The 144,179-nt window shown below is 36.9% G+C and overlaps 1 protein-coding gene, 2 long non-coding RNA genes and 2 pseudogenes across 7 annotated transcripts; 4 read left to right on the top strand and 1 right to left on the bottom strand.

The window, feature by feature from the left end:
* The first annotated feature begins 18,635 nt into the window (after window positions 1-18,635).
* Window positions 18,636-53,260, top strand: TRIM13 (tripartite motif containing 13). 5 transcript variants are annotated; one of them, XM_036011358.1, is made up of 4 exons: window positions 18,986-19,125; window positions 19,561-19,665; window positions 20,136-20,178; window positions 31,297-32,857. In XM_036011358.1, exon 4 carries the CDS (start codon window positions 31,303-31,305, stop codon window positions 32,524-32,526), a length of 1,224 nt encoding a protein of 407 aa, XP_035867251.1. In that variant the 5' UTR covers window positions 18,986-19,125; window positions 19,561-19,665; window positions 20,136-20,178; window positions 31,297-31,302; the 3' UTR covers window positions 32,527-32,857. The 5 variants fall into 5 exon arrangements, with proteins under 5 accessions (XP_028382430.1, XP_028382429.1, XP_035867251.1 ...); XM_028526629.2 differs by lacking the exons at window positions 18,986-19,125; window positions 20,136-20,178 and adding an exon at window positions 18,636-18,924; XM_028526628.2 differs by lacking the exon at window positions 20,136-20,178 and having other exon boundaries at window positions 18,674-19,125.
* On the top strand, window positions 34,574-35,794 carry LOC118497362 (annotated as a pseudogene).
* LOC114508799 lies at window positions 37,583-39,889 on the top strand (annotated as a pseudogene).
* A 4,000-nt stretch (window positions 53,261-57,260) lies between the features above and the next one.
* LOC118497363 lies at window positions 57,261-116,214 on the bottom strand. The gene is made up of 4 exons (XR_004899887.1): window positions 116,065-116,214; window positions 101,685-101,752; window positions 84,599-84,718; window positions 57,261-59,017 (listed from the first exon to the last, which is right to left on the bottom strand). It is a non-coding gene; the product is annotated as an uncharacterized LOC118497363 (long non-coding RNA).
* Window positions 116,215-116,595: 381 nt separating this feature from the next.
* On the top strand, window positions 116,596-118,074 carry LOC118497364. Its single transcript, XR_004899888.1, has 2 exons — window positions 116,596-116,797; window positions 117,676-118,074. It is a non-coding gene; the product is annotated as an uncharacterized LOC118497364 (long non-coding RNA).
* The last annotated feature ends 26,105 nt before the right edge of the window (window positions 118,075-144,179 follow it).

Raw genomic sequence — 144,179 nt, 5'->3', positions numbered from 1 at the left:
GTATTTTTTATTTCAGCTATTGTAGTGTTCATCTTTAATTGTTTATTTTTTTACATTTTCTATCTCTTTTTTGAAGTATTCTGTGAATTCCTCTATTATATTCTTCAGTTTGTTATGCACCCCTATAACCATTTCTTTGAATTCTTTATCAGGTAAATTACTTATCTCCATTTCATTAGGGTTTATCTCTGGAGTTTTTCCTTGTTCCTTCATTTGGGGTATATTCATCTGTCTCCCCATTTTGCTTGACTTTCTGTGATTACTTCCTAGGAATTGGATAGAGTAAGCTGTCTCTCCCAAACTTGAAAGAGTGGTTTCTGTGAAGACTATGTATTTAATAGTTTTAGCAAGCCAGTTATGGGGGAAGGGGCAGATGTGTGTGGTGCCTGGTGCATCACCTGGCCCAAAGAGGTGGGTTCTGTGTGGGGTAGCCTGGTATATGCTTGCTTTTTGACCTTTTAATCTAGGTGGGAGTACCTGAGGCAAACAGGGCTGCTCCATGTACTCTTGGCATGGCCTTTTTGCTTTAACTATCTGTGATGTGGGCTAGGCCTGGGTGGGGTCGCTTTGCAATCTTCCATCTTCAAGCTTTACCAGGATTATCTCTTCTGCTATGGGGGCATGCCTGCATGTGTGCACCTCAGTACTTTGCTAGTTCTCCTCCCTTTTGAAGTAGTACAGCTCCTGCTGTGCCCAGCATGCTCCTCTCACTCCACAGGCAGCCCTGCATGTGTGCCCTGTTTCATAAATTACCCACAGTCAGAGCAGTGTCTTGGTGAGCCATTCTGCATACCTGATTCTCAGTACCCTACTAGCTCTGCCCGTTCTTTGGTTGAAGCAGGTTTTTGTGTCTGTGTACGGCTGTACTTTGGTGGTTCTAAATTCTCTCCAGTTAAGGGCAGGCAATCCTGTATGGGTGCTTGATCAGAAGCACCCACCGTGTACAGGTAAGCCCTGGCTTTGTGCCCTATTGCTTTAATCAACTACAGTCAGTGTAGGGTCTGGGCAGGCAGGGCTGCTCTGAGTGCCTGTCCATCTCTATCCCTTTCTCCAGGCCATGCAGTGTTACTTGTGCACAGCCTACTTTGGTAGTTCTGAACTTTCCCTGGATGAGGCAGGAGTTCCTGTATGGGCATACAAGGTCTGCCCAGAAAAAGTCCAGCCATTGTCAATATGATGAGAATGGTTTGCACGACATCCATGTAACCTGACAGCCAAAGGAGAATGGACTGGAATACAGACATGTGAACAATGATGACTTCACTGAACTAATCAGTGGGGATGGTAGACTCTGTTGATTGAGCATGTATACCATGTGACCATTGCATTCAAAATGACTTGAGTGAGTAAAGCGATGAATCTGCATCAAATTTTGCATTAAGCTTGAACATTCCTTGTGGAAACTGTTTGGATGATTAAGAAAGCTGAAGTTATGGGCAACTGGTGATTGGCACCTTCACCATGACAATGTGCCTGCTCACACATCATGTCTCATGAAGAGTATTTTTGTGAAACATCAAATCACCCAGGTGACTCAGCGCCCCCTACAGCCCAGATTTGGCACCCTGTGACTTCTGACATTTCCCAAAACTAAAATCAGCTTTGAAAGGGAAGAGATTTCAGATTGTTAGTGAGATTCAGGAAAATATGATGGGGTAGCTGATGGCAATTGGGAGAACTGTGTGAGGTCCCAAGGTGCCTACAATGAAGGTGAGTGAGACATCATTGTCCTATGTACAATGTTTCTTGTATCTTTTATCATCTTCAATAAATGTCTCTATTTTTCATATTAATGGCTGGATACCTTCTGGACAACAACACCTTACTCACTTCACAAAGGACATCCTGGTGTATGGGCATCACAAAGTCCCTCCAACTCTGCACTTTCCTCAAGCTGGGCAATCCTGCTTAAGCATGTAGTAGTGCTCCACTATTTTCACACTTTCTCTTGACCGGGCAATCTTGTGTGTAGGAACCACAGGATTTTGTTAGTTTTGGATTTTTTTCCAGGAGGGAGAGGCCCTTTTGAATCTCCATAGCACCCCACCTTCTCCACCCTTTCTCTGGACAGAGCATCCCTACAGGAGGGGACTGGAGCATTCTGTTGTCTCTGCACTCTCTTCAGATTGGGGAAGGGAGGAGGGGGAGCCACTTGTGTGTGCAGACTGGAGAGAGGGAAGCAGCACCCTGCTGGATCAATCTGCTGGTGAAAGGGCCCCTTGTATGCATGCTATGAAACTCTCCCATTTATGCTAGTTTTAGCTCCAGTAGGGTTGGCTAGGGATGTGCTACAATGCTCTACAGGTTGGCTGGAGAACCTGCATGGAGCTCCCACATGCTTTCCAGGGTCAGAAGAAATGTAAACAATGGCATTAACTTGTTCCTCCTGTCATGAGTTGTTCCTTTAGCTCCCAGAGAGCTCTTGTGGTTCCCTGACCTTCTCAATGCTGTCAGTCTCTCTGGCTTGCTCTGCAGAGGCTGCTCATTGTGCTCTTAATATTTGCTCTGTATATAATTGTACATTTGATGTGTTCTTATAATGGGGTGAACTCAAAGCCCACCCATACCTCCATCTTGAGCGCGCTCCTGGCTTCTTCTTAAAAAAAAAAACCTTTTATTTATTGGTTACAGAGAGAGAGAGGGAGGGAGGGAAAGAGAGAGAGAGATACATTGATTTCTTGTTCCACTTATTTATGCATTCATTGGTTGCTTCTTGTATGTGCCCTGACCAGAGGTGCAACCTGTAACCTTGGCATATCCGGACGAAGCTCTAACCAACTGAGCTATCTGACTAGGGCCTCCTGTCTTATTCTTTATATCCTTAGTTGTAGGAATTCTGTTTAGCCATTGTTTAGATGGTTCTCCAGCATGAATGTTCTATAATTTGAAACATCATAATTAAAATACCAAATTTTAAAAAGAAAGAAAGAATTTTAAAAGCAGCAAGAAAGAAACAGATGGTAACATACAAGAGAGCACTGATAAAGCTGGCAGCTGATTTCTCTATAGAAACACTAAGAGCCAGAGGGGAATGGCAAAAACACAGTCTAAGTAATGAAAAGCAAAGGCCTGCAACCAAGATTACTTTACCCAGTAAGGCTGTAATTTAAAATGACAGATGAAATAAGGAGTTTCCCAAACAAAAGAAACTCAAAGAATACACCTCCACCAAGCCAGCATTGCAAGACATGCTAAAAGAACTGCTTTAAGAAGATGAAGGTGAGAAACAAATACCATGTAATATCACCTTTAACTGGAACATAATCAACAAAAGAAAAAAGCAAACAAAATATAACCAGAAACTTTGAAATTAAGAACAATCTAACAATAGTCAAAGAGGAGTGGGGAGAGGACTGTGGGGAGAAGGGTTTTCAGGAATTACTATAAAGGACACATGGACAAAACCAAGGGGGAGGGTGGAAGCAAGGGTGGGAGATGGGTTTGGCTGGGGTAGGGGGTTGGGCAGATAATGCACATAACTATAATTGAACAACAATAAAGTAATTTATGCAAAAAAAGATGAAAGTATATAATGAGAGAGAGGAACACAGGTACAAAAGGGAAAAGTGGCAATGCATAAATACCTTTCAAGTAACGCTAAATGTAAATCATTAAACTTTTCACCCCAAAAGAGATAAATGCAAACACTTTTCAAATGCACATGGAACATTTTCAAAGATAGACCACATGATAGGACACAAAAGAAGCCTCCACAAATTCAAAAAAATTGAAATCATATCAAGCATTTTCTCTGACCACAAGGGACTGAGCCTAGAAATCAACCACAAGGAAAAATTTCAAAAACACTCAAACTCATGGAGATTGAATAACATGACATTAAACAATGAATGGGTCAAAAGTGAGGTCAAGGAAGAAATCAAAATGTTTCTCGGAACAAATGAAAATGAACTCACAACAACCCAAAACTTATGAAACACAGTGAAGGCAGTCCTGAGCAGTCCTGGGAAGTTCATAGCAATACAGGTCTACCTAAAAAAAGATATAAATGTTTCAAACAAACAACCTAACCTTACACCTACAAGATCTCAAGGAACAACAACAAAGACAACTCAGAGCAAGTAGAAGGAAGGAAATAATGAAGATCGGCACAGAATTAAACAACATACAGAGTAAAAGCACAATTCTAAGGATCAATAAGTCCAGGAGCTGGTTCTTTGAAAACATAAACAAAATTGACAAACCTTTAAGCAGACTCATAAAGAAAAAAAGAGAGAGGACCCAAATAAACACAATCAGAAATGAAATAGGAGAGATTACAACTGGTACCACAGAAATACAAAAGATTGTAAGAAATTACTATGAAGAGCTATATGCCGAGAAATTTGAAAACCTAGGTGAAATGGACAAATTTCTAGAAAAATGTAATCTTCCAAAACTAAATTAACAAGAAGGAGAAAGCCAGAACAGAGCAATAACAGGTGACAAAATTGAAGAATTAAAAAAAAAAAAAAAAAAAAAAAACCCTCCTGACACACAAAGCCCTGGAATGGATGGTTTCACAGGAGAATTTTAGAAAACATTTAAGGAAGAGCTAACCCTTATCCTTCACAGACTATTTCAAAAAATCCAAGAAGACAGAAGACTCCCAAACTCTTTTTATGAAGGCAGCATCATCCTAATCCCAAACCAGATAAATACATAACAAAGAAAGTAAACTTCAGGCCAATATCGCTGGTGAACATAGATGTGAAAATCCTCAACAAAACATTGGCAAACTGTATTCAGCAATACATTAAAAAGATTGTACACCATGACCAAGTAGGATTCATCCCAGGGATGCAAGGATGGTACAATATTCACAAATCAATAAATGAAATACATCACACAAACAAAACCAAAGACAAAAATCACATGATCATATCAATAGATGTGGAAAAAGCATTTGATAAGGTACAGCACCCATTTATGATAAAAACACTCAGCAATGTGGGAGTGGAAGGAGAACTTCTCAATATAATAAGACCATATATCAAGAGGCCTACAGTCAACATCATACTCAATGGGCAAAACTAAAATATTTCCTACAATGATGAGAAACAAGACAAGGAGGTGCACTTTCACCACTTCAATATAATATAGTATTGGAAATCCTAGCCACAGCAATCAAACAAGAAAAGGAAATAAAAGGCACCCAAATTGGAATGAGGAAACAAAACTGTCATTGTTTGCAGATGACATGATAGTGTACATAGAAAATCCTATAGACTCCACCACAAAACTGCTCAACCTATTAAATGAATTCGGCAAAACAGTGAGATACAAAGTCAATATTCAGAAATCAAAGGCATTTTTGTATACCAACAATGAACCATTGGAAGCAGAAATCAGGAAAAAAAATGCATTTGATATAGTAATAAGAAAAATAAAATACCTAGGAATAAACCTAACCAAGGAATTAAAGACCTATACTTAGAAAACTACACAACACTGAAGAAAGAAATTAAAAAAGACACAAACAAATGAAAGCATATATCGTGTTCATGGACTGGAAGAATTAACATCATCAAAATATCCATACTACCCAAAGCAATTTGTAGATTCAATGCAATCCCTACTAAAGTACCAATGGCATATTTCACAGATATAGAACACAGACTTCAAAAATTTATATGGAACCATAAATTACCCTGTATGGCTACAGCAATTTTAAGAAAAAAGAACAAGGCAGGAGGGATAATAATACCTGATATTAAACTGTATCACAAGGCCACTGTAATCATAACAGCCTGGTACTGGAATGAGAACAGACACATGGACCAATGGTACAGAATAGAGAACCTAGAAATAAACCCAAGTCTCTATGGTCAACTAATATTTGACAAAGGGAGCAGCAGCATAAAATGGAGTAAAAATAGTCTCTTCAACAAATAGTGTTGGGAGAACTGGACAGCTACATGCAAAAAAAAAAAAAATGAAACTCAAGCACCAATTTATACCATACACAAAAATAAATTCAAGGTGAATGAAAGACTTAAATATAAGTCATGACACCATTAAGTCCTTCAGGAGAACATAGCCAGGAAAATCTCAGTATTCCATGCAGCAATATTTTCACTGTTATGTCCCCTAGAGCAAGAGACATAAAGGAAAGAATAAACAAATGGGACCTCAGTAAAATAAAAAGCCTTTGTATGGCTAAGGAAAACAGCATTAAAATGAAAAGAGAACCAACTGTATGGGAAAGCATATTTGTCAATGATTCCTCAGACAAGGGTTTGATTTCCAAAATATAGAAAAAACTCACGTGACTCCACTCCAGGAAGACAAGCAACCCAATTCAAAAATGGAAAAAGAAGTTGAACACTCCTTCAGGGGGGACATACAGAGGGTCCAGAAACATATGAAAAGATGCACAGCATTGCCAGCCATTAGAAGGATGCAAATGAAAATCACAATGAAATACCACTTCACAAGGGTGAGAATGGCCATAATAAACAGAACAACAAACAAGTGTTGGAGAAGTTGTAGAGAAAAGGGAACCCTAGTGCACTGTTGGTGGGATTGTAGACTGGTGTAGCCACTGTGGAAAACAGTATGGGATTTCCTCAGAAAACTAAAAATGGAACTGCCTTTTGACCCACAGTTCCACTGCTGGTATTATATCTTAAGAACCCTGAAACACCAATGCAAAAGAACCTATCCACCCCAATGTTCATAGCAGCACAACTTACAATAGTGAAGTGCTGGAAGCAACCTAAGTACCCATCAACAAAAGAATTGATCAAAAAACCATGGTACATTTACACAATAGGTTCTATGCAGCAGAAAGGAGGAAGGAGCTCCTACCCTTTGTGACAGCATGGATGGAATTGGAGATCTTTATGCTAAAGGGAAATAAGCCAGGCTGTGAAAGACAAGTACCATATAATATTACTTATAAGTGGAACCTAATCAACAAAGGAAACAAGCAAGCAAAATATAATCAGAGATACTGAAATTAAGACCAAACGTGAAGTAACCAGAGGGCAGAAGGGAGGGGATAACGTAGGGGGGAAGGGTAAAGGGTTTGTATGAACAACTATAAAGACCACATGGACAAAGCCAAGGGTGGGTGGATTCAGGGGAGGGAGTTAGGGATGGCTGGGATTGGGGGACAGAGGTTGGGGAAAAGGCAGAAAACTGTACTTGAACAACAATAAAATTTAAAAGTATTAAAAATATAAAAAATAAAATCACCAATGGCAACTGGTCTTGTTGGTTTTATGTAAAGAAACCTTATGTCATCACTCACTCCTTCAGAATGCCAATTCTGGAGGGATCAGATAGGTAGAAAAAATACAAAGCATGAAGGTAAGCCCTTGCCCTCCTGAATGCCTTATACTTTTAATTGTTTACTTTCCACTTGATATAAAGTTTTAACTCTCCCTGGGAAACCTCAATTTTCTTTTAGAGCAGAAACAAAGCAATATCCAGAGCCAAGAAAGATTTCCAAAGGAAGAAGGTAGACTGGAACTAGCCTTATAATCTTGTCTCCTTTCCCACTGGTCCCACTAACAGGTCACACAGGAGACCTTTCCCAGGTGCCAAATGGCCCAAAGCCTCTCTGGTTAGAGGCACTCTCCCACCTACCAGTGCATCCACTGGTGTCTTGGCAGAGACATAACCACTCACCACCTGGGCTCATGGTAGAGAGATGCTCTCTTAACAAAGCCAGATTCCACTGGCACTAAATTACCTTTCCTAGTTTAATGAGGTGAAGACTGAGGGGTCCCCAAAGTCCCCACCATCCATGGTTGGGAGATGAGGGGTGGGGGAAACAGGTGATATGACCTGAGATATGTTTCATAACAAAAGGCAAGCAATAGCTGTGCTACCACCCAGGACAAGAGATGTCTACATGATTCTGAGAGCATTCAGGGACTCATGATATAGCCAGGGGAGATGAACGCCCTCTCTGGAAGCACATGTGTCACAGGAACTCTTGCCCTGACTGAAGAAGGAAGCCAAGAGAGGGTAGAAGATACAGGACGCCGGGAAATGTAGCACATGTTGGGAGGAGCCAGATAGGAGGTCACATAGGAAGTTCCAGGTCAAGATTTTAACTAAGGGCAGGCACAAATAGAGAGGATGGTCCACCATGAGGGCTGACAGAGTAGGTAGCAGAAATGCTGGTCTGTAGTGAAGAGGGCAGCCATGTGAGAGAGTTTCAGCCATGCTGAGTATAGTAAGGGAAGAGCTACATTTGCTCCTCTGAATAAACTGTCACGAGAAAGGAGCCATGAGGGATTCAGCCATGAGATCTAAGAGAGAAAGCAGGAAGCAGATATGCAGTATGTAGACAGGTTTCCACCATGTAGTCTTCTGTAGTAAGGAAGGAGCTGGAGTAAGAAAGAGGAGACCTGCTGGGAAAGTTGCCTGGAGAACATGACAGCACAGTTGATGGTGCTGGGAACCATCATTGTGATGACCTGCATAACAAAATATGAATTAGTGGGAGGTGACTGGAATGGTGAACTATGACTGGCAATGCTGAAACTGTAGACTTTTGCTTCTCTAATGAATGTACAATGAAGCTACTTTCTTGAGACTTGTGCCTTCCTGGACTTCACCATGACCCAGGGTCAACACAACACATGTTTTCCTGGACTACTACATGGAGGCTGAGGACAACATACCACAGATACTGAAGGAGAGAACTGCTGCAAGAGAATGGTGACTTTGAAACCTACAAATATACTTTCTGGAAAACTGTTTGCATGGCTGGCTTAAGAATAAATAAAGATGTGGGGAACTATTTTGGCTTATAGCCTGGTGGAAAGCAAGGGAAGAGCTGGTCTCATGGTAGAACAGGTCCCTGAGCAAAAGTGCTCTTGGCCCCCACTGAACTTTCACCCCTGTACATAAAACCTGTTTCATCCAACACTAATTGTTGGGTCATGCATCAAGGTGCCATGTGCATGGGCCCTGCTTTGCTCAATTATAGTTTTGGCAACCCAGATGGCACTAAGGGAACCTGTACTCAGGTTCTAGTTATGTGGGGATAAACAGAGCTCTGGAGCAAGGTTGTGGGGACTTCCCAGTCTCAGGAAACTTCCCTGCACCCCAGCTCAAGGTGCCAGTCAGCAGGAATACCAGAGTGATCTAAGGAAACAGGTTTAGGGAGGGAGGGAACCCCTAGGCTCTGTGAGCCAAACCCACATACATGTTGGGGGTGAGACACTGAGTTGCAAGGGTGTGTCACCATTTTGGATAGGAAACATGAATCTTCACCATAGAGGGTGGGTCACTTGGGTGGTCTACCACCTTGTGGGTGGTACATAATTGTTCTTCCATCTTGGATGGGCCAGGTAAGCATGCCTCCATCTTAGATGGGTCACATGAGGGTTCCACCATCTTAAATATGCGGCAAATGGGTGTCCCATCACCTTGGATCAAGGCAACGTGGTAGCCTAGGCACATTCTGCAGGCTGTGTGCTGCATGGGCTTTGCACCAGTTGGGCTGTCTGTGCAACTGAGTTCTGGTAGGGATGGCTCAGGTCCTGAAGGCTATGACTTGTGTCCAATGAGGACAGTCCTGGTACTGAGATCCATGAACTGGGGTCCAAGTGTTACTATATGGGTTCTGAAGGCCATGAACAAGCATCCAAGGGGGACCATTCAAGCTTGCAACTGGGGTTCAAGGTTCACCATTCAAGCTCTATATGCCATGGTTTATGTCTGTTGGGGATCACTGTGGAAGCCATGAACAGGGCTGTGAGTAAGAACTTCCTGAGCTTAAGGGGACCACTAAGGAAATGAGCCTGGAAAAGAAATAGTATCTAAGAGGGCGTGAGGGCCAACCAAGCCTTGGGAGGCCACTAGCCAAAGGTCCCTATTTAACCCTCCAGCCCCACACATGTGTCCCCAGAAAGGCCATGAGGTTTGGATTGGATAAGGAGTTTCAGAGTTCTGAGAGGCCACAGTTTGAGGACTACCATCCACAGCATGGGTCAGCAATAGATGAGACACCAAAGTTTGTTTGTGAGATGGAGTTGTGGATTCAAGTTTTATTTGTGTGTTCCCAGTTTGCCTGGATTTTTCTGTTCATTGTATTGGTCCTGTGCTACTTCCAGTCTGACAGAAGCTATTCTGTGTTGGCTCCTAGAGGGAGGCAGGGATAGAATTGTAGTGGACTGGGATAGCAAGAGCCATTCTCCGATGACTAAGTAGGAATCAGATTTTTACTTCAACACTGGCCCATGTATGCTTTGGTCTATGGGGAAAGATGGACCATCTATGGTTCCATAGATTGCAAAACTTTCATGGAGTTGGAACTGTATTGTCTATGGTTTGGGAAGTGGGATGAGACTATATATTTCCAGGCATTCAGGTCATTGCATGATAGGGTGTTTTCAAGGTCTAAACTTCAGAAAGCTGCAGGATGTATTTGCAAATCTAGGGACTTTTAGAGGAAGATAAATGCCCATGGTAAAGGAAAAGCTGGACCTGCACTCCATAAGGTGCCTTGAAATTCCTCTTGCGGAAAAGGACAGTGAACCCGGACACAGGGTGACAATGTTTCTGTTACTTTATGCATGTGCTTGTAAAGCTAGGGACATTCAGCTGCCAGATACTGAGTCTGAATATGATCCTTCCCAGTGTGGAAAAGAACAAGAATTAAAAGTGGATTGTGGTTAAATCTGAAGAAGTAAAGGTATATAGAAAGTTTGTGAATATTGCAGAAGGTCTTTGGAAAGTTGTAATAAAGTCTACAAGAGGTTGTGACAGTTTTAAACCTTGAGGAAAGGACACCTCAGCTCTTAGATGTGGTTATTCTTTATTTGCTTGTTTTCTGATCTTATGGGGATGTGGTTTGAACTTGGCTGTTTTGGGTACATCAGGAATCCTCTGTCTCTGTTTTTTTGCCAGTAAGACCTAAGAGAGGTCACTTGTAGCCAGTTGGGGAGAATACCTTCGCTATGTGGGACCCAGAAAGGGTCATGTGGGGCTGATGAGTATACCAGCCTGAGGCAAGAAAGCATGTCTCTGCCAAGCAACTGGGCAGTGAGAGGGCACACCTCTGCCAGGAGACCAGTGGATGCACTGTGGGGAAAGAGGCTATCTCTACCATTAAAGTGGGGGACCATGGAATGCTGATGAGTATGCCTGCTGGGAGTGAGAGGGCAGGTCTCTGTCAGGAGATGAGTGGATGCACTGGTGGGTGAAAGACTGCCTCTATTGGTGAGACTTTGTGCTATGTAGGACATAGGAAAGTTCGTCTGTATAACTGGTTAGGGGGGCCAGTGGGAAATGAGACAAGATTCCAAAGCTAGTTCTAGTCACCCTTCTTTTGGAACTCTGTCTTTTCTTGAAATTTTGCTGTTTGTGCTCTGAAAGGAGATTGAGGATTCCCAAGAAGAGTTAAAACGTCACACTATGTGGTAAAGTGAACAAGGGAAAGCATAGAGCATAGAAATGTAATTTTAGTGAATCTGAATGGGTAAGAAGATTTGTAACAGGTGTATAGAAGGTTGTAGAAGTTTGTGAAAGTTTTGGAAAGAAATTATGTGGTTTTAGCAATAGAAGGTATAAGGCATGGAGGTGCAATCTTGGTGAATATTAGAAGGACAAAGATTTTCCTTCATGCTTTGTATTTTCCTACCTATCCGATCCCCCCCGAATTTGGCATTCCGAAGGAGTGAGTGATGACATAGATTTCTTTGCATAAAACCAATAATACCAGTTGCTAATGGTGGTTTTATCAACCAAGACTTTTACTGGAATGTCACACTTAAAAGAGGCATGCCTGGACTCTGGCTGTTATCAGAAAGCCTGGAGAATTTGGGATTGACTTTTGAAGTTAGTGAAAGTCCACAAAAAAAAAAAAAAAAAAGCCTGGTAACTTGGTTGGTTGCGTAGTTCATGGCAGTATCTTCAGGAAAGGAATGAATGTTGCTTTCCTGAAAGATAGCTAGAAGGAACACTAAAGGCACAATAGAAACCTAAAGGATTTGAGAGAAGCAAGTGCTACAGGCAAAGCCAGATAGTAGGTGTGTAGCTCAGTTTCTGTGCGCTGCAGGGCAGACTGAAGAGTCAATATCAAGTTTCCTTGTGTGAGTTCCAGCAAAGCAGACTTAAAAATCATGTGTAATCAATTGTTGCTCTTGCATTTATGCAAACAGGCAAAAATTAAAATTAGACTTAATGAAGTCCCTTTAATGACAATAAGGGCAATCCTAAGAACAAACATTGTGGTTCAAGGAAAAGCACAATGCTCAGTGGTAGACACTGAGACTAGTGCAGCTGTCTTCAAAGTTTGTCTTCACTTGGAATTTGAAACTAGTTTGTGATATTATCAAAGATGTTCAATTTACAAGCAAGAAGGATGTGTCAAATTGCCACAGTTAAATGTCATGCCAGCAAAGGCCTTGCAAGTCGATGTCTTCCCAAAATACAGCTTTGCAAACTCAGAGACTGATTTGTGGGTTGTTGCATGAATTAACATGTGTGTTCTTCCTTCTATTTTCATAGGGCATAAGCCTATGATTTCATTACCTGAGTGACAGTTTACACAACATAGACTTCACTTAAGGAGCCCATCTGCGTCGCTGCCTCCTGAGACTCAGCAGTTTGACTGAACTAAGTGGTTGGTTTGGTGAAGTATGGGGTAGTCTGTGGGCTCCACTTTAAAACTGGTTTCATTTTCTGTCCTAATGGCTTGGGCAGAAAGGGCTTAGAGGTCTAAAAGGTAGGAATCCCATAAGCTTTAGGGAAGATGTGTTGTCAACAGGACATCATAGGGACTATTTCATTTTTTGGTTAGCTGCTGTTCAGGGCCTTGAGTCTTTCAGGTCTTTCATCTGTCTTTGGGAGTGGTTAGTACAAATGGCACTAATTGGATCTCAGCTATCTATTTCCCTGAGTGATTTAAGCTATTTACTCTCAGGTTGGGGAGAAAAGTAAACAATTAGGGAGAATGCTTAGCCAATTAGCAATCTACTTAGTTTCCCTCTTCCACTTGTTCTGGCTTACTGGATTGTCCCATATTTCTTTATACAACTGATATGATGACAAGAATAAATCTCAAAAATATTTTCCTGACCAAATAAGCAAAGAGAGTATGTACTATATGATTCCATTTATAGAAAATTCTAGGAAATTCAAATAGAATCTTTTCTATTTGTCTCCCCTGCTTTTTTTTTTTTTAAGTTTTGGGCATTCCCTTCTCCAACGGCCCTCCTCCTTGCATTAGGCACATTGATTGGCACCTAATGGGCCTCCCCTCCTTCCTTTGGGGTCCTACTTCCTTCCTCCTTTGGACTCACCACTTTGTTTCTAAGAATACCATGGCCTACTTTACCTTCCTTGCTTTCTGGGAATTGTAAATTTTAAAGGCTACATCTACCAGCTGAGAGGGATTCATTCCCAAGGCACCATCTAACTTCTGGAATTTCCTTCAAATAACTGGAGCACTTTGCCCAATAAAAGTCATGTTTACCATCCGCACATTCTCTGTGCCTGTGGATCAGCATCACTGTATTCTCTATATGCCAGATAGATCCTCTTTAAAAATTCAGAAGGGGTCTCATCTGGTTTTTGTTGAACAACCAGTATCATATTTTTTGTTTAGGGACCCCTTTTTAAGCTCTTCTAGTATACACTTTCTGTAATGTTCCAAGAAGTCTAAGCCCCCATAATTTGGGTTTCAGTTTGGCTCTGTCAAGGGAATTGCCCCAGCTGGTGTTGGGGGGTCCCATCAGGATTCTCTTGGTGAAGATGCTGGGCCTCTTCATTAGCCCTATTTATAACCAAATGTCTCTAATTTGCAGTTAATGGGATATTTAGGATATATAGATGAATAACTCCATCTATAGCATATTGCCTCAAAGGAAATTGCCTTGCTTCAGATATGGATGCTCCCTGGCCAAATTGGTTGCCCTGACTGGTCTTTGAGGGGGATACCCATCCCTCATCATACAGGGGTGGAGCCATTGGCTCTGTGGTCTCAACTTCAGGGGCAGCTTGTGAAGGGGATGGTGGTGAGAAAGCTCCTCCTACTACTCACCCTGTGTCCCCTGGGTGCAGAATATTGATGATGTTTATCTCCTCATTCTCCCTTTCTTCCTATGTCTTACTATTGGGAAGAGGTTTGGGGGTCTCCTTTCTTTTCTGTACCATCAAGTGATTCTCTGTTCCTGGAAAAACCCTGTTATGCAACATAAATGCATTGACATAATGGATTTCATCCCATCTAACTGTTGGCAATACTGTTTCAATTCTATGATGGCACAATAACTTAGGGAGCTATGCATGGGCCACCTTTCATCACAATGTTTCAAAACATGCATAGGCCACACAGTATTATAATAATTAATTAATATCTCCTTGAACATTGGATAATAGCAGTACATACTCAATCTCCCAATATCCTACCCAGTGAGCTCCCTCTAGGAGACAGCACTGAACTGTCCTTATTGGCCTGGGTGTACAGGCCAAAAGCTATAACCAGAAAAATCCAAGAAACCTGAAAACATATAAATGAAACTGGTATCCATGACCCCATTATTCCAAAGAGTACCAAAGAGTATTCTTGCAGCCTGTCAAAGCCAGGCAGATTCACTTGGGATTCAGGCAGATGAAGAAAATGCATAGAGCTGTAGGAAAGCCAGACATGCTTTTATTCAAGGGTGGGGTGATCCGTGCTCGCTGCAAGCTGAGTGTCACACAGCAAGAAGACCCAAGTCCCTTACATACTAAATGTACACAAAGCTGGCAGGGTGCCAAAACACTGTATAACACAGCATGATTCTGTGCATGTGGACCCACTCAAGGTTATGGGAACACAGTTTATTGGACCCCGTCCCAAAACTATGGGAACACTGCTTATTTTAGTTACCCAGACATCTGGGTAAAGGAGTCAGACTGACTCCCATTTACCCTGCAAGTACTCACAAGCAAACCTGCCAACCAATTTCACAAACTGTGGTTCTCACACAATGGCTTTCTCAAAGCAGTACTCACCTGGACTCATTTCAAGGCCTTTTCCCAGACACATTTCCTTTTCACCAGCCAGGTGTGTTTAGGGGGTGCACACCTCAAGGGGGTGTGCAGAGAAACTCCCAGAGTCTGGGAAACCCACAGTTCCACTCTTGGGGCAACCAGCCACAGATAGTATCCCACCAGAGTCTCCAATGCTGTTACTGAACAGCAGTTGGGGTCCTGCTGCCCACCACCACTCCCTAAGCAAAATCCCAGAGTATAGGGTAAACAGAGGTAGCCTGGCTTCCTCACCCAGGTGTCTGGGCAACTGAAGGAAGCAGTTTCCCATGACCTTGAAAATGGACTTGATAGGTAGTGTTCTTATAGCCATGAGACTGGGTCTGATGAAGTGTTCCCATAGCCTTAAGTGGGCTCACATGTGTCATATGAAGCTCTGCTGCATAATTCTGTTGGCACTCTGCCGGCTTTGTCTGTAGTCTAGTATTTAAGGGGACAGGGGCTCCCTGCTGGGTGCCACACTGGGTGATGAAAGACATGCAGTGTGCCACGCTGGGGGGCATGTGACATGCAGAGACATGTAGAGACACGCAGGGGGACACGCAGCTTGCAGCACGAGTGAATTGCCCACACTTGAATAAAGGCATGTCAAACATTCCAATGACTCTGTGAATATTCTTCCATCTACCTGAATCTCATGAACCTGTCAGGACTTGAATGGTCACAAGACACAGAGGCAAAGGTTTGGTGATGGAAGGAGTGTTTATTCAAAAGCTTCACAATTTTGGAATTAACAGCTTTTCACATTAATTAATCACTTAGGCCTATCAATTAAAGCTAAACTCTTTAGGTTCGGCTTTAATCACTTAAGCCTGTCGATTAAGGTTAAACTCTTTAACACCTGAGTTCTCCTATCATTCCTTCCCCCAATTCATTTTGTTTATCTTATTTATACAGTGTTACTTTACAAACTAAAACATAAGATACAAAAGCTACACAATTTTGGAAGAATGGCAGTCTTCTACCTTACAGCCTGTTCCCTCTAGAACACTCAAAGAATAAACCTGCCACCCTCTGCCAGGCCAGCCCAATCCTGGGCTTTGCCCAGAGTTCCTTCCTATCCAAAATACTGTCCATTGGAAAATGCAGGAAGCTGCAACATGACCATCCAGGCATCCTTGAGGAAGAAGAAATCCAGCAAGTGAGCCCAAGAAGCCAAGCTAGTCTGAGAACCTCTAAGCCAGACAGCTGGACCTCTTTTATTTCAGATCTTCTAGCCCATAATTCCATGCACTCTGGAGGCATTCAGCTTCTCAGTCAATACCGTCATAGACTGTTTACCATTGCCTCCTGCTATGGCTCCTCCCTACTCCTCCCCAGTAATCTGATCAGATCTCTGAATCACCACCAACCAGATCTAGCTATATAAATATGAGTTATACAATTACACTAAGAATAAATTTTATGTGTTAATAACCTAACTTTCTCTCTTATATCATTTTAATATTGGGGTATTTATGTTTCCATAAATCAGGCTTTTAAAAAAATAATACCAATTTAGGAGGAGACTGGGGTGCAGTTTTTATTGGCACTGATACTTACTGTGCCATAGAAAAAGTCCTAAACCTGGAATCTGACTTTATAGTCTGAGCTCTCCCTCATGTTTTTCCCTTGGAAAAATCACTTCACCTCATTCCTCATCTATAGAATAAGGATAATTTCCATCCTACAGTGTTCTTATGAAGATTAAATGACAAAAATATAGTAGCTGTTCTACAAAGACAAAATTGGGTTTAAGGGAGACACAAAAAATTGGGTTTAAAATGGATCTTGAGCATGGTGAGGAACTGGACTTCTTCAAAGACAGTGAGGAGGTGCTTTTCATGGGGTTTAAGGTAAGCATTTATTAGTCACGGGGCCCAAGAGCTACATATGGTAATGTGGAGTGCAGGACAAATAAAATGGCATGGTCTGATTAAGATAATATAAAGTATATAAAACAAAGTGGAGTCACTTATGTCAACTAAAATGGCTGTCAGTCAGCTATGACACTTTGGTTCAAGAGGAAAATTACCTAAGTCAGAGCAAACATATCTGGCAGGAGAAACACTTAGGATATCTGCACATGGCTCAGAATAGCCATGTCTGCAGAATGGGAGCACCCATAGATATGCTCCTGGGGAAGTTCCACAGCTGCCAGCAGTGGTGTCAAGTAGAACAGCCATGTACCACCCATTGGCTGCTGGGCAAATTCCACACTTGGCATCAGGGGTGCCAAGACATTTATTGAAAAGACCCAGAAGGGTGGAGTACTCCACTTTCAAGGTATATGACTGGTTCCAGATCACTTGGTGAGACAGCCAGGCTCCACACACCACAGTACTGTTCCATGCCATGCTGATCTCCCTTGGAATCAGCCATTGTAGGCTCTGCCCTGCTGACCACCTGGCTCCGGAGAGCCTTCCTTGCAAGATGTTGACAACTCCTTTGCCCACCATGCTGTCTCTCAGACCTGCAGAATGAGACTCTGGGACTCAGTTTTGTTATCCCCCATTGATTGCTCTGTGTGTGTGTGTGTTATTATTTCTCTTAGATTGGTATAGTGTGAGTAGAATATTAATGTATATTAATGTTCTACATTGAGTGAACTTGCATTCAATAAAAGCTGAGTAAACAGCACAGTTACTGTGTATGACTCCTTGGTGTTGGGCTGCTTGGCAGGCAGCTAGCAGAGTAGTTGCCTGTCTGATTTATAGGAAAGACTATATCATGAACATTCACCCATGACAGGTAGGCCTCAAATACCTTTCCCCAAATCCTATTTCCAAAGCCCAGACTTCCCCACCTGGGTGAACTGAGACCCCCGGCATATTGTGATTTTTGACCTTGCTTCAATTGTCCTAATACTGTAACTTTGGAGAAACCATTCCTTCATCTTTATATCCTTCTTATAGCTGCTCACTGATAAGTACCTAATGTGTTTGAAATTAGACAAGGTCCTTATTAGAGGGGCTGGACATCAGAATAGTGTCAGGTTAGCAACTGAATAACAGAAACAGATCATTTAAAGCCAACTTAAGCTCTTCCTTATCTCTGAAGGAAAAAGCAGTACTGTTTTTTGTTTGTTTTGTTTTTAGTGGTGTTTTTTGGTAGAAGAAAATTTTAAATAGAATTGGTGAGATCACATGGTATTTGTCTTTCACTACTTGCCTTATTCACTTAGCATAATGCTGTCTAGTTCCATCAAGGGGGAAAGTGGAGACAACTGTGCTTGAACAATAACAAAAATAAAAATTAAAAATAAAAAAGAATTGGTCTACTAGTGTTCAATCTAAAGCCTGCAAAGATAGAGTTGCAAGTTTGGGCTGGGGACAATAGTCAACCTTATTTTGGTTGTGCTCTGGCTTGAGTTGTTGACTAGAGCCCTAGCTTCGGTCCCAACACAAGTGCCTGTCCCACCCACCCCGGTTTGTGGGGTGCAGTCAGACAATTATCTTTGTCTCCCCAAGCCGCTGTGGCCCGGGTTCTGGTCCTGAGATGAATTGATGTGAAAGTTTTGGACATTTTTTTGTTTGTTTCTAAAAATACAATGAGCAATAAAAAAAGAAAGTACAACAACCCAAACGGAACCAGCTTCTTGCACGCCTACTTCCTTCCTGGGTGGCTCCCTTGGGGACAGCACCACCTCCAGACATTCGTACACTGTGCAGGAAGAGCCCAGTCTCTGCCTACGTCTGCTTCCTGGTGCCTTGAGCTGGGCCTGCTTCCGGGACAGCGCTTTGCAGGAGCGTGCTGCCCTTCGGGAAGAAAGAGAAGCGGGCAGTCGGGACTCTTCCCATTTTCCCCCCGAGCTCGGAGAAGGGTGGCGGTTGGAGACACCGAAAGAACTCCCTCCTCCCTTTACCCACGTCCTTTGTCCTCTACCGGGGAAAGGCAAGACCGGGTGGCGAAACAAAGGCGAAATCTCGGCCAAGGAGCCCCACAGAGGTGTCAGGGACAGAGGGCAGTGGGGTGGACTCGGGCGGCTACTCGAGTCCATTTTGCAGCTGGCGTAACTCGCGACCCGCTGGAGGTTGGGCGGCAGTGTGGCTGAAAGCAGAGCCCCCTCTGCGACTGGGAGGTCAGAACTAAGTACCAGCCCCCGGTCTCCTCTCAGGGAAAAGGGTGGTCCTGGAGCCTGCTGCAAAGGTGGGGACTTGTTTTGGCCTGGAGGGACCTAAGTGGGTGGGTGCTGGCAGAGAGCTCTGTCAGAGCTGAGTTCTAGCAGCAGGGTGGACATCAGCGGGGCTCCCGGACTAGGGGTATGTGGTGGAGTGGCATGCGGGTGAGTCACCGGGGCCACGTGCATCTGCTCCAGAAAACCTGCTCCTCCAGGAGCATGCTGGGTTCCGCTGCTAGCCCTACGATATGGCCTCTTAATGAGAAGGCTTCAGTGAACCAGAACCTTGAAGCGCCTTAGTACAGAAGTCTCCAGCCTCCGCCATGCTCGTGGCTTTTTCACCAGGTCCTAGCAGGCTGGCTTTGTTTGTGGGGTGGGGGGGCAATTGAATAAAACTAAAGGTTAAAAGTAAAACTCCTGTGCAAATTAATGCATAACACTCTTCTGTTTTTCTTTACTTGCAGTAGTCTCCTTTGGTTGTCCGTCACAACGTGGAAAATAAACCAATCAGATTTCTTTGCTCTGGGAAATAGTAACCCCAACGAATTCACCTGCTTGCAGGGACAGAGGTAAATTACAACACATTTCCCTACATAAAAAACAAAACTAAACAACAAGAAACCCACCCAATTTCTTTAGGCCAAGAACCTTTCAAAATTGAACTCTGTGTAAAATGTATGTGTTCCCATGTTTAGACTGTACCCTCATGGGTGACCTTTGTTCTTTCAAATTTTGTCAAAACTCAAAAAAATACATTCCAGACTTGGGTATTCTTTATGAGGCAATTACCTGAAATGTATTATAACCCAAATATTTATATTGCAAAGGAAAAGAGAGGCTTCAGCATAATTTCCTTTTTTATGTTGTTATTTTCCTTCTATTGTTTTCTGACTATGTAATAGCTATTCTAAAAGGAGAATTTTATTTACATAACCACTTCCTTTGGTAGAATTTGATGGAGCTGTCTTGTACAATGAGAAGGTACATTTCTTTAGGCTTTCTTATTTTTCCCCCAAAATACCTTCTTTTTTTGTACCAGGTGATGTCCTAAACCTCCCTACTAAGTCCTTCCACAACACCAAGTCATTCTCTTCATTTTCTACATTTATGATAAGTTGGGTACCTTGCCTCATTTCTGCTACAGCTTTTGTTCAGATATGCTGATTCCCATGAAATTGCTTTGTAGCTGTTACCCTATGTAATACTCAGCTTTGCTCTCCCTTGAAATTATAGGTCAAGAGTCAAGCTCTCCTTTAGGACCTTGGTTAATACACCTTGCTCTACCATAACTCTTTAAATGTATTTACAGTTTTCACAGTATTTATGCACATATGTAATTAAACCACATATGTTTAGATAGTTTAGCAGTTTACAAGATTGTCACACATTACTTAAACTTTACAAGAATATTATACTATAAAAATCCTTACTCTATGAGGGTTAAAACTTGTGCTTGAATCTAGGTCCACAGAAGCAAATTCAATGTTCTTTTAATTTACTGGAGAGGCTGTTAAACATCTAAATTGTAAAAATTATATAATTTCAAAAGGGATTTAGACAGCACATAATCAAACTTCTCCATTTTGTTAATTAGGGTACTAAATTTTTGACCCACTTCCTGGATAGTGCTAAGATCTAAGAATCGAAAAAGTAAGATCCTGTGCCTAACTCGCTGTGTACAACTGAGAAATCTCTACTGGGGAGGAAGGTGTCAGTTTTTTTCACTTATAATAGGTGCTTAACTAGATGGTCTCTTAAGATGTTTTTAAGCCCAGTACTTTTATTTTATTTCTTCCCAATAACTATTATTGTCATGTTTCCTACATATATTGGTAATACATAGACACATACTAATATTAGCTGCCTTAAACATTTATATTTTAAACTTGGTTAGGTATGGTAAAGTATAACTTCTTGGTTTTTTATTAGGCTCTATAAAAGTATGGTTCTGTTGTAAGGTCAGGAACTACATGGAGTGGGGGGCACTCTCATATATCATCAGTTATAGTTCATAAAGTGGTGTACCCTTTCTAGAGGGAATCATGTCTATCTTTTCAAGAGCCTTAAAAATGTTCACACTCTTTAACCCTGCCCCCCTGCATTGGAAAACTTAAAGGTTGTAAATAATCATAGCTGTGGACCAAGACTTTTCTACAAGATGTGCATTTAAGTGTTATGATACAAAGAAAAATGACCAGTAAGAAAGAGCATATTCATAAGGTACATGAGCATATTTTAGAAGGGTATATGATGATAGGAGAAATGCATGTGATAAAATAAATGAAAAAAGTGGATACAAAATTGTGTAATGTTACCAGTTTTGTTAAAACGTGTGTGCAAACACAAGATTGGAAGGACTATGCCAAAACAATATTGGAAGAAACATACCAAAATAATAATATTGGTTATTCCTTCCTGATTGAATTCTAAGTGACCTTTTCCTTTATTTTCAGAATTTTGTAGCATCACAAATCACTTTCATAATTTAAGTAAAATATAAAAACTAATTGCATGGATAGCTGCTCCAATTTTAGCATAGCGTCAACTTTCTATGTCCTTTTTATAAGGTATTTAACCTTTTAGAGTAACTTTCTTTATAGATGTGCTGTATTTCTGTATTTAGGGCAAGAATTGACTTGGCTTATATTTAATCTTTATAGATATCATTAGAATGTTGTATTATCCATTTTTGTTATTCAGGAAAGACACTGCCATTGCCATTGTGTTGGCCTGGGACTCCAGAGACTAGAATGGTGCTAGAAGAATGGAGTGCTCTGCCCACCTTTTGCTACAGTTAACCAAATACAAGTGTCCTTTGATATACAGAATTGTTACATTCCAGTCAAGCCTTCTATAAAGGAAATTCCCTTAATGTGAACTCTTTTTAATTAATTTCTATTATAGATGTAGATACATACATTTCTAAGGAAAAGTAGAATTAAAATTTTCACTGATAGTTTAAATTATTGTCTTTCTGTGGCATAAGCACCAAGAGTATATCCTACTTGGCAGTAGCTTGGCTTCCTATTTAAAACTCACAGAGGAGCTTTTCCTTTTTCACCCTGCATATTTGCAGCATTGAATATGAGCAAGAAGTGCCAACATAGTATATATATTATAATATACATATATTATATATATAACCTATTATATATATAACCTATTATATATATATAATCAACCTAAAAATTGCTTGAAGTTCAGCACCATTAGCTTTCAATTTGATATATTCTGTAGAATAAGATGTGTATATCATCTTCACTGAACAAACAGAACATTGTTCATACCATTCATCTCAGAAGTGAGTGATTAGTTGGTAGGTGGTACATTATCAGTTATGTACTAAATACCTGTTTTCACTTGGGACAGTAATACATACTATGTAAACAGTTTTATCTAGATAAATCTAGCTAGTTAACTTACTAGCAGGTCTTTCTGAAACCTAGAATTAACCTCAAATACAGAGTTAGATGATAGAAACTTTTAATAGGTACCAACCTGTTGGGATAATAATGTAGGTAAATGATTGCCAAGTTTATGGTTGTAAAGAAGACAATTTGTTTTAGGGATAAGAATTTGTCACCTTCATTTAAACCTGTTTTTCTGGGAGAAAAGAAACCAGACATTCCTGATTTGTGCAGCCTTTGCAGAGGTCAGTAATTCCAACTTAAATTAACTTGATTTGAACTCTTAACAGGTAAAGATAAATATCTGGGTCTGGTTGCTACCAAACTAGGAGCATAAATTAGGCTGTATGTATGTTTTCCTTCAATTCAGACACTTGGTTTATTCAAATTGATTTCATCTCAGTGGGAGAAAATGGTATTCAACATCATTTGGAGTCCACATCGATTTTTCAGTAATTGTACATAAATGGGATACAGATATCTGATCTAGGAGGTTTCTTAAAATCCTATGATTTAATGCTGCAGACTTACAGGATCATAGAGTAATATCTTGAGTGATTATCAAGTGACACAGGGAAAAGTAAAAAGGAAAAAAAAGATGAAGAGGATGAGGGATAAAAGAAGAGGAAATAAGATCATATTTATTGAAACAATATGGGGAAGATGAGTTAGAAGAATAAAGGAAGGAGTCAAGGCAAAATAGTGGTACAAAGAAGAGAATGAAGGAAAGGAAAAAGAAAACAATTTTTCTGAGTGGTCTGTACTGTTTAGGTAATTACCTGGTTTTTGTTTTTGAGAATGTCACCTTAGTCCAAAAACTGAACTTTCTCTGAGTAGGTGGGCATCCCAAGCTGGTTGACCTTCTATACTGGTTTCATTTTGTCTTAAATTACCAGGAATCTGAGTAGAAATATCTTGAGCAGAATTTTAATTACTACTGTCTTATATGGACACATAGGTAACTTTCGTATTGTGTTTGCAAGAGCCACATAATAATTCGATAGCTATTTTAGACACAGGATGTGATATATTAGTTTTAATACTCATTTTTGAAATACTGGAAATCTTAATCTTTGCCCTGTTTTGATCAAATAAGTTATGGAACAGTCTAAAAGCCAGAATGAAGTTTAATAACATTGATATAAGGTACTTAAAACAAAAACTTTGTAAATAATTTTCACATATTATTAGATATCTTTCAAAAGAGTTGTATAGTGAGGACAGAAACTGTAATATATGTAAATGTTTTGTCAAAGGTTACAGACTGAGAGCCAGAGAAGTATGTTAGTCTCCTCACAGGCCTGAATTAAGAGATTTCCAGTAATACATTTTTTAATGTATAAAAGATAAAATAATACTATAACAGATTAAGCTCTTTGTGGAGCTTGTCATATTTAATGTTTCTGCAGTTTTATTTTCTTAGGTCAGTATAGTTTTCTTCTAATTGGCTGCCCTTTTCAGTTTTTTTTTGGCCAACTTTTTGTTGTAAAAAAAATTCAAATATATGGAAAATTTTTTAAGTACTATAATAAATATCCTTACTTACATTCAGTAGTTTTTTACTGGACTCTTATTAAGTTTTAAGAAAGAGTTATTAGTGGGTCTCATACTAAAATAGAATACAGTATATTACTTGAAAATAAAATTAAATTAGTGTGTTTACAGGAAGTGATTAAAAAGAAAGGATGATCTCTTTTATTCTAAACATTCTTCCAAGAGAGGATTGTTGACTCTCATTTCAGTAGAGCAGGAGTGTCAAACTCATTTTCACCAGAAGCCACATCAGTCTGCAGTTGCCTTCAAAGGGCCAAATGTAACTTTAGGACTGTATAAATATAACCACTCTATAACTAGGGGCAAGTAGCTCGGCCCTGCCACTGGATAGAAACAAGGTGCCAGATAAAACAAGGTGGAGGGCCCCATTTGGCCTGTGGGCCTTGTGTTTGCCACCTGTGCAGCAGAGCTTCACATAATTTAGTTTTGTCTATGAAATGAATTTCAATGTTTGTTATCCATTTAGTTGTTGGGTATTTGGATATTTTTGTGAAATTCCCGAATTCATAAATGCCTCAAAACAGGATAGGAATTTGGTTTAAAATCCTAAGACATAACGTATAATATATTGGCTTTTATTTTTGTTCTCTAAGAAGACTTGGAAAGAAATCATGGGCAGTATTTTGAACAACTTTATATTGCTGTGAACAAATGAAATTTAAAGGTTTTAGGTGGAATTTTCTGTAAATGAACAGGTTTTTATTAAAATTAACTTTTGCTTAAGAATGAATACATAAGTACCTTTTATGTTGTAGTTATTTTGGGTCGATCATTTGAGAACAAAGGACTTCTGGAGGGAAAAGTTCAATACATACAGATTAGCTTTTACTTCAATTTTATGACTCCTCTTCTTTGCAAGTATTGACTGTTTATTTATTTATTGGGGAAGGGAGGGAGAAAGAGAGGGAGAGAAACATTGATTGAGTGCCTCCTGCACGAGTCCTGAACAGGGACCAAACCTGCAAGCTTTCCTTTGCAAAATGATGCCCAACCAACAACCACACCAGGGAGGGGCGGCTTTCCCATTTTTTAATAGTTTGGTTATTGTGTTTCAGTTCACATTTGTAGGGACTGCTGATGCTATATGTCCACTCTGTGGATATATAAGATTGATAAAGCAGTTTTCCTAGTTTCCCCTGAGTGCAGCTACCTTGCAAATTTGCTTACAACTAAAACTGTGGTAATGTTATACAACTGGTGCATTTGTCAAAACTCATAGAACTGTACATCAGAGTGAATTTTTACTTATAAATTTAAAAATATATTAACGATAAATATGTCAGGAAAATGCAAAAGCCAGAGAGGTGGTAAACAACAAAGGATATATTTGTTTACTTTCTTTGGTTGGTATAAAACTTGAGAAATCTTTATTGGTGGGAAAACATTTTGCTGCTTCAAAATTGAGACCTTTTAAGTATTGAGAAACACAGGAAGAAGTTAATCTTGGAAAATTTGTTTGTCTTTATACACTTAATTTGACATTGGTTAAGTCCAAGTTTTAGGACTGAACAATAATTTTGTTCACATAGTTCCTTGACATTAGTAGAGCTTGATTTGTATATTGGGAAAAAATTCACTGCCAAAAGAGGAGCTATGTACTTTAGTTTCTTGAAGAGTAAGTTTTATTGATTTCTTCAGACTTTTATGTGTTAGCCACACTTTAAGAAAAGGATCTGCCTTGGCTGGTGTGGCTCAGTGGATTGAATGCTAGCCTACGAACCAGAAAGTTACTGGTTTGATTCAGGGGCCAGGTCCCTGGTTGGGGGCATGCATGAGGCAACCAGTTGACGTATCTTTCACTCATTGATGTTTCTCTCCCTCTTTTTCTCCCTCCCCATCTTTCTAAAAATGAGTAAATAAAATCTTGGGGAAAAAAGAGATCTATAAATTCCTTTACTGTGAAGCATAGTCTTGGTATAATGGGACTAAAAAATCTTACTGTTGTCATTTAAAATTTTTGAGGCAACAAACTTGCTGTGGTTTCTTGGATTAGGATGTTATGTCTCAGTTTTCTGTAAAAGTCATCTGTGGTCACATAATTTTGTCATAAAGTTTTGAGTATAAAACTAAGTGAAGAAGAGAAAATAAGTGTTTAGCTTTTAAAGTGAATGATAAATTATAAACCAAATTTTAAATTTGGTTAAATTATAAACCAAAGTTTGTATGCTATATTATTAAAAATAGTACAGTAGGATCTGTCGTAATTTTGATGCAATTTGTTTGAAAAAAAGCGACTTTTCAAATAGTAATTTTTTCTCTGTGGTTCATTTTAAGAGCTGTAAGTTGATTATGGCTTTGGGATGACTGTTCTAAATTTTCCTGTGTGTGACATTTTTCCTCTTTACTTTTGATCATACTTGATTGGGTTAAAATTCTTTTTGGCTCCTCTTGCAGTATCCTCAGTTTTCTTCAAAGCTTCTCTTTCCCTTGGGTGCCCTTTTTCTCCTTATCCCAACCATGCATCCTTTGTTTTATTTGTTTATTTATTTATTTACTTACTTACTCACTATTTATTTACTATGTTTTGCAAGGATAAGTAAATTAGGTTTGCTTTATTGAATGCTGCCCTCACTACTTTTCTATTTTTATTGCCTACTCCAAAATCTAGCCTTAGCATAGAATTCTTAGGTAAAAGTTGATACCAGTAGAAGTGATAAAGTGTAGAACAAGACTAGAATTGGAGGCTATTCAAAAGTATTCCTTCTCTGTTCTAGAGAGGCAGTGTTTTACAGCTACTTGATAGTTTCTCTTAGCATACCAGTCTTCATAGCCATTCTCTTCCCAATGTTTTTCAAAGGTTGTATGATTACTTAATGTCACAAACAATTTTTTAGAAAAATCAGCTCATCACACATTTGCCATATGACACTAAATTTGACAGAATAATCTTGAATTATATATATCTATATCCTGTATCTCTCACAATTTAATTTAGAACTATAAACTAATTAGTCCTACAAGCTCAGCTTATTTTTAAATACTATTTATCTTCTAGATGTAGCTCTAATTGTAACTCTTAAAATTACTGTTAAAAATTATTTACTTATTTTGTATTATAAGATGGACTACATATTATTAGACCCTATATTTTGTTACTTTAGTGATAACATGATATATGTGTATACGTATATTCCTAAGTAAAACTGAATGAGGACGTTCAGCACTATTTTGGTTTTAAAACTTAAAGATAGAAGTTTTAAAATGTACATTTAAAAATAATAAACTCATACTGAGAACTGGTATTCTTTAAATCAGCGATCTCAAATATTTTGGTCTCAGACCCCATTATATTCTTAAAAACTGGGGATCCCAAGAACTTTTGTTTATATGTGTACAGTATAGTAGTATTTAATGTATTTCAAATGAAAATTGAGAAAAAATTTAAGATACTAATTTAAAATAACAAGGACAAACCTATTATATGTTAACAAATAATTTCTGAAAAATAACTTTTTCAAAACAGTGGGAAGAGTGGCATTGTTTTACAAATAGATCTCCTTAATGAATTACTGTTTAATAGAAAACACCTGGAGTCTTTATCTGCCTCTGCTTTCACCTGTTGCAGTAAGTTATTTTGGCTGAAATACACCAAGAAAATCAAATTTGACTTTACACAGATGGGTAGATGGTGAGGGGAGGAATATTTTAATAGCCTTTTCTAATAACTGGATCATCTTTGATATTATACTGAAGTTTAAAGATAGTTGAAGTATAGAACCTGAAGTCATATTTTAAAATATATTTTATTGATTATGCTATTACAGTTGTCCTATTTTCCCCCTTCACTCCCCTCCACCCTGTACACCCTCTCCCACCCATATCCCCCCCTCTAGTCATGTCCATATGTCATAAGTTCTTTAGCTTCTACATTTCCCATACTATTCTTACCCTCCCCCTATCTATTTTCAACCTACAATCTATGCTGCTTATTCTCTGTACCTTTCCCCCCCTCTCTCCTCTTCCCACTCCCCTGTTGCTAACCCTCCATGTGATGTCCATTTCTGTGGTTCTGTTCCTGTTCTAGTCGTTTGCTTAGTTTCTTTTGGTTTTGCTTTAGGTGTGGTTGTTAATAATTGTGAGTTTGCTGTCCTTTTACTATACATGTTTTTTCTTTATCTTCTTTTCTTAGATAAGTCCCTTTAGCATTTCATATAATAAGGGCTTGGTAATGATGAACTCCTTTAACTTGACCTTATCTGAGAAGCACTTTATCGTCCTTCCATTCTAAATGAAAGCTTTGCTGGATAGAGTAATCTGGGATATAGGTCCTTATCTTTCATGACTTGGAATACTTCTTCCCAGCCCCTTCTTGCCTGTGAAGTCTCTTTTGAGAAATCAGCTGACAGTCTGATGGGAACTCCTTTGTAGTTTACTGTCCCCTTATCTCTTGCTTCTTCTAGAATTCTCTCCTTCATTTTTACCTTGGCTAATGTAATTATGATATGCCTTGGTGTGTTTCTTCTTGGGTCCAACTTCTTTGGGGCTCTCTGAGCTTCCTGGGTTCCCTGGAAGTCTATTTCCTTTGCCAGAATAGGGAAGTTCTCCTTTATTATTTGTTCAAATACATGTTCAATCTGTTGCTTTTCCTCTTCCCCTTCTGGTACCCCTATAATTCGGATGTTGGAACGTTTAAAGATGTCCTGGAGGTTCCTAAGCTTCTCCTCATTTTTTTGAATTCTTATTTCTTCATTCTTTCCTGTTTGGTTGTTTTTTTCTTCCTTCTGGTCCACTCTATTCTTTTGAGTCCCAGTTTCCTTCCCATCACTATTGGTTCTCTGTGCATCTCCCTTCATCTCTTTTATGGTAACCTGCATTTTTTCATGTAATTTGTGCCCAAAATCAACCAATTCTGTGAGCTTCCTGACCAGTGTTTTGAACTGTGCATCTGATAGATTGGCTATCTCTTAGTCACTCAAAAGGATGAGCCATGGGGCATTGATCTGTTTTTCTGTTTGAGACATGTCTCTCTGTCTCTCTTTTTTTTTGGGAGGGGGGGTCTGGTGGCTCCTGTTCTGGTGAGGGGCAGAGCCTTAGGTGTTCACTGGGGCTGGGCACACCAGTCGCTAGATTGTGACATTGTATGTGGGGGCGGGGGCGGGAGGGAACAATGGTGGTAGCTCCGCTGTCCTGGGACCACAGTCCCTTCCCTGGGATCCTGGGCTGCATGCTCTGTCCAGGTCCACAATCGCCGCCTCACTGGGTCCGCCAGCTGCTGCTCACATACTCAGGGTCAACCCACTGCGATCCTGTGGGCCCTGGATGCCTTATGCGCTCCCGGTTGCCTTATGCACCCACTGCTTTCTGCGCCGCGACCTGTGCTGCAACCCACACCTGGCTGCTCCTCTCCACCCCTCCTACCGGTCTGGATGAACTGGTCTACTTCAACTTCTTGGCTGTCCGACTTCCATTCAGATAAATCTCTGTCAGTTCTGGGTGATAGTCTGCCTCTAAATTGTTGTTGTTCTAATCTTGGTTGTGTGTGGAGGTACGGTATGTCCACCTATGCCTCCATCTTACCGGAAGTCCCCTCCTCCTCCTTTCCATATTTTTGAACATACTGATCTTTCTTTTGATCTTTTACCCATGCATGATTTATAACATGCATTGGTGATTTGAACCAGTTTGTTCACTGTGTTATGTAGATCTCCAAATCTCTTTGTATTTTGTTGTATACTAACCCCCCCCCAAAAAAACCCCCACACGTTTATTAATATTACTGCTTATCTCATTAGAAAAGTCTTTGATTAATGAGAAGCTGTCAATGTCCTAAGTGGCAAACAATGTTTTCCAAAAGTCTTGTTTTCACTCAAAAACTCAACTTTTAGCATTGGCAAGAAATACTGTCATTTTTTTCTTGAAGTGATGAGCTCCTTTTTTTTTTGTTTTCAAGAAAATATCTGTCAGATACCTAATCTGAATGGCCATAGTTTAGTTATTCATTCTTTCTGTCCCATGACAAAAGCAGGTGGTTCATTTCAGCCTGCAACTCAGGCACATGTGTTTTTTGTTCTGGCAATTTCTCCTGGTATGTGGCAGAAATGTGTGTTTACTTTCTATTTTATGAAACAGGGGTCAAGATTTAATAAAATGAATAATTCTTACTGCTTCATTAAGAACATTCTTGCCCTGGATGGTGTAACTTAGTGGATTGAGTACCAGAGTGTGAAACAGAGGGTCGCTGGTTCGATTCCTAGTCAGGGCACATGCCTGGATTGAGGGCCAGGTCCCCAGTAGGGGATGCAGAACAGGCAACCACACATTGATGTTTCTCTGCCTTTCTTCCTCCATGCCCTCCCCTCTAAGAATAAATTTTAAAAAAGTATATATATAAGAACATTTGTAAATGAAACTAGCTATCCCCAGTTTGATGCAGTGTTGAAGAATGTGGACTAATAGTACAGTTCAGTACTATGTAGTGCCTTGTGTGATTCCTGCTGACACTCTAACAGTGTCTGCTCACCATTGCTTTCACAGAGCAGATGGTCAACATGGTGCCAAAAGCAAGGGGCATCCCAATATTATGAAAATTGTATTGACCTAATGATGCCCTGAAAGACTCTTAGGGAAACCCAGGTTTTTGCCTACCAGGTTTTGAAAACTGATGCTCTAGACAGTACAAGATGGCTTTGACTACTGTCCTGGTGGCTTAAAACTCATTTAATTTTCTAGGGAAGAATGAGTGGCAGCTTTCTCATATTATTTTTTTACCTGTGGTGTTAATTGTAATTTTGCCTTTGAAATAGAAAAGTGCCATTTTTAAGTAAAAGTCTGCATGAAAGTACATGCTTGGATTTATATTTCTGTGCTGTTTCTTTTAAATACCACATTTTATAATTGTGGGCCCAGACTAAAGAGCTTATTCTCTTCAGATACTGAGTAGCTTTGTCTCTGACGGCTAGTAGTCAGCTCTCTCTATTTTAAAAGAATCAATTGGGTGCTGCTGGCTCAACTTGCAATTGTCCTAGTCCTAACCCTGTCTCAGCCAAAGACTGTTGTTGGAAAGTCCACACAAAGGCCTGTGTACAGGGAGCCCTACTAATAATAAGCAGCGTGTTCTAGCCTCAGCAGATTAAATCTGCTTTGGTGTGCATTCCCTTCCCAAATTTCTCACTTATTCCCTTTGCCTTGTTTAAGTGAAAGATCATTTTTAAGGTCTATGAATATAGTTTCTTCTAATTACTACACAGTGCAAATGGAAGATTACTAGAATAAAATGAAATGTTTATTTCTCTATGGTAGGATGTGATGGAGCTGCTTGAAGAAGATCTTACGTGCCCGATTTGTTGCAGTCTGTTTGATGATCCTCGAGTTTTGCCTTGTTCGCACAACTTCTGCAAAAAATGTTTAGAAGGGATTTTAGAGGGAAATGTACGGAATTCATTGTGGAGATCACCTCCATTCAAGTGCCCCACTTGCCGGAAGGAAACTTCAGCTTCTGGAGTCAATAGCCTGCAGGTTAATTACTCCTTGAAGGGTATTGTGGAGAAGTATAACAAGATCAAGATCTCTCCCAAAATGCCCATGTGCAAAGGACACTTGGGGCAGCCTCTCAATATTTTCTGCTTGACTGATATGCAGCTGATTTGTGGGATCTGTGCTACCCGTGGTGATCACACTAAACATGCCTTCTGTTCTATTGAAGATGCCTATGCTCAGGAAAGGGACGCCTTTCAGTCCCTCTTTCAGAGCTTTGAGACCTGGCGTCGGGGAGATGCTCTTTCTCGCTTGGATACCTTGGAAACTAACAAAAGGAAATCTCTACAGTTACTGACTAAAGAATCAGATAAAGTGAAGGAGTTTTTTGAGAAATTACAACACACATTAGATCAAAAAAAGAATGAAATCTTGTCTGACTTTGAGACCATGAAGCTTACAGTTATGCAAGCCTATGACCCAGAAATTAACAAACTCAATACCATCTTGCAGGAACAGCGAATGGCCTTTAACATTGCTGAGGCCTTTAAAGATGTGTCAGAACCAATCATATTTCTGCAGCAGATGCAGGAGTTCAGGGAGAAAATAAAAGTAATCAAGGAAACTCCTCTACCTCCCTCTAATTTGCCCACGGGTCCTTTAATGAAAAACTTTGATACCAGTCAGTGGGAAGACATAAAACTAGCAGATGTAGATAAACTTTCTTTGCCTCAAGACACTGACACATTAATTAGTAAGATTCCCTGGAGTTTTTATAAGTTATTTCTGGTAGTCATTCTGCTTGGCCTTCTCATTTTCTTCAGTCATGCTATATTCCTAGAATGGCCTTTATATGACGAATTCTCAAGCTGGAAAGACCATCTTTCACACTTCAGTTCCTATTTGACTAAATCACCTGATTTTGTAGAACAATCAGTTTTTTACTGGGAACAGGTGATGGGTGGGTTTTTCATTTTCAGTGAAAGATTCAAGAATTTTACTTGGGTGGTGCTGAATAATGTGGCAGAATTTATGTGCAAATATAAGTTACTGTAAAATCTGTTTCAAGTGCATAGTTCTCTCTTTTGTTAGGCATTTATTAAAGAACAGAGTAGCTCCCAAAGTTTTCCCTTCAAAAATAATATCTTAACACATGTTATTCAAATTAGGTAGCATAAAGGTAAGAGTGAAATTTAATAATACAGTCCTGAACACTCCTTCCTTTTAAAGAGTACTTTTGAAATAGGCATATTACCCCTTAATACTGATTGCATTTATGCTATGTCAAAAGAGGAGGGGTGAGAGTGCATGATTTAATATTGTATTGTGATAATGTAATAGTAATTATTCACTTAAGCATGTAATAAAGATTACTATTGTGAAGCAACTGTTTTTTTGAGTGAACATTCTTTTAAAAGAAAAACAGGTGGATTGAAGTTCCAGGTTTATATACCAAAGGTTGATTTTTGCTCAAGTGTCAATCTTGTCATAAGTGTACATTTTTAACAGGGTGGGGATTTCAGCTTGCCTATTTCTCCTTACTATAAATTTATCAACAAAGGAATTTGGTGATAAACTATAGAAATGTTAGGTGGCTGTACAAGCAAAGGCATAGGATTTTTTTTTTTAAAGAAGTCTAATTTGGCAAAAGCAGGAAATGCAAACACCTCCTTTTTACTGATAGCTAAGTATGTGTTATCCCAAAGTATGGCAACTGTACAACCAACTACCCACTTAAAGAATTTAAGAGTAGCTGTGATTCGGTGATGCAATTGGATGGAGTGTCATCCTATATACCAAAAAGCGTTGCTGGTTCCATCAGGGCACATACATAGGTTGAGTGGTCGACCCCCAGTTGGGGTGTATAGGAGGCAGCCAATCGGTGTTTCTCACTTTGATGTTTCTCACTGTCTCTAAAAATCAATAATTTAAGAGTAATAAGACTAATTTGAAAATAGATGAAACAATCCATTGGTTACTATAAAGTACAAAGTCACCACTGAACAATTCCTATATGTTCACATGAGATAAAAATGCTCTATCCCCCAAGAAGTAAAAAAACTTAATTTCTTTGTTTAGAATTCAGATGGAAACAAAAGTAACCTTATCTTAGAACTGCTCTCTAGTATACTTTATATCTGCCATGGAACATGAGTTTTCTTTGAAAGCCCAAATTGTCTTTATCCCCATCCTTTAATTTGGTTGACAGGAGATATTACAAGGGGAACAGGAAGAAAAAGATGGCAACAAAATTTAAAGTACAGAAGAATCGCTTTAGTTACAAGAGTCAAGTTAAGCTGCTAGCTAGTACAGGCAATGGCTGTCTCATCCTTAACTGATAATTCGTGATTGAAATTGCTGAAGGTATATGAAATGACAATGTTTTTCTGTAAATCTTATAGTAGATAGTAGATAGGTCTGGGGAGAGGGAGTACTTTGCTGTTCCCAGCTTTTTAAAAAATACAGGTTTACTTACCATAGCTTTTCATGGAGAATTTTGTTTTGTGTGCAATACAGGAAGGGGATCTACAGGGTCTGTCAAAAAAAACCCCTTTTTATTATAAAATCATAAACGTAATTCTGTAACACAACAATAATCACACTCAAGCACACTACGACATTTTAGGTGAAATGTTCAAATTAAAACTAAATTATTACACCCATATTATTACCCTACCAACCACGCTCAAGCAGGCCTTACTTCTCCCAAACCCTATATTTGACATCTATCCTTAGATATGTTGGCAGTTTTCCTTAAACTATCCAGTTTCCCATGTTTTTTTAAATTTTTATTTATTTTTTTTGTATACTGCGAGATCCCAAGCAACTCAAATTTCAAATACAGCCAAGGATACACTATTTGCTTTACAGTAGTTACCTGGAAATTTAGGACTTTTTTTTTTTTAAAAGATTTCATTTATTTATTTTTAGAGAGGGAAGGGAGGGAGAAAGAGAGAGAGAGAGAAACATCAATGTGCGGTTGCTGGGGGCCGTGGCCTGCAACCCAGGCATGTGCCCTGACTGAGAATCGAACCTGGGACACTTTGGTTCCCAGCCCGCGCTCAATCCACTGAGCTACGCCAGCCAGGGCAGGACTCTTTATTTCCCTCTCCCTTCCACCTATTAATCATGCATAGCTAGGAGCATTTATGGTTATAGTTTGATTTAAAAGTTCCTAAGACTGTGGCCGATAGTTTGTAGACTCTAGTCTGAAAAGAAGAATGAGTGGCCAGGAATTGGTCATTTTGAATGTGGGAAGAAAATCACAAGATTTTCTACCATAAAGCAGTTTCCTGCTTCTAGGTGGACAGAACATTAGATGGTGAGGCCAGGAATTCAAGAAGATTGGTAGCCAGATTTTTGCAGACAGAGATGGTGATTTATTTAGTTTCATCTTAGATTTTTTTGAGAACTCAATGGCATATATTACCCACTGATTTTTCAGACTATGTTAGGCTTCAGACGGGTGTTTTTCTATGAACTTGATTCTCTGGTTGATCTCAAACAAAGAACACCTGCTTCAACCAAGACCTGCTCTTGGGGAGGTGCATTTCCTAAATGGAAACACTCAGGCTTTTTTCAGGGTGGTTGGCTCTTGGCAGCAAAAACAATTGAGATGCTAAATGGAGGATTACAATGTTTATAGAGCACCTACCTTGTGTAGTAATCCTTGCTCTCCTCGGATAACCTTATTTCCACTGCCTTCACAAAAACCTTTCTATGACCTGGTTTTGCTGTGAGGCTCATACAGCATTACTGATAACTAAATTGTAGTCAGGTATTTTGTACTTTGAAACATCTTTCTTCTATACCAGTTCCTGATGTTTCCCCTCAAAACTGAAAGTTTTTCATGTCTGAAACTTTTCTTGGAAAAAATGATGACTCAAAATAATGTTTTGTGGTAACCAGTACAGTTGCGTAGAATGCATAGATAACTATTGTCGAAACTGGGATACTTTTCAGAGTGAAAGAGGGTATTGTTATTATATGGGACAATAGGAATAAACCAAACTGTCCAGGAAAATCTAGGACTGTGGTCACTAAAGTTGTAGGAGGAAATAAATTTATAGATGATGATCCATTCATTGCTAATGAATTTGGCTTAGGAATGAATCCCCCAACCCACCACACCCCACCCCAGGAGATTTGTTTAGTGGCTGTCACGGGGAAGGCTGTCACAGGGACCAACAGTAGTTTGTCCTGATCTTATACTTTATGTACATTTGCTTTTTTAGGCCTTATGATTTGATTACTGATTTTCCTCCATCCCACTTTATTTTTTGTCCCATTTTTTTCCCTTTTGCTCCCCTTGCCCTGTTGCCCCCTTCCCTCCAGCAATCTCTCCCTGCCCTTAGTTCATGTCTATGGGACATTGTGCATTAAGTCCATTGGCTTCTCCATTGCCTATACTGTTCTTAACATTACCCCTGTCTATTTTTTACTTACCCCGTTATGCCTCTAAATCCCTATATCTCCTCTCCCATTTCCCCCCTTCCCCCTCCCAGCTGATAACCCTCCAAATGATCTCCATATCTATGATTCTGTTCCTGTTCTAGGTGTTTGTTTAGTTTGTTTTTGTTTTGTTTTTTTAGATTCAGTTGATAGTTTTGAGTTTGATGTCATTTTACTGGTCATAGTTTTGATCTATTTCTTAGATAAGTCCCTTTAACATTTCATATAATAAGGGCTTGGTGATGATGAACTCCTTTAGCATTACCTTGTCTGGGAAGCACTTTATCTGTCCTCCCATTCCAAATCATAGCTTTGCTGGGTAGAGTTATCTTGTAAGTCCTTGCTTTTCATCACTTTGTATTGTTTTAGCCAGTCCCTTCTAACCTGCAAAGTTTCTTTTGAGAAATCAGCTGATAGTCTTATGGGAACTCCTTTGTAGTTAACACTCTGCCTTTCTCTTGCTGCATTTAAGATTCTCTTTTTATGTTTAATCTTTGGCATTTTAATTATGATGTGTCTTTGTGTGGACCTGTTTGGGTCCAACTTGTTGGGACTCTGTGCTTCCTGGACTTATATGTCTATTTCCTTTTCCAAATTAGGGAAGGTTCCTTTCATTATTTTTTCAAATAAGTTTTCTATTTCTTGCTCTTCTTCTTCTGGCATCCCTATGATTTGGATGCTGGCCCTTTTGGAGATGTCCCAGAGTCTTCTTAAACTCTCCTTGTTTTTTTGAGTTCTTGTTTGTTTTGTTGTAGTTAAATGTTTATTTCTTCCTTATGTTCCAAATCATTGATTTGAATCCCAGCTTCCTTCTCTTCTCTGTTGGTTTTCTGTGTATTTTTATTTCCCTTAGTGGAGTCTTCATTTTTTCCCTTAAGCTTTTGCCATATTCAATGAGATCTTTGATCATTCTGATCACCAGTGTTTTGAATTCTGCATCCAATAGGTTGTATATCTCTACATTGCTTAGTTCTTTTTCTGGGGTTTGTTCTGTGCCTTCATTTGGGCCATATTTGTCTCCTGATTTTGTCAGATTCCCTGTGTCTCTGTACTAGGTAGAGCTGCTTTGATTCCATTTTAGTGCACCTATTAAGTCATATGCCATGGAATCTTTGGTATTCACCAGGATGGGGCAACTGTGGCTCTTTGTGGGGGGAGGGGTTGAAGAGGGGACAATGCCGCTGCTGGCTGGCTGACTTCTGGGTGTTTGCCTGGCCCTTGCCCTGCTTCCAGTCAATTCATTCTCTTACCATATATGACTGGCGCCCCTCCAGCTGCTGTCCTGGTTGTGGTTCTCAGGGTGGGTGGGTTTGCATATGTATCAGAAGTTTCTTCCACTGCTCCAACTCCTGCTGGGTTTACAGCCAGAAGTTGTGGGGCTTTATTTTACCAGCACTGGAGCCCTGAGCTGTGAGGTCTGACCTAGGGCTGGGCTTGCTCACTTTCAAGGTGTCCCCCTGATTTTTATGCACCACAGTGCCATACCAAGTGATCTCTGCCCCAACTCCTCATCCTCATCCCACCCATCTGGATGAATATAGCTTATTTAAATCTTTGGTTGTCAGACTGCCATATAGTTCCAGGTGTTTTTCCATTTTAAGTTAGCTGTGTTCCTTATGATTGAGCAATGAGGCCAGGTGTGTCTACCTACCTCCCATCTTGACCAGAAGCCCCCAGTTTATTTTTAAACACCAGTAAGACAGATAGACATATCCCATGGCAAATTTGGTATCCTTTTACATCTCTGGCACACTTAGAGAACTGAAAATATTGGGATAGGGGGACCATATGGCAGCATGTGGCAGTTGAAGTGGTCCTAGTAGCAGAAGCCCATGCCCAGGTTCAACAGCGCAAACTCGAGGCCTATGCTACTCAGCTGCATTTGTTCATGTTCTCTCATGACCACATGGGTCGTGGCGTCTGGCAGCTCAGCCTAGACCTATAGCAGGTCATGGAGCCACTCACTGCACCCACCTGCAGATACAAAAGAAAAATTATCTGAAGGATTGTGTGGCAGTGGCTGGGCCTCTTAGGGTCACCCATTTCCTGATATTGAGCAAAATGGAGACTAATATCTACGTTAAGCCCCGCTTTGACCTTCCGGATCAAGTGCACACTGATTCATGATGTGGTCTCCTCCCTGCGCCACAGCTGTGTGCATGAGCAAGCAGTTCACTGACCCTTCTGGTGCCTCCTGGTGCTCAACAGCTTTGGCTCCCATGGCATGCACATGAAGCTTAAGGCCACTATGTTCCAGAACCTGTTCCCCTCCATCAACATACACCAGGTGAATCTGCATATCATGAAGCACTTACTTCTCATCAAATACAACCCTGACTCTGAGGATCTGGGTTTCCGCCACTATAGCATCAAAGTTGTTCCCGTGGGTGCAAGTCATGGAATGAAGAAGCTTCTCCAAGAGATGTTTCCCAACATGAGCGGCCTGCAGGACATCAGTGAGCTGCTGGCCACAGGTGTGGTGCTGTCAGAGAGTGAGGCAGAAGCTGATGGTGAGAACAACATCACAGAGCTGCCCCAGGTTGTTGCGGGGCATGGCAACATGCAGGCAAGCAGAGCACTGTGAGGCTTACCGAGATTGGGCCTCGGATGATGCTGCAGTTTATCAAGATCCAGGAGGGTGTTGGGGAGGGGAATATGCTCTTCCATAGTTTCATGAACAACACAGAGGAGGAACTACAGGCCATACTGGCAGCCAAGGAGGAGGAACTATGGCTCAAGGCCCAGAGGCAGGACCAGCTAGCTCAGAATGTTCAGTGTGAGCAGGAATGGCGAGATGCCCACAGGAAGAACTTGGTGGGCATGATAGCAATGCTGAGGTGGCCAGCCAGCAGGAGGAGGAGGATGAAGCTGAGTATTTCCACCAGGCAGTGGGCAAAGAACTTGAGGGAGACATGTTCCCAAAGGCCCAGTAGCGATGGCCCACTGGGCCTCCAGGCAAGAAACAGTGAGTAAAGCAGTGGAAGCCAGACCATGGCAGTGACCAGAGGCCTCTAAAGACCAAGGGCAGGCCCTGGGGGCCTGGGCCAAGCTGGGGCCTCATGGGGCTGCTCAGGACTGTGGCAGAGGTGGAGCAAAGCCACCTAAGATAGTAACCTGAAGCTGAGTCTGAACAGCTGATGGAATACCCCATATTGGGGCCCCTTAGATGCTGCCCTGGGCTCCTGCCTAGGTGTCCAGGTGCAGCCCTCAGTTTCATAAAGGACTTGGGTCCCCAACCTCTACACTAATAAACTCTGATTTCCCATGGGAAAACCCCCCAGAAAATATTGGGATAGGCTGTCAGTATGTTAAGGATAGATGCTCCTGAATCACTTACTCACTTTTTCCCTCTATTGTTCCTGGCTGAACCTTATGGCTAATTATCACTCTGCTGTCAGGGATTTCTTTCCACTTCCTTTAAATATATCTTAATGCTGTCCCATCATTATTTTACTAACTGAAAGTTGGGTTCAATTTTCAGAAGGAAAAAAAGGTCTGTATATGTTCTTTACTTACAGCATTTCAAATAAAGTTACCTATGGGAAGTAGACAAATTATTTTGGGATATTTTCTTCAACAGTAGTCATCAGGAACAACTGATGTTTGCTCCTCCCACCACATACCCCTGGGTTTTGCAACTGGAGAACACTGGGCAGTATAATTCTTAACTTTTTATACTTACAATTTCTTGCCCTTCCAAAAAGGATGAAACGTCATTTTGGGAAAAGAGAGCCAGATAAATTAATAGGCTGATTGTGAAAAAAAGAAAGACCCTCTCATTATCTCAAATGGTTTTATGATACCTCTATGCATAACTTTCTTTTCATTGGTGGGCACTAACATACTGGGTTGGCCGAGACATTTGTTTAGTTTTTTTCCGGACAATGGCTCCAGTTGTCTTTAACTTCATTAGAAACGATTTTGTTAGATTGTATTGTGACAGCAATCATGTCAGTATGCATTAAAATAATGGTGAATTTTGTGCAGCCATTTTAATATTGAAGATGGAAGACATGCAACATTTTTGGCATATTGTGCTTTATTATTTCAAGAAAGGTAAAAACACAACTGAAATGCGGAAAAAGATTGTACAGTATATGGAGAAGGTGCTGTGACTGACCAAATGTATCAAAAGTGGTTTGCAAAGTTTCTTGAACTATTGACATTTTGGCCAAACAATTCATGGCTGCGGGGCTGTGTTATGCATTGGAAGATGTTTAGCAGCATCCCTGGCCTCTATCCACTATAATCCAATAGCAGGAGATAGCTTACCTACTCAAAATATTCAAATCAATAAAGTTATTGGTAAGAAATAAAAATGTCATTTTTAAAATTTCTTTTATTATTGTTATATCAAAGTTGTCCCAATTCTCCTCTCTTGCCTTCCCTTGCCCTGCCCAACCACTGCTCCAACAGTCAATCCCCACCCTATTGTCCATGTTCATGTATCATTTACACTTGTTCATTGATTAGACCCTTCCCCTTCTTTTCCCCTTATCCCCCTCCCCCTCCCTTCTGGTAGCTGTCAGTCCGTTCCATGTTTCCAAATCTGGTTCTATTTTGCACCTTTGTTTGTTTTGTTAATTAGGTTCCTCTCATGGGTGAGATCATACACTATTTGTCTTTCACTAACTGGTTTATTTCACTTAGTGTATTATTCTCTAGCTCCATCCATGCTGTCCTGAAACATAGGAGTTCTTTCTTTCTGCTGAGTAGTATTCTATTGTGTAAATATAAGTTTTTGATCCAGTCATTTACTGATGGGCATTTAGGTTGTTTAGAGCACTTGGTGACTGTAAATAACACTGGTATGAACAGAAAGGTGCATACGTTCTTCTGAATTGGTGTTTCAGGATTCTTAGGGCATAATCGCAACAGTGGAATTGCTGGGTCAAAAGGCAATTCTATTTTTAGTTTTCTGAGGAAATTCCATACTGTTTTCCACAGTGCCTGCACCAGTCTGCGTTCCCACCAACAGTGTACTAGGGATCCTTTTCTCCAATCTGACCAGCACTAGTTTGTTGGATTGCCACTCTGACTGGTGTGAGTTGGTATCTCATTGTTGTTTTAATTTGCATCTGTCTGATGGCTACTGAAATTGAGCATTCTTTCATATGTCTGCAGGTCCTCTCTATGTCCTTGGAGAGGTGTCTGTTCAGGTCCTTTGCCTATTTTTCAATTGGATTGTATGTCTTCCTGCTGTTAAATCATATAAGTTCTTTCTATATTTTGGAGAATAAACCCTTGTCTGAGGTATCATTGGCAAATATGTTTTTTCCATACCATTGGTCCCCTTTTCATTTTGATGATGTTTTCTTTAGCTGTGCAGAAGCTTTTTAATCTGATGTAGCCTCCTTTGTTTATTCTTCCCTATATTTCCTTTGCTTTAGAGGATGTATTGGCAAAAGTATTGCTGTGTGGGATATCTGAAATTTTCCTGCCTACATTTTCTGCTTAGGATGTTTGTGGTGTCATGGCTTATATTTAAGTCTTTTACCCACTTTGAGTTTATTCTTGTGTATTGTGTAAGTTGGTGGTCTAATTTCATTTTTTTGCAAGTATCATTTCAATTCTTCTAACACTATTTGTTGAAGAAGCTATTATGACTCCATTTTATAGTTTACCCCTTCCTCATATTAACTGAACATAGAGACATGGGTTTATTTCTGGGTTCTCTGTTCTGTTACATTCATCTGTGTGTCTGTTCTTAATACCACTATCAGACTGTTTTGATTACAGTGGTCTTGTAATATTCTATTATATCAGGTATTGTTATCCCTCTTACTTTGTTCTTAAGATTGCTGTGGCTATTTGGGGTCATTTTTGGCTTCAAGTAAGTTTTTAGAATATTTGTCCAATCAGTGAAGTATGTCATTGGTATTTTAATAGGGGTTGCATTGAAAGTATAAATTGCTTTAGGTAGTATGGACATTTTAATGATGTTAATTCCTCCAGTCCATGAACATGGCATATGCTTTCATTTATTTATGTCTTCCTTAATTTTTTCTTTAGTGTTGTGTAGTTTTCTGAGTATAGGTCTCTTACCTTCTGGGTTAAGTTTATTACTAGGTACTTTATTTTTCTTGTTGCTATAGTAAGTGGGATTTTTTTTCCCTAGTTAACCTTTCTGATATTTCATTGCTGGTGTACAAAAATGCCTTCAATTTCTGAATATTGACTTTGTATACTGCTACTTTTGCCAAATTCAAGTAGTAGGTTGAGTAATTTTTTGGTGGAGCCTATAGGGTTTTCAATGTACACTATCATGTCATCTGCAAACAATGACAGTTTTGTGTCCTCCTTTCCAACTTGGATGTCTTTTGTTTCTTTTTCTTGTCTGATTGCTGTGGCCAGGACTTCCAGTATTATGTTAAATAAAAGTGATAAAAGTGGACATCCTCTCTTTGTGACTGATCTTAGTGGGGAAAGCTTTTAGTTTTTGCCCACTGAGAATGATGTTGGCTACAGGTTTCTCATATATGGCCATCATTATGTTGAAGTATGCTCCCTCCACTCCACTTTGCTGAGTGTTTTTATCATAAATGGGTACTGTCCCTTATCAAATGCTTTGTCCACATCTGTTGATATGAACATAGAATTTTTGTTTTTCATTTTGTTTATATGTTGTATGATGTTTATTGATTTGTGAATATTGTACCATCCTTGCAACCCTGGGAGTTCCCACTTGATCATGGTGTATGATCTTTTTAATGTATTGCTGGATCAGGTTCGCCAATATTTTGTTGAGGATTTTAATATGTATGGTGTTCAACATTTTTGGCCTGTAGTTTTCTTTCTTTGTTGTGTCTTTGCCTGGATTAACATAATGCTGGCCTCATAAAAAGTGGTTGGGAACCATCACTCTTCTTGAATTTTTGGACTAGTTTGAAAAGGGTTAGAGTTAGTTCTTCCCTAAATATTTGGTAAATTTACCTGTCAAGTCATCTGGACCAGGGCTTTTATGTGCCAGGAATTTTTTGATTACTGCTTCAATTTTGCTGGCTGTTATTTGTCTGTTTGGGATTTCTGCTTCTTTTTGATTCAGGTTTGGAAGATTATGTTTCTAGAAATGTGTCCATTTCACCAAGATTTTCAAACTTCTTGGCATATCGTTTTTCATAGTAATTTCTTACAATCTTTTGTATTTCTGTGGTATTGGTTGTAATTTCTCTTTTGTTTCTGATTTTATTAACTTGGGTCCTCTCTCTGTTTTTCTTGATTAATAGTTAACTAATAGTTAATCAAGAACGTTAAGCCTATAGTTAAAGGCTTGTTGGTTTTGTCAATCTTTACAAAAAACCAACTCCTGGATTTATTGGTCTTTTGAAATGTTTTCTTAGTCTCTGGGTCATTCAATTCTGCTCTGATCTTGATTATTTCCTTCCTTCTACAAGCTCTGGGCTTTGTTAGTTGTGTTCCTCTAGTTCTTGTAAATATAGGGTTAGTTTGTTTATTTAAAATGTTTCTATCTTTTTTCGGTAGGCCTGTGTTGCTTACTGAACTTACCTCTTAGGACTGCCTTTGCTGTGTTCCATGGGTTTTGGGCTTTTGTGTGTTCATTTTCATTTGTTTCTAGAAACTTTTTTTAAAGATTTTATTTATTTATTTTTAGAGAGGGAAGGGAGGGAGAAAGAGAGAGAGAGAGAGAGAGAGGGAGAGAAACATCAATGTGCGGTTGCTGAGGGTCATGGCCTGCAACCCAGGCATGTGCCCTGACTGGGAATCGAACCTGTGACACTTTGGTTCCCAGCCCGCGCTCAATCCACTGAGCTACGCCAGCCAGGGCAAGTTTCTAGAAACTTTTTGATTTCTTCCATGATCTCAGTGTTAACTCATTCATTATTTAGCATGTTATTCGGTCTCCATGAATTTGAATGTTTTTGAGTCTTTTCCTTAAGGTTGGTTTCTAGTTTCAAGCAATTATGATTTGAGAAGATGCTTGATATGATTTCAGTTTTTGAATTTGTTTAGGCTTGTTTTGTGTCCTACTATGTAGGTTATATTTGAAAATGTTCCGTGTGCATTTTAAAAGAATGTATATTTTGTTTCTTTAGGGTGAATGGTTCTATATATATCAATTAAGCCCATTTGATCTAGAGTGTTGCTCAATGCCACAATATCCTTGTTGACTCATTGCTTGGAAGGTCTATCTATTGTTGACAATGGGGTGTCAATATCCTCTACTATGGATGTGTTGCTGTCAAAATCTTTCTAGAAGTCCTCTGTGATTTTTCCTCATACACTTACACACTCATGTGTTGCGTGTATATGTTTATAAGCATATCTTCTTGACAGATTCTTCCCTGTAGTATTATGAAATGTCTTTCTTTGTCTTTTTTATGACCCTTGTGTTGAAATCTATTTTTTCTGATATAAGCATTGCTACCCCAGCTTTTTTTCTAGATCCACTTGTTTAGAATATTCTTTTCTCTTCCTTCACTTTAAGTCTATATAGAGTTTTTGTTCCGAGCTTTGTCTCTTGACAGCATATATGTGGGTCTTGTTTTCTTATCCATTCAGCTACCCTATGCCTTTGATTGGAGCATTTAATCCATTTTCATTTAAGTTTATCATTCATTGGTACTTATCCATTGCCATTTTTCCCCTTTGTGCCTGTGTTCCTCCTTCTCTCTCTTCATCTTCTTTAAGCAGTCCCTTTAGCATTTCTTGCAATGCTGGTTTGGTGGAGATGTATTCTTTTAGCCTTTTTTTTTTTTGCCTTGGAATTCTTTACATCACCCTCCATTTAAATGAGAGCATTGCTGGGTAGAGTAGTCTTGGTTGCAGGTCTTTGATTCTCATTACCAGGAATATTTCTTGCCATTCCCTTCTGGCTTGTAGTTATTTTGTTGAGTAATCAGCTAATAGACTTATTGGAGCTCCCTTATCTGTTACTAGCTGTTTCCCCTTTGCTGCCTTTAAAATTCTTTGTCTTTAAATGTTGCCATTTTAACTGTGATATGTCTTGGAGCAGGCCTCTTTGGGTTCATCTTGATTGGGATCATCTGTGCTTCCTGGACTTGCATGAGTTTTTTGTGTCATCAAGTTAGGGAATTTTTCTATCATTACTTTTTCAAACAGGTTTCCTATCCCTTGCTCCTCTTTTTCTCCTTTTGGTATCCTTATGATAGGAATAGTATTACATTTCATGTTGTCCTACAGCTCCCTTAAACCCACTTCATTTTATTTTTGAGTCTTTTTTAATTTTGTTGATCTTTCTGGGATTTTTTTCTACCTTGTCTCCAAGTCACTGATTCTGTCCTCTGGTTCATCTAGCCTGTTTTTAATTCCTTATAATGTGCTCTTCATTTCAGATATTGTATTCTTCATTTCCTCCTGGCTGTTATATTGTATTTGTTTTTCATGTTAGTGTAGTTCACAGTAAGTTCCTTGTAGCTTCATTGGAGTTCTCTGTAGTTCTCACCAAAATCATTGAGCATCCTTAATACCATTATTTTGAACTCATTGATAGTTTGGTTACCTCTATTTCATTTAGCACTCTTTCTGAGGATTTCTCCTTTCTTTTTGATTGGGGGGTTGTTTCTTTGTCTCCTTATTTTAGCTGACTCTCCCTGTTTGTTTCTGCTTCTTAGATTTATCTGCTTTGACTCCCTTTGTCTATAGTGTGACCTTCTGTGTTAGGAGACCTGTGGGATTCAGTTGTGCAGTCTCCTTGATGTCCTGAACTTGACGCTCTTGGGATACCCTTTGTGCTGTTTATTTGTGCTCTCTGTTTGTAATTGGGTTTTGGTTGTTTTGGGGTCATTCTTTGGTGGGTCCTTTTAGTCTATATAGAGTTTAGTCATGCTCAATGCCACAATATCCTTGTTGATTCATTGCTTGGAAGATCTATCTTGGTAAGTCACCCTCCAGCTGGCTGACTTAGAGTCTGCCATCCATGTCTTGTATTCTGTTGTACAGGTGCTACCAGAACAAAACCAAAGAGCTTAGGAAACAAACCTACAAAATTAATCCCCCACCCATGATCACACTACCAGTGGCAAATGAGCTGGTATTAATAAAGGTGTACAGAGATTAAGACTAATATAAGAAAGGAAAATAAGTATGAGATAACTAACTGAAAGTCAAATTGTTTTGATAAGGTGGAAGAAGGAAGAATAATAAGAGTAGGAATAGGGACAAAGCAAAGAGAGAAACAAAAATTTGTATTGTAAATAAAAAAGGGAGTGAAGAACACAGAATGGAGTAAGAGAAGGGAAATGTATAGTAGTAAGTATGAACAGAAATTTTAAAAAATATAAAAATAAAATATAAACAACATAGAGAAGAAACAAAATAGGAACCAAATTAAAGAAAAAGATCTACAGTGCTATCAACAACAAAGAGCAAAGATTAATATAGGGGACTAATGGGAGGGGACAAAAAGGGAAAAAAGAGAGTCAATATCTAGAGGAAAAAGAAGTGATTTAGAGATAATAGAGGGAGAAGAAATACTAAGAGAGGAATGAAAATCAGGATAAGACAGGGAAAAATTAAAACTAAAAAAAAAAAGAAAAGGCAGGAGGAAGGCAAAATGGAGGATGAGGGGGAATGGTAAAATTTGAGATGTGAAATACAAAAATAGTGAAGTCTGGAAATAAAATTGGAGAAATGCAACAACCACCATCATATCAACAATTGACAAGCAATCTGATAAAGGTGGAGAGAGAAAACGGGTATTTTAAGAACAGTAAAAAGAATTTGAGATGACTAATGACAAGAAAAATAGTTGTGAGAGATTGGAGGGGGGAGAAATAGTATGACTGTGTAATAGAAACAAGTCATAGCAAGAGAGAAAATAGAATTTAAAAGAAAAATAAGGAAGGTAAAATGGAGTAAGATAAGGGAGGAGCAAAATATGAGATTTAAAATAAACTGTAATGTAAAAACTAGTGACTTCATATGCACAAACTTGAAGGACAAGAAATGATTATTTAAAAGATATGCAAAGGAGAAAATAATGCAAATCTTGAAGAAGACCATGGTGGAATTCATCTCACTGTTTTCTCATTCTGGATCCACCCCTCGAAATGTCAGATGGTGTGTCCCAGTTTGGCCCTAGGCAGCCTGCCTGAGGCTACCAGTGATCCACAGCCTGTGGCTGTCTGTTGTTAATCTTGTGAAACTGTAAGCAGTAGTCATGCTTAAGCACCACAGGGTGGGGCAGAGTAATTCCTGTGGGTGGGGTTATTGCTTCTCCTTAGGCTGGTGCCATTTGGAGAGGCCTGCTCAGTCTGAGCATGATGTCTGCTGCAGTATGGGGGATGTCTTAGCACAGAGATCATGGAGACTGCTCCCTCAGTTCTCTTCCCTAAGCCCCTGTCCTCAGACTCTTCTCCAGTGTCCTTAGTCCAGTCTGCCCCCCTACTTTGCTGGAGCCCAGGGTAAGTGGTTGCAAATGACATTATGTACATTGGCCCTTTAAAAGGATTCTCTGCCAGGATTCTCTGGCAGACAGAAATCCTGCTGCTTTTCACACCTGGATGTTATCTGGGTTCCTTTCTTGGCTCTAATGCTGTAGGCTGGGGAGCCCAACTAGTGATTTAGATTCCACAAGTCTCAGAGGAGAATTCCCCAGCCACTGAATTTCCCTCCGGCACTTCAGCTGCCTCCCATGGGAGCCCAGCCAGCCTTATTCTGTCTCCTTCACACTCCATACCTGTCATGCTGTGGTGAAGCAGTTTCTTCTGTCTGTCTGTGGTTATAAGGCTTCTCTCCAGCTAATGTTCCATTGGTTATTCTGGATGAGTTCTTTACAATTTAGTTGTAATTCTACATTGGTACTGGGAGTAGGTTAGTATAGCTTCTAATTACTCCTCCACCATCTTGGTCTCTCTCTACTTGCTTTATTTAAAGATTTTATTTATTTACTTTAGAGAGAAGGAATGAGAGGGAGAAAGAAAGAAAGAGAAACATTGATCATTTGCCTCTTGCATGCCCCCAATTGGGCACTTAGACCACAACCCAGGCATATGTTTGACTGGGAATTGAACTGATGAGCTTTTAGTTTGCAGGCTAGTTTTCAATCCACTGAGCCATACAAGCCAGGGCTGTGTCTTTTATTTTACGGAAACAACTATACACTCTTTTTGCCAACATGAAAAACAGAAGGTAAATTACCAGTATTTTGTGTTTTAAAATTTGAGCGATTGAGATATTTGGGGATCTTTTTTGACAAAGGGATCCTAATAAAACCTAAGGAAAAAAGGTGTTAATGATTTAAGAAGAAACATTTTAAGATAATAAAAAGGATATCCTGTAAGTACTAAAAGCTCTTTAGAAGCTATGTAGTTTGAAAAAATAATTGTAATACTGTAAAACAATATTAGAAACTTAGGTTAGGATATTTTTGTATATACACAGCACCAAGTTGTTTCCCCTTTGTTATTAAATTGTGCTTTAGAAATAGTACAATTTTTTCATCTAAGTGAGAATGCTAATTTTTAAATTTTAATTTCATTTTAAAAAATATATTTTATTATGCTATTACAGTTGTCCCAGTTTTTCTACCCTTTATTTCCCTCCACCCTGTACACTACCTCCCTCTTTCATTCTCCCACCTTAGTTCATGCCCATGGGTCATACATATAAGTTCTTTGGCTTCTCCATTTTCCATACCATACTTAACCTCCCCCTGTCTATTTCATACCTACCATTTATGCTTCTTATTCCCTGTTCCTTTTCCCCCATTCCCACCCCCCCCACACTGCCTCCCTGCTGATAACCCTCCATGTTATCTCTATTTCTGGGAATCTGTTCTTATTCTAGTTGTTTGCTTTGTTCATTTCTGGTTTTGTTTATTTAGGTTCGGTTGTTGATAGTTGTTAGTTTGTTGTCACTGTACTGTTCATTTTTTGATCTTTATTTTCCTTTTTCTTAAAAAAGTACCTTTAACATTTCATATAATAAGGGCTTGGTGATGATGAACTCCTTTAACTTGACCTTATCTGGGAAGCACTTTATCTGTCCTTGAATTCTAAATGATAGCTTTGCTGGATAGAGTAATCTTGGATGTAAGTCCTTGCCTTTCATAACTTTGAGTACTTCTTTCTAGCCACTTCTTGCCTACAGGGTTTCTTTTGAGAAATCAGCTGACAGTCTTATGGGCACTCCTTTGTAGGTAACTGTCTCCTTTCCTCTTGCTGCTTTTAAGATTCTCTCCTTATCTCTAATCTTGGGTAATATAATTGTGATGTGCCTTGGTGTGTACTTCCTTGGGTCCAACTTCTTTGGGACTCTCTGAGCTTCTTGGACTTCCTGGAAGTCTATTTCCTTTGCCAGATTAGGGAAATTTTCCTTCATGATGTTTTCAAATAAGTTTTCAATTTCTTGCTCTTCCTGTACTCCAGCTGGCATCCCTATTATTTTGGATGTCGAAACGTTTACATTGTCCTGGAAGTTCCTAAGTGCCTCTTTTTTTTTTTTTTTTTAATTGTTGCTTTTACATTCTGTTCTGGTTGAATGTTTATTTCTTCCTTCTGGTCTGAACCATTGATTCGAGACCTGGTTTCCTTCGTTTCACGGTTGGCTCCCTGTTCATTTTCCTTTATTTCACTTTTCATAGCCTTCACTTTTTTCCTCTATTTTTCAACCATACTTAACTATTTCTGTGAACAACCTGTTTACCAGTGTTTTGAACTGTGCATCTGATAGGTTGACAATCTCCTCATCGCTTAGTTGTATTTTTTCTGGAGCTTTGATTTGCTCTGTCATTTGGGCCATACTTTTTCATGGCAGCATGCCTCTTTTTTAGTAAGGGGCAGAGCTTTACGTACTCACCTAAATGCTTAGGTACCCAGCAACCCATGTTGCTGAGTTGTGGCATTGTATGTGGGGGACAGGTCCAAGAGGGAACAATTCCACTTGCTCAGCTCTTGCCTGGCTTCAATCACTTCCTCCACTACTCACAAGCAAACTGGGCCCTTCTGGTCCTAATATTTGGGTGGGTTGGTTTATATGTGTTCTAGGACCCTGTGGGTCTCTCCAACAAAGTCTCCTGTGAGTCTGGAAGTTTCTCCTGCTGCCTCAACCCCCACAGGTTTTCTCAGTCAGAGGTTTTGAGGCTTTATTTCCCTGCACTGGAACCCTAGGTTATGTGGTCTGTCTCGCTCCCCAGTTGTTCCTCCTGGGCTATCTGCGCACAAATGTGGGACTGCCCACTCTGCCAGCTACTGCCTTGCCTGGTCCACCACCCACTTTGTCGCAGCTAGTCCTCTTTGCCCCTCCTGGTGGTGTGGATGAATGTTTTTTCTTTAACTCCTTGGTTGTTGGACTTCCATACTCTTCTATTTTCTGGCAGTTCTGGTTATTTTTTGTTTTTAAATTTGCTGTTGTCCTTCTTTTGGTTGTGTGAGGAGGCAAAATGTGTCTACCTATACCTCATCTTGGCTGGAAGTCAGAGTGGTATTATTTAAACTTCCAAAATAGTCCCAGAACCAGAAGTTATTTTTAAAATTAAAAATCTTTTCATCCCCAAATAGTATTTGATTTTCTTTTTGGTATAGTGCCAATTTCAAAGTAGAGACATAACCTGAATAAGGTGACATTATTGGGATTTCAGATGACTGGATGAAATCTCTGGCTTTAGAAGACCCACCATAGATGATTGCCAGATAGCAATCTTGTTTATTTCTTGCTCACTCCCTGGCCTGAGTCTTTCTATTCAGATGTTTTTTGAAGGTGTAAAGTGGAAGAGTGAGCCTAAATCACTCCTAGGAGTTTGGTGTGTCATCCAGGTGTTCAGTATGTTCCACAATGTGATTTACTACTTGAAGGTCTTATTAACCTAGCAGGTTGCTCAGTAATTACCTCTCAAGTTCACAGTACTAGAAATACCTGACTTGCATCTTGCAGATGTGGTAACATTATCAAGATCAAGTTATGGTCACAGGATTCTAGGCCATAGAATTCTGGTAGCACTTAGTGTATTTTCCTTTTTCTTTTTTAAACTAAGTCAAATGGAAAAGTGTAGTTGCCTTTTAAGTTTTTAAAATATGTTTTGATTTTCTATTTCTCATTGACTTCTTTTCTGGTGCCTTGAAATGTCATTTCTCAATTTGGCCTCATAGAGAATTAAGTACTTTGGCTCAGTGATTTCTTGCAAAGTGCATTCCACTTTGTTATAATCTACTATATACTGTTTGTATCTTAATTTTGTGAGATGTTCTGTAACTCTTTTTCACTTTGAAAAATCTTTCTAGGCTATACAATCAAGATCTAGGACTTGGGAGTAGATGGAATGATTTACTAAGGTTTAAAATTTTGTATATCAGACATAATAAACATTTTTTGATATGTACTTTGTAGTTTTATAATTCTTATATTTTATTATTGAATTTTATTTCTCTATAATGAACTTCTAAATGTGAGCTACAATAACCCACTCTATTTCAATCATAATTTAAGGAGGCTTGAGATATCCCCAAGGCTTACAAAGACATATAACTATCCTTGATGTTAAATAAAGGAGCAGTACAACTATATCTATGTGAATACATTATACTGACATTATTAAAGCCAACATATAACCAATCTGAAAAGTTCAGATACATTTTTGTTGAATTATGTGGGTTGGATCTATCAGGTTTCCCAGGAAATAGAAAGTTTTGTCATTTCAACTCCAGAGGCCTTTTGACCCCATGTTTTGCTTTTCAACATTAGACAGTTATTGAGTAAAAACTGACAATTCTTCATGATATTTTATATCTGCAAGATTTACCTGAAGAAAATGCATGTGATAGGAGTAAATCACAAAAGAAAGTGTGGAATGTCAGTGCTGATAATGGGTAAATTAGATCAAGAGGGAAAATTGTATATGTATTAAATGTTCATTAAAATGATTAAACAAATTTAAACAGTATTTAATAAATGTTTGACCTTACTGCTCTAGAAAATAGTTTATCAATGAAAATTCATCAATATTTGTTATATCCCTAAATGTAGAATTAAAATGACTTTGGAAATCACAGCAAGGTATGTTTTCATTACTTTGAAATTACTGATTTGGATTTATAAATGAAGTCTCAAAAAAACCTGATCAGAATGGTATGATGCCTTTATCTGAGGTTATAATTCAAATTTATGTTTAGTTTTATGGCCATTAAAGGGATGCTTTATAACTCAACATTTTTTTGTGTGTGTGTCCTAGGTATGTTTCTATAAAACCTGATAATGAAAAATTGGCCAATGGAACTGATGTCCTCAACTTACTGATTGACACTTTATTAATGGAAGGCTTCCATCTGGTCACCCCTAGAACAGTATCCTCTGAAGAAAAAACTGAATGCTATGGCTTTGAAAGGAAGAAAAGGCCTGAAGCTCTGGTCCTGAACAAAAGTGAAACCAGAGTCTCTGTCATGCCAGAACAATCTCAGAAAAAGAAATGAGGTTTTTTGGTCTCTTTTAGAATAAAGGAATTGCCATTTTCTTGTATGGAGATTCCATGTTGAAGGCACACGTTAGTCGAATATGTACTCAGCCTAAATTTTTGGCCTTATCTTCTATCATGCCATCTGAAGGTAACCATACCTCAATATTGCCATACCCACTGTTAACTGCTTGCTGTTTTCTGAACAAGACTGTGCACTTGGTGCTTTGGCACATATTCCTTCTTCTACCTTCAGTGCTGCTTTACACTTCTCTTTTTCATGAACACTACACAGCTTTCAAGAATAGTCTCAGGAATCATGCTGACTGACTTCTAATCCCAAATTAATCACTTACTAGCTCTATGACTTGGGCAAGCCATTGAAACTATTTGTGCCTCAAATTCTTCATCTATCAAATGGGGATAAATATATGTATTATAGGATATATGAGGATTAAAGGAGGTAATATACTCAACACATTTTCTGGCATATGGTAGGTACTCAGTAACAATTAGTGATGTTGATTAAGAAGATGGAGCCCTTTACTTTGTATAGACATATGCTATTATACAAATAATTTTTTCTTACTTGAATATGAGCTCAATCTACTCAACAGTGTTAACATTACTGTGTGTTAAGCACTGTGCTAAATATTTAGTGAGAGGAATAATATCTTTGTTATTAATTAGTACTTACATTTGGTGAAAAGCTTTTGAATAACTAACATTTTAACTACACATATACTTTGACTTAGTGTTTCCTCTTGTAGGAATTCTTATATATGTGTCATTTTAAACAAGATAGAAGAATCATTAAGTCAAAGAGCACTAAGTACTTTGTACTTAGTAGGGTTAAAAAAACCCATTGAGTTGAAGCATTTGAGCACCATTTTAAAAAGTACAATTAATTCATTGAAAAACATCTCTTAAACATTTGTTGAGCACTATACTAAGTTTTCAGGATTAAAAAAATGAGTGAAAAAACAATCCTTATTCTCAAGGAGCTCACATTCAGCTGAGAACATACATCATAACAGCAAGAGATTAGAAATAAACTCAAAGTTCATTAGTACTCAAAGTACATTAGAACTGGAAGTACATAAAAGTGCTGAATACTTTAAGATTAGTAATGTTAAGGTTAGTGATTGAAAATAGTGACCCGAATAAGAAAATAAGTTTTATGGATAAGTGTTTTGCTTTTGATAGCACTTACCCTTCTTTTCTGAAAAAAAAAAAAAAAAAAAGCCAACTTATTGTTTTAATGTGTCATCTTAGCTTTGGGGGTGATATGTTTGGTTTGGTTGCCTTGCTAGGATCATATTGTAAGGCACATTATTTCTATTCTGCTAAATTTTTGGCATGTATGTAATTTGACTAGTAGGGTATAGTTGGCATGGTTTTATGTGTAACACTGTTTAATTCTCTGTAATGCTTTGCTGATAAGATTATTAAAACTGGTAACTGGTTAGATATACTGAAACAAAAAATATTGTAACAGGAATTGTTTAAACTGCTACTTATATGCTCTTTGTCATTCACATTTACAGAAAACTAGTTTGATGAGAAATGCTCTCTTTAATGTACTAATAGAAACATATTACCTGTGGAAACATATACATAACATTCATTCATTCCATAAATACTTATTGACATCTGCTGTAGGCCAGATACTATCTGGACATTGGAGGTACTGCAAGAAAAAAACAGTGCCTTCCCTTCTAGAGTTACTACAAATACAATTTATAACATTGACAATGGGTTTAAATTAAAATAATTTAAGCCTTTTATTAGTGTCTAAAAGTCATGAGTTCACAATGTAGAAATTTATAGGAGACAGATTGCCACACTTAAAAAATAGTTTAGTATAAACCTGGCTGGGTGGCTCAGTTGGAACCTAGGTCACAGGTTTGATTTCCATAGGGGGCACGCACAGGAGACAACGGATCAATGGTTTTCTCTTTTTCTCTCTCTCCTCCTTCCTCTTTCTTTAAAATCAATAAATATATTCTGGGGTGAGCATTTTAAAAATTCATTATAGGGGAAGGTTACTTTCAGAGTGGATTGAGTTTCTTATTTTAGTAAATATTTTAGAGATCACCTCAACTGGAGACATATGTCAACATCATCTTAGTAAACCTCTGGTGTTCACTCTAAAAAAGAGTTGCACACTGTGATTGGGATGTGAGGACATGTAAAAAATTGAGTCTTGTTTAAGAAAGGGAGGCAGCCAAACATATAATAGTTTGAAGAAAACTGGGATGTTAGATGTGCCATAGGCAAATTAAAAACTCTCACCTGCTTTATGGATAAAAAGACCATTTTCAAGTGGGTACCACTTCTTGAATGAAATGATTTGTGAATTTTATTTTCAGTTGTGAGAAAATAATGGCAGAAGCTTGTCTTGGCTAAATATGCTGAAAACTTTGTTCATCAAATCATATATACCTGTCAATCTATCTCATATACAGAAGTATGAATCATTACAATAACATGTTAATGCTTGTCAGTTTTAACTGACAAACCACCAATATTCTCCTACTTCTCTTTGGTTATTTCAGCTTCTATCACCCACAGTTTCATTTCTGGTAAAACTAAAAGATTTTAGCTTATTCTTGAACCTCAATAATTTACCTTATAAACAACTGAAAGTTCTCCCTACAAAGATTTTCTGGAAAGGAGCTCTAGTGTTGAATTTTACTCTTTGATTTAATATACAAGTCATAATTAGAGTTCTTAGGTTATGCTAAATCAGAATTAATTTGGGCTGCTTTGAAAATATATCTGAAATCAGGAGCCCATAGTGATATAAAATGGTCAAAGGAAAGCAGCTTGAGAAGTTTCCAGTGTCTTTTATACTGTTTACATCTGGCAAACTTCAGCTTCGTAAGTGCTGAAGTAAGTTTTGTAAGTTTGTGTTGCTTCTCTGTCCTAAATAATAGAAATGGTCACATCACCAGGGACCTTGATGGGACAAAAGATTTGCTAAAACACTCTAAATCTCCCACATTCTATTGTTATTTTTCCTCTGTTTAAGGAAGTTGACTCTGTAACAGTATGTTTAGCAATACAGAAGCCACCAGGAAAAATTTGTAAAAATAAATTTAGGAAATTTTATTACCTTTCTGGAGCCAAAAGACCCATGAAAGACAACAATGTGACTTATAACTTAGTGTTATAAACAAAACATCACTACCAACTTTGCTACACCTTAAGAATTATTAGTCCTTCCACTGGACCCATGAGAGATGAAAAGTTACGTACAAATTTCATTAAAAATTTCATCATCTCATAATTAAGCCTAGAAAATGCCTTAACATTCATCTAAATTATGAGATAGATCCAACCACAAATGTCTTTAAATGGATAAAAAGCTTACACCTTAGATGGTGAATGGCAAATGAGTAGTAAGCATGGCATGGATTAGAAAAGCAATAATATACAGCAAAATAAATAGGAATTTGCAATCAAAGCAAAAATGTATGTAGAATTTGTCTAACCATAGAGAGCTGTTAGTTTGGCAGCATTCTGCACCTTCAGATTTCATATCAGTACCTCAAATCCAGAAATCATTGTTTTAAAGTGGCTTTTTACTCCATCAGCTGAGTAAAACACACCAAATACCAAGTGTTTCTATTTCATGTTACTCTCTATCATCTCATAGTCTGGTAAGAATTGGAATTTCTCTGACTTACCAAGTTGGAAGCCAAACTGGACAGGTTTGTCTTACCCTTCTTGTAATAAGAGACCCCAAGAAAGTCTGGCTGCAATGTTCTACAAGTTCTTCTAAGTTGAGGGCTGGGACTGTGCTTTTTATTGGTCTTCATATTCCCCCACAGTGCTAGACATCCAATAGTCCAATGAACTGAACTAAAAAATTGGGAATGCTACAGTCTCAGTGAACAAGCACTTAGTAAAACAAGAATTACAGTAGATTCAGAGATGGATGAGGATACTTTATGTAAAGAGTCTGAAAGACTTGATTCAAGTTAAAGACTACAGTAATACCATAGTATTTTCTATTATTAATTGGGTGATTACAAAATGAGATGAAAATATAGATGTATACAGAAATATTAACTAGTTAGAAAGTTACACAAAATTATACATTTAATCAAACAGCCCAGCCAAAATTGGAATATACATAATTTGCTAATAAAAATGCAATGCTATAAGTGTTTAGTAATTAAAGAAATATTAAAGGAATACAAGTTCAGAATGAATGTTACGTGACTATAATCAATACTAAATCTTGACTTCCATAATTTAGTTATAAAAGGTAGTAGAAGTCAGTAGATCAGGCATGTATGTTACATGTAACTAGGATGTAAATACAGGAAAAAAAATGTTCCCATTTCTGGATAACCTGATTTGAAGTCATAGGTTCACTGAACCTGGATTAATCAAAAAGTTCAAATATTGAGATGAATTGGTTTCAAAGATCCAGGTATATCCAGAAGACATATTACTGAGTTTTTAAAAGGCTCTTTGGAAGCACAGATTAACATTTTAGGTTTCCTTACATATCATTAAATAGTACATATTGAAAATCAATTAAAGATATAGAATAATATGGTATTTCTGTCTAATGACATGCAGCTTGAGTTTCTAAATAGGAATCCTACAAAACAGGGTTTAGCTCCTAGAAAACCAAAATATTTGCTTTTAAGTAAGTTTTAAAAAATGTATTTTGCCTTGGTCAGTTTTTTTGAAGGTTTTATTTATTTTTTAGAGAGAGAGGAAGGCAGAGAGAAAGAGAGGGAGAGAAACATCATTGTGTGGTTGCCTCTCACATGGCCCCCATTGGGGACCTAGCCCACAACCCAGGCATGTGCCCCTAGGAATTAAACCAGCGATCCTTTGGTTTACAGCCCATGCTTAATCCGCTGAGTTACACCAGCCAGGGCTGCTTTGGTCACTTTTTAAACTGTCTACAATTTAAGCAGTATTGAATTCCTTTTTTTTTTGGGGGGGGGGGGTGCTAACAGTTTTCTTCAGAAGCAAATCCAATTTAGGATGAGAAGGAGAAAGTTTCAGACCTTTTAGAACCTTCTTCATTTCCTCATCACTGTGTTTCTCCATCAAAAACAAGTATCTAAATAAGGAACCTCAATATGTAAACCAATTTTGGCCAGCTTCCGGAATTTCTTGTTATACCTCCTTTGAAATGCCACAGTTGCACTCTTGAAAAACTTCTCTTCCTGGTTTTCAAATTTCTGTTTATTATTACAACTCTTCAGCCAGAATGCCAGGTCTTTGTGCTGTACTGTTTCTTGAAACTGGAGACCAGTACATTTCCCACAATTCAATTACTTGCCTTTCTATTTGAGAAATAAAAGCCACGTCAATTTTACAAAGTTTTAACTAAGTGAATTATTTGGACTTTAAGTTCTCAATTTTATTCTTTCAGTTTAGTACTGGGAGAGATCTTTGTTTTATTAATAGAAATAGAGGTTAAAATTCAAGAATAGTAACACACTTTAGTCACTGACCTTCATAAATGATACAAAAGTAGGGATTTTCTTATAGGCACAAAAATGAGATATGACACTTCAAGGAAAAAGGTAAATTAAATTTAATTTTGGAAATGTTTATTTAAGATTACATACCTAATCAAATAATTTATTTACATAAACATGTTTATATATTTCTTTTTAAAGAGAAGGAATCTATTGACCACAATAAAGAGTTTCCATTAGCTTATCTAACCTAATCTGCTTTTTGTGGACACTGACAAATTTACCTCTGCAGATTGACTTTTACATAGAATTCCAGGCCTATATATTCAGCAACCTTTAACTAAAGCATTTCAAACGAAATGCCTACATATCATCTTAAATTCAGTATTACAAAAATGGGACTCAGCATCTTTCCTTCTCAAACCAGCTTCTCTAAACTGTCCACTTTCAGTGATACCATGATTGTCTAATACAGAAAATACATAATTTTTGACACCACCCTTTTATCCAACTCATCATGATGTTCTATAATTTTCCCTTTTGAAACATCTTTAATTTACTCATTCACTTCCATTCTCATTATCATTATTCTGTTCAGGATTTCTTCACTCCTAGATTACACTAGTCATTTGTCCAGTTCCCTTACCACTAGACTTTATTTCTTAGAATCCTTTTGTTTAATTTCCATATTTAATTTCCAAAAATTCCATTACTTTGTCAACTTCCACTATGTTGTTTCAAGAGGCTGGGCTATGCTGCCTCCCTATTTCTTGCTGTATCAGGACTAAAGTCTTCTAATTGGTTCTCCTAGGCAAAAGTCCAATAATTTAATTTTAATCTAGTTATCCAAATTCATGTAAACTGCCTCAGGTTTAAAGACAGAGGTGCCAAGTTACTTTGGGGGGAATACTGCATTGTATTTTGCCTTAAAATCTCATCCACAAATCAGTCCACTACTTGACAACTCAGTGTTATCTTAATTTACAAGCATACAGGCCACAAGTTTCAAAATGAGACTTTTTTTTTTAAATTGAGCATTTGAGACAATTTTCTAGTCACCCTGTAATTCCCTAAAGTTACTTACAACTTTGTGTTGAGGGGATCATCTCATGTGGCATTTACTGTCCTTTGCTAGAGTGGTCTGTCATCAATCTGTTCAGTACAGACAATGTGGGTTTGCAGTTTCTAGTCTCACTCCTTTCTTCATGTGGTCTAGGTATGCTTGGTATAGTCAGTTCTCACCGTTTTGGGTGGATGATGCCAAAATATATGCCTAGAAAACAGATGGTAAAGTAAATCGATATAGAGGAAAACTGCTTTGTGTAGGAACCATTATTTAATTGTTGGTTGAATTCCTGACTTTTGGCTAAATGTTATGCATAACTTATACCTAGATTCTGGAAAACAGACATGTCCTATAGATTTTACATAAAAGAACTCAGTGTACATAAAATAAATGATCACATTGTGAATATGACTTAAGCGTCCCAGTAGAAAACAAATGCTGCATATTTGATTCACAATTATCTTTGCCTTCTTAGATTCCTTAAAGCTTTTTTGGTGCAATTTATAGTCTCTTAAAAAATTTTCCAAAGTTTTTAAGAAAACCTATTCCACTCCAGGAGATAGCTCCAGTAGGCAGAGGAATTCAGAAAGCATACCATTTTCTTTAAAGACTCATTTTAAAGAACTGCAGTGGATATTCAATACATTTGTTTTGTGAGTATGGTAATGTTATCTCTTGAAAAGTACTTTTAAATATAAGGACTTTTCATTCTACTACTGTCTCCCATCTCCTCAGACATACAAATAAAAACCAACAGAAAACAAACTATACGTTCTTGGAAAGCTTCAGTTCAATCATTAACGATCCTCAAAAGGGGTATTAAAATTTCACAGCCTTTCCAACTATTTATACCCCACTCATAGGCTTCTGACTTTAAAAAAATTTTAAAAAGACACTGTAAGGTAGCTAAAACTTGAGGCATGAATGTTAGTAGGTAGCATAGAATGAAAAGAGCCTCAATAAGCAGTGAATGGTGGGGAACTCCTAAACTGCCAGGAAAGAACCTAGACATTACATTTATCTAGCTGGTATTTAGCATTTCCAGCATGTATTAATTTATCATAAAAGTATTACTGATGATTTTAAGGAATCAGTTGCCATTTACTAAGCATCTGCTATGTTATTTACTCTTGAAGAGTACACAATAAAAAGCGATAGTCCCTGCCAACAAGGCAGGATGTATTCACTGTTCTACATTAGGTATAGAAGCACAAGAAATGACATCTGTGGCTGAAGAGGTAAATTTCATGTAGGGTTGTAGACAGCCTAAGATTTAGACAGTTGAAAATGAGGGAAAGGACATTATAGGAGTAAATCACTTGAGCTAAGGATTGGATGCAAATTAGAGTGGTTTGGAAGGAGTATTTCCATTTGGCTCAACAGTACTTTCATATTAATTCATAATTGTTCCCACAGTGGTAAAATCAACCTGACTAGGACAATGAATATCCTGACAGTAGAATTTTTATATGCAACCCTTTGATTTTCTGAGTTAAAACCCAGAGATTCTCTAATGTATAGGGTAAAATCATCTCATTTAAGCCTAGATTTCCTTCCAATATTTCTTACCAATTGTGTTTTTTTTCTTCAAATTATCACACCTTGGCTCTCAAAGGGCTCCAGGCAATCAAAATACTTTTCTTCTTTTAGAAATTAGAGTGGCTTATGTAAAGGAAAACAATCTAAAATATGCTTATGCTCATTTTCCTACCTATTCCCCAATTCAAATTCTGCTTTTAATGTAGTGTTTTCACTTAACTCCTTCCTACCTGATCATGACTTGGCTCATTTTTCTGAACTTGATTGTGTCCGGTTCCTTCATTTCACTGAATTAATCTAATCCATTCTTTAAGCCTGCCTCATCTTCCACTTCCTCTAAGTCTTGTCTGATGAGTCTAAGCCCACATTTCCTTTAAGCTTCTACTGCACTTCAAGTCAGCAATAGACTTTACATTCCACTATTCTCTAGTTGTTTGTTGTATATGAGTATAATGTCCCCATCTAGACTAAAAGTTATTTGCTGACAGAGGCTTTTTGTTTTAGACTATAGTGAAATACTGGGCATAGAATAGGCTCTTAATAATAAAAGATGACCTCACTTAAAAATGCAAACAGAAAAATTTTAAAGTAGTATTTAATAACTATTTTTGATGAAATAAAATTATATTTACAGAATTTGAAATCTCACATTATCACCACTTCAGATTTTCACACTATGCAGAAATAGATTTGCATGAGTAAAACTGTCCAATACTACCACATGTATTTAACATAACCATAATTGAAACAGTAGCCATTCTTGATAATCCAATCCCATCTGATCCAATTTCTGGCAGTAGGAGAGTTTACAAGTACATAAACTTGTTTACAACCAACAGATTAATATTGAAAGGCTTGTAATTCAAATCCTTTACAGTGTACATCTTTCAAGCATGTTGTTAAATTATGAATACAGTGATTTTATGTTGAAATAAACTGAAATTTTCCTTAAAGATTGGAATTCTTCAAATTGAATTCTTAGTTAACCTGAATTACTCTATTTAAGAGGAGAAAATATACTGAAATTTTAGAAAATATTCTAAGTTTAAGATTGAAAACTTCTGTTAACTAAATCTAGTACTCCATATTGTCCATAATAATTAATGTGTATTAATTAATACAATTAAATGCTTTATCTGATAAACCTTTAAAAATACATTTCTTCTCATTTTTCATTTATAGTGAATGTTTCTCCTTCAAGTTTCACTGGGGTTGTTTTCCTTTTTGTTGATCTTGTCTCATATTGTCAAGGTGTCAGTCTGATAAAGGGTAAGAAAAATAAACCTAATTTTTTCTATAACAGCAACCTTAATCACATACTTTCCAGAGTTTGAAGGTGATATTGAGGTTTCCACATAAATCTACAAGATTTTACTTTTCCCTTTGCTTTTACGAGTAATGTCAGTGTACAGAATTATTTGCAAAATAGATATACAGGGTGGAGGAAAAGGTTTACAATTTTGAATACACAAGCCAGAGTTTATTCTTATTTTTTTCCATATGAACAATTGTAAGCCTACTTTTTCCCCACCCTGTATTGAAAACTAGTACTGTCCTAGGATTATAAAAATTTGTGACAAACCCTGACTCGTATGGCTCAGTGGTTTGGATGTTGTCCCGCAAACTGAACGGTTGTGCAGATTTGAATCCCAGTCAGAGCACATTTCTGGGTTGTAGGCTAGGTCTCCAGGTGGGGGCATGAGACAGGCAACCAATGGATGTTTCCTTCTCATTCTCCCTCCCTTCATCTGTCTCTAAAACATAAATAAAAATAAAATCTTTTAAAAAATCATTAAAAAATTTGGAAAAAGACAACCAAATTCAACCTCTTACTTACTTAAAACTGAGACATGAAGAGATAGCAACTTGGTTAAAGTCGAACAACTGACAAGTAGGACAGCCAATTTTTAGGAATATGACCATACTTAATTTCTGTGGGATAGGAAGTTTAACTGCCTGTTTACATTGTCATTCCTCTGGAAAAGTAACCAACGTATGTAAACACTTAAACATAATATTCACAAATATGAATTTCATTTTATTGCATTACAACCTTTTGTTCTGCTTCATTTCATGGTTTTCTAAACCAGTGGGGAAATTTTACCTTTTCTTACATGCTTGCTATCTTAATAAAATGTGTATTGAATATATGGAAGAGATTAGTATCAGAGGCAAGCACATATGAATGATGTAACTTAATTGAATAATAGCTGTATACACATCACTGAATGATTCTATCATGATTGAAGATTCATTGTCTAAGGCATTAAAAATTATGACAAAACAATAGACAATAGAAAATGGTGGCAAGGTAGGTAGGAGCTGAGTCCACTTCCCTCTGTGCACAGGTGGAACACCTAGCTGATCTGAGGAATAGTGAACAGCCAATGGTAACCCAGAATATATTAAGGTTGGAGGCCAAAACTGTACAGGACACTGAAAAACAGATGGTAAATAGATTGCTTTGGGATAATAAAAGTCCCTGAGACCAGCTCGAGGACCAGGGCTACTGCAGCCCTAGGTGCGACACCCCAGATTCTTGGAAGAGAGCCAAATGAACAGCTCCCTTCCCTGCCAAACTGGGAGGAAAGAGTGGCACCAGGATGAACCTGGATGCTTGAAGTGGTTGTGGGGAATAAAGACGAAGTGGCAGATGCACAGGGGTGGTGTTCACCTGCTGAGACTGCACATGAGGCTGGGTCAACAGAGAACTTGAGGAGCTAGGTGATGTCTGGAAAATGTTTAAAGATGTCCTGGAGGTTCCTAAGCCTCTCCTCATTTTTTTGAATTCTTGTTTCTTCCTTCTTTTCTGTCTGGTTGTTTCTTTCTTCCTTCCGGTCCACCCCATTGATTTGAGTCCCAGTTTCCTTACCATCACTATTGGTTCCCTGTACATTTTCCTTTATTTCATTTAGTATGGCCTCTATCTTTTTCACCTAATTTGTGACCAAATTCAACCAATTCTGTAAGCATCCTGATTACCAGTGTTTTGAACTATGCATCTGATAGACTGGCTATTTCTTCGTGTCTCAGTTGTATTATTTCTGGACCTTTGATCTGTTCTTTCCTTTGGGCCTTTTTTTTTTTTTTTGTCTTGACGCTCCTGTTACGAAGTGAGGTGCAAACCCTTAAGTGTTCACCAGGGTGGGGCAACCCCTGCTGGGTTGTGATGCTGTATGTGGGGAAGGGGAACAATGGTGCTTGGTCTGCTCTTTCTGGATTTCAGTCACTTCCCACTCTTTCCACAAGCAAATTGGGCCCTTCTGGTGCTGATTTCTGTGTGGGTGGGCTTATGTATAGTCTAGAACCCTGTGGGTCTCTCCAACGAACTCTCCTGTGAGACTGGGCGCTTCTCCCTGCACCTCAACCCACACATGTGTTTTGAATCAGTGTTTTGAGGTTTTATTCGCCCACACTGGGACCCTGGGTTGTATGGTCTGCCTCACTCCCCAGTTTTGCCTGGTTCATCTGTGTATGAATGTGGAACCGCCTGGTCTGCCAGCCATTTTTGTGAGCCTTGCTGGGTCTGCCAGCTGCTGCCATGCACACCTGGGGTCTGCCAGCCACCGCATTGCTCTGACCCCTCTCTGCCTGTCTGCCTGACTCTGCCCCTCCTACCAGCCTGGATGAGTATGTCTACTTTAACTCCTTGTTTGCAGGAATTCCATACAGTTCAATTTTGTCACTACTGGTTATTTTTTGTTTCTAAATTGTTGTTGTCCTTATTTTGGTTGTGTAAGCAGGCAGTGTATCTACGTACACCTCCATCTTGACTGGAGGTTCTCCAGAAACATTTCAAATAAACGACCTAACCCTGTCTCTATAAGAACTGGAGGAACAACAAACAAAGCCCAAAGGAGAAGGAAGGATCAACCAAGGTCAGAGCAGAATGAAATGACATTGAGACTAAAAGCACAATTATAAGGATCAATAAATACAGGAGCTGGTTCTTTGAAAACATAAACAAAATTGACAAGTGTTTAAGTAGACTCATCAAAAAAAAGACAGGACCAAAATAAACACCATTAGAAATGAAAGAGATTACAACTGATACCACAGAAATACAAAGGATTGTAAGAAATTACTATGAACAACTATATGCTAAGAAATTTGAAATCCTAGGTGAAATGGACAAATTTCTAGAAAAGCATAATCTTCCAAAAATGAATGAGGAACAAACAGAAAGCTGGAACAGACCAATAACAACTGATGAAATTGAAGCAGTAATCAAAAGGTTTCTGACACACAAAAGCACTGGAGCAGATGGTTTCACAGGATATTTTTACAAAGCATTTAAGGAAGAGCTAACCCCTATCTTTCATAGATTATTTCAAAAAATCCAAGAAGTCAGAACATTCTCAAACTCTTTTAATGAAGTCAGCATCATTCTAATCCCCAAGCCAGAGAAAGACACAATAAGTAAAGAAAACTTCAGGCCAATATCACTGATGAACATAGACACCAAAATCCTCAACAAAGTATTGGCAAACCACTTCCAGTAATATAATAAAAAGATCATACACCATGATCAAGTGGGATTCATCCCAGGAATGAAGGATAGTACAATATTCACAAATCAATAAATGTAATACATCACACAAACAAAACAAAAGACAAAAAGAACATAATCATAGCAATAGATATGGAAAAAGCATTTCATAAGGTAAAGCATCCATGTATGATAAAACACTTAGCAAAGTGGGAATAGTGGGGGCATTCATTAACATATTAAAGGCCATATATGAGACCAACAGCTAACATCATACATTTAATGGGCAAATATTTAGAGCTTTCCCACTAAGATCAAGAATAAGACAAGGATCCCACATTCACCACTCCTATTCAATATAGTATTGGAAGTCCTAACCACAGCAATCAGACAAGAAAAAGAAATAAAAGGCATCCAAATTGGAAAGAAGGAAGCAAAACTGTCATTGATTGCAGATGGCATGATAGTGTACCCAGAAAATCCTATATATTCCATCAAAAAGTGCTTGACCTAATAAGTGAATTTTGCAAAACAGTGGGATACAAAGTGAATATTCATAAATCAAAGGCATTTTTGTACACCAACAAGGAAATATCAGAAACAGAAATCAGGAAAAAAAATCCCATTTGATATAGCGAGAAGAAAAATAAAATACCTAGGAATAAGCTAAACAAGGGTGTAAAAGACCTGTACTCAGAGAGTTACACAATAGTGAAGAGAGATATGAAGAAAGACACAAATGGAAATATATATCATGCCCATGGATTTGAAGAATTAACATCATCAAAATGTCCATATTATGCAAAACAATTTATAGATTCAACGTAATCCCTACTAAGTACCAATGGCATATTTCACAGACATAGAACAAAGACTTCAAAAATTTAGGTGGAAACATCCCTGAATTGATGCAGCAATTTTTAGAAAGAAGAACAAAGTAGGAGGGATCACAATACCAGATATCGAACTGTATTACAAGGTCACTGTAATCAAAACAGCCTGGTAATGGCATAGGAACAGACAGACCAATGGAACAGAATAGTGAGCCTAGAAATAAACCCAAGTCTGTATGGTCAATTAATATTTGACAAAGGGGGCACAGAAGCATAAAATGGGGTAAAAATAGCCTCTTCAACCAATGGTGTTTGGAGATTAGGACAGCTACATGCACAAAAATGAAACTCGATCACCAACTTACACTATACACAAAAATAAATTCAAGATGGATAACAGACTTAAGTTTAAGTCATTATACCCTAAAAGTCCTAGAGGAAAACATCTGCAGGGAAATCTCAGATACTCCACACAGCAATATTTTCACCAATATGTCCCCTAAGGCAAGGGACATAAAAGAATAAACAAATGGGACCTCATTAAAATAAAAAGCTTATACATGGCTAAAAACAGCATTAAAATGAAAAGAGAACCAACTGTATGGGAAAACATATTTGCCAATGATACCTTGGACAAGGGTTTGATCTCTAAAATACATGAAGAACTCACACAAGTCTACTCCAGGAAGAGAAAAACCCAATAAAAATTGAGCAAAAGACCTAAACAGACACTTCTCTAAAGAGGACATGCAAAAGGTACATAGCCATATGAAAAGATGCAAAGCATCACTAGCCATCAGACAGATGCAAATAAAAATTATAATGAGATACCACTTCACCCCAGTGAGAATGGCCATCAAAAACAAATCAACAAACAAATGTTGGAGAGAAAGTGGAGAAAAGGGAACCCTAATACACTGTTGGTGGAAATGTAGACTGCTGCAGCTACTGTGGAAAACAGTATAGAATTCCCTCCAAAAACTATAAATGGCACTGCCTTATGACCCAGCAATTCCACTGCTGGGATTATAACCTAAGAATCCTGAAACACCAATCCAAAAGAACCTATGCACCCTAAAATTCATGGCAGCACAATTTACAATAGCCAAGTCCTCGAAACAGCCTGGGTGCCCATCAGTAAATGAGTGGATAAAAAAACTATGGTACATTTACACAATGGAATACTATGCAGCAGAGTGAAAGAAGGAACTCCTACCTTTTGCAAAAGTATGGATGGAAATGAAGAGCATTATGCCAAGTGAAATAAGCCAGGCTGTGAAAACAAATATGGTATGACCTCACCTTAAGTGGAACCTATTCAATAAAACAAACAAACAAGGGAAATATAACCAGAGATATTGAAATTAAGAACAATCTGACAGTAACCAGAGAGGAAGTGGGAGGGGATTAAGGCAGGGAAGGGTTTTCAGGAAGAAGTATAAAGGACATATGGACAAAACCAAGTGGTGGTGGAATCAGGGGAGGGAGTTAGTGATCGCTTTGGGCAGGGCATAGGTGGGTAAATGCAGAAAACTGTACTTGAACAAAAATAATTTAAATAAATAAGAACATACAAAAAATAGACAATAATTTAGATTCTCATGTAAAAATCATTAAATTAATCTGATGGACATATTTTGAAAACCTTCCTTTATAATTTTTTAATTTATTGATTGATATTAGAGAGAGAAACATCAATTTGTTCTACTTATTTATGCATTTATTGGTTGATTTTTGTATGGTCCCCGACCTGGGATCGAATTCGCCACCATGGTGTATTACTTGGCTTTCCATATTATTCTTAATTCTTGCATGAATTCTTGAACAAATCTCAATTCTATATTATTTCTTTAGACATGCATTTATTGGAACAGTCTTTTCCACAGAAGCAAACAGCAAAACCAAAAGAGTAATCTAAAAATCTTTAATCTAAAAAATTCATTTTACTCTTACTATGAGGACTTTCCTTGTTTCAGCTATGGTAAATATAAAAATATTGAATATTAAAATTAAACACTTTGAAAATATAGAGAAGACTAAAATTCACTGATAACAGAATCTTAAAAATTCTGACTTACCTTATAAACCATCATGTTAAGTAAATCAGTTATTAATTCATTAAATATTAAATATTCATCAGATATCTGGCATGTGTCAGATGTTTTAATTTTAATGTCCTTTTATGTGTAAGGAATTTTGTTATTTGAAATCATATATCAGATAACACAAATTGTAAAATTATATTGTATAAATGAATGAAAATATAGATAGCATTTCATCTCAAGTATCACAATAAAGCAGGAAATGAAAGAAACAATAAAAAAAGGAATTTTTGACCCCTTCAGATCTCTCCAGCACTAATATTTATGCATGTCTGGATTGAAGATGAGATTTTAAGACAATTGTATCATTCTCATGCTTTCTTTCACAGGTCTCTAGATTTACTCAATTGAGCAACTGTCTATGTAAAGCTGAGTGGTGGCACTGTGCCATGTGTTGCATTTTAAAAGCTTGATGTCAAAATCTTATTCTAATGCAACAATATCTCAGGTTTTTTCTTGTCTACAAGTGAGGAGGATAATGAGTATTATGTGGCAGTGAACAGTTAATTTAGGAAACCTCTTAAAAATAAAAATGATTTTAAAGTAGTACACAAATCAGATAAGTTATCAAGGAATACACTTGTTAAGTAAAAAACACCAAAATACTGACATGCCTAATTTGGGAAGAATTAACTATGAATAATAGCAACAGAGGCAACCAAGTGAAACTGATTCAAGAGGCAGAGTATTAAGGATAGAGATTCAGTTCATTTGAGAATATCTTTGGATCACCCAAACAAAAGTAGAGCCCATAAGCCAGATGATTCCCCAATGCAATGCAAAGCATCTGAATGCCATGGATAAAGCATAAAAATAGCTATTAAATAATTATAACACTTTTAAAATTCATATGTTAAAAATCCCAAATCATGGGATGGTTGTAAAACTAACTGAATTCTGACCGCTATGGTGCTTTTGCATAACTTCTCAGGAAAAAAACATCTAGGAATCCATTTCATTCTGCTAGAGAAAAAAATTTTTAAGACTCACATCAGATATATTGTCAGTTTCTCAGTAAGACATGAAGTGTGCCCTGAAATTCTTTATTCCTTACCTAGTACATCATCTCATTGAGAAATAAAGAGCCCTTACATTTATTTTACATATAAAACTTTATAGTACCTGGCAAGTACTATTTCATGTTTCTCATTCCTTTTGATCCTTCAATTTAGTTGTAATATAGGTGAGTTATATAAATTTGAGTCTGGGAGCATTCTACTGAAAAGATCTGATTTCTGGCTATCTGGATCAGTAAGTTGTTTTGAGTAGCCTTATCAAAATTGGCATCATATGTATTCTATAATAAGGGAACTAACATATTACTGAGTGCTATGTGAGGTTATAAGCTACATTTGTCACCAAATGAGCTAAGAACAGTTTCCAGGCTCAAGCCTATTAGGTTTACAGGCTAATAATAAAAAAATAATGAAAATAATTACAAAATATCACAGGCAATAATACAACTATTACCAGGGTGATAATACAGAAAAGGGAGTTAATTTTCTGTGTGCATATACGGAGGGGAGAGGAAAGCTGCCCTTCTGAGGTAATATTTGAGAATATTTCTGAGTCTCCTGCCTGGAATTGCTCTGAAGACAAAATGAAGTGAATGATTAAGCCTTGCCAGAAGTCCAATTCTTTAACAGGAAATACTAAAAGGAAAAAAAAAGTGTATCTGATAGGTTAATCTCCAAAATAAGTGTACAATTTAGATGTATTATGTAGTTTGCAGACTTTTAGTTTAAAAAGATCCATTTTCCCTTAGATTTTGATATGCTTTCAAAGAGAGACAGTGTGCTTAAGTGAGCTGACAATGTTTGATGCTGTAATTGCCTTAAAAACAATACAACAAATTATGACCTCCAGATTGTGTTAAGACTTACTCTGGACAGTTAGGCAGGGGCCATTTTCTCAACAGATGACTATTACATTAAGAGCTATCTGAATAGGTCTATCCATGGAAAATATATACATACAGAAAGACATGGACACATAAACACCCATGTCCAGTGTTACTGAAACACCCTTTTAAGAGCATGCCTCCTGGCAGTGGACCAAGTAGTACCATGATGGAGTATTTGAGAAAATAATCTGTGCTTAGTATAGTACTACCAAATACAAAGCTATCTTTAAGACATTCTTTGGAAGTTATCACCATCATTTTGGGCATTTTGTGGCTTAATATTTGTTAATTTTGTTTCCCCTGTCTTTTGCTGGCTATAGGACAGAGGATGTAGATATAATTACTTTTTTTAATATATTTTATTGATTATGCTATTACAGTTGTCCCATTTCCCCTCTCTCCCCTCCACCCTGTACCCCCTCTCCCACCCACGTTCCCCCTCTTTAGTTCATGTCCATGTGTCATACTTGTGAGTTCTTTAGCTTCTACATTTCCCATACTATTCTTGTCCTCCCCCTATTTTCAACCTACATTCTATGCTACTTATTCTCTATACCTTTTCCCCCTCTCTCCTCTTCCCAGCCCCCTGCTGCTAGCCCTCCATGGGCCCTCCTTTTCTGTGGTTCTGTTCCTGTTCTAGTTGTTTACTTAGTTTCTTTTGGTTTTGCTTTAGGTGTGGTTGTTAATAATTGTGAGTTTGCTATCCTTTTACTATACATGTCTTTTCTTTATCTTCTTTTCTTAGATGAGTCCCTTTAGCATTTCATAAAATAAAGGCTTGGTGATGATGAACTCCTTTAATTTGACCTTATCTGAAAAGCACTTTATCTGCCCTTCCATTCTAAATGAGAGCTTTGCTGGATAAAGCAATCTGGGATGTAGGTCCTTGCCTTTCATGACTTGGAATACTTCTTCCCAGCCCCTTCTTGCCTGTAAGGTCTCTTTGGAGAAATCAGCTGACAGTCTGATGGGAACTCCTTTGTAGGTTACTGTCCCCTTATCTCTTGCTGCTTCTAGGATTCTCTCCTTCGTTTTTACCTTGGCTAATGTAATGATGATGTGCCTTGGTGTGTTCCTTCTTGGGTCCAACTTCTTTGGGGCTCTCTGAGCTTCTTGGATTTCTTGGAAGACTGTTCCCTTTGCCAGATTGGGGAAGTTCTCCTTTATTATTTGTTCAAATACGTGCTCAATTTGTTGCTTTCCCCCTTCCCATTCTGGTACCCCTATAATTCGGATGTTGGAATGTTTAAAGGTGTTCTGGATGCTCTTAAGCTTTTCCTCAATTTTTTGAATTCTTATTTCATCATGCTTTCCTGCTTGGTTGATTCTATCTTCCTTCTGGTCCACTGTATTGTTTTGAGACTCAGATTCCTTCCTTTCACTATTGGCTGTCCTCCGCGCATCTTTCTGTATCTCTTTTATGGTAACCTGCATCCTTTCATCTAAATTGCGCCCAAAGTCAACCGATTCTGTGAGCTTTCTGATCACCAGTGCTTTGAACTGTGCATCTGGTAGACTGGCTATTTCTTGGTCGCTCAAAAGGATGAGTCCCGGGGGACTGATTTGTTCTGCTGGAAACATGTTGTATGTCTTTCCCTGTCTCCCCCCCCCACCCCCCCTACCCCCCCGTCTGCTGGCTCTTGTTATGGTGGGGGGTGAAGCCTTAGGTGTTCACCGGGGCTGGGCACTCCAGTCGCTAGATTGTGACGTTATATGTGGGGGCAGGGGGGAACAATGGCAGTAGTTCCGTTCTCCTGGGCTCAGACACTCCTTTGGAATCCTGGGCTGCGAGCTCTGCCCTGGTCCACAATTGCTGCCTCACTGGTTCCCCCAGCCGCAGCTTGCGTACTCAGGGATCACCACAGCGTTCTTGCGCCCCAGTTGGCTGTGGTGCCAATTTTGCGCCAAATTTCCCCTAACCTCCGTGCGCCGCTGACCTGCGCCAGCCCTGTGCCCGCCCGGCTCGTCGTCCCCTATCAGTCTGGATGTACGGGTCTACTTCAACTTCTTGGGTGTCCGACTTCCATTCAGATAAATCCTCTGACAGTTCTGAGTGATATTATATCTGTAAATTATTGTTGTTCTATTCTTGGTTGTGCGAGAAGGTACGGTGCGTCCACCTATTCCTCCATGTTGCCAGAAGTCCAGGATGTAGATATAATTACTAAGATGAGTTCTGTAATCAAACCACCTGAGTCTGAATCCTGACTCCACTTACTAGTTTTGTGACATAAGGCATGCTATTTCCCTGTGACTCAGTTTCTTTACCTATAAGGATAATGAATCACCTCCTTCATAAGGTAGTTTGAGAATTAAATGAGTTATTAAATATCTGGAAAAGGATTAAAAAAAAATCAATGTGTCCTGGCTGGCGTAGCTCAGTGGATTGAGCACGGGCTGCGAACCAAAGTGTTGCAGGTTCAATTCCCAGTCAGGGCACATGCCTGGGTTGTGGGCCATGACCCCCAGCAACCACACATTGATGTTTCTCTCTATCTCCCCCCCTTCCCTCTTTAAAAATAAATAAAATCTTTAAAAAAATCAATGTTAGTTATTTCTATTGCTAATAACAGTACCTAAAGCTCTTGAGCGATCATTATATGCAATTTAAAAAGTCATCAACAATCTACAGGGTAGGTATTAAAATGTTTTGATTTTATTAATTTGGGTCATTTAAAAATAACCACTCAAAATAAATAAAAATTTATTGGTCTATTTCCCACAGGGACAAATAAACATTGACATGTCAGGGCTGGTGTTCATAATAGTATTTACAATTCTCTCATATCAAGAATCTCATATAGCCCTAGCCAGTATGGTTCACTTGCTTGGGCATCATCCTGAAAACCAAAAGGTCGCAGGTTTGATTTCTAGCCAGGGCACATGAAGAGTACTTGATTCATAAAAATTAAGATGCCTGCATTAAAAGATGTCAGAAAAATGATCTTTTCAGCCAAATCATGACATTGTTTTGTCTTAACAATGATTTGAATGCAAAAATTGCTAAAGATACATAGAATGATTATTTCCTACATATTTAATAGCAGAATCAACTAGACCCACTGCAAATTTCAGAGTGAGATTGGTATTCCTGGGAATACACCATTTAATTAGTTGAGCACCTTGCATGTGCCTGGTTTATCCAAATTCTTCAACTTTATTTTCCTTTGAAGTCTTAGGAGGAAAATGAAAACTTAATGATACAGTTCTATGCTGGATTTGTTCAAGAACCTTCAAAAAGTAACCTGCCTTGAAAACAAATGCCAATTTATTTTAAAAAGTTTTTAGTATTTTTAAAAAATAATGTTTCAACTCTAGTACTTAATGAAAATTTTAACATCTTCATTATTTCATAGTTCCAGGACAAATAACATATGCTATTGGAAACCTTGATCTTGAACTTCTTAGAGTGCCTTCTGTAGATACTGTCAGTTCTGCTAAAATAATGGTCTCCCTAAAATTTCCTTCAGTAAAAAATTGTTGTTTGAAATAGAGCAGTCTCAGCTTGTGGTCGAGATGGTAGGACAGGTAAACATGGTTTGCCTCCTCACACTGCCACATCAAACTTACAACTAAATTATAGGACAACCATCACTCGGAATCATCAGAAATCAAGTTGAATTAAAGAAACCACATCTGTCCAGCATAGGGGGGAAAGAGAGATGGAAATATGAGTCCCGCATCAAGGTGTGGTGGATATAAATTTGGGAGGGATATCTCAGGAGTGAGGAAGTCCCAGCCCCACACCAGGCCCCCTAGCCCAGGGTTCCAGTGAATGGTATAAAAGTCACCAGAACTTCTGGCTGCAAAAACAAGCAGTAATTGAGTCAGTGGAAGCAACTTCTGGAGACCCAAGCAGTTCCTTTTAAAGAATCCACCCAAGAACTTACGCATACTCACTCCCCCTGAGCCACAGCACCAGGGAAGCAGCTTGAAAGGCACCAGTGACATACAGGGAGAAAGTACAGGTTCTGGCATCAAGGCAAGAGATGGGGGACAGCTTTCTCCCAGACAAAAAGGGCAGGTGGAGGCCATTATCTGAGGACCGATCAACCTGGCTAATACTGTTTGCCTTGCCCTGAAGATCCCCTGGTGCTTAGTCCCATCCAACTTACCACTGTTAACAGTGGCTTTTCCATATTAATGGACGGTCTGGGCTTATGCTTCACAGCTTCCTAAATTCTTTCAAACCAGCAACAGCTAGCCTCAGTGAGCACCCAGGCACAGTACCTATTGCTAAGTGGCCTCAAACAGGGCACTAGCAGCAGTCAGCCTAAATTCAGAGCTTGGCTTTGCCTGGGAAACTGCCAGCCCAGCACAAGCAGCAGCTCTCTCAGATTGCTTTACAGCTTAGGCAGGAACACACACAGGTGGGACTAAACTTGGCTTTCACTACCTGGAAAACCTCAGGGACACGCACCCACTGGACAATTACAAACCATATCAGAGCACCACCACCTTGCCCCTGCACAGCTGATTCTCCACAGAAGGCAGAGGTTGGTGGTCGGTGGTCACAGCCAGTCCTTGCAGATGGCTGTTCTGGGTAAATTCCTCCCACTGATATGCCAAAGCCAATCAAGGCTCAATTACATGAGAAAGGTGTATTAAGCCCACATGAAGGGTGCGCCTTGAGTACCCAGCTTGGGTGATAGAAGAGGCTGTGCCACCAAGACCTTAGAGGACACCTACTACGTTGGACTGCACTACCAAGACAGGGAGTTATAGCAGTAATACCTAATACATAGAAACAAACACAGGGAAGCTGCCAAAATGAAGGGACAAAGGAACATGGCCCAAATGAAAGAACAGATCAAAACTCCAGAAAAAGTACAAAACAAAATGGAGATAAGCAATCTATCAGATGCAGAGTCAAAACAATGGTTATAATGATGCTCAAGGAACTTAGCGAGGGCCTTGGCAGCATAAAAAAGATAGTCAGAAACGAAGGGTTCACTAATTAAAATAAATAACAATTTAGAGGGAAACAACAATAAAGTGAATGTAGCTGAGAAACAAATAAATTATTTGGGACATAAGGAAGCAAAAAACAACCAATCAGAACAAGAAAAAAAAATCCAAAAAATACGCCGCCCCCCCCCCCTCCCCCCAAATGATAGTATAAGCAGACCCTGGGACAACTTTAAGAGTTCCAACATTCGCCATCATGGGAGTTCAGAAGGAGAAGAAACAAATAAATTGGAAATCTATTTGAAAAAAAAAAAAAAGGAAAGAAAACTTCCTTAATTTGGTGAAAGAAATAGACATGCAAGTCCAGGAAGCACAGAAAGTCCCAAATAATATGGATGCAAAGAGGCCCACTCCAAGACACATCATAATTAAAATGCTAAAGGGTAAAGACAAAGACAGAATCTTAAAAGCAGCAAGAGAAAAGCTGATAGTTACCTACACAGGAATTCCCATAAGACTATCAGCTGATTTCTCAAAAGAAACCTTATAGGCAAGAAGAGGCTCGAAAGAAGTATTCCAAGTCATGAAAGGCAAGGACCTACATCCCAGATTGCTCTATCCAGCAAAGCTCTCATTTAGAATGGAAGGGCAGATAAAGTGCTTCTCAGATAAGGTCAAGTTGAAGGAGTTCATCATCACCAAGCCATTATTATATGAAATATTAAAGGGACTTATTTAAGAAAAAGATCAAAACTAGGAACAGTAAATACATATCTGTGGACAACTGAATCTAAAAAACAAACTAAGCAAACAGGAACAGAGACAGAATCATGGACACAGCATTCTGATGGTTGCCAGATGGGAGGGTGGGTGAGGGGGAATAGGTGAAGAGGCAAGGGGATTAAGAAGTACAAATATATAGTTACAGAATAGCTGTGGGGATGTAAAATATAGTATAGGAAATGGAGTAGCCAAAGAATTTACATGCAGGACTATGGACATGAACAATGGTATGGTAATGGCCTAGGGAGTGGGGGTTGCTGGGTGTAGGGGGGCAAGGGGGAAATATTGGGACAACTATAATAGCATGATAAAATATAATTAAAAATAAAAATAAACTGGGGGAAAATTGTCCTTTGTTAGCATACATTTTAAAAGCAAAGATTTGTTCAAGATGATGTATTTAAATTTTACTTACTCTTTCTTCTTTCTTCACTTAGGGTACTTGTTAACGCAGTCTAATGAACACATCTAGTTGGTATAAAACCCTTGTTTTAAGAGTTCATATTTGCATTCCCGAAACTCACTTTCCCCAGTTTTGTCATCCAGTGCAATACAGAATAAACAAGTCTCAAGGTTATGTCTTTTCTTTTTAATCACTCCTTAGTACATCTAAACACCATGTTTTTTTTCAATTCTCTATTCATTGTCCAGTTCACATCCACACTCTGTGTGGCCTGACATGAGTCTTACACACCAAGACTACCAATGAACAATGGTTTTGGGAGGCAAGTACTTATTAGCATATGGCAATAAGTTAACCCGAATACATGAATTTTCATGCTAGTTTTTAAATCTGTCAAACACTTACCTAAGCTGCACATTAAATCTAATTTGGCTATCCAGAGACCAAGACCATCTGGTATGGTTAAAAATAAGGTAGATTGTAGTGAAGAACTTTTTTTCTTTCTAGGAATGTTTTTTCTTAATGAATACAGGAAGTATCATAAAATCATAACAGATTTTTCCTGAAGAATATAACTATGTAGAATTTTGTAAAAAAGTCACCAACTTTTAAAGCTCCAAATTCCCTTGAGTTTTAGACATAAATACACCTAAGAATCACCTATTCAAATGTGGTACAATAACTATTATGGACCTACTTGGTCCAGAATACCTACATGGGTATTTTTCCTATTTTTTTTTTCAAAGGAAGAAATACTCAGTAAAATGCTGATGAAAGTGGCATGACAGGGTCTGAATTGAAATCTGTACCATAGGCCCATTTTGATGACAAACATCGTTCCCCTCAGATTTTAGACTCCCAAATACTATAGTTTCTTTAGTCTCTTAACCAAATTTTAAGATTCCAAAACTGCCTAAATGAAACTAGTAGAGCTTAAGAATTTTAAATGATAAAATATGAGCACATGAGAAAAATAGGTTGAGACATACCATTTTTGCTTACATTCCAAATAGGTCACTGAAACGGACAGGTTATACACTGTGAATTCATGTTTGTGTCATGTTTATATTTTGATAACCAAAGCCATGTTTGAACTAAAATGTCCATAATTACTCATGTTTTCTGAATATCAAATGTGAATTCCACACTCTCAGAAGAGCTCAGTTTTTTGATAAATTAGATGTAATGATTTGAGGTATAAAAGAGGAAACAAACTCATACTGATCTTAGATTTTGCTTTGAGCAAATCTTCAGCAGTACACATATTTCAGTATTTATTCTTGCTCTCCTTTAAAAACCTTTCAGTGATTTCTCTTGCATTAGAATGCTTCTCACACTATGGAATGGTACCCATGGGGATGACATGCAAGTTTGGCTGAGGAAGCCACAAGGTAAACAAGATGCATATTCTCGTATGCTGAAGCTCACTAAAGTATCTTGAGAAATTTTAGGCATTTTTTTACAGTAAAATATTATAAAACAGATTCTTCAGTTCATGGTATTTTTATATTTTAGATAAATGTAAAGAAAAATTTTCTTAGCCAATGCAAATTCTATATTTCTTCTCCACAGGAGTTGCCCCTGCTAGTCCCTGGAACAGTTATACATTGAATTAAGGAAAAAAAAATGCTGATCCAACTAATCAGGGATATCTAACCTGCAGCCCGCAGGCTGCTTTCAGCTCAGGATGACTATGAATGCAGCCCAACACAAAACTATAAATTTACTTAAAACATCATGAGATTTTTTTTGTGATTATGTGTCACAATGTATTTAACGCATGGCCCAAAACAGCTCTTCTTCCACTGTGGCTCAGAGACACCAAAAGGCTGGACACTCCTGAGAGGGAATAATTTAAGCCTAATAGTAGTTGCCACGAGTATAAAACTGTGACTTTTAAATAGAATTCTTTTGCCTTTTTCAAGGTTTCTATGTCTATGTATTACTTTTATGTCTATGTATTACTAGGAAAAAATTAAAACAAACTTTTAAAACAAAAAATCCCTGTATTTTAGATCTAAAATTAAGATTCACTGTGCTATTAAATATAGGTATAAATCAGATTTTTATTTACATAATTTAGTTTCAAAATTAAAATATTTATCCACTACTCCCTTTCTTATATATACTTAAGTTATCTAGGGGAAAGGTTCTGGGGGTGGAAGAGGAAGGAAATGACAGCAAAACCTGTCAACAAACTCAAGAATTCCTTTTTAATACTCCTTTTAACATTCCTTCATTTTAGAGAACATAGACTGTTCCCCTGAAGCATATTTTAAAATGATTTTATTTTTGAAATACCTACTGTTTGAAATTATCTGTTCAGTTCTTCCCATGGTAGTTAATCCTTCATTATCACTTCCACAGTTCCTGAACCAAGCAGGATTTCCATTTACATATTTCCAAAGGGGATGATTATGTAGTGGTAAGGCTGCTTCAAATAATTGTTTTCATCAATATTTTTCAAGGATTTGTCACTCTCCTTTCCAAAAAAAAACCTCCCATTCACAAAAATCATACACGCTTATTAATGGTACACCCCCCTTCACTGTAGTGAGATTTATCTCACACACATAGTAAACCAATAATAATAATAATTTAGCAAATGTATTCTTCTAAGTACTCTGTTCATACTATTTGGTAACCTCATTCAATCATGAACAACTTTCTAGCTAATTAAATATAATTACATTAATTAGAGTACCTGAACAGTACTCCATTTAACATGTTATTTAATCTGCCTTTTGTTAGACACTTCATAAACTCTTCATATCTTTTAATATTATAAACACTACAATAAACACATGGACTACTTCTTAGAGTATGTTCTAATTGCCTTTACAATATCAAACAATTGAAATAGGTAACTCCTTATTCTTTTAATGTGCTAAAGTGTGTTATGGCCAGTTCACACTCTATGATATAGTTTTTCATGTCATAGAAAAAATCAACTGTCTCATTTGTGAGCATAAAATTACTTGAACTTTGGACTTATATTTAGGCTTGTTTTTTGAAGTTCTGGATGTCTTAGTCCACCTCATCTTTCTTCATTTTGTTTCTTTTTCAAAAAATATTTTATTTATTGATTTCTAGACAGAGGGGAAGGGAGAGAAAGAGGAAGAGAAACATCAATGTGTGGTTGCCTCTCATACACCTCTCTCTACCTGGGGACCCAGCCTACAACCTAGGCACGTGCCCCTACTGGGAAATGAACCAGTGACTCTTTGGTTCACAGTCCAGTGCTCAGTCCACTGAGCCACACCAACCAGGGCTTCATTTTGTTTCTTGAATTTAAAATTTTTGTTCCTATTGCTAATACATTTTAAAGGTTAATATGTATAAATAAATGAGGTACAATTATAGGAATGTTATGTTCCTCAGGAGAACAAGAAGAACATAGTATGAACAATTTATATTCCAATTTTCAACCTGAAATATAAATTGTTCATACTACGGGAAGGAGGTATGCCAGACTGTTACAAAGTCAGGAAACAGCACACACTAGAGGTTTGGCCTGATTTTTCAAAATGTACAGACATTACTTGGGGGAGAACTGGGATAGTGAAATGGCATAAATAAAGGCAGAGATAGAAAAACAGATATATCAGGACTAGTTCACTTGAAGAAAAATGGAAAACTTTAGAAAAGAAGGTTGGGGCAAGATCATGAGGCACAACCTAAGGAGTCTGAATTTTATCCAATAAAAAGCAGTATTGTAGGGAGGTTAAATTAGTGGGATATTCTGTAGCAGAGGAAGCAATTACAGGCAAAGAATTCTTTACCTAACAGCCTTGGCTGGTGTACCTCAGTGGATTAAGTGCAGATCTTGCAAGCCAAGGGTTTGCCAGTTCGATTCCCAGCTGGGGCACATGCCTGGGTTGTGGGCCAGGTTCCCAGTGGGGGATGCATGGGAGGCAACCACACATTGATGCTTCTCTTCCTCTCTTTCTCCCCTCTTCCCTTCTCTCTAAAAATAAATAAAAATCTTAAAAAAACAAAACAAGAATTCCTTAACTAAGATGATACAGAATAAAGATTAATAAAAAAAACATTTTCTTTTTAAATCAGATATCAGATTTTAAAGAATGATAATGCATTGACAACTTAAATCAATTCAAGATGTGTTTTTCATGTTCTTAATAAAAAGTCCAAAAATTAAAAATAAAAAAAGAGTAAGAAAGAAATAATGAAGTTCTTAACTACGGCACCAATTCCAAGAATAGAGGTGTCAAAGACAATGTTTGAGTAAATGACAAACATGAACAATTTCTGAATGTTCCTTGGAACCAGTAGCTTTGACTAAACTGATCAAATGGAAAACTATTTCAGAGCCATCAAAGCACAAATTGAAAAAACCTGATCATCACATATATTAACCAACCATTCAAACAGTATTTATGTTCTAAATGGTCTCAAAAGGAGGTTTATTAATCTTAAGTCCAATTCATAAAAATACTCTGTTCTATTTACAAAAGTAAAATAGGCTTAGGCACAAACAACTGTATAAAAAATTAAATCTGTAGATTAACCTAAAACCTTAAACAGCAATAAGATCTGGCCCCTATGAACTCTTCGATCCTATAAGCTACCATTCTCCCTCTTGTGTAATTTGATCATAGCCACCCAGATCTCCTTGCAGTTTCTTTTACACACCAAAAATGCTTCAGTTTCAATGTCTTTGCTATATCACCTACCTGAAAGGCTCTTCTCCCAGCATTATCTAATGTTTTGCTCCCTTACTGTTTAGATCTTTGTTCAAATGTCATCTCTGAGGCATTTTTCCATCATACTATTTAATTTAAAAACATCTTTCTCCTGCCTTCCAAACTACTTTATACCATCCCTTGGTTTATATTTTGAAACAAAACTTATCACCTTCTGACATGCTACATAAGTTACCTATCAGTTTTGTCTATTCTGTCACCCACAACTCACTCCCAAGGCTGTAAGCTCCATGAGGGTTGAAATTTATGTTTTGTTCACTGCTGACCCTCAGCACCTACAGAGGATAAATAAATTTGTACCTTTCTTTTTATAAATAAATGCTGCAAATCTATTTGTAATGCTCCTATCCAACATTAGCATTTTCACACTGCCAGACAATACTCATGAAAATATAAACAAATATAAAAGCCTACACAGACTATGTAAAAACTTACAAATTTCTTAAGAAATGATGTACTTAAACTTTCTCAGTAAATGTAATACATCACATAAACAAAAGCAAAGACAAAAACCACATGATCATATCAATTGATGCAGAAAAAGCATTTGACAAGATACAGCACCCATTCATGATAAAAACACTCAGCAAAGTGGGAATAGAGGGAGCATTCCTCAACATAATAAAGGCCATATATGAGAGACCTACAGCTAACATCATACTCAATGGGCAAAAATTAAAATCTTTTCCACTAAGATCAGGAACAAGGCAAGGCTGTCCTCTTTCACCACTTCTATTCAATATAGTACTGGAAGTTTTAGCCACAGCAATCAGACAAGAAAAAGAAATAAAAGGCATTCAAATCGGAAAGGAGGAAACAAAACTGTCACTGTTTGCAGATGACATGATAGTATACATAGAAAATCCTATAGACTCCACCAAAAAACTGCTTGACCTACTAAATAAATTTGGCAAAACACCAGGATACAAAGTCAATATCCAGAAATCAAAGGCATTTCTGTACACCAACAATGAAACAGCAGAAACAGAGATCAAGGAAAAAATCTCATTCGAAATAGCAAAAAGAAAAATAAAATATCTAGGAATAAACCTAACCAAAGAGGTAAAAGACCTGTATTCAGAAAACTACACAACACTGAAGAAAGAAATCAAGGAAGACACAAACAAATGGAAACATATACCGTGTTCATGGATTGGAAGAATTAATATCATCCAAATGTCCATACTACTCACAGCAATTTAATAGGAATTCAATGCAATTCCTATTAAAGTACCAATGGCATATTTCACATAGAACAAACACTTCAAAAATTTATATGGAATTATAAACGACCCCGAATAGCTGCTGCAATTTTGAGAAAGAAGAGTAAAGTAGGAGGGATCACAATACCCGATACTAAACTATACTACAAGGCCACTGTAATCAAAACAGCCTGGTACTGGCATAAAAACAGGCACATAGACCAATGGAACAGAACAGAGAGCCCAGAAATAACCCCAAGTCTCTATGGTCAATTAATATTTGACAAAGGAGGCAGCAACATTAAATGGGATAAAAATAGCCTCTTCAACAAATGGTGTTGGGGGAACTGGACAGCCACGTGCAAAAAAATGAAACTTGAGCACCAACTTACACCATATACAAAAATAAATTCAAGGTGGATAAAAGACTTAAATATAAAACGTGACACCATTAAAGTCCTAGAGGAGAACGTAGGTAGGAAAATCTCAGATATTTCACAAACAAACTTTTTTACTGATGTGTCCCCTAGAGCAAGGGATATAAAGGAAAGAATAAACAAATGGGACCTCATCAAAATTAAAAGCTTCTGCACAGCTAAAGAAAACAGTATCAAAATTAAAGGAGAATCAACTGTGTGGGAAAACATATTTGCCAATGATACCTCAGACAAGGGTTTAATCTCCAAAATACATAAAGAACTTACACGACTGCACTCTAAGAAGACAAGGAATCCAATTAAAAAGTGGGCAAAGGACTTGAACAGACACTTCTCCGAGGACATACAGAAAATCCAAAGACACATGAAATGATGTTCAATATCACTAGCTATCACAGAGATGCAAATTAAAACCACAATGAGATACCACTTCACACCAGTCAGAATGGCCATCATAAACAATTCAACAAACAAGTGTTGGAGAGGTTGTGGAGAAAAGGGGACCCTAGTGCACTGCTGGTGGGACTGCAGACTGGTACAACTACTATGGAAAGCAGTATGGAACTTCCTCAGAAAAATAAAAATGGATCTGCCTTTTGACCCAGCAATTCCACTGCTGGGACTCTATCCTAAGAATACTAAAACACCAATTCAAAAGAAGCTATACATCCCAATGTTCACAGCAGCACAATTTACAATAGCTAGATGCTGGAAGCAACCAAGATGCCCATCAGTAAATGAATGGATCAAAAAACTATGGTACATTTACACAGTGGAATTCTATGCAGCAGAAAGATAGAAGGAGCTCCTACCCTTTGCAACAGCGTGGATGGAGCTGGAAAACATTATGCTTAGCGAAACAAGCCAGGCAGTGAAAGACAAATACCATATGATCTCACCTTTAACAGGAACCTAAATAACAAAACAAAGAAGCAAGCAAAATATAACCAAAGACACTGAAATAGAGGACAGGCTCACGGTGACCAGAGGGGAGAGAAGAGGGAATTTAAGGGGTCAGTGGGAAGGGCTCACAGGAACAAACTTAAAGGGCACATGGTCATAAACTAAGGGGAGGGTGGTAATGGGAGGGAAGTGGGGAGGTTGGGAGGGGGGAATGGATTGGGATTAAAAAGGAGAAAACTGTATTTGAACAATGATTAAAATATAATAAAAAAAAAGAAATGATGTACTTAAACTTTCTCAACATACACTACGAAACAACAAATACTCTACACCTTCATTGTTTCAGGCTAAAGTGGTATTTTAAAATGTTCACATGGAAACTTCTATCATATGCATTAAGCCCAGAAAAAAAGAGTTTTAGTGGTACTATATAAACTTATATCCTTGAAAATGTTATTTCTATAGGAATAAGGGTTCTCAAAGATTATAAAATAATAATAAATGGAAGGAAGCAAAGTCTGGGGTGAATAAATATTTCTACCACTTTCTAGAGGTATTCTTTGATAGAATAATCTGCCCTGGCTGGTGTAGCTCAGGGGATTGAGTGCTGGGCTTTGAATGGAAAGGTTTCGGGTTTGATTCCCAGTCAGGGCTCATGCCTGGGTTGTGGGCCGGGTGGCCAGGTAGGGGCATGTGAAAGGCAAATGATCGATGTACCTCCCGCATCCATTTTACTTCCTCTTGTTCTTTCTCCCTTACCCTCTAAAAATAAATAAATAAAATCTTTGAAAAAAATCTATGCTAGTGGTTAAGTTATAAAACAAAGATATATGGAGTACCTTTAATAACAACTTAATTAATTTGAGGAACATTAATATAGAAGTAGCTTAAAATTTTTTTCCTCAGTACAATTTCTAAAAAAAATCTATCCCTATAGCATAAGATAAATATAAACAGTGACAAAATTATCCAGGCAGTTTATATTTTTTTCCATACACAAAAGTCAAATCATAAGAAAACAATAAATATCGGATTATTCAAACAATGAATTGAGGGGACGTCTGCTTATTAAAATGCTAACCTAAGTGTATTACTCATGAACATTTTTGCATAAATGACATTATTAATAATCAAGAAATAGACCAAAAGAGAAATTATAAATGTTGAATTTAATTTCAGTATATTTAAGGCCAAAAAAAAAAAAGCCCAGCAACTAACTTGTCACCTTGTATAGTAATTTTAACAGAAATAGTTTAAACTTATTTATTTTGCCAACATTTTCTTCATTGCATATGTCCTTAAAAAAAAAAGACATCAGAAATCCATGAGATATGTTTTATAGATAAACAAGGTAAGAACATAAACTTTCAAATTTTCTGGTAGAGGAGTTAATTCTGCACTAAAGGGGTTGAAGTTATTAACAACAAAACAGAAACTGTTTTATTATTGTAAACTGTAAAATTCCCTAATAGGAAAGAAAAGCAAGTTTTAGTTGGAAATGTACTGATGATGGTCTATTATTTCTTCTCCCATATATGGAAGTAGTATTTCTAAATACTTACTAGTGCCAAATCTATCTCAAACCTTTAGGACATTATTTTTTCTCCCTTTTGTTAATGTTCAATGAGAAACAACACTTAGAATTAAATTTTTTTCCATGAATAAGGGATAGTAATATCCACCTGCAAAAGAAAAAGAAATTGAATTAGAATGTCAACTTCTAAATAAACACATCAACTTAGAGATCACAGTTTATAAAAATATAATCTTGTTAATCCAATTATGACCTGGGTTTTTATTGATACTGATACTTAAGTAGCTTAAAACACTATAATTCTATAACAACTAAAGAATATATAAATGAAGAAAATCTTTACTATTAAATATGGAATTTAGCCTATGGCCAAATTTTCAGATCTACTATAACATATCAACATGTGTGATCTTAAGAGATTTGGATTTGAATGTAGGATACAAAGAGAATTGTTGAATAAAATATCTGTCTCCTGGACACTTGCCTGTAGTCCTCTGGGTTACTGTCAATTCAATCTATACTCGAATAACAGATTTAGGATGCTCAATATAGGGATTATTTAGTATCAATATAAAAAGAAACCTGAATAAAAAAGGTTAGAATTTTTCCCCCTAAAATGGAAAAAAATGAAAATAATAGCCATATATAACTATTTTTCCCTTGCAAAATAAATAGCCAAATTAAGGTCCACATTTTATTTTACTATTTGTTATATTTCAAAATTACATAAAGATGAAAGTATATTAACTTTTCTTTTTTTTTTAAAGATTTTATTTATTTATTTTTAGAGAGGGAAGGGAGAGAGAAAGAGAGAGAGAGAGAGAGAGAGAGAGAGACATCACTGTATAGTTGCTGGGGGCCATGGCCTGCAACCCAGGCATGTGCCCTGACTGGGAATCGAACCTGCGACACTTTGGTTTACAGCCCGAGCTCAATCCACTGAGCTACGCCAGCCAGGGTTTGAAAGTATATTAACTTTGCAAATAAAACTTCAGTCCTGTTGAGTTACCTAATGTGTTTCATTAAGTATTGATAGGCCATTTCCTCTTTTCTAATAAAAGACTGTAAAGAAGCTTCATTCTGTTACAGTAAATTTAAATGCAGTATTTTACTCTCACAGTATTTCAATTTTTCTTTAATCTATTCTCAGGATTAAGACAAGAAAGTTTTCTTTTAGCTATAATAACCTCCAATGGTCCTTCTTCACACCCGAAGCATATAAAAATTCACCTAGTAAATGTAAAATCCAAGTTTTTCCTGTCATTTAGAAGGCAGAGTAGACTGATTTTAATTTCCAAAAATTTGACTTCAAATACATTTAGACAAACAAAAATAAAGTAAAAAATGGTATCTAATTCCTGGGTTGTTCTGGAAAATATTGGAGAAGCTATTAATATGTCATTCATCCATTCACTACTGTGTTTTTTGGACTATAAGACACGCACCCCCATTTGGGAGGAATAATGGTTGTTAATGCTGATGTTGAGTTCTGTTTACATTTACATTGGTGAAATGTTATGTTGTGTATGTTATTAAATATTTTACCTTTTTCCTTCAAAAATTTTTTCCCTATTTTCCTCCTCTAAACCAAAGGTGAGTCTTATGGTCCGAAAAATACAGTATTTCTAAGCATCTATGTGTTAGACCCCAGAATATTTTTAGTGAAACCACAAACTATCATATATTTGTTATACTATCATATATTTTTCATAAAATGGTTGAGATGAAATAAAGGAAACACGGTAAGAGCTTAACGAATGATTTCTAAAAGCACTAAGCAAATATTTCCATGTAAAAGCTGGCATTTAATTCTAACAATATGGTATATTGCTTCTTCATTTTGGAAATTTTGCTGAAAAAACTGTGAGACTGTTGTAAAAAAATGAGAACTTTGTCTTACGTATCTTCTTTCCCTTCAAATTATAATTTAAACATAAGATCCTTGAATACAATTCTTTAAATTACATCTGATATACTTTTAGGGTTTCCAAAATTGACAATTGTAACTGGAAATGATTCCTTAAGAACTGCTTTTAATTTGTAGATTTTCCTGCTTGTTTATACAGAAAAGGGTAAATATTCCTGACAGAAAATAAGACCAGAAAAATATGGCACACTACACAAACACACCCATCTTATCCTGAACATCATTTTTTAACTGAATGACAACAAAACACCAACAAATAATAATCAAAGATAAAGAAAACATTTTCACGGGAGAAAACTGTACTTGAACAAAGATTAAAATAAAAAAATGAAAGTAAAAAAAGGAAAAAAAACACATTTTCCTTCATATTCTAATTAAAATTTTTGACTGTGCTTGCATCTATGAAATTAATAACTACAGTAATTTTTGGCCTTACTCTGAAGTTAAATGTTAGGTTATAAAAAAGCAAACAAGGCCTTTATATTTTCAATTTGCAAAAACTAATCTTTGGCTAAGAATTTTTAAAAATTTTAATAAAAACAAGAAAAGCATGAGAGCATGAAGTTAGAAGACATAGGATTGAGATACTAATTTGTCATATGTAGTAATTACTTAATTTGAGCTTCTGTTTCCTAAGTTACCCAAGGAATAGGTTGATCATCTGTTACAAATTTTCCTACCTTTAAAATTATAATTAAGTGTATTCTGAGGCACAGGATTTCAGGAATTTTTAAAAAAGATTTTATTTATTTATTTTTTAGAGAGGGGAAGGGAGGGAGAGAGGGAGAGAAACATCAGTGTGTGTTTGCCTCTTGCGTGCCCCCTACTGGGGACGAGGCCTACAACCTAGGCAAGTGCCCTGCCTGGGAATCCAACAGGTGGGAAACCCAATCCACTGAGCTACACCAGCTAGGGTGGGATTTCAGGAATTTAATTCACATGTTTCAGTACTTTCCCCCCACTTCCCTTGTAAGGAAATATTTAGTAACACTCTATGAGTATATATTATATATACTCTATGAGTATGTATATACTCTGCATAGAGTATATACAATTGGATAGAGTATATTTGATTTGATATGTGTGTGTGTGTGTGTATTTTTTTTAAGATATTATTTTTTAGAGAGAGAGAGGGAGAGAAGCATCAATGTGTGGTTGCCTCTGGCATGCCCCCTACAGGGGACCTGGCCCAAAACCCAGGCATGTGCCCCACCCCGGGAATAGAACAAGTGACCCTGATTCGCAGGCCAGCACTCAATCCACTGAGCCATACCAGCTGGGGTCCAAAATATATATTTTATAATGTACATTTAACTGTGAGATAATGCAAATATCTTTACAGTAATTTCATTTTACTAGAGAAACAAAGGGAACATGAATACTTCTGTTAATCATGACTAAAAATCTAATTATTTACATTGAGTATAAAGGTGATCTTTCAGTAAACTCTTAATGGCATTCAACAATTATTAAATTGCAATTATGCTTTTTTAAAGATTGTATTTATTTATAGAGAGAGGGGAAGGGAGGGAGAAAGGGAGAGAAATACAAAATGTGTGGCTGCCTCTCATGTACCTCCCACTGGGAACCTGGTCCACAGCCTAGGTATGTGCCCTGACTGGGAATCAAACCGGTGACTCCTTGGTTCTCAGGCTGGCACTCAATCCACTGAGCCACACCAGCTGGGGCACAATTGTACTATTTTAATATACACAATACATCTGAAAAGTGAGTACTTGTTTTTAAAGAATCATACTAAACCAGGTTATCAACAGTAATGAAAATACATTATCAATAAAACAGAAAGTACATTAGTAATATTAATACATATTAAAATGACTGTAGAACGTGGCCAACCTTACTTCAGCAGCACAGTTAATACTGGAGATAATTTTAGAATCTTAACGCCAATATTTACGTGCTGCTAAGGCACTGTTGACATCACTATCATACAAGCTATGAATGAAAAGAAATGCAGTTTCTTCAGAAGACCAGACCCTTGTATTTTTGAGGCAGCACAATATGGCCTGCACCTTTTCAAAACCCACAAACCATTATGTGCTGCTACTTTACTCCAAGGTTTTAGTTTTATAAACACATTATCACCTAAAGATACAAAAATTTTCCTTTTAGAAAAAAAACTGGATAAATCCTTTAAAAAACAACCCATCTTTAAAGACTCTAATGACATAGTATGCAATTAGTTGTTTCTCAGAAGTTTTTAAGTAACCTAATAATTTATTTCTACATCAAAAATTGAAGAAAAGCCTACTATGTGTCAAGCACATTGCTACAGGTTAGGAACTCAAAAATACATATGAGGAAAAGAGAAGCACTTTTACCATGTGTCAACTTAGTAAGTCAATGCAGTTAAATATTTAATGAAACTTCTGGATGTATTAAATCTATTATTTTTCCTCTTATAAAAAGAAAATTCATAAAATTTGGTCTTTACCTTGATAAGATAATAAATTACAAACAGCATTTTATTACTTAAAGTACAGCTTTCAAAAGACATCTTCATTAGGTAGGTACTCAACAATTAGACTTTATGCCAAGGGAAAAATTAAAAAAGAACATGCAACAGCTCAGTTTCAATAAACTTAAGCTAGCAAAATGAAAATATACTCTCTAAAGAAGTAACATAAAATATTTTATTACTAAATGAAGTAAAAATATACAAAAGACCCCAAATAAAGCAACTTTCTGATATGTTTAAAAACACAAATATTTTACCCTGAATATTTATTTCCCTATTAGAATAGTTATTCAGTCAAAACTGGATATCACTTTATATATGAAGTAATTCTAGAATATGAAGCCTTGGAAAGATGAGTTAATTTTGTACCCAGGAATCCTGTGGCTCTTGATCTTCCTATCTTCTACCTATCTCCACTCTTCACCACTCAAAGAAACATACTCCTAAACAGTTTCCACTTATTCAGCTTTGGGAATGAAATTACTTCTCTCTCTAAAAGATACCAGAAAACTGCCACCACTCTGTATTAAGTCTTGACAACCTCTTTTGCCCCAGTTTTCTCACCATTAAAATGGCTATGCTAAAGCTAGAATACTTCTATTATAGAATAAGATGATGTGTAATGAAATTTGTCCCTTCTAATATCTAATTGTTTATACAAAGTACAACTGTCATATTGTCTATATTAATTTTCTTGTGAATATTTTCTCTACTACTAAAAATATATGTTGTTAATCTTCTGAGTAACATGTATTTCACACATTACTTTTCTGCACAATTTTCAATGTGTAGCCAAAATAAGTTTACAATATGAAAATGCTTACTTGTATTTACCAATTACATTAAGAAACTGTCCTTGCTATCTTCTCCCTTCAAACCCACTTTTGAGACAAAAATAACATCCACTTTTCAGACAAAAATGTAAGCACTTTCAAATATACAAATGTATACACACACACACACACACACACATTTTCATTTAATACTTTATTGAACACCTACTATGTGCCAGGCACTGTCCCAGTTGTCATGCTAATGTATACACTAATGTACCAAACAGATAAAATCCCTTCCCACAAAACATTTAAAATCATTTAAGACAAAAAAATCATGAAACAAATAACTGTTCAAGATTACATTTCATTCTTTGATCCCACACAGTAGATGCACACATTAAATGATTATTTCAAAATCAAGAAGAAATCAAATGGGTCATTTCAATTCCAATCCTTCCTAATTTTGCTAGGTCTATGTATTTTAAACTAAGCCAAGTATACTAGAAAGAAATAAATGTGAATAGAGCAAAATACAAAGTCAGTTTTTAAAACCTTTACAAAACAACTTCATAGTAAAAATGTCATTATTTTTCTTCTTAAAAATGTAGTTAAATATACCTAACATAAATGTCACCATTTTAAAATGTAGTTCTATGTCAGGGGTGTCAAACTCATTCTCACCAAGGGCCACATCAGCCTTGTGGTTGGCTTCAAAGGGCTGAGTGTAATTTCAACTCCTTAACAGTTAAGGAGTAGTTACATTTATACAGTCCTAAAATAATTTCAGCCCTTTGAAGGCAACCGTGAGACTTATGTGGCCCCTGGTGAAAATGAATTTGACACCTCTGTTCTATGTCATGAAGATCATTCAGATTGTTGTGCAATCAATACCACACTCCATCTCCAGAACCTTTTCATCCACACCAATGGAAACTGTACCCATTAAATACTAACTACCCATTGCCCCAGCCCAACCTCTGAAAACCATCCTTCTTCCTGTCTTTATTTGCCTATTCTAGGTACCTCACATAAATGGAATTATACAGTACTTGTCTTTTCATTAGCTTATTTCACTTAGCATAACTTTTCAGTTCATCCATATTGATGCATATATTAGACTCTCCTTTTAAAGGCTGAGTAGTATTTAATTGTACATGTGTACTACAAATTGTTTATCCATTTATCTGGACATTTAGATTGTTTTGATCTTCTGATTATGATTAATGCTGCTATGAACAGGGTATACAAATCTGAGTACTGCTTTCAATTATTCTGGGAATATACCCAAAGGCAGCATCATTGTTTCATACAGTAATCCTATTTTTAATTTTTCAGTAATGGCCATACTGTTTTCCACAGTAGCTATACCATTTTACGCTTCATTAATAGCACAGAAGGGTTCCCATTTCTTCACATCATTGCTAACACTTCCTTTCTCTTTATCCCTTGATAATAGCCATCTTAATGGGTGTGAAGTGGTACTTCACTGTGGTTTTGATTTTCCTATCTCAAATGACTAGTGATATTAAGCATCTTATTCTTGTGTTTATTGACTATCTATATAACTTTTTTGGAGAAATGCATATTCAAGTCCTTTGCTTACTTTTTAACTTGGTTATTTTTTGTTATTGAGTTACATACACTTCTTTATAAATTCTGTATATTAATCCCTTATACATATATGACTTGCAAATATTTTCTCCCATTCTGCAGGCTACTTTTTCATTCTGTTGATAGTGTCCTTTTATGCATATTAAACTTTGATGAAATTCACCTTATCTTTTTGTTGCCATTGTTGCCTTTTGGTGTCATATCTAAGAAATCATTGCCAAGTCTAATGTCATAAACCTTTTCCCTATGTTTTCTTCTAAGAGTTTTATAGTTTTCGTTCATATGCTTAGGTATTTAATCCATTTTAAGTTAATTTTCATTGTAAGTGTTCAACTTCTTCATTCTTTTGCATGTGGATGAATATAGTTTTCCCAGCATCACTTGTTGAAAAGAGTCATTTTCTCAATGAATGGTCTTGGCACACTTGTCAAAAGTCATCTGAACATATATACAAGGTTTATTTCTGGGTCTGTACCACTGGTTCATATATGTCTTTATGACAATACCATATTGTTTGATTACCATGGCTTTGTATTGTTTTGAAATCAGAAGTGTGAGATCTTCAACATTATTCTTTCTCAGGATTGTGTTGCCTATCTAATGTCCCATGAGGCTCCGTATGAATTTTAGGATGAATTTTCTATTTCCACAAAAAATGTCATTGGGATTTTGATGGGGATTTCATTGATTCTGTATAGCACTTTGCCTAGTACTGTCATCTTAATATTAAGATATCCCAATATTTCCATTTGTTTTAACTTCTTTTAGCACTTTTTTTTTAGTTTGCAGTGTATCAAGTCTTTCACCATCTTGGTTAATTTTATTGATAACATTTTATTCTTTTTCATGCTACTATAAATGGAATTGTTTTCCTAATTTCCTTTTTGTATTGTTCATGTTAGTTCATAGAAATGCAACTAATTTTTGAGTGTTGATTCTGTATCCTGCAATTTTGCTGAATTTGCTTCTTAGCTGTAAGCTGCATGTGTGTGTAATCAAGGGTTTTCTATATAAGATCCTGTCATCTGAACAAATAATTTTTACTTTATAAATCTCTTATACCTAAAATTGATTCAATATCTGGCAACATCAGTCCATTCATTCTCTCGTTCTTCTAGAAAAATATCAGATAGGTGTGTCTCTTCTCCCCCTTCAAATTTCCAGTATCTCCCCTTTGATTCTCACTTTCGCTTAGAAAACAGAAGCTATCAGAGGATTTCTGCCAATTTCCACTACATCTCTCTACATGTATCTGTGCCCATACAACTCTTCCTTCTCTGTATTATGGATAAACAATCAGTAAGACCAATCCCTCCCCTTGTACACTAGATATTATCCTCTCTTGCTTACTGAAGGATACTCCTCTAGCACTCTCCCGTCTATCTGTAACTATCCTCTTTACTGAATCATCCCCATTGACAAATATGCTATAATTTCTCTAATCTTAATTTCATCTCTTAAAGATTGTTACTCTCTGAGATCACCAATGTTTTAGTAAACAATCTCAGGGGAAGTTTTTTTCCATTTTTATTTCTATTTTAACTATCTGAGATAATTAAAAATAACCACTTTCTATTTGAAAGCCTGATAAATTTAAACTAGCAGAAAAATTTATTTGAATATGAAAATTCTTGATTTTCATAAAATATAGAAATCCTTGATTTAAATTATAAATGAATTGAAAGATTCCAATGGAGCAAACCCAGCCAAACAGAGAAGGCACATCTCTCTACATGGCACAAAAATATTTCTACTACTTTGTTTAGATGTAACCTTTATGTGTCACTATATTACTTTAGATTTTTCAAATATCTCAATTTTATTTTTTTATCTGGCATCAACACAGTTTGTAATAATAGTTACTTTCTTCAAGTATGCTTCAAATTCTTCATATAAAATTCTCAGGAGCTGGCTATATATAGCCCCTGGGCTACAGAATGACTATCCTTGATCAGAACAGTGGAATACCATGTAAATCATGATATACAGGATGGGGCAGAAGGTTTACAGAGAATTTATTCTTGTATTATTTAATAATTATTGTATTATTTTCCATACAAACAACTATAAACCTACTTTGCCCCACCCCATATTATACCTAAAAGACACTTTAAATTAGCCATTCTTTAATATCTTTAAGCAAAGGCCTAAATTATGGACCCAAAACAAACCACGTAAGTTCAATAAACATGGTAATTTTTTAATTACCCTACTAAGAAACTGAAAGTTTTATGAAATTTCCAATATATAAAATTCACAGGCAACAGATTAAAATGTGCTTTTTAACTTGTGTTTTGGATACAAATCATTAAATAAAAAGATTATATAAACTACAGAGGGCACATTTAAAATTTAGTGTTGAGATGAGGTATGCAATGAAATAATTTGCAGATATAATCCAAAAAGTCTGTCTGATAATAAAAAACCCTAGTTTTTAAGTGAATATAAAGTACTGTTTTTATACTCCCTTAGTTTTTCTTTCTGATGGAGAAATTAATGAACAAAGGATTACTTAGAAACTGTGTGAAGTGGATTTCAATTTAGACAATTTATCCCAGAAAAATCAGGAGATATATATAGCCCCCCAAAATGTGTTATCGTTTTAATAGATTCTTTAACAAGTTTCCATATATGCAAAGTTAAACTACTTAGAAGATAAACATTCGTATTTTTGTGGTCTTGAATTTTTATTTTACTCCCTAGGTATGAATAAATTACAAATATACCATGTCAACCAAGAAATATAATACAAAAGGTTGATGAGAACATAAATAAATATGCTATTTATCTTAACATTTTTTTCTTCTATTTTTTTTGTACTCAAATTATGGTTACTTGTCCATTTATAATAACTTTTGAATATAAATAATTATTCTCAGTATTGAGTACTGTGCTGAGCAAGTATTTGATTTCATTATTATAGCTATCCTCCATTCAATCCAGACTATGTGGTAATGAATCATGGTATGGTCCAGGCTATTTCTCCACTCCTATATCTTAGGCCACCGGAAATATTATAGTGCTTCCACGCCTTAAATCTTTGCTTCTAAGTTTGCTGACTGAACAAAAAGCCACCTTTCCTAACTAGATATGGAAAGAGCCTTAATGGCTAGGTATAGAACCAAACGAGTAGAGCTATTAAAAAATCAGAAAAAAACATTCAGTTATTGTCTTTTATCTTTATACAACAGTCTTACTTCCAAGTCTGGTGGTTTATATTCTGACCAGTGGGCTCTTAATTATCTCTACTGGCTTTTGATATATAAATTTTTCATTCTTATGATGTTCTCAGGAAAAAGTAATATTGAAAGGTGAGACAAATAAATGTCCTGCTTAAGAAGTCAACTTAAACATGAATTTGAGTAAATGAGAATCTTCAAATACCTTAATTAGTTTTCCTTCCATATCAGACAACAGATTTAACAAAAAATTTTAAGTAAAAAGATATACATTTATATAAACTAATGGTTTCCCTACTTCACCCACTTGTAATTGATTTGCAATTCTAATTTTGTTCCCATTACATTTTTAGGGTATTTTTTTAAATCTTTCATGGTTCTAATTTCAGTTCATCTAGCTTATATAAAACATTATTGCACATAACAAGAACATTAAAAATTCTAAGCATGTCTCCTAAGTTCTAAAATTGCCCTGAGTACAATGAATTCACTGGTCAAATTCTGTATTTCTAATCTTATCAATATAAGCCACAGAAATAATATATTAAGGAAGCAATGACACAGTATATTAGTAGTGAGAAGACCCATGATGGAATCCTGATCTTGGGTGTTATTTCATTAAATGAGTGTCAGTTTTCTCTTTATAAACTATAATAGGTCTATTAATGTCTACTTCATAGTCCTATTAAGATTGTACAAGCTTAAACTTTTATGGAACAGCTAGCAGAGAGTAAGTATTCAATAAGTGCCAGCTGAGTCTCAATTTATAGTAGGATTTGAAACACATTTCTGACAAAGTTAGGATTTCAGTGGATTTTAATTCAACATGAATAAATTGTTGACAAAGATGAAGTTTGTGAAATCAGGCATCATTAATAGAAGTATCTTATTCATAAGAAAGACACTATATTTTGTAGTTCAAAACATATTGAGTATATTGGGTTCAGTTCTTCAGATAATATTCTAAAAGAAATACTGACAAAATGTAGCAGATCCAAAGTGGAATATCTAAACTACTAATGGCCAGAATTCATACTGAGATGAGAATCAGTGAAAGGACATGTTTGGCAAAAGAAAGATAAAAATCTATTTTTAGTCCTGGCCAATGGCTGTTGGTTGGAAGCACCAAAAGGTTATGGGTTTGATCCCTGGTACAGGCAAATATTGGAGGCAAATGATGGAAGCTTCTCTCTTTTTCCCCACCCCAGCTTCCCCTCTCTCTAAAATCAATAAACATATCCTTGAGTGAGGATAAAAAAAAGATATAAAATATTTTTAGAAGGTAATATCAAGGACAAAAAGATAAAATTGTATGTAAAACTGAAACACGGTCTTATGAGAATTTTATTTTCTATCAATTATTACTGACAAATATAATTTATAACATTTAAGGAAAAAGTTTATTATGGTTCTAGTTCTAATATTCTGAGGGCTAAAATAAGAGGAATACAAATCAATTAAAAATTTACTTTTAGAAAATTCAATGTATTTTACTAAGCTATCTTATCAAGGATTTGGAGGACAAACTGCCAATTTTAAGTTCTGACTGTAGAGCAGCAAATACTAGGGCCATAAAGAAGCAAGTTAAAAAGCCAAACTAAGGAAAACAAAAGTGAAAAAAAATTTTTTTATAAAGTTTTTATTGTTAGTCTATTACAGTTGTCCCATTTTCCCCGCTTTGCCCTCCTCCACCCAGCCCAGCCCCCACTCCTTCAGTCAATTGCCACACTATTGTCCATAGGTCATTCATACATGTACTTTGGAACTAAAAAAAAATTATAATGAATCTATTGGATATAACAAGAACAGTGAAACTGACAGTCTAGGCAAAAAGTGTGATTGCTGACATCTGGACATTTTTGTTTCAATTCTGGATTCAGTTTATTCTTGTTTTTACATGGAGATAACTTTGAAAACTCAAATATTTCAGCTAATTAGTGAGAAAAGGCAAGACTACACTGAATAATTTATTGATGCTACCTACTGTATTTACCCTTAGAACTTGAAATTCCTTTTAGACCAGAATTCATTACATTTGTTTTCCGACTTAAATCAAGATCTATGCTATTAAATTTTGCCTTGTTTTCATTTTCCTAAGAAAATATCCAAAGTAACTTCACAAATAAAAAAATTCCATTATTCTTCTTTGAATCATCACTCTTACACTGGGAAGTTGTTCAGATTGAAAAACGATAAATCTATCCCCCCTTCTACAATTTTGTGGAAACACAGCCTTGCCTTAAACATAAAAGCTCAGATTTAACCTAACCATTCTGTTAAACACATACATATCAAATAAATAAGACTTTGAGGTCAGAACACCTGGTATTTGTTTAAACATTGTCAAATTCTCACAAATAGCAGTTATTTGAACAATGACCAAATAATGGCTGTATTATAAATATTTTCTGTTCATAAACTATAGAATGATATATAGCTGAAGAGCCTAACCTAGAGATTTAGTATATTTACTAATTAGTATCCATTGACCTTGTCAGTTATGTTTGCAATTTCTTCTTTCCACCAAATGCTGATAGCACCTAGCACCCTTAAATTTTTGTGCTTTGGATTGTAACACTCTTTACTACTAATCCAAGTGCCAAAAGAGCAATTCGTTTTTTCTTTTTTGGCACACATCTTTCTCCCAGCAACATTCATATTACAATACTATTCAAGATAATTAAAACATCCCTGTGAAGGCACAGGAAGACAGTGACTTACACAACAGTAAATTTCCATGACAAATAAATTAAAAAAAAAAAAGAAAAATTTCAGCTATATCTAGTGATGTATAGCAAAAAATTACATTTTAATTGAAAGTAACAGATTTTTATATCATTTTTCATATCAATTACTTACTGCCCTTACTACAATGTTATTTTATTACCAGTAATTTCAGTCACCCCTACATTTACACAATTTATAATTCAACAACTGACAATATTTTCTAGAGAATAGAATGGTATGATTACATGCCATTGCTATTCTATTACTGACTTAATAATATTTCTAAAAACTCATTTTTTAATATATTTTCTTTATTATGCTATTACAGTTGTCCCATTTTCCCCCTTTCATTACCCTTCACCCTGCACAGCCTCTCCCATCTACATTCCCCCCATTTAGTTCATGTCCATGTGTCATACTTACAAGTTCTTGGCTTCTACATTTCCCATACTATTCTTACCCTCCCCCTATTTTGCACCTACCATGTATGCTACTTATTCTCTGCACCTTTTCTTCCCCTCTCCTCCTCCCACTCCCCTGTTGCTAAACATCCATGTGATCTCCTTTACTGTGATTCTGTTCCTGTTCTAGTTGTTTGCTTAGTTTGCTTTTGCTTTTGTTTCAGGTGTGGTTGTTAATAACCGTGAGTTTGCTGTGATTTTACTATACATGTTTTCTGTCTTCTTTTTCCTAGATAAGTCCCTTTTAACATTTCATATGATAAGGACTTGGTGATGATGAACTCCTTTAACTTGACCTTATCTGAGAAGCACTTTATCTGCCCTTCCATTCTAAATGAAAGCTTTGCTGGATAGAGCAATCTTGGATGTAGGTCCTTGACTTTCATGACTTGGAATACTTCTTTCCAGCCTCTTCTTGCCTGCAAGGTCTCCTTTGAGAAATCAGCTGACAGTCTGATGGGAACTCCTTTGTAGGTGACTGTCTACGTACCTCTTGCTGCTCCTAGGATTCTCTCCTTCATTTTAATCTTGGCTAATGTAATTATGATGTGCCTTGGTGTGTGCTCCCGTGAGTCCAACTTCTTTGGGACTCTCTGAGCTTCCTGGAAGTCTATTTCCTTTGCCAGACTGGGGAAGCCCTCCTTTATTATTTGTTCAAATAACTATTCCACTTGTTGTTCTTCCTCTTCTCCTTCTGGTACTCCTATAATTCAAATGTTGGAATGTTTAAAGATGTCGTGGAGGTTTGTAAGCCTCTGCCCATTTTTTTTGAATTCTTTTTTCTTCCTTCTTTTCTGCTTGTTTGTTTCTTCCTTCTGGTCCACTCCATTGATTTGAGTCTCAGCTTTCTTCCCATCACTGTTGGTTCCCTGTCCATTTTCCCTCATTTCACAGCATAGCCCTCATTTTTTTCATCTAATTTGTGACCAAATTCAATCAATTCTGTGAGCATCCGGATCACCAGTGCTTTGAATTGTGCATCTGATATGTTGGCTACCTCTTTGCCACTTAGTTGTGTTTTTTCTGGAGGTTTGATCTGTTCCTTCGTTTGGATGATTTTTTTTTTGTCTTGATGCACCTGTTACATAGTGAGGGGCGGAGCCTCAGGTGTTCTCCAGGGTGGGGCAACCGTTGCTGGGTTGTGATACAGTATGTAGGTAAGGGGTCCAAGAGGGAACAATGGCGCTTGCTCTGCTCTCTGTCGGATTTCAGTCCCTTCTGCCGCTTCTCCCAAGCAAACTAGACCTTTCTGGTGTTGATTCCCATGTGGGTGGGTTTGTGTATGTTCTAGGACCCTGTGGATCTCTCCAACGAACTCTCGTGTGAGGCTGGGAGTCTCTCCCACTGCCTCAACCCTCCCAGTTGTTTTCGATCAGCGTTTTGAGGCTGTATTTCCCCGTGCTGGGGCCTTGGGTTGCACAGTCTGTCTCACTCCCTCGTTTTGCCTGGTTTATCTGCATGTGAATGTGTGACCACCTGGTCAGCCAGCCACCTTGCTCACCTTGCTGAGTCTGCCTGCTGCCACCCTGCACCCAGGGTCTGCCTGCTGCCGTCTTGGGTTCCCAGGGTCCATCATCCGCTGCTTTGGGCGCCTGGAGTCCACTAGCCACCACTTTTTTTTTTTTTGCCACGACCCCTCTCCACTGGTCCGCTAGACTCTGCCTCTTGTACCAGTCTGGATGAATGTGTCTATTTTAACTCTTTGGTTGTCAGAATTCTGTACAGTTAAATTTTCTGTCAGTTCTGGTTGTTTTTTGTTTTTAAAATTTTGTTGTCCTTATTTTAGTTGTGCAAGAAGGCACAGTGTGTCTACCTATGCCTCTATCTTGGCCGGAAGTCTAAAAACTTATCTTGATAACCAGTCTGAGAGAAATAATTTGTCATTTCCTTTTACTAGCCCAGCTCTTGAGAGCAGGCAAATTTAACGTCTCCTAAATTGCAAAGTAATTTGTTCTGTCATTTTTGTTTACAGGACTACTGATAGCAATAAATGATGAACTTTCTACTTTATCTTCTGTTTCCTAGTTATGAAGTCAATGTCTTAAAATTTTTGTTGTTATAGATTAAAAAGATAGAAGCAATGACCTTAGCTGCTTGCAATCAACTAAAGATTTTATTTTATTTAGCACAAAATAATATACTTAGTTATTTTAAATTCACATAACAGAATTATATAACTTGTCTATTACCCAAAAATGCAATGTAAAAATATCAAAACATAGCTAAAAAAAGGGGGGGTTGGGAGAAAGGAAATTACTATTTTTGAATGTTTTGTTAAGCAATATAAGTTTAAGAGCTTTAAATTAAAAAGCAAAAATTTTTAATCTCTTTCCTCGATTTGTGAAAATGAACCTAAAACACTGCCATTATTTAATTTTGAGAGCATCAAATAGTATATGAAACACTAACACTTCACAACTTCTGGAACATCTACATTTTATCAGTGAATAACTTTAGAAGAGGCCATACACATACACTCATACAAAATTACTGACGGTCACTATGTCCTACTTTTGCATCTAAAAGGGAACTCCAGGCATTATTATCTAGGACAAAAGGAAGTATTCCAACTATGAAATATTGCAAATTATCTGTTTAAAAGACATTTGAGAGTATCCAAGAAAGGCTGTTTGCTTAGAAATTTATAAAGGAAATGAAATAAGGTTACGAATGTGATGTTATGTTAGAAGTTAAATGATACCTATTTTTTTCTTTTTAAAAATGGACTGCCCTCTAATATCAATACCAATACCAATACTAACTGAAAAGACTTCTTTTTCTAAGACTTAACATTGAAGAAAGGTTGAGCTGGCTTCCAAAGGATCAATTAGGAAACCCAAGCATTGATTATGTAGAATTCTTTGGGGATTTGCAAATGTTTCCATTTTAGATTTCCAGTGACAAATTAGAAAAAGAAGTGACCTATGACATTTGGCACTACTCTTCAAGCTGGCTCATTATTCAAAGTTTTCAATATTTAATTTATTTCAACACTAAAAACTAATTACTGAGTTCAGTGGCTAATCACCTGTAATCACAAGGTCACTCTTCAACACATACACATTATTTACTGGGTCACTAATGCAATGGTATGAGGTAATGTAAGAAAAGCATCTGAAGTACTATTAAACAGGGCCATCCCTCTAACATCAAGTTTCTTTTATTTAGAGATGTAGAATTAGCTCAAGAAATAGATGGAAATGAATCATTTTGGCATAGGGTCTCAAATATTTTTAGGGGATTAAGTATCTTGTGTGTTTTCCATGACCTACCTGGATTTGAGAATTTTTGAGGAGGATAATATTAATTTCAGCTAACCTGTTAAATTATTTCCTTAGAATTTACTAATTTCCCAAAAGTTAAATGAATCAGGGTAAAATTATTTCATATTCTAAGAGGTATGCATGTGTATATATAAAATGAAGTAAAAGGGACTGCCTTCCTTTTTTTCCCCCCAACTCCTGAAGCTTAACAGCTAAATTTTAAGCACTCACAAAGAAGTCTGGATTGTAACCTAGTGAAATGTAAAAAAAAAATAAAAATAAAAATAATGAAAAGACAATTTCTTAAGTGGAGAGGATACTTCCAATTTATAAAACCACAGGATAACTGTCAATGAAACTGAATAATGATGATAATGAAAAAAGATCGTTACTTATTTGTAAATTCCTTTGGATGAAAAAGGGTTTAAAATTGTTATTCTCAGATTTAGAGATGCTGGGGCCTGGCTGTAAAATACTTCCTCAAACAGAAAACTTACCTATGGCAATGGCATTATTTTTGCTCTAAATTGAATTAAATAAATACCAAACTTCAATGTGTAGAGAGGATAAGGGGAGTTTAGAAAGTTAACATTCTAGGATGGTAAAAAGAAAATCAGAAATAAAGCAAAAAATGACATTAAACAGTAACTTCTTTATAGCAATGGTAGGGGGACTGTGAGTTAATACTTACAAGGTAAAAATTGCTGAACTATAAGTACAGGCTATTTCATTATGCTCTTCATTTTATCGTTATTAAACCTAGGAAAAAGATAAAAGTGAAGACTTTAAAAATTTTTTTCATGTTACATAAGTTAGAAAATTTTCTACTGACAATCAATTTTTCGATCCCTATGAAGCATATAACAGTCATAGATCATAAAATCCAGCAGCAGCATTTATATATTTCAGTCCAGAGTATTATCATTAATTTTTAAAACTCACCTTTCTATTGCTTTTACCTTCTTGAAGTTTAAAGATCAACTATATATGTGTAATTAAAACTCATACTTCAATGTCTAACTTGAAGCACACTGGTTTCTAGAGAACATCATATAACTGAAGATATCTTAAGATTCAAGATCATACCTCAAGATTTATCAATCTCTCACACACATAGATATACATATATGTTACTGCAAAAATCTAAAAATCCACATATTGCTCAATTTCAAGAATATATTATAATACAGGATGAATACAAAGCTTAAGGTGGAGTTTAAAATGCATACAGAAATATTTAAAAATGTTATAGTCTATGGCCAAATCAAAAGAAAATGTAGTTGTGGAATTGGAGACAACTGTAGTTGAACAATAAAAAAAGTTAAAAAATTAAAATATAATTAAATAAAAAAATAAAAACAGAAAATTAAAAAATAAAAAAATTGACTGAATTCAAGAGTAAATGAAAGAGTAGTGGTAAGGGAAATTACTTCCATGGCTGCTCTTTAGAAGAGTAAGAAGGATTAAAAGTCAATTGGGGGAAAAAAAAAAAGAAAAAAAGAAACATTATATATCTTATCTTTAAAAACAAGAATACTTAAAAATATCCTAGAAACCTAAGTTGGTTAAAAGATTTGATTTCTGTGGGATATATCATGAGGGCTGTCCAGAAAGTATCCAGTCATGTACTATAGAAAAATAGAGACATTTATGGAAGAAAATACAAGATACAACAAACATTGTCCCTAAGGCAGTGACATTTCAGACCCCTTCAAAGTAGGCACCTTGGAACCTCACACAGTTCTCCCAATCACCATCCGCTGCCCTGTCTTATTTTCCTGAATCTGATTGACAGTCTGAAATCTCTTGAATTTTAGTTTTGGTAAAAGCCAGATGTTGCAAGGTGCCAAATCTGGGCTATAGTAGGGCTGTTACCTGGGTGATTTGATGTTTCACCAAAAACTCTGCAGGAGAGGATGCATGAGTGTGGGTGCATTGTCTTGATGAAGCTGCCAATCACCAGCTGTAGCCATCTGAATCATTGAATAGTTTCCCCAGAGGAATGTTCAAGCTTAATACAAAATTTGATGTAGATTCATTGCTCTACTCACTCATTCATTTTGAATGTGAGGCCACACAGTACCCATGCTTACTCAATGGAGTCTACTGCCCCCCCCCCCGCCCCCCTGGCTAGTATAGTGAAGTCATCATTGTTCAAACATGCATATTCTAGTCCACTCTCCTTGCTGCCAGGTTACACTGATGTCTCGCAAACTGTTCTCATTATATCAACAATTGTCAGACTTTTTCTCAACAGACCTCATGTAAGTTGTTCTTTATTTTTTGAATCCTCATCTGAGGATATTTTCATTGATTTTAGAGAGAAAGAGCCTGGAAGAGAGGGAGGGAGTGGGAGGGTGTGAGAAACGTGAGAGAGAGAGAGAGAGAGAGAGAGAGAGAGAGAAAGAGAGAGAGAGAGAGAGAGGGAGAGAGAGAGGGAGAGGGAGAGAGAGGGACAGAAAGGGAGAGAAAGAGAAAGACTGATGTGAGAGAATTAATTGGTTCCCACAACCTCAGTATGTGCCCTGACCACATCGAATCCACAAACTTTGGGTGGGTAGCACAATGCTTCAACATCTGAGACACCTGACCAGGGCTAAGTTGTAGTTCTTATACCACTAACAGTTAAGCATTTACCACAAGTAACAGAATACAAAGAATAGATTAAACCCATTCATACTCTTAATGAAACATTCATTCCAATTATACATCTTATTGTAGAATGTCTTCACCAAAAAAGGTTATTTTTTCATTAATATGGGAAAAAAATCAACATCTTAAGTCCACTGAAAAACCAAGAGAATACCAAAATAATCTCCACATCCTACCCCTAGCCCTCCAATCCAGCAGTTATTTAATTCTAATATTCTGCCTTTTTTTTTTTAAGAAAAAAGGCTACATATATAGTTGAGTCCTTTTTGTACCATATCCTGATCCCATTCTCTTCTCTCTTGAGATACAATCACAATTCTGAATTTGGTATTTATTTCCTATGCATGCTTTTAACATTATTTCTACAAATTGAAATATCTAAAACAATATACAGGGTCTGGCACAAATAACACCCCTTTGTATTACATAAAATGTTTAAATTACAAAATCATAAGCATGAAATTCTATAACATAACAATATCACACTCAAGCACACCATAAGACATTTTAGGTGAAATGTTCAAATTGCTGTCCATCTGTGCGAGACATTCACGTATCCAACTAACCACATTCAATGGTGTTACTTCTGCGGGACCCTGTATATCATTGCCTTCAAGGTTTATATAAATGTTACCATACCATATATATATTATACCAAATTTGTTATGTTGCATAAAACCTTTTGCAACTTATTTTTGTCATTCATCTGTGACAATACACACAGCTGTCACTTAAATAGCAGTATAACAAAGAGTTCATCATATGACTATGTCACAATTTCCCATTCTCCTGCTGCTTAACATTTATATTGCTCTCAGTTTTTTTCCCTACTGAAAGTAAAAGTAAAACTGTTTCACATGTCTTAGTTTGTCTAGGACATTTAGGAATGGAATTGTTGGTTCAAATCTGTGTGTATCTTCAATTTTACCAGAACTTTGTCAAATGCTCCCACAAGCAGCATAACAAAAGTTACCCTTTTTCCAATATTTGAAACTACATTTAAGAAAAACAGCAACTATCTAAATGGAAATTTAAACAAATTCTTAAGTGATCAGTTCACCAAAAGTAGATATACTGAATGTTCTAATAGATCAGGCTAATTTTGGTCCAAGGTACTTGAACAAAAGTAAAGCTCACATAATACAACTTTCCTCATGATTGGAAAAAAATCAAGATCTAATCTAGAACAACTGCAGTAGAAATGAAAAGATTCATAATTAGTTATTGAGCTTACAAACACCATTACCAAAAAGGGAAAAAAGCAGAAATTATAAATGGTTTTTTGGTATGAAGAATCCTCTCTCATTTAATTTTGGTCAGTGCTTCTTAAAAAAAAAAAAAAAAAAAAGGGTCATAGCTTGGAAAAAAACACAAATTCCTGAGCCCCGGCCCCAGCCCTAGATCCTGATTAAGCAGGTTTAGAAAAATGTTTTATTCTAGGTTATTTTGGTACAGGTAGTTCACGGACACTTTGCACAGTAATTAAAATCAGTAGTAAAAAAAGGTATTTTTAATATAAAGGATTATGTACCTCACATAACATTTTTGTTAAGGATCATTTACAGTAAGTATTGTTATGTTAAATTGATCAACATATTAAAACATTTCAGTATTAGTAAAAAAAAAAAAAGTAATTTCAATTTATGGTTGAATATGTTTGACTTCACAATGTTAAACCAGGCTGGGGGCTCATTTATCACAAGATAACCAAGCACATTCAACAAAGCTTTTTTGGATAATAGTAGGGAGCTAACATTCTTAGTTTACTGTAATTGGTAAGGAAAAATATTAAGAATGGGAGTGATCAGGTGTGATTTTTAATGAAGATTACCACGGAAAAACTATAATTACTTTTTTAAAGAAATGCTATTGTAAATGTTAGACTTTGAATTAAGACATTTACTAAATTAAGACATATACTAAAATGTCATTTGTAGCTTCCAGCATGAATACTACAAATGGTATAAGAACTTTAACAGAAATCCAATATTCACTTCCATGTAATTACAACCTATTGGAACTATTTAGATACAAAAGAGGAGAAAAATGTACAGATATTTAGGTGATGCAAATTTATGGAAATTCAAATTATAAAAATCAAGAACGCTCTCTACACTAATTAAAATTACAAAGTTCTACTCTCAAAAGATTTAGAATAACCTGAACTTTCAAGATGTAAGACATTCTAATAGAGAGAAAAAGCAGAGATATGAATTTCCATGTTCAGCATGCTTTAGATTTAGTTAAGTAGTATAAGGTGGTGTTTTTTGTTAGAATGAGGTCAACAAGCTGGCTTTGTTTAGACTGGGCTATATAAAACAAAAATAATGTGGGCTCAGAATATGGCCCCAAAGTAAAACAAACACTCATTTGTGGCCAGTCAACTTTTCTTTCCTCAATATATTACCTAACCTGTGTTATCAGCAACTAATTACTAATTTTTCCCAGTCTACCAGCTTAAAAGTGAAAAACACAAAATACCATACACACATACTTCCAGAAGACAGGTTTACATTCAAACAAAAGAAATTATCTGAATAAAAATTACATTAACTAAAATGAGAATAAATAGTAAAAAATAACGAGTCTAAAAACGTATGTACTGTTCTCTTTATGCTCTTTTGGGAAGATATATTTTTGTCAAAGAATGTATTCATTATACTATAGCTGGGTTACACTGACAGTGGGGCCTTTCCTATCTAGTCTGTAAAAACTGGTGGGTACAGGCTTTTCTGACTACCATCATTGCATATTTGATGTATTTAGGAACAACTGCTGACTAGCAGCAGCAATCTCCCAGTCCCTGTTCTCAGCTCTAAGGGACAGGAAGAAGGGCTGTGGTGATACTTGTATATTTATTGTTGCTGCTTCTGAAGCAGCAAACTGAGAAAAGCTATACAATTAATAAGAAAAAGCGAGATGGGAAGAAAGAAGACAAAATTGGTCTTTTCATTAGAAAGAGAAGCTATAATGTACCTAAGGAAATAAATTAATGACACATAATGATCCACAACTCATAGTTTATATTTAACTGCTCAATTATCAACATTCTGTTTATCAAGGTTCAGGGTAAATTCACAAAGAACATTTTCCCTATTCTTCTGAAGAATAAGAAAATATGTAAAAATTAATCAAGAAATGAAATTATATTTTGCTTACAAAAAGGTCCAGGCTTCCAGGTCCCACATATCTAATCACCACCATATACCGAGGATGTTAAACACTACTAACAAAGAAATAAGATTTTAGCACATAGTTTTTTACAAAACTTCCAACTATTAAAAACTTTCTATGTGTAATTTAACTACTTTAAATGTGTGATGCAAAGCTAAAAACAGGACATACTTATCAACTAATAATAACAGAAATAGAAGTTGTTCTGTCAAATTACCTTTAAAATTAAATGTGATGCTATTTATGAACTTAAATCCTTGTATTTAACTGCAATTCTTATCTTTTAACATCTAGGGAAATTGTGACTCTGAAAAATATTTAAAAAGTCAGAAAAATGAGAAAACCTATACATTTTTTAGTAAATGCTAGAAATCACTGATAAATTTTAAAAATATTTGGTCAAGAAAGCTAGGTTTGAGATTAAAATAAAAGTATAAAATACAGTAACATTTTAAAAATTCAGATCAAAATACTCTGTAAATAAAAAACCCACCCTTTATTTTTCTAAAAATTAAAAAAATAATTTTTCTGTTAAGCAGCTCAATAAAAATAAACAATATTAATAATAAAAATTAAAAATAATTCTGAGGATCACAGGATAATAAATTACTAAATATATGTATTTGGTATAAAGTTATACAATAAAAAACTAACAGCAAATAACAAAGGATTTTTAAATTTTAAGACATTCACAAACTGATAAATATACTATTAGTTAGTAGATTAATCAGTATCAACAGCTACATTTGAAACGTGCTGCACATTTTTGTTCCAAGTGACTGTAACCATGAAAATAGGGAAAGTAAAATTAAGCCAAATTATATGTTAATGAAATATCAAAAGTGTGGTTTGTGTTGCAGAGAACTTAAATCCTCACATTAAATATTGCATTTTGAAAATGCTTATTAGAAAATGTAATTCTGATGCATTAGGTCTTATTTGAAAAAATAGAAATAGACTAAGGATACATTTGCTAGTCAAGAAAAGAAAAAAAATATACACAACAGAACGACTTCAAACATTTAAAAAACTTTTATTATGAAAGATAATTGTATCCACTCTTAATGAATGCTCGGCAGCACTATAAAACCTCCACTAAAGAAAGTTGCTATAGCTAAAAAATTGCTTAAAATATTCCTTTATTTCAGTTTATTCAAATATTCTTCCCCCACCTAAAGATCACTATTTCAATAAAATAGGAACACAGCATAACTGTTGTAACAATTAAGAATTTTTCTTTAAATAAATGTTATTTAACCCTAAAAAGTGTATTTAAGCAAAAATAAGATATAAATTTATATCTAAAAAATAACAATAAACCCTTTCTCTCAAGATCTGACATAATGAACAACATATCAAGGCTTAGTTAGATATAGATAAGCAGATCTGCAAATTTACAACAGCCAAAATCCTTACAGAATGTCCTTTAAGAAGAAATTAAAAAATAGCCAATCACACTTTGCAGTAAAAGTCCTTTTTAACTTGCCTCCTAAATTAACACATACTACAAATTAGGGTAAAGTTCCTTACTCCATAAGAACTTACTAAATACAAAAAAAACTGTTAATATCTTCATTGATTCTTTTAGATGTTAAATTACTTACAGAAAAAAAATTAGGAAGTTTATGAACCAGTAATATAGAGAGGGCAATTTTATGACACTAAAAATTTGTATCCAAACAGTAAGTTTTGACAACCTCAAAGAACACAAATCACAAACTCTCTAGATTAGGAACAACTCTGTAAATTTATGTCTTTATTTACAACATATATGCAAAAGACCATTTAATTCAATAAGGCTGTGTGTAAAGATACCTGGATTAAAACTGATAAATTGAACCTGGATTTTGTTTTTAGACACTCAGAAATCGTATGTTTTTACTTTTCATCTGAATATTTTCTAACTTGGAAAACACTGGTTAAGTTAGAAGGAAGCAAATTTTTATTTTCTTCCTATTCAAACTAAACTGCTTTTAAAAATAACATTCTCAAATCAAAGGTAAGAAGATATTCTAATATTGTATTTATCTCAATCACCTTCAGTATAATGACATCACCACATAAATTCACCCTGATATTAAACTGACTTCTACTAAATTTTAACATTTTATTTAACTTTAACTGTTAATAAATTTGCATTCCTGGATTATCTAATATCTACTAATACAGAAGCATCTAATGTTTTTAGTATTTTGATGTGTACCTCAATATTCAGAAATTTTTAAACATCTGAGAATCTTCTTTAAAAATATTTAACATTGTTTAAAAACATGTTTAAAAATAAAAGTAGTTCTATGACCATGGTAATTACACTTCACTCTTAAGACTAAATTACACCAATAAAAGCAAACCTTTGTAAATTCTTATATTTTAAGTATAAAAAGTAAGTATTTTTAGGCGAAAAAATATTTAAAGAAAAAATTATAGTACATTATAATTTAGTAAACCTCACTTACCTAGCAAATATTTTTAAAATAATTATTATGGTTAATTCTTTATCATGTGATTAAATACTTTATAATACAAAAATTACCCAAGTAAAATGTAGTAATACTTTAAGAAGTTCATTTTCATTATACCAGATTGCCATTTTGAAAACAATCAAGAATTTTATTAGCTAAGTATCTGAAATTTTTAAACTATACAAACCAGAGAAAATAAATATGCTATAAAAGTGGATGTATTATAAACTTTTTTGGAGGAAGACTGTAAGTCACTAGAAATTTTGGCATTCTACAATTTACTTTTTAAAAGTTTGCAACTTTTGATATGAACAATTTAAATATTTTACTTGGAGTACCTATGAGCAAGATATCAGGTTCTGCTTAGAGTAGGTTTTTCAGTTTTAACCAAATTGCCACTTTTAGTTAGGCTACTACTTGGAATACTTTAAATGCTCTTAAAATATTTTCATTAGTTTTATCTAATTTTGTAGGTTTGACTTATCACTATACCTGTCACAGAGCTAAGCACCAAATTCCATTCGATTTAAACCTTCCATTTTATAAGATTTAAAGTCTACTATTTAACTCTTTTACATATAACACTATAACAACCTTATAGGAAAAAAAATCCCTATATATACTTATCTTCAGGCTAAATAAATTCACTTGGAGGTGGACCTAATACAAGATAACATCAACTACATTAAAAAAACTGGAGTTTCAATAAACAAGAGCATTCAACCTTGGCCACTTCACAGGATGACTTTTGTATTAATAAATCTTCACTGATTTTTAGCTCACCTGAAACTTCTAGCTTTACCAAGTGTTTAGGCCAATTGCAAAGATATAAAATTGCACACTTTTGAAATTCATTAGTATACCTTAATCTCTTAACATGTTTCAATCCATTATGTGAATGTACAATCAAAGAAGTTAGGTTATTCTCCAGAACTGGCTTTCTTCTAAAGGTCAAAACCTGAAATAAAAATGTCATGTATTATAGCATGAAGACACTCAACAGATTTTCACCTCTTGCAATGGTGAAATCCAATGGTGAAAACCATTGCAATCCACAATGGATCCCTGAACACAAAGATAAAGGTCTTCAAAATGACCTCAACCTTGCCTATGTTAAAAAAACCCACAAAAAACCAAAAAACACTAACTTGAACATAATGTTATTTAAATAGAGATAACTTGATTAGAAACAATTTGTGATATGCTTTATCATTTGAGACCTCTTCACACAAATCAGATTAATATGTTTCTACCTTCATTTCTCTTTAGGGCTTTAATTTTTTAAAGCAGTGTAGGGGTGTGCAAGCGTGTGTGTATTAATGGGTATTAGAAAACTAGTGAAGAGGACTCATAATGAAAATATCAGAGATATAGTTTGTGCTTCTAAAACTCATAAAACCCAGTTTTAAAAAACTCTCAAGGGATTGAGAGAAATTTTTAACTACCTTTCTCCCCAAATTATCAAATTTTTAATGATGAATTACCATTATTTTCAACTTCAGTCTTTTGCCATGCCTGAGTGAATAATATTGATATTTCCAAATATTATAAGACATTATAATTGTAACAACAAAATATAGAATTTACCCTTTAAACAAATTAAAATATAAGTAATAAACAGATGACTATTGGGCCAATGTTTTTTTAAAAAATATTTCCAAGCAGAAGTGATGTAACCAACTAAATGTATATAAATAGCTTTTTAATTTGTTTCACCTGTATCTACTGATTTAGTGGCAATCAACTAATTAAAAATATTAAATTGTTCAACTACCAAAGATTTATAATGTACTATTTGTGACCCATTATGCTCTGAGTTTTCCACTTTTACTTAAAAATGAATTAGGAAAAGAAATGAAAACCAAGTAAACCTTTAATCCTCTTCCACCAAACATCTGATTGTTTACAGGCAAAAACCATACACATATAACCTATGAACACCAGTTCAAATAGCATTAACATTTTTAAAAATTAAAACAATATGTACGGTCTTCCTCAAAGATACAAAGTTCTCTATATTTAAGCACTCTAAAAATTAAGGTATCAACTTTAGAAACCACAAAAGGAAAATACAGACATCAATATGTACTCTGTACCAGATATTAAGTTTTTAAATAGCAGAAAAACAAAATATACTAAATAACGAGCAAAGTGAGTTAAAATATAAGACAAATATTAAATCAGATGATAAAGATGTAAAAAAACCCTTGAAATAGTAAAACTCAAACCTATTAGAAAGCAGCTTATTATTTATATTCAGAACTCTCAAGTCTTTCCAGTACAAAAGACAGAATTAACCAAAAGTATATTAAATGTCTCATAATTTAATAAGTATATGGAATAAAATTCATATATATATGTAACACCAATTCTAATATTTGAAACTTATCTTTCTAAAAGAAAGGTCTTTTAAGCATCCCTAGGACAGTCAAGGAGGAAAAAAGGCAAAAGAAAATCATTTCCTCATCAGAAATCAACATTTTTAGGAAGGCTTTACAGTCATTTGTATATGCAAATAATCAGACAAATATAGAAACATATATTAGTAATGTGATATCCTAAAACTGGTGTTACTCATAATATTAAGCCAACTCTGAAGCTCTAATAGTCACTTGTAAAAAAAAGCAAAAGAGCTTAATATCATTTTTGATATATTTAAAATAAAGTGGTAATTTATTATTGATTTCCTTTGGTCTTAAGAGAGGGTCTACCAAATTTCAGCAAGTCACAGTTTGAGTTCTAATTACATACCTGGCACACAGTATTTTTAAATTTGCTGAATAATAATAAAAAAAAGAACAAAACCACATGTACACTAATACTCTAAAATATGACAAGTCTTTCTAAGATGTGTTTTCCAGTTATAATCACATCTATACTATGTTTCTTTTAAAAAAGGTTAAAAAGAAATCAACATAAAATCATTAAGCTTCATTGAACAAAAGAAATAAAAGACAAGAGCCATTAGGCCAGTAATTTTTTAAATGACAGAAATTTGTGTAGAATAATACTTCAAAAGTGTGTAAATTAATACTCTAGTTGATATTTTTAATTGGAGAAAGTTTATATATCATGTAGAAGAAATACCTAATACAGTCTTCTGGCTATATTTTTTCTTTTTGTAAACCCAATCAACTAATCAACATTTCTGGATTAAAGTATTTTGTTACATTTGAAGTGTTACTACATACTGATAAACAAATAAATAGAAATAAAAATAAACGTAAGTCTCCACAAAACAAAAAACAAAAATATAGTACACAAAGATGATGATACAAGGAATCCAGAATATGAGTTATTTTGAAATTTTCATCCTTAGCTCTATAGTTCATGATAAACATTAAAAACAGTATTAATCTGATTAGGAAAAATAGTGTTACACAAAAACACTTAAGGCTACATTAATACAGTTGACAGCATTTAAATAAAGTCTTAAATTGTACTTTTGTTTGTCTAGGAAGAAGGACAAATGAAAATGAATACTACCAGGGAACCTCTCTAGTTCCTTCTCCCCTACAATATATAAACACAGCTTTAAAAAGAGTTGAGCTACTGCAGCAACACCTTTCCTCACCATTGTTTTCCTGTGGTATTATGACTTTTCTAGTCTCTACAGTACAATAGAAAATAAATTAGAATTATATACATAATATAATAATTAAATGCATCTGTTGGAAACATAAATACTGTTGCACCCACAAATCTAAAACCAAAATCTTCCTTCTAATCTACCATCTCATAAAAAGTAAAATATATTTGAACGCTGTGGATTTTATTTAGGTGCTAGTTCATTCTCAAGCTTTAGGTATAGTATTTTGATCCTTCACTTCTTTTAAAAATGGCGTATTAAGCAAAAACAATCCTCACTCATCTCACCCCTAAAACAAACAAAAACCATAAACCAAAGCATTAAAAAAAAAAGTATCTTTAACTTTAATCAGCCTGGTAGAATTTGAAAGCCTTTCCCTACCCTCAAAACTGTCCAAGTCATATAATGACCAGAATGAAAATTAAAACACAAAAAACAAAATAGTAAACACACACACACCCCGCTCACTAGTTAAGGTATCACAGGCAAAATTACACTTAAAATAGAAAAGAGGTTTCCCACAACTTCATCAAATCAAATTTTATAAAAAACCATTAGGATTTTCTATGAAATTTTCATGAAATGACTAAAAATAAAACAGCTCTGAAAAAAAGGTAATAAACACGGGTTCTGTAACTGCAATTCTTGTTATAAAGGCCCAAAATAGTATGATTTATAAACTGTTATTCCACTTAATGTTATAGTTACAGCCCTGGAGAGATTTATGAAAGTTTTAGTATCTTTTCATTTGAGTATTTCCTATCCATGCTTATTTGACCTAATGTGAGAATACAAAGTTTCAAAATTTCAACTACTATTCATAAAAAGATATTAATTTCTATTAAACTAAAAGAAAAACGTTTAAAAAGGATCAACACCTATCTTTTTAATCAGTGAATTTACCAATTTTCTTTGAAAACCACATCCAACTTTTATCAAGATGCAAAAATGGAATGACAAACCTGGTCATAAATAGAAATTCACTGACGGCTGTCCCAAGCAACATTAAAAATCAACTTAAAATGGACCAAATAAATCACATTGGGTACACTGCTGTATGCAATATTTTCTTCATGATACATTTATTAAAGAAATGAAATCATATATACGCACCTGTGCATACTTACCTGCTGTATTGTGTAAATTAAGCAACATACATTTCTTGTAAATAAAGTTTTAAGCCCTCTACAATGTCTGAGTTAGTAAAATCTATGTATTTTAAATTAGATGTGACAAGTTTTTTAAAATATATCCAATTTTTGTAAAAAATGTGGAAAACTCTTAACATCAAGAATATTAGTTTCCTTTTACCAAAATTAAAAAAAAATTATCCCACAATCTGAATTTACGAAATATATGTAGTTTAATGACGAAAATTTTGTCAAAAGAATAAAAAAATCCAAATGCTTCACTCAGTTTTTAACCAACAGACAACAGGGGAGGATACATAAATGTGATTTTTGCCAGCAGAATACTATTTTGCAAAAATTGCCTCCTCGGTTTTTCTTTTAATATACATTTCAGAATTACTCTAAGTTCCTTTATGAAAAAAATATTAAAGACCAGCTGTTTTTAAACAACCCGTGTTAACCTTTTGTAATTATTTCCGTGGTTCTCTAAAAATAACATTTTTCGTAAAGTCGAGTATTATAATCTAGTGTTTAACATTCAAAGCCCCCAGTCCGCTTGCTTCCAGCCAATCAGGAGATAAAAAGTCCAGTGTTTTGGGAACTCCGTTAGACACAATTTCAAAAACAGCACATTGCGCTCTCCTGTTCTCTTCGTGGAAAGATTGTGAGGGCGGGTCCCCTAGTCTTTACAGAAATAAGAAATCACTCAATCGTTACTTCAACTCCTGGGGTGGGGGGAATTTTACGCAAAGGACTCTGAACAGAGTGTGACTGCGGTTCCCCTGCAGCATTATTCCTCTTCGGGAACAACCGAAAAGCTGTTGCAAAACCATCTCCTGCGTGTTCTCAACACAGAGCCGTGCGCCCCACACGCAAAACATCGCGCCGGCAAAGGGTTAATCTAGTGGCTCGGCTCCTTCACCGCAGAAAAGGATTCCAAGTCCAAAATTTATGAAGGTCAAAGTCAATAAAGTATTACTTAAAGCCATCACTGGCTCAAAAGATTCGAGTTGTCGAGTAAGAATTGGTGGAATCTGGGAGCTAAAATATAAATCTATCACTAAAGTAAATGATAAATACATCCCTCTTCCCTACGTCAAGAGAGCTCCCAGGAAAAAGGTGGGGGCTGCAAAATTACCGCTAAACTGTACGAGTAAAGACTTTTCAGGAGGCAAACATCGTTACTGGTGCACCGATTGTTTTTCTCCACGCGACATGTTTCAAAGGTTGGAGAAGAAAAGTCTTCTAAGAAAGTGCGACTTGGGGAAATCGCAAAGAGAAAGGAAATTGCAAGCTGAAAGCCCCATCTTTCATCTCACCCAAGACCCCCTCCCCCAAGAAAGGACAACACCGGAAAAGCAAAAATCGAAAGTCCAGCATCTTCCCTAGGATTCCGCTAAAACCTCAAAAGTCTGCCCCCTCCCCAAATTGTTAAGCGGTCAGTGCTACCCCAGCCCGGACGGAAGCGTTCAGAGCCAGAGTGCTGCATAGTGAAACTCACATTCGTAGGGCACCTCACGTTTTGGCTCAAAGACAATATATTGGGCTGGGTCCCGCAAAACGGACGGGAGGAACCCGCTACTCCAGGTCCTCAGTTTCCACCGACCTTAACTTTCACGATATGAAAAGACCGCTGTCCACAGGCGGGGAAAACTGCGATAAAAGACCGCTCGGTTCGGCAGTAGGGGAGGAGGTGCTCATCCCCCTGCTCCTGTCAAGGAGCTGCTGCCTGCGGTGCCCCGCCGCACCCCGGCCCAGTCCTCTAAGGTCCTGCTGACAGATCCGATGGGCGGCGGCAGCTCAGTCGCAGCCAGACACCGTCCCGCTCAAACTGCTACTCCCCTCCCCCCACACACCCGCCTCTCCGCGCTCCCGCCACATTCCGCCCGCCACCGCCCACTCGGAGACACTCAGTTATCCCCCGATCCTCTCTCTTCACATTTTTCTTAATTAAAATGAGGGCGGACCCAGTGCCCATTCCCTGCACTCCCCCCACCCCGAACCGCCTGCAGGTCCCACCACTGCCACTTCCCGAGTCCCGCTCCGCTAACTTCAGTCTCTTACCGACTGCGCCAACCCTGGCGAAGCTCCGCGAACTGTTCTACCTCGAAGGGATTTTTGGAGATTTTTTTAGTGATTTTTTGATGGAGTTCTACTGGCGATATACTCTGGATCAGGTTATCTCATCTCTCCGGCTAAATCGATGGGATCAGGCATCACTCGAAAATGGCGCCGAAAGCGCTGAGGCTCCTCATTCAAATTCGATATAGCCAACCCCGCCGCCCCGGCGCATGCCGGGAACGCGGGAGGCCTTCAGAACTGTCAATACCGCCTCCAAACACCATCTCTGGCTTTCCAGACAATTGTACGCACGCGCCGACTCCTCCCCCAACCCCGCTCCTTGCACATGCGCAGAATTATGGTTGTTTTCTGTTGTTCCATTGCTTCTTTGATGGCAATCAGCCTACTTCCTTTCCTTGCGCTTGCGTTCTGGTCCTTCTTAACTCAGCCTCGGAGGTAGAGGGCCAGTGGGGACCGTGAACCCAAACGTCCATAGACTGTATATATCACTCGGTAGGCATTTCATGTAATGTTCGAGGAAAACAGATGAAGGTGCAGCTTAAACAAAAAGAAACACGGCTTATTGCCAGTGTCTAACAACGGAATGGGTCTTTTTCGAGACCATCTGTATTGTATGGATACACGTGAACTTAAAACAGACCCGCCTGTGGGCAGAGCTCTCTGTGTGTGTCAACTCTTTACAGGAGCGATAGCATTTAAGCCTCAACTTTGTGAGGTAGGTACTGTTATCATTCTTAAGTATTTTGCCTAAAGGAGCACAGGTAACAAGCACGTGATGAGTACACATCTGTCAGATTATGGAGCCCAGGCATTCCCCATGCTGTACGAGCCAACCTGAGCACACACAGGTGTAGTTTTCTCGGCTCAACAACCACGTAGGTGACCTCGCATTCTGTCTGCCTGCTGGGATTTGAGGAGTACATAAATTTGCGCGGGTCCTTCCCGGTCCTGTTACGAAGGCGCTTCATGGAACCCAGTTTCTCTCACTACCTCACTTACGATTCTCTCAGTTTGGGAGAGGTGAATGGATGAATGGGCAGTCTTTGGGTATCACTGAGGGTGATTAAGAAAAAAAAGGGCATGCTAAGTGAACTGAATCTAGCAAAGGTGGGTTTCTGTTGTGTGACACACTGATAAGTGATACCTAGTTACCAAGTATTGCCTGTGATAGGCATGGTGCTAATAGGTATTATCCTTATTTTACACAAGACACCCCAAGACTCATATGAAGAAACTTGCCCCAAAGTCTTACAACTAGTAAGTGGAAGCACAAGACCTAGGCAAATCTAACCATCAAAACCTTCAAAAATAGGGCACTATGATAGGACTAAATAAATGATGAAAAAGTTGTCAGTATTTTAACACCTTCCTTAAAAACCTCTTTCACTAGTTTATTTGCTTGGTAGAGATATGCTCTCTGCCGAGAGGCTAGTTAAGATGAAAAAAATTTAAAACTGCCATTGATCCTAAATAATTGGAGTTTAAGATTATTTTTATTGGTTACCTTTTTCCTGATTCCGAGTTATCAAGAAGTTTCTAAAGAATCCAACAGTTAAATCTGGGTTATTGCTGGGGTGTTTTTTTTTCTTCCAGTTTTTGTTGCAAAAGAACTTGTGATGAACCATAACTGTTTACATATGCTATGACATATCATTGTGAGGGTTAAAACAATTAATATGAAAGTGCCAGAAGTGCTAAGAAGTAAGGAAATGGGAGAAGGCCAACACACTTTGCATTAATGAGGTACAATTGGAAAAGATGGATTTAAATAATTTGAGATCAAGAAGAAACATGGCTGTATGAACAGTATATGTGTCTTATATCTGTATTGTACGTTTGTGTACTGGTTAAGTGAGTGAACTCTGGAATCAATGCACCTGAGTTTGAATCTCAGCTCTGCTACTTGGTGTGCCCCTATATGAGTTACTTTTTCTCACTTTGATCTTCTGTAAAAGGAGTAATGCTAGTACCTCATTTGGTGCTTGTAAGGATTAAATGACCTAAATATTAAGGACATTGAACACTGCTTGGCATATTAGTAAATATTAGCTAATGGTCTTTAACCCTGACTTTTCAAAATGGCTTAAGAGATGTTTTAAAAATCAAACTATATTTAGTGCCATAGGAATTAGCATTCATATTCAAGAGTCCCTCAAATGATAAATTAGCCTGACTTATGATTTTTGCCAAATATTGTAATGATTTCTGTCAGAAGAAAAAGGATGATAATTTGTTTTACCATTTCATGAGAGTAACATGGAAGTGGAATGGTGTTATTCCCCTTTCTATTAAAGTTAAAGAAAATAATCAGGCCAGTCTAAAATATATAAAGTAAAAGCCATCCAAATTTCTATCATCCAGAGATAATTATATATCCTTCTGTGTTTTAAAAATATAATGTCCCTGTGAGGGGAGTCAGCTAGGGGAAGTCTCAATAAATGATATATTTGGGGAACTTATTTGCAAGATTGTATTGAACTTCATGAATTGGTAAATTTTGACCTAGCTCCCTTTTGGTATAGTCTTTCAAGAAAATTATATAAAATCGATGATGTTGATAAATAATAACATTGAGGACCAACTCTATGTCAGGTACTATGTTAAGTATGTCTGTGCTAAGTATGTATGCATTTTCCCCTCGAATCCTCATGATAATAATACATGAGGTGGATGCAATTATTATCTACATTTTGCAGAGACTAAAGTTTCTATGAAGGTTACTTTTAGATTTAAGTCCTGTTTTGTTTAAAATCTTATTTAGTAAACCCAAAATCTTTCATTAAACCTTCTTTACTCACTAAAATGGAAGAACACAAAGCCAAATAACATGGTTCCTATGCCTGAACAAAAAACCCAACTGGAAAAAATAATATTTTGCAAATGAAAAAATTTATTTGACTACAGGGGGATACAAATTCCTGAGCTGAATTTTAAAGTAAAAAAGAAAAAGGGTTTTTACTTCAGACCATTAAATTCACAGATAAAACATTAGTAAGAATACCTTCCCCGAATAGCTGCTATAATTTTGAGAAAGAAAAGCAAAGAAGGAGGGATCACAATACCTGATACCAAACTGTATTACAAGGCCACTGTAATCAAAACAGCCTGGTACTGGCATAAAAACAGGCACATGGACCAATGGAACAGAACAGAGAGCCCAGAAATAAGCCCAAGTCTCTACAGTCCATTAATATTTGACAAAGGGGGCAGCAACATAAAATAGAGTAAAAACAGTTTCTTCAACAAATGGTGTTGGGAAAACTGGACAGCTACATGCAAAAAAATGAAACTCGAGCACCAACTTACACCATACACAAAAATAAATTCAAGGTGGATAAAAGACTTAAATATAAGTCATGTCACCATTAAAGTCCTAGAGGAAAACATAGGCAGGGAAATCTCAGATATTTCATGCAGCAACATTTTTACTGATGAGTCCCCCAGAGCAAGGGACATAAAGGAAAGAATAAACAAATGGGATCTCATCAAAATAAAAAGCTTTTGCAAAGCTAAAGAAAACAGTATTAAAGTAAAAAGAGAACCAACTGTATGGGAAAACATATTTGCCAATGATACCTCAGATAAGGGTTTAATCTCCAAAATATATAAAGAACTTACACGGCTCCACTCTAAGAAGACAAGCAACCCAATTAAAATATGAGCAAAGGACTTGAACAGACACTTCTCCAAGGAGGACATACAGAGAATCCAGAAACACATGAAAAGATGCTCAATATCACTAGTTATCAGAGAGATGCAAATTAAAATCACAATGAGATACCACTTTACACCAGTCAGAATGGCCATCATAAACAAAGCAACAAACAACAAGTATTAGAGAGGTTATGGAGAAAAGGGGACCCTAGTACACTGTTGGTGGGATTGCAGACTGGTCCAACCACTATGGAAAACACTATGGAATTTTCTCAGAAAACTAAAAATGGATCTGACTTTGGACCCAGCAATTCCACTGCTAGCATTATATCCTAAGAACCCTAAAAGACCAATCTAAGAGAACCAATGCACCCCAATGTTCATAGCAGCACAATTTACAATAGCCAAGTGTTGGAAGCAACCTAGATGCCCATCAGTAAAAGAATGGATCAAAAAGCTATGGTACATTTATACAATGGAATTCTATGCAGCAGAAAGAAAGAAGGAGCTCCTACCCTTTGCAACAGCATGGATGCAAGTAGAAAGTATTATGCTAAGCGAAATAAGCCAGGCAGTGAAAGACAAATACCATATGATCTCACCTTTGACAGGAACCTAAACAACAAAACAAAGAATCAAGCAAAATATAACCAAAGACACTGAAATAAAGAACAGACTGACAGAGTTCAGAGGGTAGAGGAGAGGGAATTTCAGGGTAATTTTAGGGGAAAAGGGGGAGGGTTTACAGGAACTAGTATAAGGACACATGGATAAAAACTAGGGGCAGGTGGAAATGGGAGGGAGGAGGGGAGGGTTGGGTGGGTGGGTTGGAATGGAGTAAAAGATAGAAAATTGTACTGCAACAACCATTTAAATAAAATTAAAAAAAAGAAAAGGATACCTTCTCCAAATTTTAATACTCCACAAAGTGATGTACATTATGAAAAGAGAGAACTCAATTATTTAGGAACTAAATTAGAGCAGGTTTCAACTTTCTTTCATCTTGAATACAGTGAAGAGTTAATCATCCTTTCTCCACTTTTTCACCCACAAAGTTTGTGTCTCTATATACTCTTGTCATAAGAGTAGAACTGAAGTCATAATTTAAAATCTGAGGTTTTACTTGGAAACTGTAATGCAATCACTAGTTAACAAATAGTAAATAAGGATAGTGTGAAGGACAGAGGTCTTGTACTTTCAATGCTTATTTTATCCTTCCTACTAATAGGAAGTAACCTACAACTGATGAGATGTTGGCTTCAACATATTAACTTAATTAGATAAAATTATGAAAGCTGTAGATCTTTTCATCTTTTAAGAAAGAATGAAGACTCAAAGAAGAAAACCTTTTGAAAAATAACTTGAAAACATAGTTGTTTTTTTAACTTATCTACATAGGTACCTTTTATTTTTCTGTTTTTCTTATTTCTCCAACTTAATTAAAAAAAACTTTATTTGGAACTTATTTCAAACTTACAAAAGTGGGAAAAATAGTTCAGAGAACACCCATATCATTTGCTTCCTTTTATGCAGTGTCTGTCTCTGTCTTTTCACAGTTATGTATGTTATATACAATTTGTTTTCTGAACCATTTGAGTTGAGTTTAACACATATCCTTCACTCCTAAATACTTGAGGGTGTATTTCTTACACACTTTATAAATTGACATTGAAATAATACTTTAATCTACCATCATATTCCAGTTTTGTAGGTTGATCCTTGTAGCATTTCCATCTGTAGGACAGATTCAGTCAGGGGTGTCCAACCATTTGGCATCTCTGAGCCACACTGGAAGAGTTCTCTTGCTCCACACATTAAATACACAAACACTAACAAAAACTGATGAGCACAAAAAAGGGGGTTTTAAATATATTTATGATTTTGTGTTGGGCAACATTCATAGCCATCCTAGGTCGCATGTGGCCCACAGGCGACAGGTTGAATACCCCTGGTAGGGTCAGGTACTACATTTAGTTGTCCTGACTCTTTAACATCCTTTATTTTGGAACATTTTCATAGCCTTTTTAAAGAATCTTTAATTACCTCAACATTTTTGAAAAATGCAGCTTGTTTCCCCACCCTCATTTTTAATAGGATATTTCTTATCTTGTTGTTGTCTGATGTTTCCATATGATTAGACTGAGGTTATACATTTGAACTGGATCGCTGCATAGGTAATATGTGTTCTACTCAGGATATCACTTCTGGAAGCATGTGAAATCCATCTGTGATTGATGGATTGATGATGTTTATTTTGATCACCTCATCCATATGTGGCTTGAATTTTCCACTGTATACTTATTTTCTTCCTGGCAATTAATAAGCAATTTTTTGTGTGTTTCCTGCACAAAGCGAAACATCTTTGGTTATTCTGTTCAGGGCAAATGTCTGGGTTGCAGGCCTGGTTCCTGGTGGGGCATATGCAAGAGGCACCCAATCGATGTTTCTCTCACACATCAATGTTTCTCTCTCTCTCTTTCTCCTTACCTTCCCCACTCTCTAAAAATAAATAAAATCTTTAAAAAAAAATTCTTGTTTAAATTGAGCATCCGTTATCATTGATATAATTTTACAATAATGGTTACAAAATGATCCAACCAATCTAGTACTCCCTCTACATTTACCAGTTGGCCCACAATATACTACTGCAAACAGCCTTATGTATGTATGTATGTATGTATGTATTATCTGTATTAACTTATGAATTCTTGTTTTTTCATTTCTGTATTTTATTTTCATGTGTGCTTTAATCTGTATATTTATATATTTCGTACATACATTTTTTGAACCACTTGAAGGTAAGATATGTACATAATGAATTTTCACCTCTAAATATTTAATTATTTTCATGTTTAAATTGTCCCAGATTTAGCTAAGGGCTCCTGTGTCCTTGTGACATGCCTACATGCTTTTTCTTTTTTTAAGCACTTCCTAATTTTTGCTATAATAAGCTATTCCATGTTTATCTTATCCTTACCTGCCCTACCCTAGAATTAGCCTTGTCTCTAAAGAGCCCTATTGGTGGAGAATGGTATTAGAGATCAAGGCTAGGTGTACTCATTGATATTTCAGTGTCTTCTTCTTGGACCCTTAAGAGGCAGAGTAGGAAATATGTGTGAAATCATAGTCCACACAAACAACTCATATATTTTCATGTTTGTTTTAGTTCATGTCTGTACATCTAATTTTATAGGGTTTTAGTGTGAAACTTTCTTTGTCTTTTTCAACTTAACATGTCATAAGAGTCTGAGTTAGTATACCATTTTTAACAACCTTCATTCCAAATTGCTGGGCTACATATTACGTATTATTTAGCTGATCCTATGATTCATCTATTACTGGCATTTAGATTGTTTCCAGTATTTTGGTTTTGGAAAAATAGTTCTGAACAGAACACTTTATGCATACTTTTCCTAATTGACTATTTGCTTATTTATTGGAAGATTTCCCAGATGTGGGAATAGCAGCTCCCAAAATGTATGTATGTTTTGAAGAGTTTGATGTGTACTGGCACACAGAATTCATCAAACACTTACCATATCAGAATTGGATAAATAGAGATGAAAAGAATGTAGTCTCTGTTAGCAATGATCTGAAAGTCTAATAGAAGAAACAAATTTTTTTTGAAAAAATGTAGTTTGGTCTGGGCTAGTGTGGCTCAGTGGATTGAATGCTGGCCTGCAAACCAAAGTGTGGCTTCTTTGGTTCCTAGTCAGGGCACATGACTGGGTTCCAGACCAGGTCCTCAGTGGAGGGCACATGAGAAGCAACCATACATTGGTGTTTCTCTCCCTCTGTATCTCCCTTCCTTCCCCTTTCTAAAGATAAATAAATAAAATCGTGTAAAAAATTAAAAATTGTAGTTTGGTGAATATAGAGGAACAGTGTTTAATGTAGGTTAGTAGTAAGTGGCTCAGGGAAACTTTTCAGGAGGAAGTTATAGTTGAGCTGTGTTTTAAAGGATAGCTTGATAGAGCTTTCTTGAAGGAGACCTTAGTGGAGCCTTAAAAGCCTGGAGTTTTCCCAGTGTAAAAGAGAGGGTAGAAATAGGCCATAGAAAGCACTTAAAGCAGAATCACTGGAGTGAAAGAAAACAAGGAGGTTCAAGAAAATTCAGGTAGTTAATGTAATTGGTTGCCTAGTACATTTACAGGTGAAAAAGATTAGCCTGATCAAGAGGATAGAGGTTAAACCATGAAGGGCCTTGTGTGTTACCCTTATTTTGATACAATTGAAAAATCTTAAACCAGTGAGTGATGTGATCAGGTTTATATTTCAGAAATACTTCAAGAAGGATACTGGAGGACAGGTTAGAAAATACTAGAGACATGAAGAAAAACACTCCCTTCACATTAATGGCATGAATAAGTAAAGGCTAGTGTCAATGTAAATTAAAATAGCCTTTTTTGGGAAAGTAATTTAATGATATATAAAATAGGGTTGTAAAGATATTCATATCACAATTGGGACTTCTGGCCAAGATGGAGGCATAGGTAGACACACTGTGCCTTGAGCTATCAAAAGAAGGGCAACAAATTTAAAAGCAACAAACAACCACAACTGACAGAAAATTGAACTGTATGGAAGTCCGACAACCAAGGCGTTAAAGAAGAAACATTCATTCAGACTGGTAGAAGGAGTTGACACAGGCAGCCAGGTGGTGGCTGAAGGACCAGGGTGGGCAAGGCTGCAGCTGGTGGGCAAGGAGGTGGATGGTGGACTTGACAAAGTGGCAGATTGCAGTCTGGGCAGTCCCACATTCACGTGCAGATAAACTGGGAGAAACAACTGGAGAGTGAGACAAAATGCACAACCCAGTGTTCCAGCTCAGAGCAGCTCAGAGGAATAAACCTCAAACCTCTGATTGAAAACACCTGTGGGGGTTGAGCTGGCAGTGGAAGAAACTCCCAGCCTCACAGGAGAGTTCACTGGAGAGACCAACGGGATCCTAGAATGTACACAAGCCCACCCACCGGGAATCAGCACCAGAAGGGCCCAATTTGATTGTGGGTAGCTGAGGAAGTGACTGAAAACAGTAGAGAGCGGAGCAAGTAGCTTTGTTCCCTCTTGAACCCCTCCCCCACATACAGTGTCACAACACAGCAAAAGGGGTTGCCACACCCTGGTGAACACCTATGGCTCTTTCCCTTACTATGTAACAGGCACACTGAGACAAAAAAAAAAAAAAAAAGGCCCAAATGGAAAATCAGTTCAAAGTTCCAGAAAAAAGACGACTAAGCAAGGAAGAGATAGCCAACCTATCAGATGCACAGTTCAAAACACTGGTAATCAGGATGCTCACATAATTGGTTGAATATGGTCGCAAATTAGATGAAAAAATGAAGGCTATGCTAAGTGAAATAAAGGAAAATGCGCAGGGAACCAACAGTGATGGGAAGGAAACGGGGACTCAAATCAATGGTATGGACCAGAAGAAAGAAATAAGCATTCAACCAGAACAGAATGAAGAAGCGAGAATTCAAAAAAATGAGGAGAGGCTTAGGAACCTCCAGGATATCTTGAGGCGTTTCAACATCTGACTTATAGGGGACCAGAAGGAGAAGAGGAAGAACAAGAAATTGAAAACGTATTTGAACAAATAATGAAGGAGAACTTCCCCAATCTGGCAAAGGAAATAGACTTCCAGGAAGGCTGGGAAGCTCAGAGTCCCACAGAAGTTGGAATGAAGGAGGAACACGCCAAGACAAATCATCATTAAGTTACCCAAGATTAAAGATAAGGAGAGAATCTTAAAAGCCACAAGAGAAAAGGAGACAGTTATCTACAAAGGACTTCCCATAAGACTGTCAGCTGATTTCTCAAAAGAAACCTTGCAGGTAAGGAGGCACTGGAAGGAAGTATTTGAAGTCATGAAAAGCAGGGACCTACATCCAAGGTTATTCTGTCCAGCAAAGCTATTATTAGAATGGAAGGGCAGATAAAGTGCTACTCGGATAAGGTCACGTTAAAGGAGTTAATCATCACCAAGCCCTTATCATATGAAATGTTAAAGACTTACCTAAGAAAAAGAAGATAAAAAATATGAACAGTAAAATGACAACAAACTCATAGTTATTAATAACCAAACTTAACAAAAACAAAAACAAATTAAGGAAACAACTAGAAAAGAAACAGAATCACAGAAATGAAGACCACATGGAGGGTTATCAGTGGAGTAGGGGAAAGGAGAGAGAGGGGGAAAAGGTACAGAAAATAAGTAGCATAAATGGTAGGTACAAAATAGACAAGGGGAGGTTAAGAATAGTATAGGAAATGTAGAAACCAAAGAACTTATATATATGACCCATGGACATGAATTGAAGAGGGGGAATGTGGTTGAGAGGGGGTAAGCAGAGTGGAGGGGAATAAAGGGGGAAAATGGGACAACTGTAATAATAGCATAATCAATAAAATATATTAAAAGATATGATTGGTTCCCTGTTCCCTGTTGTTTGTGAGGGAAAATATGCTTTTTCTTCAAGAGAAATAAACATTTCCTTGTTTTTGAACTGAAAGAAATGTTTTAGTTGGGTTTTATGTAGGAATAACTTAATATATTGTTGATAGAATATATGGTAATAATAGTAAGAATACTTGATAATAATAACAACTGTAGTGTCCTCCCCCATCAGAAAAAGATATTCATATATTTTCTGCCAAAAACTCTAATTTCAGGAATCTAGTCTAGGTGAAATAAATCCAAAATATAGAGGGGAAATCTATACAAGATCCTCATTCAAGATTAAATATAATAGTAAAAAATTAGGGATAGAAGAATCAGATGTCTAAGAGGAAGATTATTATTATTTTAAATATTTTATTTATGAGGGAGAGAAACATTGATGTGACATTGATACATTGCCTCCCATACACACACTGACCAGGATGAGCTGTCAACCTTTTGCTTTGCAGGATGATGACATCCAATGAACTGAGCCACACTGGTCAGGTCAGGAAGATTATGAAGTAAATTTTGGAATATCTACTGCACTTACTATTAGCACCATCACAAAATGATGCATACCAACATGGAAAAATGTTTATAAGTGTAACACATATAGAAGTGAAATTAGCATGATTACTGCTACTTCGAAAAACACAGAGAGTAAAATATACTTAAGCAAAAACTCTCAACCCATGTTAATGTTTTCTAATCAAAGCTAAAAATATACAGGTAAAAGGCCAATATAAAATTTGGAACTGTTGATACCACCAAACTATGCTTCTAAGGAATATTGGTATTCTATGAACTCATCCAATGATTCTGAAACTTTGAACATTTTTTGAAAGTTATAAATCCTTTCTCTAGAATCATGCACACAGGTGAACAGTTTGCATAATTTCAAAGATAGATGATAGGGTTGATGGAATTCCTGAAGAAAAACAGAGGAAAAACTGTTCATATACAGTAACAGAATATTGGTCCTCCCAAAGATGTCCATGTCCCAGGATCTATGAATATGTTATGTTACATGGTAAAGGTTGCAGATAAAATTAAGGTTTCAATTCAGATGACTAAAAATAGATTATCTCAGGTCATCTGAGCAGGCTGATTATAATTACAAGGTTCTTCTAAATGTGAAAGAGGGAAACAGAAGAGTCAGTTGAGTGCTAAGATATGAGAAACACTCAATCACCTATTGCTAGCTTTAAAGGTAGAAGCAGACCATGAGCCAAGAAATGAGGGCAGATTCTAGAAGGCAAGAAAAAACATCTCCCTGAGAGTCTCCAGAAAGGAATGCAGTTCTTCCTATACTTTGATTTTATCCCACTAAGACCCATTTTAGAATTCTAACCTTCAGATCTGTAAGATGATAAATTTCTGTTGTTTCAAGCCACTAAGGTTAGGGTGGGTATTTTTTACGGTAGCAATATAAAACTAATATATACATAAACAGCCTTTTGTTTGTGTGTTGATGTGTGGCTGAGGTAGTGGATATGCATGCATACATATATAGAGATATATTTCCTGGTTTTGAGAGTTTCCTAATATCTGGGACTGAGTCTGTTCTTGTTTTCTGTCTTTAGCACAGTCAACTGGCATTGAAAAATATTTGATGGGACTGAATGGTACTAAACAGAGAGAGAGAGAAAGGATCACCAGTTGCTGTGTAACCTGGACAAATTTGAGAATCACTTGTATGTATTCTTTTTTTTCCTCAAAGATTTTATTTATTTATTTTTAGAGAGAAGGGAGGGGGAGGAGAAAGAGAAGGAGAGAAATATCATTGTGTGGTTGCCTCTCATGTACCCCCTATTGAGGACCTGGACCACAACTCAGGCATGTGCTCTGACTGGGAATTGGACCAGCAACCCTTTGGTTCTCAGCCTGCATTCAATCCACTGAGCTACACCAGCCAGGGCCACTTGTATGTATTCTTATAATGTCCAGGTTAAAATTTTAAAGTATATAAAGTGGTAAATATTTGTTGTATATTGAATATGAAGGCTATATTATAATTGAAATAAACTGATATTAATTGAGTATATATTACAAACAAGGTATCGTTTTTTAAGACTGTTTTGTACTTGTTTACTATCATATATTTGAGACGTTGTGCTACAAATAGGTATGCTTAGGATTTCTACCCTTCAGAAACAACTACTCAACTAGAAGTAATATAATAAAGACAAAAAGGACAAGGTTTAATAATATCTGGTTTAAAGATGTTTCTAATCTGTGTCCTATAGCATAGCTATTGTTTTAATCCTCACTTGAGGAAATGTTTATTGATTTTTAGAGGGAGAGGAAGGGAGGGAGAGAGAAAAGGAGAAAGAGAGAAGGAGGGACAGAGTGAGAAAGAAAATCAATGTGAGCGAGAAACATCAATCAGTTGCCTTCTGTATGAGGGGGACCACCCCCAAAAACAGAGTTTATTAATAAAAATTGTTCATTTATTTTTACATGTTTAAACCTCAGTCACTTTCAAAGTATTTTCCATTTGATAGAATACACGTATCAAGACTTTTTTCCCACTGCTCAAACCAGTTTTTGAACTTATCAGTTTTGATGCCTTTTAGTGCTTCTGCCATTTTTTGTTTCACCTCTTCCACATTGGCAACATATTTCCCTTTGAGGACTTTTTCAATCCAATGAAAGTCACTTGAGGTGAGATCTGGTGATGCTGAACACTTAGTGTGGTGGGCGCAGGTACACCTCTAATGGGTAGGCCAAAAAGTTTGTTTATGGTTCTAGCAGTGCATAGTTGTCTTTAACTTCACTCAACCAATTTTGCTAGATTATATATTATGATGTTGTTATATTAGCATTTAAAAAAAAACTTACCAAAGTTTGAGTGAATTTTTATATAGCCATTTTAGGTATTGGAGATGGAAGAAAATCTGCAACATTTTAGGGATATTATGCTCTATTTTTTCAAGAAAAGTAAAATTGCAACTGAAAACACCAAAAAAGATTTGTGCAGTGTATGGAGAAGATTCTGTGACTGTTTGAATGTGTCAAAATTGGTTTGTGAAGATTTCTTGCTGGACAATGCTTCATGGTCAGGTAGGCCAGTTGAATTTGATAAGTGATGAAATCAAGACATTACTTGAGCACAGTCAGTATTATTACCACACCAGAGATAGCCAACATACTAAAAATACCAAATCATAAAGATATGGTCAAAATGAAAAATCATGTCTTTTATTTTACAGAAAATACTAAATGAACTTTTTGGCCAACCCAATAAATCACCCATGGTGAAATGGGCAAACACATTTAGTCTTTTAAAAAAAATTCTCTGAATATGGACTTAATTAGATTTACTCCTTCTGAGCTCAAGCACCAAGGTAGCAGCTTGAAAGGTACCAGTGGCATATATGAAGGAACTGAAGTGTCTGGCATCAAGGCAAGAGCTGGAGGACAGCTTTCTGCCATACAGAAAGGTGGACAGAGGACATTGTCCCTTTTCTGAACCCTGCTCCCACAGAGCAACAGAGCCAGCAGGCAAGTGCCATATCTGAGATTCCAACAACCTGGCCAACTGTTTGCCCTGCCCTGGATATCCCCTAAGACACTGTCCCACCCACCTTATGAGCCCAAACTAGCTGTTAGCAGTGGCTTTCCCATATGAATGACTGGTCTTGGCTCATGCTTCATAACCACCTAAATCCTCTCAAACAAGCAATAGCCAGCCTCAGAGAGCCTCTAACCTCCATACCTTTTGCTAAGTGGCCATAGGGCCAGGACTAAAAGTAGCCAGTCTAGCTTCACAGCTTGCTCAAGCAGGGTGGCCCCTGGCAGAGCAGAGGTGGGGGCTGCCATTGGCCTGCACTGCCTGGGAAACCCCAGTGCCTGTGCAACCAGTGGACAGCTACAGACCCCATTGTAGCACCACCACCCTGCCTCTATACAGCCAATACTCCATGGAGGGTGGAGGATGGTGGTCAGTGGTCACAGCCAATCCTTGCAGCTGACTGGACTAGGTAAATCCCTCCCATTGACCTGCCAAAAGCAACCTTGCAGTTGAGGCAGAAGACTCAACTGCAAGAGGAGGATGTACTCACCCCCTCCTGAAAGGTACATCTCAAATAACCAGCTTAGGTGATAAACGAAGCTGTACCACTGGACCCTGCAGGACACTTACTACATTAGGCCATGCTACCAAGACCAGGAGTCATGGCACCAATACCTAATACATAGAGACAAACACTGTGAGGCTGTCAAAATGAGGAGACAAAGAAACATGAAACAACACATCAATATTCCAGGAAAAGTACTAAACAAAATGGAGATAAGCAATCTATCAGATGCAGAGTTCAAAATACCAGTGATAATGATAATCAAAGAAAATAGTGAGGACCTTAACAGTATAGAAAATATCCAGCCAGAAACAAAGGATAGAAATAAAGAACAATTTACAGGGAAACAATGATAGAGTGGATGAAGCTGAGAAACAAATGAATTATTCAGAACATAAGGAAGCAAAAACAACCAATCAGAACAAGAGGACAAAAGAAAGAAAAGGATCCAAAAGAGCGATGATAATATAAGCAAGCTTCTGGGACAACCTCAGGCATTCCAACATTCACAGTGCAGACGTGCCAGAAGGAAAAAGAAGCAGAGCAAGAAATTGGAAATCTATTTGAAAAAAAATGAAAGAAGACTTCCCTAATTTGGTGAAAGAAATAGACATGCAAGTTCAGGAAGCACAGAGAGTCCCAAACAAGATGGATGCAAAGAGGCCCACTCCAAGACACATTATAATTAAAATGCCAAAGGTCAAAGATAAAGACAGAATCTTAAAAGCAGTAAGAGAAAAGCAGTTATTTACCTATAGGCAAGTTCTCATAAGACTGTCAGCTGATTTCTCAAAGGAAACTCTGCAGGCTAGAAGGAATTGTCAAGAAACATTCAAAATCATGAAAAGTGAGAACCTATAGCCTAGATTGCTCTATCCAGCAAAGCTATCACTCAGAATCAAAGGGCAAATAAAGACCTTCCCAGACAAGAAAAAAACTAAAGGAATTCATCATCACCAAGCCCTTACTATATGAAATGTTAAGGGTACTTTTATAAAGAAAAAAATCAAAATTATGAACAATAAAGTGTCAATAAATACATATCTATCAACAATTGAATAAAAAAAAACAAAGAAGAACGGAGACAGAATCATGGATAAGGAGAGCATTTTGATGGTTGCCAGATGGGAGGGGGTGTGAGGGATTGGCTGGAGAGGTGAGATTAAGAGCTACAAATAGGCAGTTACCAAATAATCATGGGGACCTAAAGTACAGTATAGGAAATGACATGTCCAAAGAACTTATACACATGACCCATGGACATGAACCATGGTGTGGGGCTTGCCTAAGGGTGTAGGGTGTGCTGGTTGAAGTGAGGGAAAGGAGGAAAAATTGTGACAACTGTAATGGCATAATCAATAAAATATAATTAAAAAATTCATGAAGCTAGGAATTCTGGCGAAGATGGAGGCATAAGTAGAAACCCTTCACTTCCTCATACAACCAAAAGGAGAGTGACAACCAATCTAAAAACAATAAACAACCAGAAGTGCTAGAAAATCAAACCATATGGATCACCGACAACCAAATAGTTAAAGAAATGTTCACCAGACTGGTAGGAGGGACTGAGATGGGCAATCAGGTGGGTGGAGAGGACCCATGCAGGTGGCTGAGGAGGTGGGGCTGGCTGAGTGAACCTGCAGCAAGGTGGGCCTGGCTGAACAGGGAAACTAAAGACTCAACCTGGTTATCAACTACCATGGGGGTTGCCAGGGCAGGAGAAACTCCCAGACTCACATGACAGAATTCATTGGAAAGTGGGGCTAGAGCAGAACAAGCAAGTGCATTGTTCCCTCTCTGACCCCACCCCTACAGACAGCACCACAATGTAGCAAAGAGTATTGCCTTGCCCTGGTAAATACCTAACGCCCCACCCACCTACAACATAACAGGTGCCCTGAGACAAAGAAATATGGCCCAAGTGAAAGAACAGGTCAAAACTCCAGAACAAGAGCTAAGCAATGAGGAGATAGCCAACCTATATAATGCAAAGTTCAAAACACTGGTAATCAGGATACTCACAAAACTGATTGAGCTCTATCACAAAATGAAGAAACAAATGATGGCTTCTGAAACTGAAATAAAACAAAATATACAGGGAACCAACAGTGAAGGGAAGGAAACTGAGACTCAAATCAATGATCTTGAACAAAAGGAAGAAATAAATATCCAACCAGAACAGAATGAACAAACAAGAATTCAACAAAATGAGGAGAGGCTTTGGAACCTCTGGGTCAACTTTAAATGTTCCAATGTCCAAATCATAGGGGTGCCAGAAGGAGAAGAACAAGAGCAAGAAGTTGAAAAATTACTTGAAAAAGTAATGAAGGAAAACTTCCCCAATCTTGTGAAGGAAATGGACTTCCAGGAAGTCCAGTTAGCCTATAGAGTCCCAAAGAAATTGGACCCAAGAGGAACACACCAAGGCACATCATCATTAAGTTACCCAAGATTAAAGATAATGAGAGAACCTTAAAAGTAGCAAGAGAAAAGGAGACAGTTCCCTACAAAGGAGTCTCCATAAGACTGTCAGCTGATTTCTCAAAAGAAATCTTATAGGCAAGAAGGGGCTGGAAAGAAGTATTTGAAGTCATGAAAAGCAAGGACCCACATCCAAGATTACTCTATCCAGCAAAACTATCATATAGAATGGAAGGGCAGATAAAGTACTTCCCAGATAAGGTTAAGTTAAAGGAGTTCATCATTACCAAGCCCTTATTATATGAAACATTAAAGGGACTTATCTAAGAAATCAAAGATCAAAAACTGTGAATGGTGAAGTGACAACAAACTCACAACTATCAACAAATGAACATGGGAAAAAAAGAAAAACAACAAACACAAAAACTAAGCAAACAACTAGAATAGGAAAAGAATCAGAGAATTGGACATCACATGGAGGTTTTTCAGTGGGGAGGGAGAGAGGAAGAATGGGGCAGGAAGGTACAGGAATAAGAAGCTTAATTGGTAGGCATAAAATAGATAGGGAGAGGTTAAGAGTGATGTAGGGAACCACCCTGCCTGGTTTCATAAGCTGTAACCCCCACAAAGGCTAAGGCTGAGGGAGTGGCCTTGGACCATAAGCTGCTAAGGAGACAAAAGCTTATCTTCCTGGCCAGACTGCCACTTCTGCTTCTTCTACTTCATCCATAACTGGCCCCCAGTGCTTGGTTGGTTAGCCAATGATGGGTAAGATTCCCCAAGGGCGGAACGACTTAAGCCAGGCACGATCATGTGGGAGGCTCCCAAGGAAGGACTTTGGGGGGTACAGCAAAAGGGGATGATGGACCCCTGCCCCTTGGCTTTGACAAAGCCTGAGTCCTCATTCTGTCTGTGAGAAGTCTTCTAATCTCTTGGCTGCCTTACTTCCCTTGCTCCACCTAAGCCTGAAACAATGACAGAGGGTGGTGCAGCCCTGTGCTGGAAAGGGTGTGGGTTCCCCAGGCAATCAGGCCTAAGAAAATATGTAAAATCCTGTGAAAACTGCTTTGCTTAAAATGTTCTCAATTAAATGATAAGGGTCCAAGCAAGAAGTGAGTTTGTTCCTCAAAGTTTTATAGTTCTATAGCTATCTGACCCTGACTCAAAATAGACCCTCAGAATTCTTTGTTATTATTGTTTGATCCTTACTGCCTGACAATGATTAATGAGCTTTACCTGTATTCTTGTGCAAACAAACCCAATAAAAGCCCATTGAGGAAAAGGCTCTCGGCCCTTCTCTTTTGAGAGATCAGCCATCTTTCCTCCCCAAGCAGATCATGTCTTGGTAGACATATTCTCATCCATGGTGGCCAGTGGGGCCCTGCGGGTAGAGCCCCCCCACCCCCAACAGAGTGGTATAGGAAACAGAAACCAAAGAACTTATATGTATAACCCATGGACATGAACTAAGTGGGGGAAATACTAGAGGGTTGGGGGTGCAGGGCAGAGGGGCAATAAATAGGGAAAAATTAGGAAAACTGTAATAGCATGATCAATAAAATATACTTTTTAAAAAGATTTTTTAAATTTATTTTTAGACAGAGGGGAAGGCAGGGAGAAAGAAAGGGAGAGAAACATTAATATGTAGTTGCCTCTTGTGCGCTCCCTACTGGGGACTTGGCCTGTGCCCTGACTGGGAATGGAACCAGCGACCCTTTACTTCACAGTGTGGTGCTCAATCAACTGAGCCACACCAGCTAGGGCTAAAATATACTTAAAAAAAAATCCTTCTCAATCAGATGGTTTTGTCAGCAAATTCCACCAGTTGTTTAAGGCAGAAATAATTTTAATTTTACACAAATTGATCCAGAGCATAAAACAAAAGGGGCTCACTCCTTGTTTTATGAAGCCAACAGCAAAGGAAAAGTATGGAACAAAAATATAAGAACAGAAGGAACTGAGCACAATGTCAGAATAATGGTTACCTTTGAAGAAGAGGGAAGAAGTAATTGGTGAAGGGCAGTGAGCTGGGCCTCTGGGAGCTGACAACTGTTTCTTGACCTCATTGGTAGTTTCCACCCATTTGCTTTATAATATATCATGAAGATGCACATTTCTGTTTTTTACACTTTGCTATTTATGTATTAAATTCATAATAAAAACTTGATCAGTATTTTTAAAAAATTCATGAAGCTGAGCACAACCTCTCACAACAGCACCCACTGGTGCACTGATACAGATGGTCTCCTAGAACAGTTGCCTAGCAGGGAAACCTGGTATAACAAGGAGCCTGCTCTCTAGAAGATACTTCCAGGTTTTTGGTTTTTTTTTGGGGGGGGGGGATCCCACCTCCACATGTGTCCCATGTGGATTGTGTCCCAACCAGGGATTGAACCTGGTACTTAGGTTTGTGCCTTGACCGGGGGTCAAATCCACTTTTTTGTGTACAGAGCAACACTCTACCAAAGGAGCCTCGTGGCTGAGACCTATAGCATAGCTATTTACTATGAGTTTTTTAAAGTATGTTTTATTGATTATGCTATTATAGTTTTTGCAATTTTCCCCCCTTTGTTCCCCCTCCACCCTACCCCCCAACCCTGACCATTACACCCCCCTTAGTTCATGTCCATGGGTTGTACATATAAGTTCTTTGAGTCCTCTGTTTCCTATACCATTTTTGATCTCTCCCCATCTATTTTATGCCTACCGATTATACTTTTTCCCTGTACTTTTTCCCCACCTACTCCTCCCTTCCTCTTCCTCACTGAACTCCCTCTGTGTGATATCTGTTTTTCTGATTTTGTTCCTTTTCTGGTTGTTTGCTTCATTTTTGTTTTTATTGTTTTTCTTTTCTTTTAGGTTCATTTGTTAATAGTTGTGAATTTGCTGTCATTCTATTGTTCATATTTTTTACCTTAGATAAGTCCCTTTAACATGTCATATAATAAAGGCTTGGTGTTGATGAACTCCTTTAACTTGACTTTATTTGGGAAGCACTTTATCTGCCCTTCCATTCTAAATGTTAGCTTTGCTGGATAGAGTAATCTTGGATGTAGGTACTTGCTTTTCATGACATCAAATACTTCTTTCCAGCCCCAAACCTTGCCTGTAAGGTTTCTTTTGAGAGATCAGCTGACAGTCTTATGGGCACACCTTTGTAGGTAACTGTCTCATTTTCTCTTGCTGCTTTTAGGATCTTCTTTGTCTTTGATCTTGGGTAACTTAGTGATGATGTGCCTTGGTGTGTTCTTCTTGGGTCCAACTTCTTTGGGACTCTCTGGGCTTCCTGGACTTCCTGGAATTCTATTTTCTTTGCCAGATTGGGGAAGTTTTCCTTCATTATTTATTCAAATAAGTTTTCAATCTCTTGCTGTCATTGTTCTCCTGGAACCCCTATAATTCAGATATTGGAACGTTTCAGGCTGTCCCAGAGAATCCTCAGCCTCTCTTAATATTTTTGGATTCTTGTTTCTTTGTTCTGATCCAATTGGATGTTCATTTCTTCCTTTTGTTCCAAATGGTTGCTTTGAATCCTGGTTTCCTTCTTGTCATTGTTAGTTCCCTGAATATTTTGCTTTATTTCAGTTTGAGTATCTTTCATTTGTTCTTTTATTTTTTGACCAAGCTCAGTCAGTTCTGTGAGCATTTTGATTACCAGGGCTTTAAATTCTCCATCAGAGAGATTGGCATTCTCCTCATTACTTAGTTCTGAGGTTTTGCTGTGTTCTTTCATTTGGGCCATATTTCTTTGTCTGGGCGTAGCTGATAAGTTGTAAGGGGTGGAGCCTTAGGTATTCACCCAGGCAAGGCAACCCTCTTTGCTGTGCTGCCTGTGTGGGAGGGGCCAGAGAGGGAACAATGCAGCTTGCCAGCTCACCTCTAGTGCACTTTCCAACAGACTGTCATGTCAGACTGGAAGTATCTCCCACACAGCAACCCCAGCCTTAGCCCAGAGTCATCTCCGAGTCTCAGATTTTGCTTAACTCAGTCCCCTCTGAGCAGCTCTGCTGAACTCGGGTGGCAATCCAGCCCCTCAGCCGCCTCTCCATGGTTTTTCCAAGTTGGTCTGTGTGTGGTCTGCCTTACCAGTCTGATTGATTTTTCTTTAATTCCTTAGTTGTTGGAATTCCATGCAGTTTGATTTTTCTGGCACTTTTGGTTGTTTATTCATTTTAGATTGTTTGTTGTTCTCCTTTTGGTTATGCAAGGAAGCGAAGGGTTTCTACCTATACCTCCATCTTGGCCAGAACTCTCTATTTACTATGAGTTTTTATTTTTTCAAGTTTTGATATTTACCTAAAAATTTCAAATTAAACTTCTAATCATGATAAATAGATTTTAATGCCAAATCTAGGTATTTTTCTGTACTTTTTTTTTGTTTAACAAATTCATAAAAAGTACTTTTGATCTTTTTTTTAGGTCCATGAAGTGTCAGACCCCAAGATGACAAGTATTTAATTAGATAGAGCATCTAGTATACTACTGAAATCATAAACCTATACAACATTTACTGAAATTGTTGATAAGAATGTGATAAGTTTTTCCTACTAAGTCACTGGTCCACGTTCCCTTTTCAAAGTTCAAGCTTATAGTTTATTTTAGATATTGACTGGATCTTTGTTTTGTCAAGTATCTTTGATAGTTTCTTTTCCCTGTAGCTAATTGGTACATTAAAAAAAAACAGTTATAAAATCCTCCTCAGAGGTTACTTAAATAATCCTTACCTATATGCTTCAATTAATTGGTATCAGTATAAGAGAATAAACAGTTTAGAAACAGAGTTATTTTCCAATTGGGTAGATTCCTTTAATGTAAGATCAATATATGCGCTTTATTATCCATAATATTTTGGTTGATTCTTTAAAACTCATATAAGGCCAAACAAACAAACAAACAAACCTAAAAGTAGTTTATAAACTACTGAAAGTATTTTTTTGCCCTATGTAATTTTTAAAGTATATCAATATTAGTTACATGGGAGAAAATTTATACATGTATCAGAAAATGTATTTCTGTTTGGGGAAATTTACTTTGCATGGTTTTGATCTTCAATTTTTTGAAGTGGCTAGAACTAATTCATATACATATAACATTTTCAACTGATTTTATTAAGATTATGGAGATGTAAGATTTTTTTCCATATGTGAAGAATTATTTTGCTTCCATATTCTTGGCCATAGATTATGGGACCGCACTCATTCCTTTACAATTAGTAATAGTTAATATTTATTGGAGAAGTTTGAACTTTCCCCCCTCTTTTCCAATAAGGATACCAGGAAATGGAGAAACCCATTTGTTTTGAGTATCTGCTTTCTAAAAGATTAGTGTGACAATAATGGTCTTTGATGAAATATTAAATATAGTGTTTTGAAACATGGTTATAAAAACAATATAAATTTCATAAGCACTTAATAAAGAAAATTTAGCCTATTCAGGTTTGGAAGCAGAATCTTAATGGCAAAAACACAACTCTTTTTTTTTTAATTTTAATCATTGTTCAAATACAGTTTTCTCCCCCCTACTCCCATTCCAGCCCACCCACCCAACCCTCCCCCTTCCCCCCATTACCCCCGACCCCTAGTTTTTGTCCATGTGTCCTCCAAATTTGTTCCTGTAATCCCTACCCATTCCCCCCTGAAATTCCCTCTTCTCTCCCCTCTGGCCACTGTCAGACTATCCCCTATTTCAGTGTCTTTGGTTATATTTTGCTAGTTTTTTTTGTTTTGTTTTGTTGTTTAGATTCCTGTTAAAGGTGATATCACGTGGTATTTGTCTTTCACTGCCTGGCTTGTTTCACTTAGCATAATGCTTTCCAGCTCCATCCATGCTGTTGCAAAGGGTATGAGTTCCTTCTTTCTTTCTGCTGCATAGAATTCCGTTGTGTAAATGTACCATAGTTTTTTGATCCATTCATTTACTGATGGGCATCTAGGTTGCTTCCAGCACCTAGCTATTGTAAATTGTGCTGCTATGAACATCGGGGTGCAAAGGTTCTTTTGTATTGGTGTTTTAGTGTTCTTAGGATAGAGTCCCAGCAATGGAATTGCTGGGTCAAAAGGCAGATCCATTTTTAGTTTTCTGAGGAAGTTCCAAACTGCTTTCCATAGTGGTTGTACCAGTCTGCAGTCCCACCAACAATGCACTAGGGACCCCCTTTCTCCACAGCCTCTCCAAGACTTGTTGTTTGTTGCTTTGTTTGTGATGGCCATTCTGACTGGTGTGAAGTGGTATCTCATTGTGGTTTTATCTGCATCTCTCTGATGGCTAGCGATATTGAGCATCGCTTCATGTGTCTTTGGATTTTCTGTATGTCCTCCTTGGAGAAGTGTCTGTTCAAGTCCTTTGCCCATTTTTTTTTATAATATATTTTATTGATTATGCTATTACAGTTGTCCCATTTCCCCCCTTCTCTCCCCTCCACCCTGTACCCCCTCCCACCCACATTTCCCCCTATAGTTCATGTCCATGTGTCATATTTATGAGTTCTTTAGTTTCTACATTTCCCATACTATTCTTGCCCTCCCCCTATCTAATTTCAACCTACATTTTATGCTACTTATTCTCTATACCTTTTCCCCCTCTCTCCCCCTCCCACCCTCCTGCTGCTAACCCTCCATGTGCCCTCCATTTCTGTGGTTCTGTTCCTGTTCTAATTGTTTACTTAGTTTCTTTTGGTTTTGCTTTAGGTGTGGTTGTTGATATTGTGAGTTTGCTGTCCTTTTACTATACATGTCTTTTCTTTATCTTCTTTTCTTAGATAAGTCCCTTTAGCATTTCATAAAATAAGGGCTTGGTGATGATGAACTCCTGTAACTTGACCTTATCTGAGAAGCACTTTATCTGCCCTTCCATTCTAAATGAGAGCTTTGCTGGATAGAGCAATCTGGGATGTAGGTCCTTGTCTTTCATGACTTGGAATATTTCTTTCCAGCCCCTTCTTGCCTGTAAGGTCTCTTTGGAGAAATCAGCTGACAGTCTGATGGGAACTCCTTTGTAGGTGACTGTCCCCTTACCTCTTGCTGCTTCTAGGATTCTCTCCTTCGTTTTTACCTTGGCTAATGTAATGATGATGTGCCTTGGTGTGTTTCTTCTTGGGTCCAACTTCTTTGGGGCTCTCTGAGCTTCTTGGATTTCTTGGAAGACTGTTCCCTTTGCCAGATTGGGGAAGTTCTCCTTTATTATTTGTTCAAATACGTGCTCAATCTGTTGCTTTTCCCCTTCCGATTCTGGTACCCCTATAATTCGGATATTGGAACGTTTAAAGGTGTCTTGGGTGCTCTTAATCTTTTCCTCAATTTTTTGAATTCTTATTTCATCATGCTTTCCTGCTTGGTTGATTCTATCTTCCTTCTGGTCCACTGTATTGTTTTGAGACTCATATTCCTTCCTTTCACTATTGGCTCTCCTCCGTGTGTCTTCCTGCATTTGTTTTATGGTACTCTGCATTCTTTCATCTAAATTTCATCCAAAATCCACCAGTTCCATGAGCTTTCTGATCACCAGTGTTTTGAACTGTGCATCTGATAGATTGGCTAATTCTTGGTCGCTCAAAAGGATGAGTCCTGGGGGACTGATTTGCTCTGTTGAAAACATGGTTGTTGTTTTTTTTTTCCCCCCCTTTCTCTCCCTTTTTTTTTTTCTTTTTTCCGGCCTGGTTGCTCTTGTTACGGTGGGGGGGCGGAGCCTTAGGTGCTCACCGGGGCTGGGCACCCCGTCACTAGATTGTGACGTTATATGTGGGGTCGGGGAGGGAGCGGGAGTGGGGCGGGAGAAAACAATGGCGGTAGTTCCGTTCCCCTGGACTCAGACCCTTGTCTGGGCTTCTGGGCCGCGAGCTCTGCCCTGGTCCACAATCGCTGCCCCTCTGGGTCTGCCAGCCGCAGCTTGCGTACTCAGGGATCACCGCTGCGTTCTTGCGCGCCCGATGGCTTTAGTGCCGATTTCGCGCCAAACCTTCCCCCGACCTCCGCGCGTGCCGCCGACCCGAGCCAGCCCCGCGGCCGGCTCGTCTTCTCCTACCAGTCCGGATGAACGCGTCTACTTCAACTTCTTGGCTGCCCGACTTCCATTCAGATAAATCCTCTGCCGGATCTGGGTGTTATTCTGATAGTAAATTATTGTTGTAAATTATTGGTTTTCTAATCTTGGTTGTACGAGGGAGGTACGGTGCGACCACCTATTCCTCCATCTTGCCGGAAGTCCCTTTGCCCATTTTTTAATTGGGTTACTTGTCTTCTTAGAGTGGAGTCGTGTAAGTTCTTTATATATTCTGGAGATTAAACCCTTGTCTGAGGTATCATTGGCAAATATGTTTTCCCATACAGTTGGTTCTCTTTTTATTTTGATACTGTTTTCCTTAGCTGTGCAAAAGCTTTTAATTTTGATGAGGTCCCATTTGTTTATTCTTTCCCTTATTCCCTTGCTCTAGGAGACAAGTCAGTAAAAAAAAGTTTCTGCGTGAAATATCTGAGATTTTCCTACCTACATTCTCTTCTAGGACTTTAATGGTGTCATGCTTTATATTTAAGTCTTTTATCCACCTTGAATCTATTTTTGTATAAGGTGTAAGTTGGTGCTCGAGTTTCATTTTTTTGCACGTAGCTGTCCAGTTCTCCCAACACCATTTGTTGAAGAAGCTATTTTTATTCCATTTTATGTTGCTGCTTCCTTTGTCAAATATTAATTGACCGTAGAGGCTTGGGTTTATTTCTGGGCTCTCTGTTCTGTTCCATTGGTCTATGTGCCTGTTTTTATGCCAGTACCAGACTGTTGTGATTACAGTGGCCTTGTAGTATAGTTTAGTGTCAGGTATTGTGATTCCTCCTACTTTACTCTTCTTTCTCAAAATTGCAGCAGCTATTCGGGGTCGTTTATGGTTCCATATAAATTGTTGAAGTGTTTGTTCTATGTCTGTGAAATATGCCATTGGTACTTTAATAGGTATTGCATTGAATGTGTAAATTGCTTTTGGTAGTATGGACATTTTAATGATATTAATTCTTCCAATCCACGAACACAGTATATGTTTCCATTTGTTTGTGTCTTCCTTGATTTCTCTCCTCAGTGTTATGTAGTTTTCTGAATACAGGTCTTTTACCTCTTTGGTTAGGTTTATTCCTAGGTATTTTATTTTGCTTTTTGCTATTTCAAATGGGATTTTTTTCTTGATTTCTGCTTCTGCTGTTTCATTGTTGGTGTACAGAAATGCCTTTGATTTCTGGATATTGACTTTGTATCCTGCTGTTTTACCAAATTCATTTATTAGGTCAAGCAGTTTTTTGGTGGAGTCTATAGGATTTTCTATGTACACTATCATGTCATCTGCAAACAGTGACAGTTTTGTTTCCTCCTTTCCTATTTGGATTCCTTTTATTTCTTTTTCTTGTCTGATTGCTGTGGCTAGAACTTCCAGTACTATATTGAATAGAAGTGGTGAAAGTGGACAGCCTTGTCTTGTTCCTGTTCTTAGTGGAGAAGATTTTAATTTTTGCCCATTGAGTATAATGTTGGCTGTAGGTTTCTCATATATGGCCTTTATTATGTTGAGGAATGCTCCCTCTATTCCCACTTTACTGAGTGTTTTTATCATAAATGGGTGCTGTACCTTATCAAATGCTTTTTCTGCATCTATTGATATGATCATGTGGTTTTTGTCTTTGCTTTTGTTTATGTGATGTATTACATTTACTGATTTGCGAATATTGTACCATCCTTGCATACCTGGAATGAATCCCACTTGGTCATGGTGTATGATCTTCTTAATGTACTGTTGGATGTGGTTTGCCAGTATCTTGTTGAGGATTTTAGCGTCAATGTTCATCAGCGATATTGGCCTGTAGCTTTCTTTCTTTGTTGTGTCTTTATCTGGTTTTGGAATTAAGATGATGTTGGCCTCATAAAAAGAGTTTGGGAGTCTTCCATCTTTTTGGATTTTTTGAAATAGTCTGTGAAGGATAGGTGTTAGTTCTTCCTTAAATGCTTTGTAGAATTCTCCTGTGAAACCATCTGGTCCAGGGCTTTGGTGTGTTGGGAGTTTTTTGATTACTGCTTCAATTTCTTTTGCTGTTATTGGTTTGTTCAGGCTTTCTGTTTCCATTTTATTGAGTTTTGGAAGGTTATATTTTTCTAGAAATTTGTCCATTTCATCTAGGTTTTCAAATTTCTTGGCATACAGCTCTTTGTAGTAATTTGTTACAATCCTTTGTATTTCTGTGGTATCTGTTGTAATCTCTCCTCTTTCATTTCTGATTATGTTTATTTGGGTTTTCTCTCTTTTTTTCTTGATGAGTCTGCTTAAAGGCTTATCGATTTTGTTTATCTTTTCAAAGAACCAACTCTTGGATTCATTGATCTTTAGAATTGTGCTTTTAGTCTCTATGTCATTTAATTCTGCTCTGATCTTGGTTATTTCCTTCCTTCTGCTTGCTCTGGGCTGTCTTTGTTGTTGTTCCTCGAGTTCTTGTAGATGTAGGGTTAGGTTGTTTGTTTGAAATGTTTCTAACTTTTTTAAGTGGGCCTGTATCGCTATGATCTTCCCTCTCAGGACTGCCTTGGCTGTGTCCCATAAGTTTTGGGTTGTTGTGAGTTCGTTTTCATTTGTTTCCAAAAACCGTTTGATTTCTTCCCTAATATCATTCTTGACCCATTCATTGTTTAATAGCATGCTGTTTAATCTCCATGAATTTGAGTGTTTTGGGGTTTTTTTCCTTGGGGTTGGTTTCTAGTTTCAGTCCCTTGTGATCCGAGAAATTGCTTGGTATGATTTCAATTTTTTTGAAATTGTTGAGGCTTGTTTTGTGTCCTATCATGTGGTGAATCTTTGAAAATGTTCCATGTACATTTGAAAAAAAATGTGTATTTAGCTTCTTTGGGATGGAGGAAAAACACAACTCTTTGTAACTGCCACTATAGTCAAAGTGCCCCTGGAGCTACTGAGAACAAATTCATTTCTACCTACATATGATAACCCTTCAAATATGACCACTATAATTTATAATATCAACCAGAAGACGACTGAATCCCCACTCTCCAAGCATCATTTTAGTTTCTTTAGTGGCTTTATGATTTTAAACCCTTCATTGTCTTGGCTCCCTTCTGGTTATTCTTCAGTTTAATAGGGTTGGTTAGCTTTTTGTCCTAGCCATTAAAATGTTTATGTTTGCAGAGCAACTTTAGATAATAAACAAGACTGTAAATAATAGAAATAGATCTATTCTTGGCCCTTTATCAAAAGAAAATTGGAGAGTTTTAATAAAATAAACTTTGAGATGGGTAAAAACTTTTAAAAACTACAACTCATGATTCTTTCAGAGATTTTATTGACTTCAGATGAGCCTTACCTGGAAGCAGAGAGGATGGAGAACCAGTAATCTATTAACATTCATTTCTTACTTATTTTTAGTAAAGAAAAATTTAGACCTTTTGCTCTCTAGAAAATATGATTGAGGATATATGACCAGTTCTCTATGACAGTTGAGAACTGCATTTCTATACTTAAT

The sequence above is a fragment of the Phyllostomus discolor genome, chromosome 11, assembly GCF_004126475.2.
Source record: "Phyllostomus discolor isolate MPI-MPIP mPhyDis1 chromosome 11, mPhyDis1.pri.v3, whole genome shotgun sequence".
NCBI classification, from domain to species: domain Eukaryota; kingdom Metazoa; phylum Chordata; class Mammalia; order Chiroptera; family Phyllostomidae; genus Phyllostomus; species Phyllostomus discolor.
This window is presented reverse-complemented; position numbering and strand designations above follow the sequence as displayed.

Coding starts and splice junctions, on each gene's coding strand:
- TRIM13 (XM_028526629.2), top strand. CDS start 31,303: ATGGAGCTGCTTGAAGAAGATCTTACGTGCCCGATTTGTTGCAGTCTG.